Source organism: Eretmochelys imbricata, chromosome 18, assembly GCF_965152235.1.
Source record: "Eretmochelys imbricata isolate rEreImb1 chromosome 18, rEreImb1.hap1, whole genome shotgun sequence".
NCBI lineage: Eukaryota > Metazoa > Chordata > Testudines > Cheloniidae > Eretmochelys > Eretmochelys imbricata.
The window spans coordinates 13,412,801-13,556,979 of NC_135589.1; the positions used below are offsets into that span (position 1 = coordinate 13,412,801).

Sequence of the window (144,179 nt, forward strand, 5' to 3'; positions counted from 1 at the left end):
GTGTCCAATTCTGGGCACCACACTTTATGAAAGATGTGGACAAATTGGAGAGAGTCCAGAGGAGAGCAACAAAAATGATAAAAGGTTTAGAAAACCTAACCTATGAGGAATGGGCATGTTTAGTTTAGAGAAACAAAGACTGAGGGAGGGACGACCTGATAACAGTCTTCAAATATGTTAAGGGCTGTTATAAAGGGGACAGGGGGATCAAGTGTTCTTCTCCTTGTCCACTGAATGTAGGACAAGACATAATGGGCTTAATCTGCAGCAAGGGAGATTTAGGTTAGATCAGGGGTGGGCAAACTTTTTGGCCTGAGGGCCATTTCGGGGATGCGAAATGGTATGGAAGGCCAGGTAGGGAAGGCTGTGCCTCCGCAAACAGCCTGGTCCCTGCCCCCTGACTGCCCCCCTCTGAACTCCTGACCCACCCGACCCATACAATCCCCCCCCCGCTCCTTGTCCCCTGACTGCCCCCTCCCGGGACCCCTATCCCTAACTGCCCCCCCTGACCCCACCCCCTATCCAACTCCCCGCCCCCCCTCCCCCCTCAAGATGAGAAGGAATGAAAACTATCCAGTAGATTCTAGCATTAAATGGAAGGGAAAAACATACAAAATAAAGAGACTGAAGAACAAAGAAGTCTCCCACACCAGAAGAAAAAGTGTCTGGAAATTAGCACCCCCATTCCATAACAATAAATAGAAAAAATTTTCAGAGAAACTTCAGAAAGACAAAACACATTTGCTTTAATGTGTCCTGGAGGTTGCCAAACACCAGCAATAAAAGGAGGGGGGAAAAAAGTGGTAGTCTTTAAAGTCTACATTCAAACAAGAAGCTCTGATTAACCCACTCAGATCTTCCATAATTTTAACTTCCACTACAAAATTAAAACATAAGCTTACCCGACAAGTATAAGCAAAACCCTGCCAAAGGAGAACACAAATCACAAGGCTATTGTCATAATTGGACCACCTTGATACTGAAGAGCTTGCACATATGGCGTTTGGGGGGCTGAATCTAGCAGCGCTTATGCACTCACATGACTAATCCCTACTCATGCGAAGTAATGCCATGGAAGAAAATAGCACTACTTGCATGTGTCAGGATTGCAGGATCAGGATCTAAGCATCTTCACTCTCTCTCTCACATACACACTTTTGCCTAGGAAACACTGGAAGACATAATGGCAAATTACTATTTGTATTACAGTATTGCCTAGAGGTCCCCGCTGAGATCAGGCCCATTGGTGCCAGGGGCTTTACCTACAAATAGCAGGAGTCCCTGCCTCAAAGGAGATTAAATGACAAAGTCTACTGAAAGAGGCAACTGAATGTGGCTAATAATTAAGAACATTAAGTTTGCTGCACGAAATGGCTTTCCTTTCACCTGGAGGGGCTCAGGCTTCCAAGCACGATCTTTCTCAATCTTCCCCATCTCTGCTCTCTAACCTGGGGCTCCTCCTTGCCTTGAATCACAGGCCTCTCCTCATCTTGCCCGGCCCCATGACAATGAGGCTCAGGACACTCCAGTAGTAATGCAAAGATACTGGCTTAGTCCATGTTGGAGTTGTAGTACTTCCATTCTGGGTTGTCATGAAGTCCCATCCTCCAAGCGACTGCTCTGAAACGGAGGTAGAGGAGGGAGGCTCATGAGGCGTGCAGTTTGGATCCCACCCAGCCAGCTGAAAGTCATCCTTCCAGAGCCCCAGCCTGCGCAGGGAGCAAGTGGCCTGATCTTACACAAATCTTGGGAATTACCATGTGGTGCTGCCACCAAGACACACATTTTTACTTACTTCCTCTAAATTAACATCAGGCACCAAAGACATTTTAAAACGAATACATCTATGAAATCAACACATTAGGTAGTAGGATTATAAAGCAGTTTCCCATTACACCAGTGTTTATCAACTATTATGTAGTCTGCAATAGCGTCCAAAGGCTCCCATCAGTGCTGAGACCCCACTGTGCTAGGCAGTTATGTCAGTATCTATCCACCAGTCTCATTTTTCTATGCTTAAGTTGCATTGTATTTGGCACAAGGAAACCCAACGTGCATAGTGCATCCCAGCTAGCTAGCTGGAGTGTGAGACTAGCACTGGGTTCATAGGCTAGTTACTTACCACTGGGTGTCCAGACTGGCAATGGAGAATAAATAAAGGACCATACAGGGCTAGCAGGAACAAACTCTCCCCATTAAAAAGACATTCTGGTCCATTTCCCCACGGGTAGGCAGCAGGAATACCAAATAGTAAAGCAGAATTTGAAAAATGCTTCTTTGATGGACACACATCATCAATAAGAAAGCATTGAAAGGGGAAGTCCCTAATTTTTCTAGTACACCTTATCGATCACACCTTCTGTGCTAATGAATGGACCTGATATGTCCAGCAGAGATGAGTCTAGACGATTAAATGACTGATAATGGGAAACAGACCCTCTCTCTCTCTCTCTCACTACTGATGTTCTAGCAAACTAGAAATGAAAGTTACCACCAGCTCTGTGGCAGGTCAGTGGCTGACATGGTACCTGTTGGTGGGTCTCAATTTAGTTTCTAATAGATACCTGTCCACATCACAAAATTCCCATTCACAACCGACACCCTGACTGGCAGTCTCCACGGAGGAGAAAGAATCGAATGGGCAAGATTATCAAGTTTCCCACTCACCCTAAAGGCGATTCCCTCCAGGTCACGGTTGAATTTCATTGGTGGGGCACTGCATGGGGGCAACTTGCATTGCCTTGAGTTGTCTGCTAACTCTGTGTAGCTTTGAGATCACAGCTTGATTGCAAGGTACGCATGTGCACACACCAGTGGTCTCCCCCCCACCCACATGCGCGCGCGGACACACAGAAATAAAAGACACATTTAAATGAGATTTATAATTTCAAATTTTTTGGGGCATTTTTTTCTGTTGTTTTTTTTAAAGAAAAATAATCCTCTTTAAACACCGAGCATGAACTAAAAACCTCCTGGGGACAGATTTCCCCGTAACTGGAGCACAATATAACTAAACTGTACAGCGTCAGAGCCCAAAGCAAGCATACAGATAACATACAACATTTCTGTAGTAGGAGATAAGGTTTAGGACTCCGCTTTATCATCATTCCCCCCCTCCCCAAATACCTACTTCTACCAGCAGGTACCTCAAACCTTTCCCCACCCATCCAAGGACACGGAGGATTTGATAGTCACTTCTGGAGGCAGCGTTTGTGGAAACAGCTTCCTTGCACTGACGAAATAGGTGCTTTCTGACGTTCTTACAGACATCTGGGATAGAAGTTAAGACAAGGATATTTCCAGGAAGGGTGGTTGGGAAATATAGCAGTATCCAGAGATATCCAGAGGCAGCACAGGCTCCCAGCTGCATGACTTTAGAGACCCCCAACTAGTTCGGCAATGTTTCACAATATTACTGTCACCCAGGAATAGGGAGTGGGATTTGGACGTTCACTGGCCAAAATTTGCCACTGAGTAAGCGGGCTGAACTGCAGTGAGTTCAGTCCGCTTATGTGCCAGGAATGCTTACCTCTAGGTCTGGGCTATTATAGGATATGACAACTTGTTCTCCAAACTCTCTTCACTCCCTGAACAATATACACAACACCTGCTGATACAGCTACGCTCTTGAAAAGTAGCATTGGGAATCCAAGATCCAGCCCTTAATTCAGAGCTGACATCATCATGGGAAGACTCTCCAGGGTCTTGGGACATGCATAATAAATCTGGGCACAGAGAAGAAGGATGTGTGCATCTTTAAGGGAGGATGGGGAGGAGAGAGGGTGATCATTCAGCAGCAGGGCTGAGGTTCCTTTTGGTAAGAGTTCATTTACGTCCCACCTCTCAGTCAACCTTGACCTTATTTAAATAAAGCTCAAATCTTGTTTAATGTACAGAAAGTTTACATCCATCCCCACCCCTAAAAGGCTTTTACAGCAAAAACAATTAGAAAAATAAAATTCCATCCCTGAACAATATTGTACGAAGACCCATGCCACCAGCAATTCATGCACAAAGATTTTGACCGGGGAACCATTTTTTTGATTCCTCCAAACCAGCGTTATATAGAACAGCAGCAGGATGGACATACTGTCCAGTAGCTGGATTAGGGCTGACAATATAGTGACAAACATGGGCTCAGATCTTTCGAAATGAAGAAACTCTTCAAACATTTATACACACACATGCACACACACTAACAACAGTGAAGGCTCTGCATCAGCAATAGCATCGCTCCTGCTTTGTTCTAGCACCAGATTGAAAGGGCTTGTGAATTTCCTCTTAAGTGAGAACATCCAAAAAGTCTTAAAACAGCTTCAGACAGGGTCACCTAAATGCCTGGCCAGGAGCCCAACCTCCTGGCAGCAGATTCAGAAATGGAATCAGGGAGTTCCTGAAACAAGAAACATGCAAGAGGAAGAAAGGAGGGGCTGGGAGTCTACAGAGCCGCGGGTGCTGGGAACAAAGAAGAAATGCTAGACAGGGGCAAATCCAGCACTGGAGTTTGGTGGGGACAAATAAAAACCATGTGAAGTGGGGCCACGTGCTAGATGTGGCGGTGGGTAAATACAGCACAGACCGTGAGGTGAGAAGTGAAACGAATTTCGTAGCATAAGCAAAGTCACAGTGCACATCTATCACAATAAGACATACAAGACCACCGTACTCTACGGCATGCCAGTCTCCACTTAGGAGCATGTGGGCACGCCAAAAGTCAGGACAAGGGGCCCTGACCAGGATACCACGGGTTGCTGCGGGTCAGGAGTGAGTTACAGGGCCACAGCGGTATGGAGAATGCTTGTGGAATGCCACTACCAGTTTTTTGCCTGTATGAACACTAAATACAACCCAAAGAAACATCAGAGGGACACAAATCTCACCACTGTGAGGTCGCAGACTAGCCCAAACATGGGAAACATTTAATGCAAGTTACAAAGAGTTACTAATCAGCATACGGCATGGCCCACTATTTCTGATACAGTTGCTAGTCTGAATCTAGGCCGTGGGGAAGGAGTTGCCTGGTAGACAGCCAGGCCAGAACACCAAAGGAGGTGTGTCCAGACAAAGCTACAGAGTCAGAGATCCTGCTTCCACAATCTCTTGATAAGAGCCCGTCGCAGTCAGTCAGTCTCCTGCATGTGACGAGAGAGAGAGGAGAAGGCAGTAGGAGGGCTTCGCGGACCAATAGGGGCTATAAGAAGGTTGCTAAGATAATGCAAGAATAGGTGCAGAGACACAGGGAGAGCAAGACTTGAGTCACCAGCAATAAAGGCCACTTACCTGGATGGGCAGCACATTGATTAGTGTGTTTGGTTATCACTTTGTTTGTCCTAGGAGAGGGCATGATGGCTCAATAAGCAACATGAAGGAAAAGCAGTTTCTTAAACCACCAGATCTCTACTATGAGGTGAGATTTTCAGATTAATAGGGAAGTCTGTTATCGCCAACAGACTACCACAGTGGTTGGTTGTGGAGGAGGAGGAGGAGGAGGAATGCCCAAAGTAGCCAGTAGAAGGGCATGCAGAGGGGAAGAGACATGGCAAGCGCAATTCAGTAGATCCAAAACAGAAGAAGATGTGGAGAGGTAAGAGGATTCAAGACCAAAAGGAGAACAGGACCAGAACCACAGGAAGGTTCTGGGCAGAGTCCTGTCATGCTTCAGAGGCCTCATCCTTTGGGCCAGCCAGGTCTCCTTTTGTGCCATGTGGTTGGGATGGAGGAATTTAGACACTGGGGCCATAATTTTCAGACATGCCCATGATTTTGGGTGTCCAACTGGACACCTTAAAGGCACCTGACTTTCAAGGAGCACTGAACACTCACCCTCTGGAAAAAAATTACCTGGCTCCTTTAAGGCATCTCAAGTTGGACACCCAAAAAATGGAGACTTTCAAAATTAGAAACTATTTTTGAAAGTCTTGGGCTAGCACCATGGATTTTAAGGGACATCCTGGACGTTTAGCTGGTCTGGTGCATCTCTAGCTGAGACAGACTTGCAGTTTAGCCAAGAAGGCAATACCTTAAATAGTGAATGATAAAGGCCTCCACCAACCATGAGGAGCCAGGCCTCTAGAGTGGGGCATGTTATCAGACTCCTCCCTGTTAGAAGTGCTCTTCACACAGTTTCCAAAACAGTATGTTTATGTGGTTTACAGTAAGAACAAGCTGTGCAGCTCCCAATGTCAGCAAACACATCAGCAGTCAGAGCTGCAGCCTGGAGCTCCTGAGGCCCGATGCAAGCGCATCAGGGCACATATTACAGTAGTATTGACACCTCCTGGCGAGGCGAAAAGCATGGGTTTGCTTTTTTAATGCAGATGTGCCCAGCTCTACAGCAGCTGTACTGGTTTGAGCAATGGACATGAATGGTTACCGGGAGCCAGAATTGCAGGAAGGCAACTGGCTAGAGACCTCAGACAGCAGATCACACACACACACACACACACACACACACACACAGCAAGAGAATCACAGAGCAGCTAAGGTCCCCACTATGGGTTCCGGAAACCTTAAGGAGGACATAAAACCATTCATATAGAACAGAACCGGGGAGAGTGAGAGGGAGGGAGAATAGGTGCCAACAAGGAAACCAGGCTGGGGAAGCCATTTTAATAATTGAAGACCAGGTCCTGCTTCTTGTCTCCAACTTATTGTTCAAATTCTTCTTATTCCATCATGACCGTCCATCCAAGGTTGGTTAATAGGTGGGAAAGATGGGATGAGACAAAGCCAACCAGGTCATTTACATCTTCTCCGGTTCATGCCACAGATTCTTTAGAAAGAAGGTGCAAGGGACATTAGCTGACCTCTCACCTTGAGCTGGGTATTACGAAGAGTCCCGCTGGCCACCTCCAGCATCACAACAGCCCTTCAATACGTTCTGCTCCGAGGTGGCAGCAGCAGCTGTCTGGCCCGGTGTCCCTGCAGCCTGGCAGGCAGTGGTTGATAAGCAGCATGCGCCTGTGGCATGGCCATAAGACACCAAAGCTGCGGTTGAATTGTTCTCGTGTCAGTCTCTTGGGAAGTAGGTGGCGCCACGAAGAGCCGGGGCGGCGCAGGTCAGCGCAGGCTCTGGTAGAGGTAGGCTGATGTGAAGATCGCATTGGCTGTCAGGCTCACGGCAAGGAGACCTCGGATAGTGGAGTTACCAAAATGACCTTTGCAGGGGCGGAGACGGGAGGGAGGGGGGGAAAAAAAAAAGAAAAGAAGATGCCAGTAAGAACTGGTAAGGAACTTGATGAAATAACGATGAACAGAAGTCTCCCTTTCCAGGCCCAATGTTTTTATTCGGATCAGAAGTTGGTGAACCAGGTTTCCAGCCACAATCCAGGCAGGAAAGACTCTGATGTACTTCTCCATCCAATTCTTTCCCATTCCCTTCTAATCTCACCCACCGTTTCCTGACCCAGGAGAACACTGCAGTGCTCAGTGTTTCTTTGACAATCTGAGGAATAAGGAGAGCCTTGTAGTAAAGGCACAGGACTGGCACAGAGGAGATCTGCCGCCTTCTCCTGTCTCTGCCAATTATTTTTGTTTGATTATTGCCAAGTCACTTAGACACAATGAACAGTTCGTTCTCTCTCTCTCTCTCTGAGACACACACACACAGCCTGCCACCCACCTCTCCAGCCTGCTGGGTCTTCTCCTTTGGTGGTTGTGTCCACCACACAGGTGGATGAATGTGACGAATTATCCTCTTTTTTGATGGAATTATTACTGCAAATACTCCCTCTTTCCATGACTGACCTCATATCTGCGAGAGGAGAGGAAGAGGCACCATCAGAAAAAAACAGATGCAATGGAAATTATAAGCCTGTCGCCAGAATTGGATGGTGAAACATTGCAGAGCAGTGCTGCACAAGAGGTTAGGACTGGAAGTGAAGACAAAAGACAAATCCAGGAGCTCTTTGGCATAATTCATCAGTGTGAAACAAACAATCTTACCACAACTGCAATGGCTGGATGAATTTCAGAAGTCAGAATGTAATTATTTAAGCTAGAATGTGGTCAGGACAATTGGGTCAACACCCTTAATCATGTGAAAGCACCTATGATCATCCAAATAATAAAAATAAATAACAACAATGGGATCTTAAATGGCAAGTGGAGAGGATCTTGGTTTAACCTCGAATCTGAAAGACAGGGCCTCCAGCAGTACAGTGGCCCCCTAATTTTACCCACCCCCTACAGTGGTACACAAAGGGCCACTGGACCCAATAGGGACTCTCAGCTACTGAACCATCGGTACCACTTGGGTTTTCCTTGATGGTCTCCCCTTCCTTTTACCAACTGCTTAGCTTGCAAGCTGACCGACTGTGACTGGACTGGATGCTGGGGAAGAGGTCAGGCACGTACCAGGCATTCCACGCTCGCGGAGGTTCTTTTTTGGGAACAGGGTCAGCTCAGCAGCGAAGACATTGCTGTCGGGGTGCGGAGGCTCATCCAAGCTGGTCGGCATGTGCAGGGCGTCACTCTGGGATGGGAAAAGCAGCAGCTTCTGCCCTTTCAGGTTCAGGCGTGCAGGACTGATGAGGGGCCGGCGGTAATGCAACGAGCCGGAGCTGGAGGTGACGGAGCCAGCCACCGAAGGTGCTGGAGATGGGATGGGGGATGGGGCGCAGCTTCCAGACAGCAGGGAGTAGTACTCTGAAATGGAGACACGCCGGGGGGCAGAGAGAGGGGATTTAGGCTGGGAAATGTGGTGGATGTGTTCGCCAAACAGTCTGCGAGAGGAGGGTGTGTATGTGTCCCTATTCATTTCAAAAAGTCCTTGCTGTGCTATGAGTGACCAGAGCACCTCCTCTATGCCCGTTCTTTACTCTGAGAACACACATTGTAAGATCGGGGCGGTGGGGAGGGGGTGGGTGGGAGGGATTCAAAAGTAATTCTCTGCTGTTTCCTAGGGTCAGAGCCAAAAACTTCTATCTTTGCAAAGGAACTTGGGGAAACAAGGCATATCATAGTAGTCCTCAGTTAACTCTGTTAAGGCTATGTCTATACACAAGCGTTGCAGCAATTTGACTAAGCTGACTTATAAAATGATGCATTAGATCTGTGCAACTTGTCTTTAGAAAAGACCCAAGACTTTGCTCCATTTAAATGGAGATCGTTTAAATTCTCTGTTGCCCAACAGAACAGGAGGTTAGAAGGTCAACTCTCCTCTCCGTTCACTGAACTTTTCACCTCATGCAGCCCAGGTTCAACCCACTCTTACCCTTTCCACCCTTTAAGGTTCCCCAAGCCACAGATCAGCTACTTCTACTGCACCATCACCCCAGCATCTATCATGGAACTCAATGGAGAAAATTCAGCTGGGATTTCTGGTACTGAAACCACGATGTCACATCATGGTTCATGCTGGTGCATCACAATGGGGTAACTTTGGAGGGGAGAAGAACACTTAGAACAGGAGAGAGAGAAGGTAAGTTTTTAATGGCCCGACACCCGCTTTGGGTCTGGTCGCTGGGCTCCTTCAGTGGAGTTTACATTTTGCATGCAGCTTATTTTTAAAGGAGTGATTTTGGCAGATACTTTCAGACCGTTTGTTTGAAGAGTACACCAGGAAAGTGGGGGGTGGGCAGGGAATTAACCCAGACTGCAGCTGCGTTCGGATTGTTAAAACAGGGGCAGTACAAACTTGATGCAGAGGCAAGGGATCCAGACGGGGACAGAAGGTCTGTCTGGGGTCAGAAGTGCAACAGACAGGTCACCGGTATGATGGGGCAGCGAAGAGGCACAGCAGACAAAGAAGTTTGATAATCAGTTCCTTGGACAGGGGGAAAAAAAAACAAAACAAAACCTAAAGAAAGAGGAAAAGAGCTGCAGATGGAAAGCTTGAAATCACTCAGTGAGATCTCAGCTTTTACATGTTTTCCAATATTTCTGCAGCTATCAAAAGAACGTGAAGCCTGGGGATACCACAGAGTAGCTTTTACCCTTTACTTTTCAGTTCTTCCTCAGTGGCCCTACATAACATTCACCTCTCTCCAAGCCAGGTAACTGTAACTGCATACACTTGTTGCAGGGATAAAGCACTCCAGCCCACACATTGCACCCTCTTCCTGTTCTTCTCTGCCTCGAGGCAGGATGATGCTACTTCTGCAGCATTCCCCGTCCCTGTTGGCCCAAGAAATGGAGAACCTGAACTCTTCCATGGCAGCAAGCTATACTGTCACGAAGTGACTGAGCCAATTCAAGGTCCAGTTGTGCGTGTAACATCCCAAGCAATAGAAGAAGTCTCTGACCACACCCCAGTGGGCAACAAAACTGTTGCAACTGGCCAGTCTCTGGGAAGAGGCCAAGGACTGAGCGGGCATGGAGAGTAAGTTTCCCTCCTAGCTTTGAGGTGTTGCCCTCCAGATCAGGACTGAAATGCAACATACTTGCACTGCTGCTGCCAATGCAGCTGCCTAGAGCCTTCAGGGCTCTCTCTGGCATTAAATGTAGACTTTAAAAGGTGTGTGTGTGTGTGTGTCTCTCTCTCTCTCTGAAATACTAGATTTTCCAGCCCATTTTGTATTCCCATTTGCAATAAGGTTTTATAAAGGGCGATGCAGAGGACTTATAGCTGTAGCACTGTTGATGCATCACTACACTAGCAAACCGTGATCCTGACTTTGGTGGGTGAGGGAACAGGGAAGGACTTTAGCAGTGGAGTTGCACTGCAGAGACCTTTGGAGCTGTATGATCTGGAAAAATAATAGTGTTTGGAAGTCACTCTGACCCTCACCCACTCAGAAGGCATCATGTTAAGGTCAGATCCAAATCCAAGGAAGGCTGATCTTGTGTTTAAAGCACTGCACTGGACACTAGAGATTTGGGTTCAATTCTTGATTCCACTGCAGATGCTGTAGCCCACTGGGTAAGTCACATAACTGCTCCATCCTTTCTACATCTGTCTTGTCTACTTAATTGTAAGCTTTTGTGGGCAAGGGTTTCCTTATTGTGTGGAAGTACAGCACCTAGCGTGATGGGGATCTGAGCCTCAGTTCAGGCTACAAGGTGCTACTTGCAATCTTACTAATGATTACTCTGATCTTTCATTGGAAAGTGGGCAGGAGGGAAGAGATGGGGAAGAAATAGGGTTAACCTTCTACCACATGTTTTAGCAAGTCATTTCAACCCCTGGGAGTCTCGGCACTGAAAGTTCTTGCCCTTACCTGACGCAGGCGACTCCTTAGACTGAGATCCCTGGGACGCCGGGCGGCTTCCACTGAACAAGTAGCCAGAATCTAAAAAGCAAACCAAAGAAACTCAGCACAGGTGCTAAATACTGTAGCAAGCACCAAGAAAAGCACCTGTGTTGTCCAGCCTCGCTAACACAAGTTAATGTACCAGGGTTAATGTACCAGCTCCAGCAACTTCCTCCCAGGACTGTCGTGTGCTCTGCTAAAAGGGGCTCTTCATAACCCCAAGCTGTCACACTGTGGCTAAGGGGAGACAGGCCTGAGGTGCACATGGGTTTGAGTGTTCAGTCATCCAGATCACCCCTCTGCTATAGAGCTGGCTTCCACCCCCACTGAGTGCGAGCAGAGGGCAAGCTGCTGAAGACAAACTCATCTTAATTACCTGGACCCAGGCAGCCGGGTAGCATTCAGGGACCCGGTGTAAGAGTCACCACTGCCGACGTAAAGCTGCATGGACTAAGGCTAAGCCACTTCTAGCTCTAGTTCCATAGTCAGCGTGATCCTGGCCCCATTTGTTGCTTCCCTCTCTGCGCCTCCTTTTCTCCCTTCTCTTAAATCCTCGATAAAGCCCCTCATGACTGGCTCCCATACTACCCCCCTCACAAGATGTGGCTCAGACCAAAAGCCCATTTAAGACCCTATAGGGTGTCACCCCAGGGTCCTGCCCACTGCCGAGTGAAGGGCCCTCCATTTCAATTCAACATTCCCCCTTCTTATTCCCTGCACTACTGTGCAGTGTGGTGTTGAACAACTGTCACCTTTGCCCCTAGAAGTGGCTGCATTTCATTGACTGGCAAAACTAGGGTTAAACTATCTGGGATGAGGACAGAGAGAGAGAAACATATGGTATTATTACTACACCATATGTCTCAGCTTCTCAGAGAGTCTGAGCAATGGATGCATTGTGTGAGAGCGTTTCTGGCAACCAAGGCTGCTCAGTAACTATTTCGGAGTTGCATCCCCTTCCTTTTATGGTTCAGTTCTCCTGCCTGAGCTGGAAATGCTCAGTGCTGTAGGGGGAGCCAGCACCAACTAAATGCTTGAGAAGTGCGAAGCCAAATCCAAGGACACTGAGTGCACAAGTCCTCCCTCGGGCCTTGTGTGCAGAAAGGGATCCCTTCTCTGCCTGGCTGCAGGGGAACAGAAGCAGCCAGCAAACTTCAAAAAAGTTCTGGGTAGGAGGCAGGTTGAGAGTCCCACAGCAGCGAGAGAGGAGAACTCGCCCCCTCCCCTCCCATGTTCCCCAGACAGCCTTTGCAGGCGCTGCACGCGGCCTGCTCCTTCGTTCTACAGCTATGGACAAATCTATGACCCTTGGTGCTTCCCAAGAGGACCTTTATCCTTGTTTGAGTTGCTCTGTATTTTAAATGAACTAAGAAGCTGCTGGCCTGACAAAGAGCTGGGGAGAGGGTCTGAGAAGGCAGCAGGAGGAGAAAAAGGAAGAAGCTGGCAAGGAGACTTGTGGTTTAACCGACACCAGCAGAAGATTCTACCACTCTGTGCTGCATAGCCAGTAACTTACAGGACTTTACTGTGGTGCCCATTACTTTCAGGATCCCACCTCTGCTCAAGTGACCCTTCCAGTTCTCTCTGATTGCAAAAATACTAACTGAGCCAGGATCTTTAGGTTCTAAGCCCTGTGCTTGGCGCATCCCCTGCTTTGGCAGGGACTTCAGCATTTCGATGGGTCTGGACCGCACAGCACCTTAAATGCGTTGTGGGCTCAGTGCTATTTTAGAAAGCATCAGTACCAGCTCCCAGCAGTCGCTTGCATGTGGCTCCCTCACCAGGGAGCCAAGGGCCATTAGGTGCACATTTCCTGCTATGCATTTGCACCATGGGGTGGCTTGTCACGATCTTAAAGGATGGAAGGTAGAGAAGAGATTCCACCCTCTCCTGCAAGACTGAGCATGCAACTCTCTCTCACGTTCTAGTGACAGAATCACATGAATTTCCATCTGCGTCTTTGGATGTGCAGCGAGGAACCTATGGTAAAGTTCAGATAAAGCTGCAAGAACCAGGAGACCCAAGCGTTATCCCCAAAACCTCAGTCCTGACATTGTCCTTTGGGACAAAGCTATTTAAATAAATATTGCTAGAGGTGCCAAATGGGTTTGGAGACTGAAAGCCCTGTTATGCACAGAAGAGATGCGGCACAGACAGGGCAAGCTTCCATGCACTGCTCAGCCCCGGTGCCTCAGCCTGGAGCGGCAAAGCCAAGCAAAAGTATGGTGGGGGGGGGAAGGGGGGGGAGAGGAATCACAGCTGCATGGCAGAGTTGCACCTGCTGTCCCCAGTTGTAAAGGAATAGGAAGAAGAATGCTGTGCCAAAAAGCCACCGTCCAGCTGAAAGGTTTTGCACGGCTGTTCTTTCAACTGTTCCTGATGGATCCAGGAGAGCAGCTGGTGGCACAAGTCAAACTGAACAAAAAAGGCTCGGCTGCTCTTACCACGGTAGTGTTATTCTAGAACCCATCAGTGGCTTGGCCTCTGACCCTTGATAATCACTCACTGACAGGGCAGGGCAGCGCTTCCCTTGGATGGAGAGTAGCATGTGCTTGCTGGTTTCAAGAACAAATTTAGGGCTGAGGTTTAATGTACTGGTAGGAGACAATCTTCCCTCAGGCTTATAAATCTTCCCTGCACTCCACAGACTCTAGTCAGAGGTCCTCCCAGCCAGACAGTACAAAACCGGGAGCGTGGGGGGTTGCAGCTGTGTTTGTGCACAATAAAATCAGACTTAAAAGATGGCCCAATCCTCTGCCCCATCAGTTTGTAGTGAGAAAAAGCAGCCTTACCCGCAAGCAGATGTACTCCAGTGAGAAACAGATAAATCAGGGCTAGTTTACACGAGTTCCTGCTCAGCAAGCTGGTGCACGGCAGATTCACGCTCGCCTTGCCATGCAATAAGTTGTCATGAAGACAAGACCTCGGTCTCAGACTAGGAGAAGCTAACTTAGTGACTCAGGCCCGTTTTGTTCAGTTACTTTAAGACAAAGACAACTCCACTCTTCTTCCCACAACCACTATCGTAATTAGCTTACGCCTCCCCCCCACCAAACATTGGCCCAAGAACTGAACTCTTTCATGCCTACAAGATACCACAATAGGTGAAGGTTGAGCATGCTGGATGGGCAGCGTGCAGGGGATGTTTGCATCATTGCTGCCTGGGTTGCACTTATTTTAGATGTCTTCAAGCTCCAGAGCTGTCAAGTTTGTACCTTTGACTGACACTGAATTCACATTTAAAAACAAAAAAAAAAAAAAACAAGCAAAAAACCAGACAAACAAACAAAAAAACCTACCAGAAAACGTTGCAGCTTTGCAGCCTGGTTCTCCCTCACATGCAGAGATTTAAACTGTAATTACTATTATTTAAACTCAACAGTTCTGTTCACCTGCCTCCTCTAAACACGTTCCTAAAAAAAAAAACCCTCCAGGAAAAGAGTGGGTGTGTTGGAAGTTTCAGAGTAACAGCCGTGTTAGTCTGTATTCGCAAAAAGAAAAGGAGTACTTGTGGCACCTTAGAGACTAACCAGTTTATTTGAGCATGAGCTTTCGTGAGCTACAGCTCACTTCTGATGAAGTGAGCTGTAGCTCACGAAAGCTCATGCTCAAATAAACTGGTTAGTCTCTAAGGTGCCACAAGTACTCCTTTTCTTTTTGTGTTGGAAGTGTACGTTTAAATTGAGAGAGACCCAGATCACGACAGTGAAATGGAGACCACAGGCTGGGGCACTTGTTAGGGTGTTTAAAAGACCTCAGAGACACTCAGAACTACTACCAGAGCAGGTCTGGAATCGGGGTATGGAATACAAGACCCTGCTGATGGCTGTAAATTCTCCCCAGACACTTCTGGCTCCAGTTACAGCACACTGGTCCAGATGACAGATTTGAGCAGTGTGTTTTACGCTTCTGTTGCTGAGGAGGACGGGAATGTCCCACTCTAAGAGTCTGACTTTTATTAAGCTTCCTATCTCCCCCCGGCCAAAAAATACTTCTAACGCACTGCACAACCACCTGTGGTAAAATATTTGCTTTCTCTCCTCCACCCTCAAAACAAAGGCAATTTGATCTCCCATGACAGCTCATTTGGAAGAGGGCTCCCACTTAGGGCAAGGATCCACACTACATTGGTAGTCATCCTCAATGATTGATCTTTCTCTCTCTTCACAAATGTGGAGGCTAAACTTTTCCAAGCTGCCCTAAGAGACCCAGATGCCCCTTTACTAGGAATTGGAGACCAGAGTCTCTTAGGAGCCTTTGAGGACAAGATCTAGCCCATCCAGACATCTTGAGGCAGTGTTTCTATCAGAGTACTCTGCACTAGAGCTATTGCCTCTCGAGGAGGTGGATTACCCAGGCTGACGAGAGAACCCATGGTGCAGCTAGGCCAATATAGAATTTTTCATGTAGATGAGCCCTGAGTCAGGGACAGCTGGGGCTTTAAAACCAGGAGATAGTTAAGCAAGAGTCACTTTTCAAAGACAGGCTCAATCTGACAGTTGGTAACAAGTTAACATTGCAATGTTGCTCTCTGCAGCCTACCTCAAACGCCCGTTGGAGGGATGGTTCAATGGTCTAAGGATCAGATCTGCAGCAAACACAATTCCCTAAGTCCACAGGTTCAAATCCCAGAAAGGTTGACTCTGCCATCCTGGCCTTTGCTACTGGCCTGTTGCTGAGACAGACACTGACTATAAGGCAGGATCTTCTGTCCAAGGGAGGGTCCCAGCAATTGCGGAAGAGTTGGGAAGACTTTACCTCCTAGGGCCCCATAAGACAGATGGGTGACTCCTGGTACGTTTAAATATGTTTATTGTTTTTATTATGTTTTCTCAGTGACATTTCCGCTTTAGGAATAAATGTGCTTGCTTAGAACAGCAATTTATATGACTGGTAAATCACACCCTTGGAGAGAAAGCAAAGCATCAGCGCTGGCCATTAGGCAGTCTGGCTTGCTGGGGGTAGCACAGTGTAAGGCAGGGGCTGTGCAGCCTTAAAACCCCTGGTCAGAAGGCAGTTGAAACAGGGTCTCTACCCAGAGACAGGCAATGGCAGGAGTTCTGAGTCCTGACTGGGCACGCCTGGAGTGGACCACGGAGGGAGGAATACGGGGGTAGTGATCCCTGATACTGTGACAGCTGTGCTGTGGGGCTGAGGCATTCCGATCGCTGCCTTGTGTGTCAACAGTGGGCAAAGCAAGCCCTGTGTCTGCAGCTCATGGAGAGCTTTGGGTTGAAAGGCCCTAAAGGAGACATAGTGACACACCTGAAATACAAATCTGAGTGACCGATCCTCTCCTCACATGATTTTTGTGATTACAGTTCCTGAGAACTAATAACTTTCAATCTAGTCCACTGCTGGGGAACGGAACTCTCTGGAAAACACAAAGAGAACCTCTGACTCGAAACATTAAGCTGGTCAGTCACTGGGGGCAATGCTCTTTGTTCTGGCTTCCCAGCTCCACAAACTCCACCCACAGCTACTCAACTACCAACCTAAGAGCTTCTTTGCTCTACCTAGGTGGTGACAATACCAAAGTTAGTTGTCTAGTATTAAAATCGACCGCTTGACCAATAGCCATGGAAGAGCATTGTATGGTACTCTTCTGCACTACAGGGACTGCAACCACCCAAGGATCAATGAAAAGCATTTACACGTAACTCTTATCAAGAGCTGCCACCCAGGCAATAAGAATTAGCTTATGTGCACGAGCGCCAGCTTACGGACTCTCTGTTGCCTTTGAAGAATCAGTTATACCGAACGGGCAGGCTGACCATCTTAGAAGCAAGCCCTATGCTATACATGCTGTGCCGATAGTATCTATGAGACACCTCGTGCAAGACCTGCAAGGAGAGTGTGTGCACGCCCAACTCGTCACTGCCCACCAGCGTGCAGCGACTTATTCCGAATAAGTAGTACTCACCACTCAGTTTGCACTTTTACAAGCAACATCATACAGTGCACAACAATGACCTCTAACTAGACTTACTAGTCTATTAGGCAACAGGCCAGGCACATTACAAGTGGGTGGGATTCCATGACTCACTCCCACTCGGGTATGAACACAGCTACACTTTCATTTCCATCAGGTGTAGAAACGTGGGGCATGCCTTACCTGTCCTGGCTAGAGAAGGGATGGTGCCCAGTGAGAGGGCCCTGTTCAGACGTCCAGGGAGCGAGGAAGAGGAAGCTCTGCGTGGGGATCTGAAGAACTGCTGGTTCGTCAGCTGGAGGATGCTGGGGGGCGTTGGGATAAAAACAGACGGCGAGCCAGTGGAACAAGGAAAACCAATCCCAGAGCCACTGGGGAACAGAGTGACCGAATCCCCGGAAATAAACCTGTAAATGATATGCATGACAAATATTCAGAAAGGGATAAATTCCAGCATCAACTGCTCACTGAGCTCTCACAGATGCACAAAAAGTGCAAAGCGACAAATCTCCACACACTCAGTAGTGCAACTAAGTATAGGTTGGTATGCTTGGTGGGGATGCCAGGATTGTGCCAATGCCTAGTCAGTCTACACAGGGAACATAGCACCAAATTAATCAGGAGTTAGCATCAAGTGGTGCCAATGTGAACAAGTGTGTCCCACAGATGTTCTATTCCAGCAATACTGAAAAAACCACCATGTCCACCTACCTCCAGTCAGTGCAGGGGCTGGCTACAAACCATTTAAAGGAGTTCACAACAAGCTAAGATGCTTGGCCTTGTTTATATGAGTCAGTTGCACCTGTTAATCTAAAGGTGTGATTTTAAACTGGTTTACTTAGAACCATTGTGGACACTTACTTCAGTTAAGCCTAAATCAATTAAAAATGGACTCAAGCAACACCCAAATAAACCACTCAAACTGAAGTAAGTGTCCACCACAGGGGTTTGCACTGGTTTTAAGTAAACCAGTTTAAAATCGCAACTTCAGTTAAACAGGTGCAACCGACTCATGTGGATAAGGTCTTACTCTACAGGAAAGGATCTCACAGTAAAGCACCATTGTTGCCCGCTGCAGCAGTGTCCTGTCACCTTTGCCCGTCAGCTCTCTCCCTTGACTTCCAGCATGGATCACAGCAGTCATAGTAGGTTCAATTAGACAGCTGCCAGTTTGCTCCTCTTGTACGTACAAGTATTGCTTTTTGCTACAGTTAAACGCAGCAGCAGCCAATGTGACTAACTGGTTTATTCAGGCCTTTGCAGAATACATGCAAGTCTAGGACTATAGGGTTAACTCTTTCTGATGAGCAAGGGAGCTCGTATTTTTCTTCGTTCCAGGACACTGACGGGGTTACACATTTTTGGTGTGTCTACTCCTCCATCATCACGTATCTATCAATACTTAAGTTTCTCAACGTCGGAATGGAAGATCTAAAAGAGAAGTTGATGTTTAGACTCCAATGGAATAATACTCAGGGGATTCCATCAATTTACATTGAGGCCTCGGGCTCAAAGCAGTTGGTGGGCCAGATTCTCCGCTGGTATACATTGGTGTAACTCCACTGGTTTAATTATCAGCTAAGAATCTGACCAGATGTTGATAACTAGAATGCTTTATGAAGTGCATAAAAGTACAGTACCAATGGTGTGCGCTTGCGATTGCCCTGATGTTCATGGGAGCTAGGTGGTGAATAGAATAGCTTCCATCTCTAGAGTTCAGAGTTAAAAATCTCACCTCTGGTCATGCTAATACACTGAACATTAACGTGGTGGGCTCTTGTTCGCTAGCACCTCAGTTCTCTAGCTTGCTCTCTAGCCAAGTTATTTTTATGCCCCCCCCCCCCAACGACTGTAGTATCTGAGCACCTCACAACATCCCCCGCAAGGCAGAGAAATGCTGCTATCCTCCTCATACAGATGGATCAGTGAGGCACAGAGAGATGAAGGGACTTGCCTGAGGGCACACAGAGACGCTATGGAGGAGCAGGGACTTGAACTGAGACCTCCCAAGTCCTAGGCTAATGCCTGAATCATCCTTCCTCCACTCCTTCTCTAGGGGTTGCAGTTCATACAAATGTGCACTAGCAAAGCTATGCAGTGGGAACTGTGCTCCCCAATGATGCACATTGCTTGATTGGCTCATATCGCTTTATTAGTCTCTCTTACTTTCATGGACACACACACAAAATACTGGAGTTTTCGACGTGGAAAAGTTTAGAAAATTTAAAAAAGTTTGCCTATATTCCAGAACAGTGATTCTCAACCTGTTTACCAATGGGGGCCGCATATGCAGCTGTGTGTGTGTTAAGTGAGCTGCATCCACACAACGTATATACCACCTGTATGGCCCTGAGGATGTCACATGGGCCGCAGCTGTGTACTGATTGGACCACAGATTGAGAACCACTGATCCAGAGCAACAACAGCGCTGGTTTCATGGGCAGTGGGTACCATAGGCTGGGGAAGGCTGTGCCTCCCCAAACAGCCAGGTGTGGCTCCGCCCATGCTCTGCCCCCAGGCTCCCCCCTCCTGCTTCTGCTCAGTGCGGTCGCTGCTCCAGTCTCCCTGTGGGGTGGCCCCAACTGGGGCTGCGCTGCCTGCCCTCACGTTGCTTCCGGTGGGGGGGGGGGGTGGTGTGGTGTTGGGCCACCCGCCGTCCCGTCACTCTGGGGCTGCGGCTGCCCCCCCTGGTGCTCTGGAGCTGGGGCCGTGCTGCCCACCCTCCTGGTGCTCCAGGCGCGGAGCCTTGGGTGGAAGGGCTGGGACTGAGGACTAGCCTCCCCCAGCTGGCAGTTCAGGCACCACCTATGCCTGGTTCCCTGGACCATTTCAGAAAGCTTCCAACCAAGTCTCAGGAGGGGCTAGAGGACAGTGCCCCAGGCCTAAGAACATAAAAAAGAGTAGATGTAGATTTAAAGGAGGACATACCAAAAATACCAGTGTCAGATATTGTAAAATAAAGCTTTCACAACTGTATAACAGGGTTCTAGTCCATAGCTGGGACAGCCATACTACAGGGATGCATTTTGTTTTTTTTAAATAGGGCAAGACAAGACAACTTTCCCAGCATTTTACTCACAGGATTACTCCATACAAATAAACTATGCAGTTAGCAGAGCTGCATTAGATGTCACAATTCTACCACCTACATTGACATTGGTTCATAGCCCTAACAAACAATATATCAAAAGATTACTCCCATTGCCGCCCTCTTCTGTTCCTCCTGGCAATTTTGAAACAATCATGGTCATCAGAGCCCCTGGACACATATGTATAGCTCAGATGATCTACACAGCAGACAGACAGACAGTTCTGTTCTAATGACACTACAAAAAACAATGCTTACCCAGGCTCCAACATCAGAATCATGGGGCAGGCACAAGCTTAGTTTCTGGTGGCTTTTTTAAATTGTATTATTGAAAGATGTCACAGGAAAAACCTGCTTTATTTAAATTTTATACAAGATATCCCCATGTTCTATTACAGGATTTGTAAAACAGTTAAAAACTACAGGAGAGAAAAGCAAGGGGTGGTAAGAAGCAAACTGCCAATACGTGGAGGAGTAATGGGATAGACAGTGCAATGGTGTGACATCAAAGCAATCTATTTGCATACTTCAGTCCCATCACTTAGACTATCAGATGTCTAGGGACGCTCAGATTTTAAGAAAGTGACTTCAGAGAGAAGTGATGTAGCCCCGTAGTTACACTGACCGAGCATCAACTTGTTAGATAAATACTTTACATTTTTGTAGTGCCTGATAGCAGTGGACCTCAGAAAGTTGAAACATCTAACTAATCTAAGTTTTGACATCCCGGTGGAGGTAAAGTATTACTCCCACTGTAGATGGGAACACAGACACAGAAAAGTGAAGTAACTTGCCCAAGGCCATACAGGAAGCAGAACAGGGAGAAGCTGCCAGAATTCCCTGACTCTGTGCTCAGATTTATGGTGATTTATGCTATATAGCATTTTGAAACAAATGAAGCACATGCCATTCTCTTTCATGGATAATGGGGTGATACAGTGACACAATGGAAGCAACAAGACAAATTTGTCTACAACAAGCAGGTTAATTTTAAAAGATCACTGCACTTTGAAGGACAGAGTCAACATCTGAAATTTTCCTCTCTTTTTAAAAGCAATCTGCAAGTATTGGAGAAACTATCCAACTAGTTTCACCTATCAGGCTAACCAAGATCTGCATCAGCCAACCTTACAGTAACGTTCTCAGTCTGGACATGTCTCGTAACAGAGGCAAGCAGCTTATCAGTAAACCAAAATCTTCCCTCTGCCTAGATTCCAGAGGGCCTAGAACAAGATGCCATGCTTCTCAAGTCTAGCTTTACCCTTTAATGTTCGCACACCCACTCCCCCAACCCACACACCCAGATCCAAGCTCCGTCTGTGGAGCAGAAACGGACGTACACAGCTGGAACGGGATGGAAATGAAACAAGACTATGTGTCAGTGGAAATTGCCCATCCCAGAGAAATACCCACCATACACAAAGTGGCCAGAACAGCAAGGAACAAATCCAAGTCCTCACACGTGGTTCGTCAGGTTGATTTCTCCTACCGCCATACCTTGCTACATTTTGGGGCAAAGGGTTTGATTTTGGACAGCTCCTCTCTGTGCCCAAACACACTGTGTCCAGCTCACAAGCTGTTGGAGCTTTCTCACTTGAGAAATTTGAAGATTTTACAGACATTCGTCACTTTCAGAGTCCATGACTGGGATTTAAGCTACTGTTTGAGTTAGATTTCTCCCTCGTTTTCTTCCTGTAGACCACGCGGCTCTCCAGCCTTACTGCGCCCTAAACCTCACCTGGGCAGAGGGTCTCCTGTCTCCCACACAGTGGAAGCAGGGAGGGAAATTATTCCCCTTGCACCATAATGATATGAGAACTCTTACGGTCAAGAAGGACAAGAGTGGCCAGGTAATCTGAGTAGAGGACATGAGCGCAGCAGGCCCCTGGCACTGACTGACGGGGAGGAGAGTTCTGAAGGACTCTTGGTTTGACTGTAAAAAAAGTTAAGTCCTCTGGCTGTTTTAAGTCAACAAGCACAGCTTAGTGTATGCAAAAGCCTGCCCCTTCTACAACACCCATCTCTGTGGCCTGTCCAGTGGTGCCTTCTTCCCTTCAGTTATAGTGAGGAGTGAGTTCAGCTTAGGAGCTAGAGCAGAGGGCCTAGCATGGAAACGGGTTTCCATGCCTGAGCAGTAGAGCGCTCACCTAAGCAGTTTATAGAAGCAGGTGGAAAGGAAGAGGAGGAAGAACAGAGTCACTGTGCAGGAAGTAGCCACATCAGCCCCTAAAAACACAGCAATGCAGGATGGAGCTGTGACCTCTTCTCTCTGCCTCCCCAGGGGGCTAAGAACGGGCTCTGAACTGCGTTGCTCCATGTTGTGCATGTATAAACACTTGAGCAGCAGTGGCGAAGTGATGAAAAAAGGCTTTGGAGTCAAATGGGTGTTGGAAATAGTCAGGGCCACGAAGCCGTTTATTTTAAAACTCGATGTCATGAACAATAATCTAGTATCTCGAGTCATGTTTACAGTGATTCTAAAAATTACGAGACAGTCAGCCACAATTCTACTGTACAGGTACTTTAAATAGTGGTTAAGTAAAACATTGCCTGATATGGGACAGTATGCAGGACTGGAAGAGCTGCCTCCCACCAGCAGGGCCTACTCTGTGCCAAAGCCTTTCCTCAGTTCAGAACAAGGCCCACAAAGGGTGGATTTTGAATGCCATCTAAGGGAACTGAACAGGGACAACTTGTCATCCCCAGGGCAGAGAGGGAGATAGGAGTAGTCAGCGTTAGCATGTGCCAGCAGGGCCCACTCCAGTGACTGGACTAGCACGGAGGGGGAAAAAAACCAAGGCAACATGCAGTCAAGACCAGATAATCTGCTTTTTCCACATATGCCTGCTCTGCCCACTGGACAGGGCCATATACAGTCAGCTTTCGGGCTCCATCTGCCCTGGCATAAGTGATCCCTACACATTTCACATCCCATCAAGGTCCACCTACAAGGATTCCTTTCTCCCAGAAGTCACCCTCCTTTAGGGGACGAGGGGCAGATGGAGCATGGCCAGAAAGCCACTTGCCCCATGTTCGTTCACGACCCTTCCTGAGCACTCACATTCAGCACGGAGAGTTTCGGCTTCCCACCTGACCAGCAGCACTGGATATTTTACAGTGTGCGCGGGAGGTGCAGTGAGTCAGTGTGTGTGTGTGTCGCCACCCCCTGGAATGGCCCCTTTGGGGAGGGAGGGTGCAGGTGACCTCTCCATCGGACACCTTCTCACTGCTGCTCTGCAGGGGGTGCGATTTAAAGTGCACTTCAGAACTGAATACTGTCCCTTTGGAGAACTTCCGCTACTGCCACGAAAGCCTCAAGCGTTAAGCCGCACATTTCACCCCAGCTATGCACGTGCTGGATGCTGGTCACAAGCAGCTCTTACAAATTAAGCCAACCCCCCACCCCCAATTTCAAAGACAGAGTCAAACAAGCTGGGGCAATGGCAGCAGCTATTATATTAATATAATTTTTTAGAATAAGAGCATAAATAATTCCTCTACATTACAGCCACATATACATCTGCTGCAGTGTCTAACATGATTATTAGCATCACACAATTTCAGCTTGCTTTAAAGTAAAGAAGAGCACAAGTTAAAACAAAAACAAAAAAAAGGTTAAATTTCCCTCCTTTCCCCGTCCATCTGGCACACCCAGCTCATGCACACCACAGACTTGTACCAGGGAGGGAAAGGAAGGGATAATAGCAAGGGAAAGATGGGATATAAATATGCTGAAGTAAAAACTGCAAGGGGGTCAATTTACATGCAAAGACACGTTTCGGAAGGAGAGGAGCAGCAGCTGGGTGGGTTTCCCTGCTGCAAATCCTTTGCTCTCCCTCTTCCCCTGCCGGGGTCGGCAAAGCACCTTGGAAATATAAAGCACCATCCAAGTATCCTCTCAGCCCCAGCCAGCCTTGTTGGTAGGTAACAGAACAGAAGCAGTAGCTCAGCTGAAGCACGGGCTCTCTGTCCAAGCCAGCTAGCTCAGTCCCAACTAAGGCAGAGCCATTTAGTGTTGCAGAAGTTAGTGTATTCAGGGAAAGGCATGTCTCTGCCCCTTCCTTATCAGTCCACTTCTATCACTGAAGTGATTGTTCCTGCTGACAGGCAGCTGCCTCCCTCAGCCTTGGAACGGAGGGAACTGGCTCCCTGTAGAAGGAGCAGAGTTCACAGACAGAGTTTGTCAGATGGTGGCCATGTTTAGACTGATGGACAAAGCCAGCCACCATTTCTCACCACCCACTATCCCTACATGTTTGTAGCATCATGCTAATAAGGCAGAGTCCTTGCCCCAGTTTGCATCCTGCACTTGGATCTACTGGTGTGCCACCAAAACGAGGCCGATGGAAGCACAGAGTACCTGGGGCAGGATGTTTTTAATTTGGGAACATCTACACTGCTGGGTACAGGCACTCGATTACGTTTGTATGCACAGGCCTGCAAGGCTTCGGGAATCTTCAGGCAACAGCCCTGCTTTGGTGGCTGATAAAACAGACCACAAGCTTCCTTGCTGACTGATCTCCAGTCCAGCTGAGAGGAGACACAGCAGGAAGGTTAGGGGAGCAAAGCACCTTAATTCCTGGTCTGGCACACTGTTGTGAACAGCCCAGACGGCATTCCGACTTGGGACTTTCAAGAATGACCCTAAGAAAAGGCAGTGTTATGGTTTATTTATTAGCGCTGGTGACTGCAGTTCCAAAGACAGTCAAAGCATCTGCAAGCAGTCAGGCTGCAACAAGAGATGAGAACCTTCTACCCAGATCTAAGTGCACAAAGCCACCCAACCAACGCCCCAGTATGACTGACACACCCTGTATGGATCACCCTGGGTATGGAAACAAGCATCCTACATCTGAGAGCTACAGTGAGTTAGACAAGATTGGCACAAGGAGGACAGGACAGGACAGATTAATTTAGAGTCTTCCAGTGAGTCAGTCACTGCCAGTTTGATTTCGCTGCATTGTGCGATTCCATAAAAAAAAAGTTATTTCTACTGATTATTTCTAGCCACATGCAGCAGCACGCACCTGCCAAGGCACCCAGAAGCATCAAAGTAACATGACAGTGTGTTGACAAGAGCCTCTGAGGCTAAAATAAAACTGTTTCCAGTATTTTCCAGAAGGCTGTCTTGCCTTTGAATGTTCTGGTTAGAAACCTTTTAGGGATCCAAAAAAATTGGCTAAAAGCACTCTGGGATCTATCCCTTCAGCAGTACAGCCTAGCAGGTACCCAAAATACCTCTTGCTAAACCAAGATGTTAAATTGTCAAGGAATATATATTTCCCACTCCCCCTGCCTTGAGGTCATGAACTGCAGTTTGATTTCATGCTTCCTAGCTGCAGTAACAGACTATCCAGATCAAGGGATTCTGGCCGCCCACAGTTTAAAGATAGATTATTGTCTCGGCTGCTTATTTCTGGTGTCTAACTTCCCCTGCACCCTCACCCGCCTCCACCCGTCTGCCACAGCAGCATATTGGAGGAAAGAACAGAGCTAGAGATCAAGCACACTGGATGGAGGGTGACATAACACAGCCAGCAAACTGGCATGCGTTTCTTTAGAAAAGTTGCCAGAGACCTAATGGCTAGAGGCAGGACACATCTAAACAGTTAGAAACTAAGGCACTGTCAAAGGGAAGCAAGAGGGCAAGAAGCCTGCCATCTGACCGAGGCCCAAGCGAAACCTCAGCTGGAAAACCACCGCCGAACCTTTGGGCACCAAGAAGAAAATGGGTGAAATGGTTCTCAAAGGACTGCTGCTTGAGCTGCCGTGGAGCATCTTCTTGCCAGCTGGGGAGTCAGCCAGGCTGATCCTTGGAGTGAGACCAACAGGGACGTGGCACTGGTCAGAACAGCCTCAGCCACTTTCCCTGCTTCCACTGGCAGCGTGGCAGGCTCCTGGACAGAGGAGGAGCTTGAAGCAGCGCCGGAGAAGACAACTCCCCTAAGGGGACAGGGACGGACGGGTGGGCAAAAGAACGTCCACCCTTCAGAGAGCTGCAAGCAGCAGCGCGAAAAGGATTGCAGAAGCACTGAAGAGGCCTTTGCCCTGCAGTGCTCTGGATCAGCTGCTGTGGCTGATGGCTCAGCAATAGGTTTGATTGGCATCGCAACCCTGGGACGGGCTCAAAACAGGTAAGACTCGTCTTGTTTGAGCAAACAAGCTCCATCCCAGCAGGTACTTGGTGTATCATTAGCCACGGAGCCTTTCAGCTCATGTGGGGCCAGCGTCAACTCCCACAAGGACTTTATTAGCTCTTGAACTGCATGCCCTGGGAAGAGCTCACAGCCCTCTTTCCTGGAATGGAATTGATACTTCTCCTTAGCACAAGGTTCCCCACTTCACAGCCTTTCCCCAGCACCCATGCTTCCACCTGACCCTGAGCCAGCCCCCTGTGGACAGCCACACATCTGCCATGCACAGCGCACCTCTGTGGTTACACAGGGATGCCAGAGAGGGACAAGCAACCTAGAGTGAAGAACTGTTAATGGCTCTGCATTCACAGCTAAGCGTGCCTGGCAAAACCACAAGGGGGATCAATTCCATACCAGGCGCTGACTGACACCAAGGAGAAACCTAGCTCTGTACAGCACTCTGCCTTTTAGGAGCCAGCAGAAACACACACAGGCAAATGGTCTGATCCCTGACCTGCCAGCCCCCTGCAAACCCAGGAGTCACCTGCTTACACCAGCAGAGGGGCTCTGGTACACTGTGGAGGATAAGAAGGAACTGTGACACAGCAAATGAACAGGTGGGATTAGCTCTTTACCCTGCAAGATACAGTGCTTTCCTCACTGACCACCTTGTTCTGCACTCTTCTCAAAAGGTTCCTCCCCCTTGCCCTGTTCCCCTCTGCACACACGCGTGATGGCTACCCACTATGCTGGCCTCCCCTGAGCTACAGGCCTTACTGGGATAAAGGGGAGGCCATGCACAGCACTGACCATTTAGTCAATCCCACCTCCACCATGAACAACAGTATCTTAATGTGAGTACCATGCGCTTGTTTGGGCACGGAGCACCCATTATTCACTAGCCCTGATCGAGGTGTTCAGGTGCAAATGACCCAGAAGCTACAGACAGCTAGAGACAAGAGTGCCAGGGCAACCTCCTTTAAGTGCCTGTATAACTGGAGATGGCTGCGGGCTGAAGAACAGAAGTCTGAGTTGAACGCAAGAAGCTTTAGAGGATAGATGAGAAGTGCATTTGCAAAGCAGCTAGAGCCTTGAGGCAAAACTGATGCTGCTCATGCAAAGAGCTCACAGTCGGACACCTGGCAAGTCTACCAAAACCCGCTAGTGTCATCAGAGATCCAGACGTGACCACGAGATGATAGATCTGAGCAACGAAGAGGGGAGATTATTCCCTTCGCAGCTCGTTAAAGAGGAAATCTGAGAACCCGGAAGGTCCTCTGGCTCAGAGCGGCCTCACAAGAGGAGATGAGCAAGTTCACAAGGCTAGAAGGAACCTTTCAGCAAGGCAAGGACAGAGGCTGTGGATCTCTATCCAGCTAAGGCGGCAACACAGCAGAGTGAAAACTTGGGTCTCACACCACATAGACTTTGCTGGAGATTGAAAAACCTCCAAACAGGGAAAAGGAAAAGCAAAATACTGGATATCCAGCTCAACAGAACTTACATTTTTGTGCAGCTTAGCTGTGAATGGAGTGAACCTGAATCAGATCTGGCCCAACTGCCAGAAAATTTATTATATGGTTTTACCCAAGACAGTTCTGATGGTCAATATAGCGCCCGTTACTGATGCATTTCCAAGGATTTATTAGGCAACCCAGTTGGCCTGTAAGTGACCAGGCAATGGCACTAATTGAGAATGACCACTTCGTTAGGTGTGCATGTGGTACTAAGGACAGTACCAGTGAGTGGACAAGTGGCCTGTTCCGTTTCTTAGATCAAATTCGCTCCTGCTACGATTCCATTTTGGAAGGAGAAGGAGCAAAGAGAAATCACCATGTCTCTGGGAATCTCCAGCCGGGGGGGTGGGGGGGGTCGACAAGATGGCTGCTCTGGGCAAGCTTCTTCACTCCTTTCTTCCCCTGCCAGGAGACCGTGTGATGCCTTGCAGCCTTTGCTTTTAAAAAGAAACCCTTTAATACAAAGGGTTGTGTTCCCCATCACAACTGAAGCCCTGTATGGCAATCTTAGAGCCCAAGAGTCAAACTGGTAATAGAAAGCGAGGCCCTCACCCTGGCAGGTGGCCCTATAGGTCGGGTTGAGCAAGGCTGGCAGAGCAGTGGGGAGAAGCTTGCCTTTGCAAATGCTGGGGCTACTGTGGATAAGTAGGTCTTGATTCTCCAGAGCAACACCCTTCACAAGTACCAAAGTTGTATGTGCGTGGGGAGAGTGGGTGGGGGTGTTTGTCTGAGAGCAGAGAAGGGATTTGGATAGTAAAGTTCCCTGAAGACACCAGCAAAAAATCCCAACAAGAGGGATCTTAGGGTAAAGCTCCATGGTCAGGCTCTGTGCATGGACTTCCTCGAACAGTCGCCCGACATGGTTACAGGAGTTGCTGTGACAGCTGCCTAAGTTACAGCTGCACTGCTGTTTCTATAGGAAAGAGGATGGCTGTACATCCCAGGCTGCAGCCAGCTGACTTTGTTTGCTCTTACTGGAGATTTCATCAGACCAGCTCAGCATTACAACTCCGCTGTCTTGGTGAACAGCGGTTACAAGCGGCACTGCAGTGAATAGTTAGACATGAAAAATTGTTTTAAAAAAACCTCAAGCTTTCAGATATTCCCTTCTGTTTCACCATTTCTCTCACTCTGAGTAGCACCATTGACTTCCTGGGTGGGAGACACAGATTCTTTCTAGCAGGAGCTCCATTTTGATTTAACAAACACATGGTAAAGCAGAAGACCATTTAATCTACTGTCAGGATGGCAGCTCCCTGTGCTGTTTCATAAATATAATGCAAAAGAATAAGTAAGCAGAATCTTAAGTAATGTTGCAGTTTCCCTTTTAGAGCCCACCTTTTGCTGCAAGGCCTGTGTCCAGGCTAGAATGTCCTACACAACCAAATGCAGAAGAACCCAGACCAGACCATCTAACCCATGGTGGGTGCCCAAATTGTTCCTCCTGGAAACACTCAGCCAAGAGAAAGATCCTCCCTTCCCCAAAGCACCTCACCATTTGGGTCTCAAGATTTCATTTGGACCCTACTGGAAAGAACGCCGCCGATCACATTTCACGGGCTCGTTTTTTGGCATGGGTAACCCCTCCCTCACCTCCCAACTGCCACAACTCCAAAAAACCTAAGCACTTTCCTTTAGGTAACACCACGTAATCCAGATCTGTTTTCATGAAGTCCCATCTAATTAGTAACCAACCCCCTGGATTCCACCTCTCTGGCACTTCCTCCCATCAGATGTCCTGAACTCAGATGTCTTGAATACAAAAGACGACACTGAATGGAGTAAGGCTTATGGTTATGTATGCCGGAAGACTGACTATACAGCACAGCACCTCCTAGTTGTGATTTGTGGCCTAGCGTGTCCTCCTCCACTGCTAAGGCTACAGGAGTAGAGGAGAATGGTTTAATGAATACATAAATAAAAATTGTGCTTCCATTTAGATCTTCTTTACAACCTCCCCCTCAAAACACAGAAATTTGGAGATAAAATTTTAAAACAGTTGAAGATTTTGCACCAGTCAAGATACCCTGAGTTAAATAATCTTTAAAAGCACCTCTGTTTTCAAGCTATTAATAGTTCCAGTAAAAGCACCCAAGGAGCTCTTCCTATTCAGAGTAGAAGCCAGAGCACAGCAAAAGGACATGCGGTTAGGTGAGGCTACACAGTGGAGGGTGAGTGGAAGCAGGTTATTTAACAAGCGTGTCTCATCCCCCCTCCCCATTAAGGATCAGCCATGCAGTGTAAGTACAGAGAGGTTAAAAAGAATCCAGGAGTGCATTCCCGTCAGTGTAAACTAAAAATGATCAGCACCATTAGGAGACAACGTGGCATAGCCCTTGAGAGGCTCAGGGCAGAGGATCCCTCCAGGACTAGCTAGGGATGGACACGCAGTGAGTGGAGCTGGAAGGACAGAAGCAGCCAGAATCTCTTTGGCCGGAGGCGCAGAATGGGGGATGAGAGCAGTCTGTGAAGCAGCTGGTGGAAGATTTGGCTCTGGGGTCGCGCAGGGGTTGGTGTTTGCACCTCTGGCGGAGGTTTCAGGAGGAGGGAGAATGGAGGCGGCAGAAGCGGCTTCCTTGGCTAACGGAGGCGGCAGAAAGGCTATGAGCAGCTGGCTTGGTAGGAAGCGAGAGTGGAAAAAGGAGGAAGAGTCTTCACTGTGCTTCTAGGGGAAAAAAATAGAAAGAAAAAAGAGGGAAAAAAAAAAGAGGAGAGAGAAGCACCAGTCGCACAGAGTTCGCACGGCTTTTTTCCTCCTTCCCCCAGGGTCACTGCTCTGGCTCTGACCTTCGGGGCCGGTATCTCCGTTGGCCCGTTGACTTTCGCGTGGCCACTGCTGCGGTGAAGCCCACCAGGCAGCACAGGGACGTGGTGCCGAATTTGGCCGTGTCCAGCCAGCTGGGTGTGTCCGCCTTCAGGTACTTTTCAGCCAAGTGCAAACCCATCACCAAGAGCCACAGGACCGAGGCGAAGGCATCGATTCTCCGCAGCCTGGAATGCCAAAAAAAACGAGGCTGTGCGTCAGAGCAACACGCCTACAAACTGGCCACCCAGAGCCAAGCCAGGCGTGGCCCCGGAGGGCGGCGCTGAGGAGCGAAGGAGGTGGCAGCCTGGGATGAACAGACTGAAGCAGGCTATAGGCCACCTCCCAATAAGCTGTGTCAGCTGCACGGCCCCCCACCTGCCCTGATCAGTTACTGCTCCATTCACTAGACTGCAGGACAACAAAGAGATTTCTCCATCCTTGGTAATTCAGGCCATGGTTATAATCCAATGGGATTATCTAAGAACTCCCCCGCCCAAAATCTATATCTTTCAGAGAGTCCTTTGCAACCTCAATAGCATCCCAAGAATCTTCTCCCACAATCCGAGCACTGAATGGGAGACCGCCATAACAATATACATAGGCCTTTTAATCTGACAGGCAGGTAGGCATCACTCTAGGCACAGAGGCTCACTTAGTACCCTAGATAGAGGCAGGACTAGAACCCAGGTCTCCCGATTCAGCTGGCTTGGAGGATGGCTTGTGAGCACCGCAAGGAGACAGGAGGCCAGTGCTGCCAATTGCTGCATTCTCAGCCCTGTGCAGAGAATCAGTCCCCGGTTTGGATCTCCAACAGCCCCCAGATGGACACAGAGAGCACACAGGAGACCCACCTGATCCGTCCGGCCAGAAGCATGGCTAACAGGCAGGTGAACAGCCCGAGGAGGACGACCGCAATCTGATGGTTCCTCCCGTAGGTCCAAGCGACACTCAAGTTCTTCACCGTTTGCTCTGGCAGGAGGTGGAGCAGCTCCCACCAGCCTGCAATTCCCAGGAGAGTGCGATTCTCCGAGGCCGCTGCTGGGCTCGCTGCAGTCCCATTCCCGATGGCCATGGGGCCAGTTTCCATAGGAACAGGGGCCGTGACTTTGAGTGAGAAGGGGTCACCTGACCCATACAAGGCCATCAGGACAAGGAACGCACAGCTGAGGAAAGTCAGGAACCGCAGAATTATCACCTGAGTCGGGGTGCTCATGGAGGAGGAGGAAGAGCAAAAGCTCTGCAAAGAGGAAGGAGAAATATCTCTGGTCACAAGCAAAACAAGTTGCGGGGCAGGGGAGGATCCTCAGACTGGTGCCAACTAAACATTTCTACATCGTATGGACCTACTGAGCAACTTGGCCTCACTGAACAGGGGGCTGCAGGTCAAGAGTGAGGGGTATCAGCACCGCAGTGGGCCGGGGAGGGGCAGGAAGGAGGAGAGCCCAGGACTGGAACAGCAGGGGATTTTAGGAGAAGGGCCAAACCCTCAAGTTATCACTCCCGCCCCTTGCTCAGTTCCACACTTGCTCAGTCCCACACTTCATAGTTCCCCTGCGGCAGGGCGAGTTGGTTCTTCCCACCCGTGCTCCACCCCTCCCTCACTCCTTCCAGTTCAATGGTGCCCCATAGATCATCCCAGCAAGATGCAAGCATTGCACAGTGAGGGGTGTTGCAATCCCCCAGCCTGGCACAAACCCAATGCCAAACATTAGAGACCAGCTCATCAGGGCCCGAGAGAGAGAATTATACTGAGAGAGATCTGGGCAGACATCTAGGGCACCATCAGCTGGACAGACAAGCTGGCAGGGGACTGTGATCACAGAAGACTCACTGTTATTCACCCCTCTGGATTTATTTACAGCTACAACATCAAATTTGGCCGAAGACCAGATGTTAGCCCTGGCCCCAACTTAAGCCAAATGTGATCCCATCATCCCACTTAACTCAAAAGCGGAATCCATCAGAGCCGCCCGGGCAAACACACTCACTTCCAGCCCCGCTCCTGGGTCGGATGCCGATGAGCCTGGGTCACTGCACCACTCTCCTTGCCACTCACCCTGCTGCCCATGGCCACGTACCTGCATATAGGGCTTGTCAGTCTCCCGGCGTTTGAAATGGTGGCTCAGCAGCAGCGCCCGGAGCTGCCGGTTCTGGTGCTTGATGTAATATTCCACAGCGGCCTGGCATGGGCGGCACAGCTTGTAGGTCTGCTCCAAGTGGTGCTTATATACCTCGATCTCCTCATCGTATTTACCCTTGGGAGAGAACAGGGAAGCAGATCAGAGGCACCGAACCCCAGCAGTCAGAGGGCACCATCGCTCTTCCACCGATGCACAGATCCCGATCTCCATACTATGGAGCAGCTGGGTACCACCTCAGAATTCTAGGTCAGCTGGGATCAAAACACCCAGCTAGCACGTGGGAAATGTCTCTCAGCCCCACACAGCCTGGGAGAGACAGACAGTGCTGATGGAGCAGAACCAAGCCACAGCAGCCTTTGGTGGTTTATGGGATATGGAACACCGTCAGCCATGACGTTGCTGATTTTATCAGCTAAGGACCACATCTAGGGGGAGAGGTGTCCCATATCTGTAAGCAGGTACCCCAGCTGGTACCTGCCCACAGAGATTTTCACTCAGCCCAGGCAAGCCAGCCAGCCAAGCTGCTTCCTCCTTCTGGCCTAGGTTCAGCAGCAGTCACCGGCACAAACCCCCCCGCTCAAATCAGTGCAATAAATCATCATCAATGGTTGTCAAAACAGCCTGTGCGAAGGGTGCATTTATCACTGTCACTGGAGCGGAGACGTCACTCATCATGGCAGGTCCCAGGGCTCTTTCAACGCCATCTCCATTCCCAGGCTGTTCTGGGCTCCCTGCCCCAGCCGTGGCATCGGAAGGTCAGTTCTCTCCCAAACTTGGCTCCTGTTTCACCAGGGGGGAGCCAGGATGGGCCGGCCCCTCCCCTTCCCACATGCTTTATTTAGTCTTGCAGGCTGGGCTCCTATCTGAACCCTACAGCTCAGAAGCAGCTCAGGTAGCGGGGCAGCATGGGAGAAATCTTATCCTGCCCCAAGAACAAACAGGGGCCTCCATTCCCCAGGGCTGTCTACCAGCCCCATGCGGCTCAGAACTCCTGCTTCAGTTATGATGAAACATAGGTGACCCTGAACACCACAAGATCAGAGCCTCCAATGCCACAGCCCCTGCACTCAAGGGGAGCATCACACGGATGTTCTGCTGACTTGAGTCTAAGCAGCCAAAGGGACAGCTCCCGAGCTTTCGACAGCACCCAGCATGGGCATCACTGCCCATAGGACCCCAGGAGCAACAGTGCCTCGGAAAACAGAACAGACCCAGGTTGTTCTGATTGAACTCCGGGAGGACAACATGCCCACCCCAGCCTGTCCCTTCCTCTCCTCAACCCCTCATCTGTCCCCACTCCCAGCATGGACCTGCAGAGAGATCTCGAGGATGGGAGCGTGCAACTTTGCGTGGAGGCTGCTGAGCACTGACTCTACTGGGAGGAAAAATCCAGGCACGAGGGTCACCTCTCTGTGCAGGTCTTTTTTGGGACGGCTGGGGGGAGGAACGGGGTCAAAGAGCTGCATTTGAGAGTGCTAAAGGAGTTGGTGGATGTGATTGCAGAGCCATTGGCCGTTATCTTTGAAAACTCATGGCGATCGGGGGAGGTCCCGGACAACTGGAAAAAGGCTAATGTAGTGCCCATCTTTACAAAAGGGAAGGAGGATGATCCTGGGAACTACAGGCCAGTCAGCCTCACCAAAGGCCCTGGAAAAATCATGGAGCAGGTCCTCAAGGAATCAATTCTGAAGCACTTAAAGGAGAGTAAAAGTGATCAGGAACAGTCAGCATGGGTTCACCAAGGGCAAGTCATGCCTGACTAATCTAATTGCCTTCAATGATGAGATAACTTGCTCTGTGCATGAGGGGAAAGCAGTGGACATGTTATTCCTTGATTTTAGCAAAGTTTTTGATACGGTCTCCCACAGTATTCTTGCCAGCAAGTTAAAGAAGTATGGGCTAGATGAATGAAGTATAAGGTAGATAGAAAGCTGGCTAGATCATCGGGCTCAACGGGTAGTGATCAATGGCTCCATGTCTAGTTGGCAGCCGGTATCAAGCGGAGTGCCCCAAGGGTCGGTCCTGGGGCCGATTTTGTTCAATATCTTCGTTAATGATCTGGAGGATGGCATGGACTGCACCCTCAGCAAGTTTGCAGATGACACTAAACTGGGAGGAGTGATAGATACGCTGGAGGGTAGGGATAGGATACAAAGGGACCTAGACAAATTAGATGATTGGGCCAAAAGAAATCAACCAAAACAAGGATAAGTGCAGAGTCCTGAACTTAGGACGGAAGAACCCCATGCACCGCTACAGACTAGAGACCGAACGGCTAGGCAGCAGTTCTACAGAAAAGGACCTATGGGTTACAGTGGATGAGAAGCTGGATATGAGTCAACAGTGTACCCTTGTTGCCAAGAAGGCCAATGGCATTTTGGGATGTATAAGTAGGGGAACTGCCAGCAGATCGAGGGACGTGATCGTTCCCCTCTATTTGACATTGGTGAGGCCTCACCTGGAGTACTGTGTCCAGTTTTGAGCCCCACACTACAAGAAGGTTGTGGAAAAATGGGAGAGAGTCCAGCGAAGGGCAACAAAAATTATTAGGGGACTGGAACACATGACCTATGAGGAGAGGCTGAGGGAACTGGGATTGTTTAGTCTGCGGAAGAGAAGAATGAGGGGGGATTTGATAGCTGCTTTCAACTACTTGAAAGGGGGTTCCAAAGAGGATGGATCTAGACTGTTCTCTGTGGTAGCAGATGACAGAACGAGGAGTAATGGTCCCAAGTTGCAGTGGGGGAGGTTTAGGTTTGATATTAGGAAAAACTTTCACTAGGAGGGTGGTGAAGCACTGGAATGCGTTACCTAGGGAGGTGATAGAATCTCCTTCCTTTGAAGTTTTTAAGGTCAGGCTTGACAAAGCCCTGGCTGGGATGATTTAGTTGGGGATTGGTCCTGCTTTGAGCAAGGGGTTGCACTAGATGAACTCCTGAGGTCCCTTCCAACCCTGATATTCTAACGATTCTATGAAAGGCAAAGTGATTTGCTTGACGTCAAACAAGGTTCTCGATGGCCCTGGGATTTGCCCAGGGGAGATGGGCACCTTTGTCCCAACAGTTGCAAGACACTGGGAAGGAAGCCACAAGCTGTATAGGAGAGTAGGTCTTTGAGCTGGCTACTCCTCTTAACAGCGACCCACAGCAATGGAGTGTGCGTGTGTGTGGGGTGCATGTGAAGGGCCACACCGGAGGTGACAATGCTATTATGACTTTGTATCCTGTTTGCACTTTACCACGTTCACAAGCGAGCCACAGCTCCCAGCTCCAAAGATGCTCCCAAAACTTCTGCCTCATTAACGTCTTCAGCAACAACGGGAAACATTCCGGATTCCCTCCCTACCCCTATTGGATGGCTTCGTCCCCAAGCACAGCTGCCCGAGCACTAGAAACCCAGGTGCACCGAGGGCCCTGCAGACTTCACTGCAAATGGCCCATGGCCAAGATGAGGCTGCGTGGAAGGTTTAATGCTCCTTGTTCACACAGCAGCGAGGTTGCCAGCTGCTGCAGTTTACTGCTCGGTCAGGTCAGAGCAGGTGCTTATTACTGTGCCAGACAAAGGCAGCTTTATCCAGGGGGTAAGGGAGGAAAGGCCCATCTCCCTGGCTATCGAGGGCCTGCTCGCTGGAGCGCTGTGCCAAGGGCTCCCTCTGCTGGCACCCAGCTAGAATTACATAGGATAAGAGTGCTCTGCAAGCGTGGGAACCTAAGGGAAGGGGCTGGGAATTTGGCAGCCACCTTTGGACCCTGCCTCTCTTCTCTAAGCTGGAAAGGAACAGTGTTCTGGAAGAGAGTCATTGCACAAGCATGAACTGTGGGAGGTCTTGAGGATTTGGGCATCAGGCTAGCGGGCACAAGAGAACTCTGCAGCTCACAATGTTACTACATTGACAAAGATCTTGGGAGGGCCAAGTGACCAGGCATCTCTACAGAAGGCAGCACCGTCCAGAAGCGCTGAGACCCAGACAGGGAGCGAAGAAACCCACATTCTCTCTGCCACTAACATGCTACCTGGCCTCAAGCAAGTCATTTCACCTCTCTGTCTAAAAGACAGGCAGTAACGATACCTCCATGGCCTTTGCAAAGCAATTTGTAATGGCCGGATGAAAAACACAATGGAACTGCCATGTATTATCACCGAGGGTCACAACCTTCTGGACTGAGATGCTTTGGGCTGCCACCAAGAGACACTCTGAGGGGCTGCTCAGCGGCAGCAGGCTCATCACATTACTGCACAGCCGCTCTTTGCAGGGAGTAAAGACTGAGCCAGCAGTTTATATGCTGACCCCACATGTCTAGCCAGTGTGGAACCAGCAAACGGTCAGGCAGAGGTGAATCAACCACAGAGGAAGCGAAAACTGCTGTTTCAGGAGCAAGTGGACAGAATCAGCATGAGACAGACACAAGAGAAACTCAAACACCATGAAACTGCCAGAAGGCATCCTCATTAATCACAATCCATGGGTTCAAATCTGCTCCCCGGGAGACATCCTGATTAAGCAGGCTCCAATTACATGGAATAGATTGGATAAGAAAAAGTCTACAGAGTAAAACTAACCCACTAGGTCCTGGGGTTGCAACCCAGGGGGCCCAAAATTTTTCTGCTGTAATAAGGGGGCTCATTGCATGGCAGAGGATGAGACCTACTGCCCTAGATACTTTGCAGGAACACAGTTAAAATAAGAAGCTGGGAGAGAGAAGCCCACACCAGAGCGGACTACCATCCCGCGCTCCACTGGGTGGACAGCACTTACGTCAATCAGCAGGAGAGCTTCCTAGAGCTGCACGAGTGGCAGCCTCATTGTCCTACGCAAGCACGAAGATGAACCTACTACTCCCAGGAGAAATGTCAACTGGACTGCGTTATTCTTTTTAACCTCAGTAGCTGGATCAGAGCAGCTCAGCTGAGGCCCTGTAGAAAAGGGTAGGGCGCTTGAGAACTACCACTGTGTTATTCTGCCCATCGCATCCCACAAATTTAAGCAGGGCGAGGTCCGACCAGTATCGAGATGGGAAACCTCCCACGGAAACCCAGCCTAGTGGCAAGAAGTTACGCTAGCTGCTCAGTAGGTGGCGCTCTTCCTTCCGTGACTGACATGGTGTTGTTTGGCAGGCTGGACAAAACCTTAGAAGTCCTAACTACGCTAGCGATCCCACAGCAACCTTTGCAAGGTTAGGGAGAGGCGGTTCCAGTTTCCTGGCCACATTCTTACTCTGCTAATTCAATTCTTCCCATCTGTAAACCCCCTCGCCAATGCCAATCAGAATGGAGAGTCTTCTTCACTCCCCCTCCTGAACTGCTTGCACAAAGTCCCTGGGCAGCACTGAATACAGCATTCCACCCTCCAGCTGAGCGAAGAACCCCTCTCCCCCCATTACCAGCCTCCTGGGGCCTGGTGTCATTTGTAAAGCCTTACACAAAAGGCTACTCGTGCAAAGTATTAAAGGGAGGGAGTTCAAAGAGCTGCAGAAATAATTGGGAGGCTGGCAGGATTCACTCAAGGAAAGATTAAAAAGAATACAATACCCGCATTTGGCTAAGGGTGAGGGGAGAGACATAACCAGCCTAGTAACATGTGCCGAAAAGGGAAAGGAACTGGCCTAATGAATGGACGGGTAAAAACTAGAGGTAATGAGCTAAAATTCAGAGACTCTGGCTGAAGATTGGGGGGGAAAAATAAAGAACACCCTCCCCCCCCATGTTTCAGAGTAACAGCCGTGTTAGTCTGTATTCGCAAAAAGAAAAGGAGTACTTGTGGCACCTTAGAGACTAACCAATTTATTTGAGCATGTAAACAATGAAATCTATTAGGCCTAGGCATTGCAAACACACTGCTCTTTCCATACTGCTAATTGGGTCAGTGGGGTTCTAGTCCGGGAAAGGATTAGAACCACTGTTCCAGGCTGTGGCTCAGTTTCCATTGGGAAGTGATAGAAGTATCCTGGCTTGCCTCATTTCAAACCGAACAGGACCATAGTCTGCAAAATGGACAACAGGGAACCACGCTGTATTTGCAGAGGGAACCCAACAGTCTGGACTCTGAATAATAAGGGAAGTGAAGATATAAAGTGGGGCTGAGTTTAACATCGGGGAAATTCCTCCCCAAGACAGACTCTGAGGGCTGCACTCAGGGGCTCCTTGCTCAGAGTTCATCCAGGATTCTGCCATCAGCTCGGAGGACTCAGTTTTCTTAAGGCCCTGGACAAAAAGCTCTTTGTGTAGGTGGGACAGTAATTCCCTATCTGCATCATCATGCAGTTGCCATGGCCTCCCAGATAACTGGGGCAGGCACTTCACACACAGACACATGGGCTGTGCTCACAGTTAGAAGAGCAGAGGATGAGCTACCTGCATGGCAGGGAGAAGACAAGAAACAGCCCTGCTGTCTGGAGGATGCAATCCATGGAAAAATCCAGGGCAGGGACAGCAGGAGAACAACTTGGAGGCTGCTCGCATTGCTGAATGCCCTGCTCAGGGATCAAATCAACAGATTTGCCCTCCAGCTCTGAGGCACACACCACTCTCTGGAGACATAGGAGGGGGCTGGGTGGGCAGACAGAAAGGGTCTTGGTAGTTCAGTCATCTTACAATTGCCCAGAGCTTATCAAAATGGTAGATCAGGATTAAAGGCTGTTGTTCCTCCAGCAACGTAGAGTGGGAACATAAGATGCCTTCATAGATAGATCTGGGGACACCTGGATGTTATCTTTACCCAAACAGGATAGAGAGAGAGAGAGAGTCTGTCCAAGCCAGCACCTACCTCTTCCCTGGGTGCGAAGGACGCCAGCTGCTTGATCTTCATGGTCTGGTGATTGTTGCATTTCTTGCACAGCAAGATCTGGCTGCTCACCCACTGCTGTGGCTTGGTGGGGTCGCAAAAGGTGGTGGCGCCTGACACGACGTGGTTTAGGTGCTCCATGTACTGGGCAGGAATGGGCTTGTTGTAGTCTCCATTCTGCCAAGCAGCAAAGAAAAGCATGAGCTCTTGAGTCCACCCTCTGCAAGGGTTCCACTGTCAGTGCCCTGCCTCATACGATGAGGAAGAAATAAAACCAGAATAAGATCCATTGCTCTTCCCCCCATTCTGTATGCCACTCCCAGCTGTTTTACAGGCCGCGCTGCAGAGATTCGTGCATACTCCTGGGCCATGGATTGTCTAGCGCACACACCACTAAGGGGTGCAAAATCAGCACTGTACCCTGCATTTCACTAAACTGCCCAGGAGCCACAGCAGGGGACAGCAGGGCCCTATCAAAAATGTCCTTAAGCAGCTAAAGGTTACCAAGCACCCATGCCCATCAAATGCCACTGCATATCCTGTGACAAACATATTAGCCAGCACCTCTGGACCCTTCAGTCTACAGCAGCCCAGCATCCACCAACTAACAGCTGGCAAACAACGAGGTTCAATACAGAAGATGAGTCTCCCACGGCAGACAACAGCATCGGGCTATAACCCTGTGCATGCAGATGTGCAGGCCACAGACTAACATCTGGACAGAGTTTCTACCAAGATTTTAGGGCCAGTCAACATATAACAAAGTGTGCACACCCCAGAAGTGGGAGAGGTTTGGAAGGAGGAGAAGATGCAGCAGAGTTGGCTTCTTTTGCCGTACGTTTGATGAGCTAATTATAGGGGAATGGCTTTAAGGGAAGGGAATACATGGAAGGGCAGGAAGGGAGTCAAAGTGCCTCGAGGTCAGACTTTAAGGAAATCCTGGCTGGGGACATAAAGCCAGGGGAAAGATGGTTGTGTGGTTAGAAGCAAAGGACTGGAGATCAGGAGACTGGGATTCTATTCCTGGCTTTGTCAAAGACCCACCCTGTGACCTCGAACAAACCCTTTGTGCCTCAGTTTCCCCACCTGAAAACTGGGCACAACCCTACTGACGGAGTGGAGGGTGGGGTTTAATCTCTCTCTGTAAAGAGAGAGACTTTGGGAATCTTGGCTAGAAAGCCCTGCAGTTAAGGCTACGATGAAGCCATTTTCTGATGCTTATTACGCCGGGTATGTCTACCCAGCAGCAGGGAGGTTAAGTCCCAGCATCGGTAGGCATATCCGCGAGCTTAGGTCGAGCAAGTGCCTAAAACACCATCATGGCCATAGCAACACAGGCGGTCGCTTGGGCTAGCCGGTCAAGTTCAATCCTAGCCAACCTCTGGGTCAGGGGTGGGCAAACTTTTTGGCCCAAGGGCCACATCGGGGTTGCGAAACTGTATGGAGGGCCAGGTAGGGAAGGCTGTTCCTCCCCAAACAACCTGGTCCCTGCCCCCTCCCACTTGCTGCCCCCTGACTGCCTCCCTCAGAACCCCTGCTCCCTCCAACCCCCCTGCCCAACCCCTTGTCCCCTGACCGCCACCTCCCAGGACCCCCCACCCACTCCAACCTCCCCCCCGCTCCCTGTCCCCTAACTGACCCGACCCCTATCCACACCCCCACCCTGTAACTGCTCCCCCATCCAACCACCCCTGTTCCCTGACCCCTATCCACACCCCCACCCCGGCCCCCCAGGACTCCCATGCCTATCCAACCTCTCCCTGTTCCCCATCCCCTGACCGCCCCCCACCCAAACCTCTGCCCCATCCAACAGCCCCTTGCTCCCTGACTGCCCCCCGGAACCCCCTGGCCCGTATCCAACCCCCCCACTCCCCACCCCCTTACCATGCTGCTTAGAGCGGCAGGACTGGCAGCCATGCCGGCCTGAGCCAGCCGCACCGCCTGCGTGGCGACATAGCTGTGGGGGAGTGGGGACAGCAGGGGCGGGGGCTAGCCTCCCCGGCCAGGAGCTCAAGGGCCAGGTAGGACGGTCCCGTGTGCCGAATGTGGCCCTCGGGCTGTAGTTTGCCCACCTTTGCCCTGGGTACATACCTGAGCAGTAGCAGCCATGCTGCTATTTTGGGTGTGCTAGCGTGTATGCGTCTGGGACTTGGACCTCCCCGCTGCTGGGCGGACAGACCCTCCTGCAAAGGCTCACCGTTTGGGCTGAAGTTTCCCATGCGGTGCCTACCACCCCCGGCTGAATTTACTTTTTTTTTTTTTTTAAAAAGCTAGAATGGTTCAGCCATTTTGGAAAACAAGGTTGGGAGAAAAATACATCATTTTATCCATGTCAAAAAATTCCCACATCAGTTTTGTTGAGAAAAATCTAGTGCCTCGATGCTCTGGAGCAAGGACTTGAAATCTGACAGGGTCTCCCTTTCGCTGTTTGTGAAATTCACTCAAACTTGACCAAATGATAAATCTCAGTTTACACATGCTCAGTAGAGACTTGTTAGTGTATAGCAGCTAAATTCTCTGCAGATTTCATCTGCACAGAGCATGCTCTGTCATGTGGGATTGAGTAGGGATTTCCCTGCAATTGCTGCTCCCACAGGGCACAGCCCCTCCCAGCAGCCTTCTAGCCAGGTAGCCCCTGCGGTACCTCTTGGAAGCCATTGTATTGTTCACAGTAGGGACAGTCCCAGCAGTTGCGATTCCCATAGGGCACCACCGTGTCCTGGTTACAGAACCAGCAGTTCACAGACATGTGTGTGGGCTTCTTCCTGTTAGAAACAGAAACAGAAGGGTGTCAAACTGAGCTGGGCCAGTGAGCTAGAAGGAAACAGGGCAGCAGCCTGTTTGTTCAAATCGGAAAATACAGGTGTGTTTTACATACAAGTCTGAGAATAGTAACCAACTTTCCGCACCCCATGCAGCCTCACAGTAACATCAGGATTTGAATGATCCTTCTTAGGATGGGGCAGAAGACTGGATAGATGAGTACAGGCAATTCCAGCACCTCCTGGCTAGTCTCCCTGGGGCTTGCACAAGGAAAGTACCAACAATGATGGCTTTGCCTGGAATCCTGCTCTGCTATTTCTGCACCCCCAGAACTGCCTCATGTGCCATCCCCGGTGTGGCTAGCATCAATGCAACTGGAGGGTGCATGACAGTACCTGCCTAGGCTACAGGGTCCTGGCACACCTTCAAGTTTGTGCTCCAGTTGCCATGGGAAAGGGAAGCCTTGGTGGTATTGAAAGCTGCCGTGACCATCACATTCTATCAGGCCATGTGTGGGGACATCAGAAATATGAGAGACTAGCTGATAATCGCTGTGTGCCCAAATGGCTCATCGCACCTCACATTAAAGGGACATGGGTAGATCAGATCTGGCCCCAAGTTCAGCCATTGTAAACTGAAGCTTTTTACACAGCACTAGACAAACGAATTGGCAAGGAGGACTGAAGGATTAATAGGTCATTTCTAATTCCTACACAGTGTTCCCATAATCTTAAAACAACAGCCAGAGAAGGCAAGTTTTGCTCAAAAGCCAGCTATTTATCAGACCTCTGTAGTTACAATCCAAACCTACTACACTGGGCTAGTGCATGAAAATCAGAGAGACTTAACAGAATGAAACTGACTGGTCTACTGTCACTGTGCAAGCAGAGAGCTGCAGCAAGGAATTCATTGTCATAAACAGGGAACAACTAATTAGACTGTCAGGCAAGGTGCTCGATTGGCAGCCCTGGAGACTAAAATCATCCACCCACAAGGCAGATCTAAAGCACTGGGCGGGGGGGCCTTCCCCCACAACGCTCCTTTGTCAACATCTCCTTTAGAGGCAACAGGGGAGTTAATTCTCGTGCCCTATTCAACTTGTGATCTCTCTGCCAATAAAAATGAAGTAGTGAGATTTTTGAGATATGGATTCCTGCCCACTGGGAACTAGACTGAGACCCAAACTCATGTCACACAAGCCACTAATTTTCAGACGGAAACAACTTCCAATCCCCATTTTTCTGTGCCTGGGTTTGAACCATCAGCCCAATCCCCTGAGCCCATCAGTCCCCCTTTTTTAAAACAATCCTGATAAAATAGGAATCTCAGCAAGTTTAGCCTCCTTCATGATGCAGCCTGACTGGAGGAGACCACAACAAAGACTTTGCTTAAAGTCTCCGCATTTGGACCTCTAGGATCTCTCAAGTAAAATTCTCTGATTTGGTCTTCCACCAGGAACCGAGCCAAGAAACAAGTTTCATCGTAGCTCAAAGAACAGAGTTAATCTGTTTGGGTTTATTAAAACCAGCCAACCAGGTCTGGGAGCGAAGGGACAGCTGTTCAAGCCAACAGCCAATCAGTGACTGCGTACAACAGCTGTCTCGAGTGACAGGGACAGCTGCTACCCAAATCAAGAATAGCAGTTTCTAGTTATGCCACGCAATGGCCGTGTCGCCAATGGACAGCGTGTTGGAAAGGGCTCTCCATGGCGTACTGCAGTAAACACTTGTGTGACAGGTGAGTAGCTGCTACATGTTGACCCTGTGGGACAAAATAAGACTCAAACACCGGCCATCTGTACCCAGGGAGGCAGAGGGGTGGAGTTCTCCTTTGACGCTTGTCCAATACGGCTGCAGCAGCAAGGCATGCAAGCACATCACGGGCTTAGAACTCAGAAAAAAACCCCACAGGAGCTCCAGCAGCTATGAGAAACTTCCCATCCTCCTGCTGTGTGGAATCTGCTCTTTGCCTCCAATCTCTGCCCTTTTCGGTATTTTATCAATAGGACTTCTGTCCTGGTGCTTAGTGGGTACTCAAATCTGCTTTGCGTTACACAGATGCCTGGCTCCTCCTATAAATATTACCTGGGTGCTTCTATCTCTCTCCTCACCACCGTATCTGTGCAGCTACAGCTAGATAGGCATGCAGGACAGGCGCTTGAATGATTAAGCTCAAGAAACATTCACTGGCCATTGGGACTATAAAACAATGTGAAGTACCTATCTGACCCTGCCCTTCTTCTGGGAGGTGGGCAAGATGGTTGGGCTAGATACTCAACTCAAAGAAAGGGGTAGAGGCTTGGTCTGCTGATAAATGCCAATCTTCCTTCTCCCCTTTGATTGCCCACCTCAGATGGCTACTTTATAAACAAATACGGAAAGCTGCAATTAAAATAAATCAATCCAATGGCTGAGTGACAGCAACAGACTTGGGGATGGAAGATTCAGAAAAACAGCTCCAAGGAAGAGCCAATGGAAAGGGGACGCAGGAGGGTCTGAGATTAACTGATCTACCCACCTCTGCGTTTACATACCCTGCACTCACTGTGAACGAAAGCTGCCTGGCCACCCCGTGCTGGGGCAAGCTGAAGCAGTAAGTAACTACTTCAGTTCTCTTGGGCAGTAGAAATGCCACTGGAAGCAAGTAGAGGGGAAAAAGGCTTCTCACTGCTCTGCACATACCCAAGGCCTCTGCAACACAACCTCATTGCAAGACACAGATACCTTAGGGCACCCACAAAAAGCTGCCTTAAAGATGAAGCTGAAAATCTGCCCAAGCTCCGTTTGCAGCCACCCTATGCAGTCAGTCAGCTGGCCACAGAGGCCCATTTGAACTACAGCTGTTGATAAGAACAGGAGGAGAAATGCCCATCTGAAGGCATCTCATTCACACAAGCCCTCAGGACAGAGGCAGAAGCCAACCCACCCAGAGCAATGGCACTCATTCATTAGTGGACTGTGGCCAGCTCTGCTGGGACCCACATGGGCTCCCTTTGAGTCCTGGATTATCCAGCAGCCCTTGATGAGGGATCATGCTGACAATTGCAACCCAGACAGCCGGCACATAACATGCTTATAAACCCTCCCAGAGCCCTAGCATGGGGTCTATGCCAAGAGATCAGAGATGAGAAAGTTTCTCTGAGGATACCAACTAGGTACAGATGGCAGGGCTGGGAGCTTTCCTTTTTCTTGTCCCATTTCCCACCTTCACACCCCTTTCAGCTCCAGTCCTGTGATTCCTGTCCATCTTCTCTCCACACTTCTCCCTCAGGGCCCCCAAGACTCCTTTCCCTACTCCTGCCTAAAAGACATGACCAGGGATCAGTCACAGCAAGGAGCGCTCTGCGGCCCACCCTGGCCTTGGGTCAAAGGCAGAGCTGCTGGCATTGTTGCAGAACTAGTTCTGTTAAAGATCTTCTACATACTCTCTGCTGTCAGGGAACTGTTCCCTCCACAATCCACAAAGGACCCTGCTGCAAGGGAAGCTACCGACTGAAGGACTTGGGCGAATCTCAGAGAACCAGTGAGAAGCAGCAGCCACCGCTACCACCCGTGATTGAGATTATAAATGCCAGGATACAGAATGCTAGCTGGACGGCAGGAGTTAAAGGGAGTGTGGTAGGGATGTGGGTACACCCCCTAATGCAAGACACTCCTATTTGAGACAGGAGACTTGGCAGGACCATAAATAAAGGGGTCAGCCTCAGCTCTTGAGTTTCTCCCACCCTGCCCAACAGTGCTGCTGCTCTCTACCAGTGAAGTTCAAGGTGTTGTGGAAAGTCGTACTGCTGGGATAAAAATTCTGCCCTGCACCAGAATACCCATCCCCATGGGCTCTACGGCAGGCAATAGAGTGGGTTGGGGAGAAGAAAGAAAGAAAGAAAGGAGAGAGAAACAAACACATATTGAAACCAACAGTCTATTGCAGGGGTGGCCAACCTGTGGCTCCAAAGCTGCATGCAGCTCTTCAGAAGTTGATATGTGGCTCCTTGCATAGGCACCAACTCTCTAATGTGCCGGGGGGAGGGGGGGGAATAAAGGTGCGCGCACGCTCACTGCAACTCCTGACTCTGCCACAGGCCCTGCCCCTACTTCACCCCTTCCCCCAAGGCCTCCACTCCTTCCTGCCCCCTTCCCTGAGCCTGCCATGCCCTTGCTCCTCCCCCTCGAGCTTGCATGCCGCAGGAGGCATAGGAAAGGAGAGGGAGGTGCTGATCAGCAGGGCTGCTGGCAGGCGGGGGGTGGGGAGGGAGCTGATGGGGGGATGCTGAGGTATTACTGGGGCTCTTTGGCAATGTACATAGGTAAATTCTGGCTCCTTCTCAGGCGCAGGTTGGCCACCCCTGGTCCATTGGTTAGGAGGTATGAGTGGGAGAGTCCTGGAGATTTTGGGCCAGAGAAAGATGGTGGTCTTCACTGGTGAGCATTCTGGATCAGAGAGACAGCAACGTTAACCCCAAGTGTTCCAAAAGTCACAGGTACTCTTTGTCTTCTGGTTTCTGAGTCTGTAGGGTACGCTCCGGTCACATTTTCAAGCTTTTCTTTGCAATCAAGAGGGCTGGATTTTTTAAAGATGAAAACAGATTCTCATGTAATCACAAACTTCCAGGAACTGGAACATGAAGAAATACATCAAATATCTCAGCCTTTGTGCAATGTGCCTCAGGTGGCATGCGATCAGGATTCATCGCTGAATTTGGTCCACTGGTTGGCTCGTTAGCTTCCCCAACCCAGGCCGGGTACTGGCGGGGAGTGAGACACAAGCGCAGATCCATGCCTCCCACACCAAATACCGTGAAACACCTACTAAAATTGGAAGAGCTGGCTACCCTGGAGACAGTAAACAGTCAGATATTTGCTGCCTAAGTTATCACTAAATGGTCTCAGCCCAGCTCCCAGGTGCACACCTCTCAAAAACACCAGCATAACTGGTACCAACTGGTTCCCTTCATGGCAATCTCAGCAGAGCACGCAACAAGTGGGCATGAGACTTGGATCCCGAGCAGGTGGTCTCCTTATCACAACATTAAAACATTCGTGAGCAAGCGTGCCTAGCTGCTGTTGTGCTATACCTGCTTTGTGGTTAAGATGAGGTCATTGGTCCCCAGGGCTGAGAACGGAGCATAAATATCGCACACACAGTGGTATTTCACGAGAGGGAAAAAGGCGTATTCTGAACTCCAGTGGAAATCCTAGAGAAGACAAGGCAGTTTGTAGTCTTCTTATGAATTAGCAGGTCCAATTAAAGACTATGAGGGAGCCTAGGGATTACCTGGACCTGCTAACTTGTGTGAAAACTATGCACTGTCTTGTCTTCCCTAGGATTTTAGCTCATGTTGGTTAACGCTAGTTCAGAGTGAATCTTCTCCCCCACAGTGAAGACAAGACCACACAGAGAAAATCTTCAGTGGTTAAGAGACCTATAGGAAAGAGAGGCCCTTCCCTCTATCCCCCTGAGAGAGTCCAAAGGCAATAAGATTTATTTTAATGCCCAACGTGCTCAATTCAAGACAGGTACTTAAAGAACACTGTTAAAATTGGTGCGGGGGGGAGAAAAGAGAAGAGAAGAGAGATGTCCTTCCTTTAGATTAGGTGGCCAATCCAAGTAAGCCACGGGCTACCAGCATTCACCTTTCAGCAGCCAAGCAGACCACCATACAGGAGTTTGAGGTCCATTTGAGGCACACTTAAGTCTACTTCTGGCTCCTCCAGACAGGTCTGCTAGAGGGCATGCTCCCCATTCCCTTAAGGATGATATAGTACTGGATGCCATGGGCACAAAAGAGGGGTGGGGTCTATTGGGTCTGCCTCTGAGAAACTAGGAGAAAAGGAGTGCTTTCGTCCCGTCCAAAGGTTTGCTGGTACCAGAGACTACACAGGAGAACTAGACTAATAGGTACAAGAGCACTCTCTACTGTGGGAAGAGCATGGAAGCTCCGATTCCTACAAACATGCTTCTGTTTCTCCCCTCCAGATCTGCATCCTTATCAGGGTGGCGGAATGGCCACAAAGAAGTCAATATCAACCCTTCCTTCACACAAAGGATCAGGATTTCTCCAGCTCCTCCTGCTTATTCAGGATAAGAAGCAATAATCCCCCTGGTATGACCCTGTAATCTGTTGCCATGGAAATGGGTTCAAAAATCAGAAGATCCCAACCTCATGGAGGGGAGGATGGTTTGTGGTGAGAGCATGTGAGTGGGATATTACCCATCTAATTGCAGGGCGGGAGTGAGGGACGAAAGTATGGGTACGGAGAGATTTCCCTAGGCTGGACTCCAAGGGATCTGTTCCAAGGTTCTAGAGTGACACAAAGTTGGATCAAGTTTTAAAATGTATTTAACAAATTTACCTTTTTCAAAAAATCTTTTTGAGAGTCAATGCTCCATCTTAAATCAGTGTTCTCAATCCCTCAGACTACATCAGTCTTCCTCAGTACCCAATCCACACCAACCCCTCCCACTCCTGAAACTGCTTTGAAAAACTGTCCTTCATCAGTGGAAATATGCTCTAGAGTACCGTAACTTCACCAGAAACTCCTTAAGGGGATGTCTACACTGCAGCTAGGAACCTGTTTCCTGCTGCAGGAAGAGCAAATGTAGACATGCCCAGTGAGTGTAATCTAGGTCTGCAGACATTATAAGTGCTAATGACCCCATTCATCTCAGTGGGATGGGGTCACTCAGAAACCTAGGCTGCTCTGGGGTGGCCCATTAGTAGCAGGGGTTTCAGAGTTAACTACCCATTAATTTGTACTGGACAATTCACACTTCTTCCAGGTACTGTTGCAGGCCCCCAGCCCAGTAGAGAATTCTGTAGGGAAGTGTCATTGCCACCCCATCGTCCCTTTGCTGTTAGCAAATTATAGGAGGACTGGGAAGCGCTGGTGGAATAATTTTTAACAAAAAGAACAGGAGTACTTGTGGGCACGTTAGAGACTAACAAATTTATTTGAGCATAAGATTTTGTTTCATGTTCTCTGTGTATATAAAATCTCCCCACTGTATTTTCCACTGCATGCATCCAATGAAGTGAGCTGTAGCTCATGAAAGCATATGCTCAAATAAATTGGTTAGTCTCTAAGGTGCCACAAGTACTCCTTTTCTTTTCGCAGATACAGACTAACACGGCTGCTACTCTGAAACCTAATTTTGAACAGTACTTTGTCCCGGCAGTGCTCAGCACCACTATGTTACCCCCCAAACAGTTATGAAGACCAGTCCCTGAGAATGTTTTCAGAACAGTGGTAATTTCCCTGTACAGAAGGGGCTCAAAAAACTCTAAGATTCTCTGGATTCCACAAACACATTCCACCTGAGCCACTTAAGCAAAGCAAAGAGGCACTTTGGCTAAATCAGCACCAAGAATGGTCATGGAAGCATGGCTTATTTCATGGAAGATAGCTGCACGCCATCAGTTTCTTATCTACCCTTAATGTCAAATGGAAATGTCAGGTCCTTTACATGGGGGAACATTGACTGTTGTCCTATTTGTTCATTTATATAAAGCCTACGTGTTTTAGAAGAAAACTGAACTATTTTGCTGTAGGTGTCTTATTTCCATTTGAAAGTTCAAACTGTAAATGAACCTTACACTGGTCATGGGGACTGTTTCCTACTCCAGTGAAGCACAGTATGGGTGATAGGATGGCCCAAGTTTGCTCTGTTACACCAAGTGTGTCTTGTCAAAAAGCACATATCAAACATTGGTTTTAAGTTATGCTAGTTCTAAGCTTCTCAAATTCAACTCAGCTCCCACTGTGCAATTCAAATCCTGACTCCACCCCAGATACAAGAGGCTATAGAAAATAATGTTTCAAGGAATAAGCCTGAAAAAGGGGAAAAGATAACTAATAGAAGCGTATATAAGGTATATAAGGCTTCCTTAGGCCAGTACAACTCCATTCGATTCAGCAGGAATCACCAAAAATAACCAAAGCCTAAAGAGCAGCATTAACCCCTGCTTACCTTTCTAAGTTGCTATAGTGCACCACCGTATGGCATGAGTGTACCATCTTGGCATTGCTTTCCCTAGTGGGATTCTGTTTCATTGCACTTATACACGCCTGCCTCCCCGCTAATGAACCAACCAAAAGTCTGCAAACCAAGTAAGTAGCTCTCACCTTCCCCATTATAATGCCTGTTCATTTGCTTAAAAAAATAAAAATAAAAAAAATATTGGAGCTGGAAAGAAAATCTCAAAGCCTGAGGCCAAACTTACTTCGGTATAAGTAGATTGCTCAGGGGGTGTGAAAAATCCACACCCCGTAGCAACACACTGACCTAACACCCAGTGTAGATAGCACTATGACATGGGAGAGTTTCTCCAATTGACATAGTTAATCCACCTTTGTGAGTGGCGGTAGCTATGCCAATGGGAGCTCTCCCATCAGCATAGTACTGTCTTCACTAAGGCCAGCTCTATACTATCACTCACTTTGATATAATTTATGCTCCTGGGTGAATTCTGTGCTGATGTGCAATGCAGAATTTGTGCAGAATTAATGTTCTTTGTAGAATTTTATTTTACCCCTGCAAAATAGGCGCTGCAGAGCTGCTGGACCTGGCAGAGTTCGGCTTACCAGGTCACAGTGTGCCTGCATGGGAGGCATGGGCAGGCTGCAGTTGCTGGCATGGCCTGAATGAAGGAAGCATTGTGTGGGCCACAGCCTTGCAGCAAGCAGAGCTCCGAGTCCAGCAGGGATGCAGACTGCACACACGGGCTACCGAGCCTGATCCTCATCTGCCCAGGGATGGGAGCAGACCCAGCTGCGCCATCTCTCCCAAACGGTGAGAAAGGGAAGGCCGCACCGCATTCCGCAGAGGGACAGTAACGAAGCTGCACAGAAAGGAGCCTGTGGCTGGGCTCTGGGGAGGAGCGAGGGTGCGGGCATCTGGGCCTGGGGGCACCCCGCAGCTGGTCTCTGGGGGGAAGAGGTGCAAGTGTCTGGGCCAGCAACCCCCAAATACCCCCTCCCAGTGTACACACCCCTCCAGCATGCTCCAAATACCCTCCCCTACTGTACGCCCCCCTTCCAACTGCCCCTCGCCCTGCCATTGTCCTCTATTTAGGAACTTGAAATATGGTACCCCTACGCGGGCAAGGCGAAAAAGTGAGAATCAACTAAGAGATGTGTCCAGCTGGCATGTGTGACACACCGAGTCAGGCACTCAACAAAAGCATAGAGGTTTCTTTAATTCTCTACTCATGGGGAAATCTTTTGTTGTTGACTGTATTGTTACAGACATACTTGCTGACAGATATTTTGAAATAAATCATCAAAATAACTGAAACTGGAGGGATTATATTGTGTTATTCTGACAAATAAAACATGGAGACTTTTAAAATATAGGGTGCAGAATTTTTAATTTTTTGGCATAGAATTCTGCCAGGAGTAAAACGTTCATTGCTCAGGGGTGCAAATAAGCCACCCTCCTGAGCAATGTAAGTTACACCCACCTAAGCAGAGCTTCTCCCGCTGACATAGCTACCACCTCTCATGGAGGTGGATTTAATATGCCAACGGGAGAACTCTCTCCCATCGGCATAGAGCATCTCCACCAGACGCACTGTAGCGGAGCAGCTGCATCAGTGCAGGTGCACAGATAAATAACTTATTGTAAATAACTTATTGTAATATAGTTCACAAAAAATGCCAGCCACTGACACATCTACAGAAGGAAGGGAAGACACTTCAGATTTTATGAATTTATGTATCTCCTGTAAGAGCCAAGTGCCTGGTGTTCAGTTATGGAACACAAAGACAGGAAATAGTTTTGGGGACGGGGAAAAAAATGTATCCGGCTATCCCCCTACAAATAACTGCTCCCAAACAGCTCAAACTTTTGTCCATTTCGGAATTTTGTTTCCTAGACAGATACTGAAATTATGGAAGAAATTAAAAAAAAGACAGAAATGCCCTTCTCAGTTGCATTCCTACCCATTCCACATATTTTAATCACACACAATTTTACCATAAGACACAAAAGTCCCAGTAGCAACTGAGGCATCCCCATGCTTGGTACTGAACAATCACATAAAGACGCAGTGTTTGCCGCAAAGAGCTTACAACTAGACTGGACAAAATTGGATTTTATTTTTTAAGAATTTGGACAAATACCCATTTTTAAGCATGTTTTCAACTTTTTACAGGTGTGGAAAATGAACGGGGGGGGAGGGGGTCAGACACTAATGATTTAACGGCAGGGGACATAACTACTTGCGGACTGCCAAAGCTTTATAACTGTTAAAACACAAGCTGTCAACATCACGTCAAAATATTCGGAGCAGGCGGCTACTAAATCAAACTAAAAAGTGCTGAAGCAGCATCTTCCTTAGCTGCAAATGTTGATGCTCAAATAAATTGGTTAGTCTCTAAGGTGCCACAAGTCCTCCTTTTCTTTTTGCGAATACAGACTAACACGGCTGTTAGTCTGAATCCAGGGAAATATATATTTCCCCCCCCCCCACGGTTTACGGTGAAACGGACCTTTAGAGCCATTTTTCGATCAAATCTCATCCTCCCAAGCCTCTTTAGAGCCTAAATACCTGGGGGGGGGGGGGTCAGACAGGGCCACGGCACCCGAACAGGACAGCTCCGACGGTTTATGGACCGCCTAGTCCTCGTGAGCATCTGTCATCTGCCCTTCCTACTCCAGCCCGGTCTGGGCCAAAGCTCCCAGCGGCCGGGGTCTTTTCTCCTCTTTTGCCGCCTGTGCGCCAGTGACAAGCTCGGGGGAGAGCTACGCCTCCTCCCTGGCTTAGCAGAGGGCGCCGGGCTTCCTGCCCCTTTAGTCTCTCTCCTTCAGCCACCCGCATGGCGAGCACGGTCCCCTCCACGTGTCGTCCCCCTCCCGCCCGGCCAGCCGGCCCCACCACGCGCCCGCAAGAGCGCCACCCGCCGCGGCGGCGGCAGCGCCCGGGACCCAGGTCCACTTCCCGGATTCCCCCTTCGACCGCACCCCGCCTCCCGCGGCAGCAGGACCCAGGCACCCATCGCCGCCTCCGCACAAAGGGAGCCCCGCGCGGGAGGGGAGGGAAGCGAGGCAGCAGGGAAAGCCCCGCTCCCCGGCGGAGCGCCTATGGGAGGAGCCCGGCGGCAGCGGGCCGGCGCGGTTCCGCTGCCCGCGCCCATGCGGCAGAAGAGGAGGCCGCCCCTTACCTCCGCGCGATCCTGTAGAGGAGCAGCCCGGCGGCGGCGCAGACGGTGACCCCCAGCCCCCCGGCCAGGCCGGCGACCGGGCAGCCAGCCAGCAGCGCGCTGGCTGCCTCCATTGCCGGAGAGCGGCCCGCGGAAGGCTCGGTAACGGCCCGCGGAACGGCGGCCGGCCCGCCCCGAACGCGGAGTAGCCGCGCGGAGAACGCGCCCGGGCCCCTCCACGCGCTCCCTCGCCAGCCAATCCTCCGCCTGTGACCTTCGCCGCCGCGCTTTGTAAGCGCCGCCGGCCGCCCCTCTCCCCCGCCGCGCGCCCGCCGATCCGCCAATCAGCGGCGGGCAGAGGGGGCGGGCGGGGATCTCGGAGGCTTGGCGGAGGGGGAAGCGTGCAAGTGACTCATGCCTCGGCGGAGGCCCCCGGCTGCTGCGTCTGCAGCGGCTGGCCGGCGGAGGTGGGCGTAGGAGTGGAGGATGCAGCGTGAAAGGCCAATGTCGTGCCAGGAGGGGCTGTGAATCAGGGAAGGCGGCGTGTGTGTGATTCAGGCGCGCAGCGGCCGGCCTGGCAGGGAGGAAGAAGAGGGCAGTGGTCAGACAGCCGCACGGATTGGTCGTTGCACGCACCAGGAGGGCAGCTGGGGAGAGACGGGTTGTGAAACGCTAAGATCGTGCGGAGCCAGGGAGGCGGCGGAGAAGGTCGTGTTAGAGGGACGGGCAGGGTGCCAATCCCTCTCCAAGTCCGAGCAGGTTCCCTACCTGGGGTGCAGATGCTAGGGGAGTGAGAGTCAGAAAATGTTGAAGATCCAGGCTGTGGTTTGTACGAACTGATTCTGTGCACTGCCCTCAGCTTGGACTGGGAAGAGTGACCCTGTTCCCTTTCCTTATGGGAAATGTTTCATCTTATCTGCTACCCTGGGGCTTGTAAACAATGGAAAGACCCAGCGGTGCAACCCCCTCCGGTTTTCAGACTGGCAAGGTAAATCTCGGTTTTTCAGTAAGTTTCTGGTCTTTGAGAGAAAAATGACATGAAAGTATGCTAGTTTTGCTTGATAAATGCAGGTTAGTTACCGGTCTCCTCTACAGCAGCCCAGCACTGGCTTTCTGAGCCTATGGCTAGAGTCAGTAATTTGATGGAAGAGTAACTGGGGCAGGGCCCTCTCTCTCCTGCCTCTGTTCAAGTCCACGTACACCTCAGAGACCTTTTGCCTGGACGAACACTGGGTGCAGGTTGTTTACAATATTAGTTTCCACCGCCCATATACTCTACACAGCACCACTCCAACAGTCCTGGAGAACCCTCCGCTCCTGGGGCAAACAGAAAAGAGCACTCTTCCTTTCTGCTTCCCTGCACTTCCTTCCTGTGCCTTTTGTACCATCTGTCTAATTAGCCTCACAGTTCTCAGCCCATCAGTTAGGCACAGCTCTTCTTAATGAGGTCTGCTCTCAAGTATTGAATTAGAACTGCTGTGCCCAGCAGTCTGTCACACACCTCCTTACCCCCTCCCCCCCCTCGCCCACCATCCCTTACCAGAGGTGCCTCCATGCAGGAGTCTCTCTCTCTCCCTAGGGTAATCATCTGGGTCACCCTGCTGGAGTCTGCTCATTTTCCACCCACAGAAATCACACTTTGTGGGAGGAGGATACCCCCACAGCTCAGGCTTAGCCCACAAGTCTTCACAGCATGGGCACCTGGGGGAATGGCTCACAAGATTCTCTCCCTTTGTATCTGGCAACGGATCAAGGTTACTCTCTTTATCCCACTGCTCACTCGGGGCCTCCGGTTCTCCAAATCCTCAAAACCATGCCTGGGTTTCTTCTCCTTGGGGCTGTGGGGCAGGGGATTTCATAGGTCCATCAGGCTCTACTAAGGAGTTCAGGCTATTTCCCCTGTACCTCCTTCCTTAATTCCTATCCCCGCACCCTCAGTTTCCTGAAGGACTCTCCTTTCCTTCTGACTTACGCTTTGTTGTCTAGAGGCTTCTACTGCTTTTCTTTCGGGCTCATTCTCTTCTCTCCCCTCTGGCTTCCTTTTCCCCACCCTGGGATTCCTTATACCGCCTTGTTTCCCTGTTGGGAAGGGGTTCCAGTCAGTGCCCAATACAACCAGATAGGACAGCCCATCCACTACCCCAACCTGTTTCCAACAAAACCTCCCACTGACCTCAAGGGGCACCCAGGCCATAGGGCAGCATTTCTTATCCCCATGGACTCACTATGTTCCTAGTTGCTCCTAGAATCATCCAGTAAGATCCCTCCAGACCAGAGAGCAAGCTGAGGCTGTATCCACAAGTCCCCTCCAGAGAGTTTCCTTCCCACCATAACTGAAGCGTGGACAGTTTGTCCATTGCTTTTCTCTAGTTTTGGCCCAGCTACAAAACTCAGCAAAACCACAGTCCATGTACAGGCAATCCCTGTGTGTGTCCCTGTCACCTGTCTCTCTGTCCCCTTCCTGCTGAGGGTCTCTGGTCTGCCTCCCATGCTCCAGATCCCTATACGGTAATCCTCCCTTTGTGGGAAAGTCCACCTCTGTGCATTCCTCAGTTAATATTATGGCCGCATCCATCAGACCCCGTAGATGCTTCCTGGCCCACACTTGGTTATTCTCAGGAAGGCAATGAAGGAACTGTTCTAGCACCAGAGCTCCCTTATTCCCCCCCCCCCCCCAGTTTGGGTCTCAGTCTCAGTCAGCAGATGGCCTAGTCCATCTGCCTTTGGGTGAATGCCCAGGGCCATAAACCCCCAGCCCTCCTTGCAGATCAGAACTTTCAGTGGAACTTCAGTGGGCAGCCCCACCCGCTCCAGAATGGCTCCCCTCACTGCCTTGTAATTCATGGCTTAAGCCTCATTCAGAGCCATATAGGCCGCTTGGGCTTTCCCCACAGATAGGGAGCCAGCCTCAGGGCCCAGGTTCCCCTATCCCAACCTGCATCCATACCTACCCTCTCAAAAGTACCCAGAATGCATCAGGATCCTCAGCAGGGCCTATCTTATGTAGGCCCTAGGCCCTGTGTCTGGTTTACCATCCCCCATCACAGGACTCACCACTTTCTGTAGGAGCTGCTGTGACATGTTGGCAAGCTTTTCTGCTGTGAGGCCTGCCTCTCCATGCGATAGGCTTGTTGGAAACTTTGCAGGGTCTTCTCTGTTTCACCAGCCATTGCAGGGTCTCCTCCATCATCCAGGCCACCAAACCTTCACGCTGGCTATGATCCCAGACAAGCCCCCATGTGTGGCAACCCCCCCCAGCCCCCGCTCAAGTTCACAGACAGTTCAGAGGCCTTTTCAGGTAAAACACCCAGTGCTGTTTATTTGCAATATTAGTCTGCACCACCCCCATATCTTCCCTCCAACAGTCCTATGGAGCCCTCAGCTCCCAAGGCAAGCAGGGAAGACCAGTCTCTCCCATCCCACTTTCTTCCTGTGCCTTTTGTATCATCTGCCTAACAGCCTGATTAGCCTCTCAGTCCTCCTCAGCCCAGCAGTTAGGCACAGCTCCTCTTAATGAGGTCTGCTCTGTTAGAGCCACAATGACCAAAGTGCTGGCTCAGCTGCTATTTCCCAGCACCCCTCTGGCCCCCTGCTTTTGACCCTGTTGAATCATTCTTTGTCCCCTGCTTGACTTGAACCTTGGATTTAGTGCTTCCTCCCCTCAGGCTGGGGGAGGGGCCTTCTGATACAGGCAGGCTGGTTCCCTTCCCCCTACCCCTCCCCCCTGAATTTAATAGATGATGTTGCCCAGTACACAGCTGTGAAATGGAAGTGGCACCTGGGCTGCAGCTTCTGGCTGGCTGGAAGTGGGACAGCTCTTTGGCTATAAAGAGGGTCAGTTCAATAGAGAGGTGCAGCCTAGGATCAACAAGAGGGGCTGCTTTTAAGAAACCAGCACTAGTTTTACATTTCTCAACTTCTGGACACCTGTATTTGGCCTAATTTTCCAGAGGTGCTAAGTACCCACAGTTCCCACTGACATCAAAGAAAATTCCAGGTGTGAGAACTTCTGAAAACCAAAGACCAAGCTGTTTCAAAACCTGGGCCCCCAGAATCAATGGACAAATCAGAAAATTTGGCTGAGACACCTGTATTCTAATCCTAGCTCTGACACACTCCCTCCTTCTGGCATTGGTCAAGTTGCTTATAATTTCTGCCTCCTTTACTTCCAACTGTACAAGAGATATCTACCCACTTCATAATTACGAAGCAAGGCTGCTTCCACATGAGTACTTACTAAAAATGAAACAGGACCACAAAGACAGGTGGGGATGAGGCAGAACATGAAAGAAAAGGGGAATAGAGAATGGAATGAATATACACAAACTCTTCAAAGTTGGAGGAAATCAGCTACTTTTCAGGAGGAGGAAAAAGAAGTGACAGATCAAGACTGCACCACTTTCTCTAGGCACGACCATAATATATAACCAGTCATGCAAACAGCCTTGTGAGGAGCCAGGACACGACACCTGATCCATCCTCTCACCATCAATTCCATCAGAGCTACCCCAAAAATTAGACTTACAGAAACTGGTATCCTGAACCACTGTACGGCTTGTTTTAACCATTCTCCTACAATGGGTGAAATCCTGGCCTCACTGTTGTCAATGCGAGTTTTGCCACTGACTTAAATGGGGCCAGGATATTACCCAGTATTTGCAACATGGTGTTAGGAAGCAAGAACCTGGAAGTGAAACACAAGTGACATTGACTAGTATATTTTCATTACCTAAACAGAATGAATTTTTAAAAAGACCACATCAATTGTGAAAAAACACAAACATCTCATCATAAAAAGGACTCCCCTGCCTTTTTAGAGTATTTTAACATGAATGTCCCTTGAACTATTTCCAGTCCTTTCCTCCGATAATGGAGTTAGGCCTAGACTTACTGAAGCAGACTTCAGTGAGAGATTACTCACAAAGCATGACATTAAATGTATATAAATCTTTACAGGATTAGGGCCTTAGACTTTTGAACTTTTTGGATTTTAGTGTAAGGGGAGGGAATAATTTAAACTTGAATTCATCTTCCAACAACTGTCAATATGATACTTTCAATCACCATCAAATAATTTGCCACGGTCATTAGTAAAAACAAAACCCAAAACACCTTATTGAACAGGCTTAGGTATTTTAAAAAACCCTGTTTGTAATCTCAAGTTTTGAGCCTCAAGCAAACTACTAGTTTCCCTTTTTCTAAAAGGGAAGCACCAGCAGCTCAGACACTTGACCAATGCTGTAAAAGGGAGCCAATGTACATGAAAAACAGGAATAATGTAAGAAAGCAGATCTCAGATTCAAGTTTTGAAGGAATAAGCAGCAAAAATCTTTTGGTTTTCAAAACTGACAGTTTAGATTCCCACAAAGGTTTGAGAAGAGAGACAAGAAGCAAAACTATTTTAAGAGTCCTTTCACAATTTCTAGTTTATTCAACTTTCAATTTTTTTAATTTTAAATTCAAATTAAATGTTACATTCTCTCCTTTCCAATGAACCACTGTAGGATTTAATAAATTCTTATATAGTTACATTGGGCCTCATCTATAGGGTACATATGCTTCACTTCCTCCTACCTCTGCAGTTGTCCTCAAGGGGGGCTAAACTGTTAGCATCCAGATTGGCATTCTAGTACAGAGACAGAGTGGGTCAGTAAGTACATTTCTAACCATCATGGTTATTCTCATTAGCCTTTTATAAGCAGACAGGATTCTAGAGCCCTAGCCTCACTCCTGGGCTTTTTCCTAACTATTTGTAACACACTCCGAAGTCTGGGTTTGCTTCTTGGTGAAGTTAGAGAAGTAAACACTGGTACATGCCCAAGAATTCAACACCTGCTGAAGTCACGAGGAGCTCAGTTGTTCAGTTCCACTGTAGAAAAGGCAGAAGATGATCTTTCTTGCACTGTAGCATTTGTCTCAGCTGTCAAAGCAAATTACACTAATGGGTACAAGAACACAGTGGCCAGTCAAAAAGGCAAAACCAATTGTAACCCTTTAAGTCCCCCCAAAATAATCCAGAAACACCCAGTAATTATACCTGGACAGTGATATCTAGGCCGCTGGGTGCTACAACAATATACATGACTGCTTAAGTTTAAGCACATTTCAAGAGCCCCATGAAAGGATTTGAGTTATGCAGGGTGTGTAATTTAAAATTGAGAGGCAGGAGCTAAGTCACTGACTAGTGGTGAAAGATGACCAAAGTGTGGGGGGGAGAGGAGCCATTCAATCTGGTCTCTTTGGAGCACACAAGAGATTACTGAACCTACATGAAGTGGGGGGGAGAACAGTCCAATAGGTTGTACTGGAGTAGGAGATCTGGATCTCTCCATTTTTAACTTCATACATGGTTTCCTTAAAGTCTCATTACATAACTTTATATGGTTTTTACTTAGCCCAGTGAGGTAGCAAGGGTTATCAGGAGGTAAAATGTGCATGATTCCATTCCAATCCCCAAGTTTCTATTTCCCGGGGCAAATCAGATTAATAATAATTATTGATATCACCAATTAAAACTGTTTAGCTCCTAGATATTGCACCAGAAAGTGGAGCTCTAGAGTTGGCTTCATACCTTGAAGAATTTGTACTGATTCCCCCATGCCATTCAGAAAAGAAGTCACCCACTGGAGATGAGGAAAGTAATAGATTAGAGAAGACTTAAATGATGCAAACATTAAATGAGGTGCCCCTCCCAAGTATGATTTAAGTTTATCTCAGGGGAGCTATTTTGCTTAACCTTTACAGGAATGTCTTCCAACATAGTGGCTTATCCAGGAAATTCCGGCATGAACATTTTATACTGGTCGAGTTGCGAGTTACAAAGCTGCCTCACTGTGCTCAGTACCCCATTCTGAAAGATCACAGGAATGATGAATATTACACCCATGAATCAGCCATGAAGCACACTGAAAGGTCTCAGGCCTCAATACTTCTGGGAAACGATAGTGTGACACACCAGTGGTAGGTCTCAGTTTCAGACGCCAAACCAGTTCCTCTCCCACTTCAATACAGTTTTAATGACTATCAATCCAAGAGACATCTCAATAGCACAGGTACATATATGCCACATATACCTGTGCTTAAAGAAAAGGACAAACAAAACATACATAAATTAAATGCATGATTTAATTTAGTAGCAGTTTAATTCTGAATCATCTCTCCTTAAGTTAAAAAGTTTAATTAACTATTAACGTTAATGAGTTGAACCCTTCCAGAAAGCATGAATCCAAAAGGAAAAAAGTGTCCAGCAGGTGATCAGAGACTCATAGCTATTCTCCATCTTCATCACCTGTATCAGTCTCTTAAATGGCTATTTGCTCAAGTCAGTTTTTATTTTCCAAAGGATGTTCCCTGGCTCTGCTACTTAGTGCGGTCTTCCAACAGGTACACAATTAGCTCATAGGTGGACAACACAATGGCTGTGTTTGGTATCTGCCTGATGAGCTGCGCAAAGAGTCCTCTATAGAAAGCCAGGTAGCCTTCCTCACGTGCTACCAGACGAGCCGTCTGAAAGAAAGTCTTGTATTTTGTGCCTTCCTCTCGCAGTCTTGTCCGTATGACCTCTGGGGGGGAACAAACAGAGCACTAGGTTAGTGTCTCCAGTCAAATCCCCCAGCGCAGAAACACATACAGGTTTCGGAAAGAGCCTGCATAGCTTAGGGCAACCAGAACCTTACCCTGGACAAGTGAGATGCCTGTTGGATAATCCGCTCACCTACAAACCCTGGAGTCCTGCAGGCACTGCTCGTCAGGCAAGGCAGGAAGTTAAAATTGGCTTTCCACTTCCATGTAAACACCAAACTGCACAAAAAATGGATGGCTTGCTCATGACAGCTGTTACTCAGCTGACTACCTCCTCTGTTTCTGCTCACATTCCCCACACTGTGCTTTGGGAAGGGGGTACACAGTTAAGTAGGTCCTGTGCTCTCCTCAAGCTGGTGTATGGTGTGAGCTGTGGCTTGGTGGCATTTACTTACGATGAAACAGAGGGAAGCCACTTCTGATCTGGTACAGCTACGGTGTTGTTCAAGGCCATAGCTGTGATCGACAGATGCATTTGGGCTGGATTCCAATTGATTGAACAAGAGAGGCGGCTTGCAGTACAGTGCTTTCTGTGAGGGGCCCACCGCTCTCAAACTAGCTTCCTCCTCTGCTCCAAAATAGCCAGGCTCCATTGAACTTCAGAACATCTTGCAAGATGCATCAATTTGTGTGGGCTGCTGTGGCGGGCAGCTTTGGAAAGGAATCAGATTTGTTGGGGGGATCTGCATGGGGTGTGGGCTGTTTAGCTTTATGGCAGCGGCATCTACTGCCTTAGATAGGAGCCACTTGTAATTTGTATAAATCAAAACATTTATACAAGAATCAGGCTCTCTTTGGACAAGTCACCCTAGATTTTTTTTCTTACCTGACTCATTTGCACATAAATTTATATACTGTTCAGGTATGATGGAAGTCAAAAACAGTCTCTGTACAGTTGCAATAAAAACTGGCCTCATCTAATCTGTCTGGAGAGCTATGGCAGAGAAAGGCTTCTTATAGATTCAGAGCATTGATGGCACTATGAAATCTCTATGGAGCTGCATTCATTAAACAAGGTACCGAGGACAATTTAAAAAAGGAAGAGGAAGGCCTGGAATAGAATTAGTTTCTGACTAAAACTAAATTAGTCAATGGTTTGGTGAATTGGATTTCATGGTCTTTTCTCCCCCATGGCTCTCTTCCATTTGTGATGTGATCTGTTGCCTAAAAGTTAGTGCCAAGAATTAGGTAAAAGCCCAGATTGGCATTTTCATGGTAGCATCTAAGGGTATCAGACTAAGAATTCAAGCCATGTTAACAGCCAGTATCTAGGGCTCTGATTTTAAAAGGAAGGAAAGAATTTGGCAGAGAGAGATGTGCAGGGAATCAGAATAATTTTTCCATAAAGCACAGCATACAGCGGAGTAAAGAAATACTGCCGGATAAGGAAAAGAGAATCATTGGCATTTTAGGACCAGCCTCATTGCCCTGTTTCCATCTCTCCCTTTAGCAGCCTTCTCCATGCTACCCCTTCTGTATGGAACTCCCATCAATTTTCATTGTCTGAGGGGATGGTGATGGCTAGGCCAAATCCCTGCTAAACCCCTCTACTGAGCTGCCTACAAGAGGTGGGATGCGGCATCTATTTAACCACAATGACAAGCATAATCCAAATGCTGCAACCTTGTCATTCCCCAGCCCCCTTCTCCCTTGATACATCTCTTCAGGACAGAAACAATAGTCTATTTGTTCTGTAAAGCACTTACCTCCAGTCATTTATGCGGCACTCAAAGTGAGCTAATAAAAATGAAACAAACACACTCATGCTCCAAAGACCTGTGAGGAGCTGGATGAGGCTAATAGTGAAGAACAAGAGAAGGGAGGGAGAAGAGTTCGTTTTCTGTAGCAAACCTCCTTCAGGAAGTCCCAGCAATCAGCTGTTTAGCTAGCAAGGAGTAAGGGGAACAATGCTGAAGATCTGGGTACATAGTCACTGCAGTAACATGGCATCTGCAGACATCCAGATTAATAAGAATATTACAGCACTGTCAGCCATAGAATAATACAGAATAAAGGCAACAGCTGTTCTACTGTACTGGTAAATGGAGAGTTTTAACATACCATGCGGATAAGCAATACAGGAGGCACAGCCCTTAGAAACAGCAGCAGCAAACATCAGTCCAAAAAAGTTTGTGGAGTTCCTCTTGGTCCCATTAGTAGGGGAAGGGGGCAGCTGGACATCCTTCAGGTGCTTCTTTAAACTTTCATAAATAGCAAAGCAGATAATGGTCTCCGAAATCCCAGCATAGGAGGCCGTCAAGCCTCTGTAAAAACCACGGACCCCTTCTGTCTGGTAAACGTATCTAGCACACTGCCAAGCATTCATCGGCTTTGAACCCCTGACTCTAAAGGGAGCAAATTAAAACAGGGTTAGAACAAGGCAAAACTCAAGAGGTTCAAAAATCTGCACAGACATTACAAATGAAAAGTGACCCAGGAGAAACAAGAACAGCTCTCTGCTAAGTGTAGCTGCAGGAATTTTCTAGGAATGCTGTGCAGAGACTTTTAATGTTCCTTTCATTGCTTTTGGCATTGTAGTCACATTTCAAATGCCAGTAGCAGGACTGTAATGCTAATTGTGCACATTTGCCTTTTCCAGTCAGCTAATACATGCCTGTGCTAATCTTTTCAGCGCCAGTCCTGGCTCCTCTGTCATAGTTTAGTGCTTTAATAACAGTACTATGGAGGGAGCATTGCTTTTTATTGAACTAGCAATTTCCTTCTTGTTTGGTTGGGGCGGGGCCAGAGACAAAGGTCTGTCTGTGGAATGATTCTTCAGGTAACAAGCAGCATTTAGGTTCAAAGGTGCCACCTAGTGAACTACTGGAGTTAGGCTTTTTAAATAATTTATAAACTGCGTAAACCAACATATTTTCAAGTACTTCTTGGTGAGTAATCTCAGAATCTTAAGGATCTTTCTGATCTACCACCAAACATATTCCTGGGAAAAAAAATTGCCATTTTAAAGAGTCATATTATTAATGTAACCTTAACTATAGCAGAGCTCTCACTGTGCTAGAATCCCTCATGGCTTTCACATCCACCAGTGGATGTGAATCATTCAGCTCCAAGCTGTTACTATCAATTTTTACGTAAGACTATCCTCTGTCTCTAGAACATGTGGTTGAGAGTAATAGAGTCTTGAAGGGGGAGCCAAAGGACTTTAAACCCCTGAAGGGGACCCTTTTATTGCCATTATAGTGTTCTATGAAATTAAACAACCTCAATGATAGGATTTTTAAAAAAAACTTCACATTGTTCAGAGCGTAGCTAATGGGCAGTTACGGAGGGGCTTGTATTATTGAACTAGCCAAAGAGAATATAGAACCCACTTCTGTACGATTTAGGGCCAATATTAATGCTTTTTTTTGTCGTAGAGGGGACACACATTGGATCCTCAGTCCTGACCTTTACCTCGTTGAACCCACCCTGAGCATTTCTCTTTGGTGCTTGGATAGTTTGGTAATGGGGGTCATACAAGTGCCGCACAATCTTTCATGTACTTAGGTTCGACACCACTGTGTGTGACGTGGGAAAAATGGGGAACTGAGGCAGAGAAAAAGACTAAGTGACTTGTCCAAGGCCACACAAGAAGTCTGGGGCGGAGGTGGGAACTGAACGTGGGTCTTGAATCCCAAGCTAGCACCAATTGGACCATCCTTCCCCTCCTCAGTAGTGACCCCTCTTGTCAAATTAAGGTACAAAACTGATAGGCTTAAGCTGTACCCTGGTCATCTAACAGGACAGGGACTTAAAGGGTATGGGGGTTGACTGGGACAGGGAATAGGAAAAGCGCTTTGTCAGGGATGCCAGAGCCACAGATGGAAGGGGCAAGAACGTGTGTTTTGGAGCCCCTCTCAACTAAGATGACCCGATTTCTTTCAGTCACTTACTTCCGTTCCAGCTGCATTCTGGTTTTCACCATCCATATAGGGTTCATCAGGGAATTTGTGACAAAAGCTGAAAGACAAAAAAAACAAAAAAACAGCGTAATTAAGAGGGATTGGTTGCTGCAATAACCATGACAATTGCTAAGCTTTAATGCTCTGTAGTCCCATAGGCGAGATTCTATTTAGAGATTTCAGAACAGGAAGTATAGGGAGGGAGGTAGTCAGTTTGGAATCAACACATTGCTACAGAATCATAGCAAGTTCCCCTTATGAGGTATTCATTCTCTCTACCGTAGGATTTTGTGTAGCACTCAGCACTGGTATTATTATGTAGCCCGGGTTGCTGTAAACAATCTTTCTATAAGATTTAATATTTACTGATTGGTTTTAGAATAATTTATTAACTTGTCCATGAACCAATCATCCATACCAGATAGTTCAAGACTCTAGGTGGTGCTGTTGAGCCATCTCCTTAACTGAACCCATCCATACTTGAAATAATTTGAGAATGTTTTTTAATGGGCAGTTAGGTGACTTAGGTCTGAGTAAACTGGTGCAGTCATCCTGAAGTAAATTCTCCCAGAACAGCAAAGTACCATCCCAACACTGACAAAAAGAGAGACTACAAAGAATAGCTGATCGAAAAACCATTCTGATTGGGGATTGGCTGATTTCAATTAAATTGCACCTTTCCTTATTGTTCACAGGAGCATCAGCATAACCTCCTCCTCCTTCTGGTCTGCAAATGGCAAACTTATTTTCAGAAGAAACGTACACAAAGTTTTCCATATTAAAAGGGTTCCTACATAAGCAAGATGAAATACACTTGAGCACTAGCACATTCACTTGATATTGTGCTGCATGAGAGGTTAGTAACTTCACCTCTTCCCACCCCTTAAATCTTTAAGTCTCAGTTTCAAAGACACTTATTATAACACGCAAATGGTTTCTTTCCCCAGCTGAGGGAATGACGACACATTGCTGGTCACTGCTCAAGAACTGCAGTGCTTGGTGTATAACACAGGGTAAGATTTCTTTAAGACTAGGATTGTCAAAGGAGCCTAAGGCCCTGTCTATACACTAGTTGTACCGCTTGAATTATTCCAGTATAGTCTAGCACTACAAGCCCCCTAGTGGGATGCATTTATACCAGTACAAAAGTGTTTTGTTTTTTTTCTGGTAAATCTTATTCCTGTATGGGAAGGAGAATAAACTAGTCCAGAATAAGACACCTTTATATTGGTATAATTGTGCCAACACTAGGAGTTATAACAGTGTAACTATTTCAGTAAATAGTTACTACTCCCCACCCCGAACCCCCCCTCCCCAACATTGTTTTACTTGTGTAAAAATATCGACAGAGCAGGCCTAAGGGACTTGTGTGCCCAACTCCCTTGGAAAGCCCCATAGGCTTATTTGAAAATCCCATCTTAAATTCCTTGTTCCACTGGGTAATCCATCCAGTACGCTTCAGAATTTGTGACATATTGGACCCTCTGCGGTATACCAGTTGTTAGGCATTTCTTTATGTGGGGTGACTACAGCATGTACATATCTTATGTGGGTATTCACCTAGCAGGCTCCTCTAGAGTTTTATTTCTCACCTTCCAAATGCTTTACGGTGACTTTGAAAGTATCCTTGTCAGAGCGTCCCACAACTATGTTATACACCTGGTAAAAACAACCCTTGTTTGGAATTAATTCCTCCCTGGTTGAAACGGATACTCAGTTGTGTAAGTAGAGAGCTGCAGAAGTAAGCTGCATGACTAAGCCTCTGCATGAACATTAACTTCTGCAAAGTTCTGCAAAGAGGGGTTCCTTAAGAATCCATAGAGGAGCTTGCCAAGTTGCCTCCTGCCTCCCTGTTTTGAAGAGAGCTGGAAGTTTCTGGTCCGGCAGAGTTGATTTTCAACAGTCCCTGTACTTTGATTCCTGAGAGGTGCCCTTCCCAACATCATTGTTTCATGAACTCAGCCACCTCTCCTGATCTCAATCTTTTATGGAGATCATTTGCTGGATAAATGTTCCTTGGAAAAAGAATGCCCTTCTCCATGGTGAGGCCCAGCAACACAGTGGGTGTACAAACCCAGGGAGACCAAATGAACATTTTCAGAAAGATCTGGGCATTTCTGCACCATAATACACAGCTTGTGTCTTCGTGTGTATTATGGTAGCATACAGAGGTATCGATCAGATCAGGCGCCATTGTACAGGGTACTAATACAAACACAGTTCCCTGTTTTATGCTTCATTGCCAACATTTCCTGCTGCTTTAGCTGAGAAATGTGCTTTAGGCAGCCCTAGATGGTACGTGTACCATACAGAGTAGCACGTCGAAAGAATTATGGACCATCTGATAGATGAAACTTCTTCATTGCCCTCTATAAAGAGAGGTTCTTGAGAGTGGAGTGGAAAGGAAATGGTGCGTGACTGATTCTGGAGTAGGATCAACACGGATAACCCATTACTGGAAGCAGAATGGCTGGGCACCTTTGTACTATGGCAAGACAGCCTCGGAGACAAAGGGACACCCTCCATGTGATAACATACCTGCAGAGCCTGCTGAGCAAATGTGCACAATGTTGCTGTTGGGCACAAAAGTGCCATTAAATCGCTCCTTGGCTTTGGAGTAGCATGCAAAGTAGACCGCCCTGTGCCAGGAAGAAGAGAAGAAATCGCAACAGAGGATAATCTACAGACATGCAATTCAAACCAGTCACTGCTTTCCTCCCATAGTCCTGACCAACAAGGTAAATCTCAGAAGGGCCTCAACATTATTGTTTCCATCTGCAAAGGCTCAGCCTGCCAACCTGCACTGGGATGTCTGCCTTTACAGCCAGAGGATTAGAACTAGGGTGTCGTGCATTTCATAGCTTCTGTGGGCCAAGCTCAGTGTGCACATCAGGAACTCCATGCATTCCTCCATTCCACCCCACATGTTCCCGTGTGCCACCCCCTCTATTTCAGGGACTCCCTGCAACTTCCCCACTGCTCCCTTACGTACAGGGCTCTAACTCCCACATCCTTCATTTACCTCCTCAATGTCAGTGGCTCTGCCTGCCCCCCATTCCTCCCTCTCAATCTCCCCCCTGCCACCAGGGGCTTTGAGGGTCCCCCCCACTCCTCTGTTGGCAGAAGCTATGCCCCCCATTCCTCCCACTCTCCCCCACCAGAGAGTCAGAGTGCCATCCCCCCATGGCAGGGGCTCTGTGTACACCCCTATCCCCCCAAACTAGGAACCCCCAATTTCCCCTCCACCAGGTGTTGTGTGTGCCCCATTTTCCCCATGCCAGAGCTTTGTGCATGCCCACATTCGCTGCCCCCTTTCTTTTTGGTCTGTCTTAATGTAAATCTCACATTTTTTGCACCCCTTTATTTCTATTGTCCCAGTCTATGCCCAGCAAGTCACCCATTCCTGATATTCATTTAAATACATGGTTCAGTCTACATATTTTTTTTAAAAAAAAAAGAGGACTGGCTTGTACTAACAGAAACCCCTCTTTTTATCCAATCTCAAGTTCCCTCTCTGCAGATCAGTTATGTGAAGACGGTGTGTGAAACTGATAATGAAAAGCAAAGATCATAAGTAGCCCCCTGGATACACACACAGAGAAACAAAATGTACAGAAGCCAATAAATATGCCAGAGAAAGCCAGATTTTTAGGCACTGTAAACAGGCACTTGCTTTCAGTCTGCTCGTACACCTTCTCCCAGGGAGAAGGAGAAGGAAACAGACAAGGAATTGAAAAGTGCTAGGCAAGTACTAAGTAAGATTAATTCACATTCAGTTTTGATTTGCACACCTCAAAAATAATGGCTCGAATTTAATATATATTTGCATCACACTTGCATGGCACTTTTTTCATCCATAGATCTGCAACTGCTTTATGACAAGGAAAGAGCTTCAGTAGCCCCATTTCACAGATGGGGTAACTAAGGTATATAAAAGTTAAGCAACTTGTCCCAAATCACTGAGTACATCTGTGACAGAGCTGGAATTGGAATTCAGGTCTTCTGTCTACTAGGACTACGTGCTCTTATCACTGGCCAGCAGTTAGTTCATAAATGAACTGTTCGGGTGGTTTTTAGACTAGTTTAATAAAAACAGAGCATTTATAATATGCTTAGTACAATCTTTGTGCCACAGCCTTAAAATGTACTTTTTTTTTATTATGGAACTGAACCCTTTAAGATCTTTACCTTGATGGTGCCACTCCAACCAAGTTTGGACCCAATCCTCGGAAGAGCGACCTTGGTCCTTCTTTTTCCAAAATTGACCTAAAAAAATAAAAATAAAAAACAAAAATAAAGATCACCAACTACCTCTCCTGGTAGACAATAACCATCAGTCACAGATCAGGAAAACTGCGGTAAAAGATAACAGTATTAAACAACAAACCTATTAGCGATCAGGCTGTGCTCTTTGGTAGAAAGCTGGCTGATTTAGCTATTGACTTGAAAAAGGAAGCTAATGCAATGGAACTTAAGGGTATTACAGACAAATCTGCATTTGTGTCATATGAGAGCAGCTTAATAGCTCAATTGCTAGAAAACTATTGGGAGCTGGGTTATTAAAAAAGTTAATGGAGATCACAAGAGAAGTCAGTTCTGAAAGACAAAAAAAGCATTCATTCTATCACAGCTATTCCTTCAGGGGGAACATTTGAAGGGAAGTGGAGATTTCATTGAGAAGCAAAGGTGTATGGGGTTGAGAGGCCTTGCTAAATGGTGCACCCCTTCGAATGGGTCACCAGTGGGGGCTAACGAGCATAGGAGGCGGTGTTCCCTGCCCACTCTGCGGTGGGCGCGAGACTGAGCTTTCCTAGTCCTGAGTCAGTGACGCAGAGGCTGCCCGGACCCTATGAGAATCAGAGAACCATGCAGATTTCCCCACATGGGAGGGAGGAATGGGGAGATAAAGACTAGAGTGGAACTGCCCCACACACTCTTTTTGGAGGACTGTGAGAGTATTTTTTGGGGAAAAGGGGGACAGGAGAACACATGGTCAGAGCATGGGGGGAGGGGGAGGACTAGTTTCCAGAAGTAGGAACCTACACATTCCTCCTTCCAAGGGGAAGCATACACTCCCTGTTACGCAGCTTGGAGTCTAGTCTGACCAGGCATTACACATTCTGGTTTAGGCCTCCTAAGCAGAAGCACAGAACACTGCAGTTGCAGTACTGTCAATTCCGAGCATTGAAAAAAATCATGCATTTGATATAGCAGAGCCTAAGTTGGCTTTAAAACTCATGAGATTTAAAAATAAAATAATAAATAATAACGTTGGGATTCATTCTCTTTGCCTTCTGGGTTTTGAGCTTTTAGGTTACACCTGGATCATGTTTTCAAGCTTTTCTTTGCAATTATGATGGCTAGAAATGTACTCTTCTAAAATGAAAGATTGAGATTGTCACAATCACGAGACTCTAAGAGCTGGGGCTTTAAGACAGCCACCAAATATAGTGCGAGTTGGCAACACCGGTGAAGATCAGTCCAAATTCCTGACCTTGAGTGTCATTTTTTCCTTCCCATGGTTTAAACCCAAATGGGTGAGATGAGCTGGCACCAATATAAAAAAGGGAAAATGGTTTGGATGCCTCCTGGGGACCCTGCACAATTTGTACAAGTTTGGCTCAAAAGCATCCCTAGTGGAGGGTTCGATTCCAAGCAAGAAGCCTTGGCACAGAGGGACATTTACAAGTAAGAAAATAATGGTTGAGCCCTAGTAAGTATCCGTGGACCATATTTCAACCATCAGCAAAAGCCACTTTTATTGCCATGGAGCTGCTTTGGATTTCAGTACGGTTGCCTGCAAGGCAGTAGCAGCCCTCCTATTTAATAAAAAAAAAGTGCGTGTGAAAAACATGCGAGGAAATTCAAACAGCTCCTGCTTCCAAAGGTCCTTCACACGTGCCTGTTCTTTTGGTTTAAGTCTCCCATTTTGCAAAGTTTACTTTCCAGGTCATTAATGCTGCTGGCAACGTTTGCCGCAGAGCCCAAAAAACAAGCTCATTAGAAAGCTTCTGAAATGCATCCCCAAAGCAGAGCCGAATATTCTGTGTAAACTCCGAGGCTAAGTGTCTCCTAGGAAACAGATCCAGTGACTGCTTGTTCTTTGTCACTTTAATAGTCACGACTGTGGCTTCCAGCTGAGGTGACTCACCAAAATCTGGTTTACACACAAGCAGCTTGCCCTTCTGGGACCATTTTCCATTCTGAAAGGTTCCACAGGCAAGTTTAACCAGGTCTGTCCAGGGCATTTATTTTCTTTCTAGCCTTAACAGTCAGTGTTTTCATAGCCAATACACAACTCCCTGGGAGCAATCTGACAGAGGCCTCTGAAGGCTTTTTCCCTTTCAATGGGATTATTGATACCACTCAAAGCACCTAGTTCACCCACCCCCAGCTCAGCAGTTTCAGAAGAGAAGGGCAGAGGGAATTAATGCAAAAGACCCAATTTGCTCTCCATCCTGCTTTAAGGTTTCAAGTTCACAGCAGCAGGAAGGATCGCCACAAGCAGCATTATTTGAATTGTAGTGGCATTTAGGAGCTCCAGTCATGGACCAGGACCCCACTGAGGTTGTTGTTGTGTTTGCACAGCATCTACAACAATAAAAAGACAATCTATGCCCCAAACCCCTAGTATTCTGCAGCCTGGAACACACTGAGACATCAGTAAGAAGAGCCCCAAAAAGTCATCACCGCTCATTACCTGCTCTAGAAGGCTTGCTTGAGTCGAAAGCTATTAATACAGCATCTTCTCTGAAGAATCAATCATGAATAAGGCTAAGATTTTGTCATGGTTATTTTTAGTAAAAAAAAGTCATGGACAGGTCACGGGCAATAAATAAAACTTCATGGAAGCCATGACCTCTGTGACTTTTGCTGCTGCGGCTCCATGGTTTCCCCTGCCACTGTGGTAGCCGGGAGCTGTGGGGAACCCCCTCTGCCTGCGGCAGCTGCAGAGCAAGCCCCCCCTTTCACCCACAGATGTTGGGAGCTGCAGGATGACCATATCTGTCAAAGAGAAAATGGGACACCCCCAGCCACTTGCCCAAGGTGGCCCCCTCCCCTCCTCACCCCTCCACTTGAGGCTGTTGCCCATCGCTGGAACCCTGAAAGCCACTTGCCCAAGGAGGGCCCCCTCAGGAGGCTGTTGCCTGTTGCTGGAAACTTGCAGGGGGCCCCGTCACTGCTGTCACCTGTTGCTGGAAACTTCCTGGGGACCCGCTGGCTGCCAGCTCCAGTCCCTCGGCCCCTGGGGCTGAAGCAGAGATGGTCACGGAGGATTCTGGAAGTCAGGGATTCCATGACCTCAATGTAGCCTTAATCATGAAGAATCAGGTTCTGAACAGTTGACTCCAATGATATAACTAAGAAAAATGCTGAACAAGTCCATGCTCCCTCTATACCCCTTCATCCAATATTGCTATAGAGAAGGAAATTAGTCTTGGGAGGAAAGTGCACTCCTATCTATAGGGAAAGCTCTACAAATGTGGTCTCTGAAAACTTTCTTTGGTGGAGGTGGCAACAAGGAAGGCGTTTACACTTTCCTTGGAGAATGTGCCCATTTACACAAAGTTGTGGTTAACTGCAGCATCAAGGGGGTCTGATTTCATCAAAATGAGAAAGGGGAGCCAGTGGCAAGTGTACACTGTCTCTTTAGGAGAGTGCACTGAGGTCCTGTGTGAAATCAATTCTAGACTCTGAAGAACTTATTGTCTGTGAAATACAAACAGTACAATCGATTTGCAAGATTGCTTCACAGACATCTGGAAAAGGAGCCAGGCAAGCGACAGACTTTGAGCAGTTGCTGAAATGAAACAAGATTAAATAAATCCAGACCACAAACGCTGACTTTAATGAGTCTATAAGGATGGTAAAAGCTCACCCAGTTTTAGCCAACTTTCTATCTCCCCACAAAGGACAACCCTGAAAATGAGAGAGAGTGGTGAATACTGTCACAAGAACTGGCTACCTTGAAATGGTTTTATTGGACTCCCTTTTAATCAGGATTGCTTTGTGTCGCAGGAGGGAGGGGAGTTAGATGCATCCAAAATGTACTGATTTGCTCCGGTTACCTTGGTTGTGCATCGTGTACTGCTCTAGACTCAATCTGACCAAAAAAAAAATGTTATAAAGAGGAGTGCTTGGCATTTGTGGGATAGGGTGGGAGAGAAGTATTGCTTATCTATAATAAGAGATTCAAGTTGTGACGTGACGCAAGCTACACAGTCTGTAGAGGACTTGATTGCCACTGTATTGTTATCTAATTCATGCAACTTCACTGGGCAATGTGCCAAATTTATCAGTATTACATGAATCAACCAACATGTTTTGCTGGGCTTTTTTTTGGGGGGGGGGAGGGGAGGGGTGCACCAAAATGCCTGATGTAAACAAAAAATCGTTGCACGAAAATAAAGTGCAAATATTTATTTGCACAGATCTACATAAACCTGGTGCAGATTAGATTTTGCCTTTGCTTTCTCCAGAAATGTAGCAGCAGAGACCTAGGCCTCAGGTTAGGCCATACAAACCCATTAGCTTGGGAGCACTGACTTGCCTTCGATCCAGTCTTCTTTTGTTGGATGTATGTCATGAAAAGATTAGGCTGAACACACTGCTGCTCCTACCTGTCTGCAGAGGCATCTGACGAGCCTTGGAGATTTTCCAACAGGGATATGCAGGGGGAGTTCAAACTCCCAGCTGAGGATTTACGGGAATGACCATATAATGTGCACTGCCTGAAACCACACATCAGTAGCAGACAGAAGGCTGCTCGTTCAGTCAGAAATAGCAAAAGAGGAGGAAAGAATAGGGCTGTCTTAGGGACTGTTCATGCTGGGTTTTCTAGCTGGACTGCTTTTGTGAAAGACACTGTCTCCTTCCTCTTCCCTCTCCTCCCCCATGAGTTCCCGTGTGGCATGTCACAATCAGCGCCTTTCATAACAGTGCAGAGAAGCCCTCATTCACACGCATTCACCAGTGCCCTACCTGTACCAGAAAGGCCTCCAAATTCAAAAGATCACCCTAGACCAGGGGTGTGCAAGCTTTTTGGGCCAAGGGCCACATCAGGGTTGCGAAACGGTATGGAGAGCTGGGTAGGGAAGGCTGTGCCTTCGCAAACTGCCTGGCCCCTGCCTCCCTCCCATTTCCCGCCCCTGAATGCCCCCCTCAGAAACCCTGATCCATTCAACTCCCCCCGCCCGGGGCTCCTTGTCCCCTGACCGACCCCTCCTGGGACCCCTGTCCCTAGCTGTCCCCCAGGACCGCACGCCCTATCCAACCCCCCCGTTCCCTGTCCCCCCTCTTCCTGGGATCCCCTAAACCGCTCCCTGTTTCCTGACCAGTGTGTATCTCCCCCCCCTCCCCACAAAACCTCCGCCCCCTCCAACCAATCCCTGTCCCCTGGGACCTCCTGCCCCGTATCCAACTCCCCCCGCCCCCTTACCATGCCGCTCAGAGCAGTGGGACGGGCTTATTGGAAAGCCTCGGAGGTGGGCGGGCACAAGATGTGCTGCCCGCGCAGCGGCGCACCTGCAGGGGAAGGAAAACAGCGGGGGAGGGGCCAGGGCCTAGCCTCCTTGGCTGGGAGCTCAAGGGCCGGGCAGGACGGTCCCGTGGGCTGTAGTTTGCCTGCCTCTGCCCGAGACCTTCCAACCCCAGGTACTGAGCAAAGATTACATCATGTAGATCCTGTTTGCATCAGTTCAGGTTCTTGGACAGAAACCAAGTCTCATCTAATTTGCAGCACGTAGCTGGGAATGTAAGACGGGGGACAGCAATGAATGATGTGGCAAACATGAAAGATAGGAAGCTTGTATAAAATGGATTGTTAGTTTTATCAATCTATTGTTTCAAAGAAGCTGGGAACAGGAAACCTGGCAGCCAGATCGCCACTGGAAAAGCTCAGTCTTGAAGCTGCCAATTGTGCAGTTTTTGGCAGAATCTAAGCCTTAAAAGAAAGACATGGATAGATTGCTCTGAAAAGCAGTCCCAACTGTACACCACTGCGCTACTGCCCTGCAAACCCAGAGCAGTGGCGTTACACACCCCTTCACCCTCCAGCACAGAGTGTGTCAGAGGTTAGTTTGGACCATTCCAATATTATTAAACTACAGTCTAATACTCTAAAACACAGTGCCAGTCGAGCAATGCAAGACACCACACGCTATGGCCTTTACACTCTTCCCTTCTTCATCACTTGATGGGCTTTTGGCTCTCTCTCTTTTTTTTTTTAAAGTGAATTTTAGGCCAAGGCCCCACACTATTTGATGACTGGTGTTTGTGGATTCTGCCCATCAAAGCAACTGAACACCCACCCACACAGGCGGGAGGGGGGCCCACAAAACCTTAGAAAGGTGGGTACAGCCCATCGAAACAAAAGGGACCAGGCTCCCTGAAACAGGTGGAGGGGTAGACCCCAGTTAGAGTGACAGTCTTGGAGTCCATGGTCCCCAGAACAGGTACACAGCACAGACAGCAGCAACGAAAAGTTTTTCTCCCATGCTGCTCCAACTCTGAACTAGGATCGTCATCAGCTCCAGAGATGAGAGGGAGGAGTTCTGCCTCAGTGGCTCACTCAGTCTTTCAGTCACACTGCTAAGATAGGGGCCTAGCCAGCAGGACTTGCCCATTACACTGCTCCAGTGCAAAAGACTGAGAAACATGAGAAATCCAAAAGGATGAACAGGGTGAGAATCCACATGTTCTGAGCTATAGGAAGTGCTATGGAGGAAAGGCATATTTTTAAAACTTCTCCTGCAAGCAGACATACATATCACCTGGCAAGAGAATACTACCGTCTCTTGATCCTTGGGGCTTCATACTTACCAGAAAGCTTAGAGCCAATAAGTCTATTTAAAAATACTACCTCCAGACACTTATCCAAACCAATACTCTTTGGAAAGCTTCTCAGTGCAGTTTTAAATAAGTTCCTTTGGAAATTCAAAGGTGCTTCCACAAGATGTATTTTTAAAGGTTAATTCAACTTTTCAGTTGATGCTGAATACATAAGGCCCAATTCCCATCTCACACCAGTGAGAGTCCAGAAGGACACCATTCAAGTGTAAAACTAGTGGCAATGAAATCAGAGTCAAGTCCACTGGTTGCACAGGATGCTACGAATGACAAGAGCTGTACTCACTTTAGAACCCGGAGAAGTCCGGGTGATACAGATGTCGGCCTGACCATTCCTTCCCCACTGATCGTCCCCAGCTGGACTTGAGGATAGTAGACAGTCCGGAAAGCTAGCCTTGAAGACTGGAGCCTGGTCTTTATTACTTCTAAGGGACATGTAACAATGGCACCAACTGTACCCCCGCACCTGTATGGCACAATGCAAACAGAATACGGTGTAAGCAAAAGAAGGTCATATCGAAACACCACCGTTATATAACAAGTGAAGTTCTTTCCCCTCCCTTCTCCCACTGCAAGAAAGAGTTACAACTGTGTTTATGTCAATACCAGGAGAGGGGAATTTTTGGCATGAGATAAAAGAGGAGGGTTCAAAAAGAGATTCAGGAGCACTAATGCTTCCTTGTCTCAAAAAGATTTAGTGAATCATTTTCTACTCAATGCTTGCATAAGTTACCAGTGGCAGGAGGATTCTGAAGGTCAGCAAAACGCCCAAATCAATAGCAACTGATCAGCTCTTAGTCCCGTGTTCTATGTTCCTGTTTGTCCAGGTCACCTGATCTTACTGTGCAAGAGAATTTGGTTTTCTTGAATGGAGTGGGGTAATTCCAGTTTTTAGTGGGTCACTAGCCCTATTACAAAGAAGGCTCTAGATTTATGTCCTTGGGGGATTCTTCCATCAAGAAAGCCTAGCTAGAGAAGGTAAAAAATAGCAATTGTAGGGGACTTGTGCCAAAAGTGATGTGACAAAGCCTTCTCTCCTTCAGTCAGTCATTTTAAAAAGCAGTTCATACGCTCTCTTCTGAGAAGTGGAAGGTGGAGGAATCTCAGACTTCCAAGTTAATTGCCCTGAAAAACTAGCTAATATTTGAGAACAAGACAGGGGGCAGGAGAGGGGGGCGAAAGGACAAGCTATGTGGTCAAATTGGATGGGTCACTGACTCTGATATGGGAAGCTCAGGTGTAATTTATATATTAAACTATAACACCTTTACTAACAATTTAAAAAGAAACAAACCATGAATTCCAAGCCTGTGCATTAGCCCCTACTCACAAGGGTCAAGAAAATCTTGTCCTTGACACAAACGGTTGCCACCTGATAGAATCAAAACAAAAAAGTGTAATGAAAGCATTTAGTTTTATTTCAGTTTGTCTGTTGTTTTCTCAACTGTAACACCATGTGCTATGGTTGCTGCTCTTGTTCAACTCTTATTTTCCCCACCATTATCTACATGCTGACAAAACCCAATTTAGTCTTCTTCGCCTTCCTTTTCTTGACTAATGGTTTCTTCCTGTTAGCAAATGGTATAGAGAGGACTCGTTTACTTGGGGACAAAGGAAAATTAATGTGAATTAATTTATGGTGTGAATTTAAAGTGGATTTGTTAAACTGCATGAAATCCCTGAGTGGACACACTCATTCAGAATTTAAGTGATCTTATCTCAGTTTAGTTTAATTCACTAGTGAACAAAACCGAAATAAGGCCACTTAAATTCTGAAAGAGTGTCCACCCAGGGATTAATGGGGTGTAACTAATGCACTTTTAATTCCAAATTAACTAAAAGTGTGCATTTCTTTCCTGAATGTCCCTGAGTAGACAAGCCCTTAAGGGTGTCTACACACGGCATCGTAAATCCAGGTCAGTGGGGTCCAGGCTTGTGGACCGTGCTTCCAAGCCTGTGCTCAAGCATCCTCACTGTATTGGACACCTGGGTTTACAATTGCTGGACCATGGTATCACAGCCACGCTAATGTTCGTCAGTACTGCACTACACAGACATTCTGACTTGGGTCTACAGCTTGAGCTGCATCCACCGTGCAAAACGTTTGAGGGGTGGGTGAGAGCCCGAAGCCCTAGCAGGGTCCTATGACCCAGGTCCTGAGTGCTTGCTGACATGAGTTAGACTGATTCGTGTGTGCGGATGAAAGGAGGGCTTGGGCTGCACCTGAATCAGAGCCTGGGCTTAGTGTGCAGTGCAGGCATACCGTAAGTTCGGGGGTGGGGTTCTCAACGTTTTCCTTTGAGCCCCCACCCCAACATGCTATAAAAACTCCACGTCCCACTCATGCCACAACAACAGGTTTTCTGCATTCAAAAGCCAGGACCAACATTAGTGGGTAGCAAGCAGGGCAACTGCCCGGGGCCCCATGTCACAGAGGGCCCTGTGAAGCTAAGTTGCTCAGGCTCCAACTTCAGCCCCAGGGGGCCGGGCTTGGGGCCCTGAGCTACACGTGGTGGGGCCTCCGCTTTCTGTCATGAGCCCCAGAAAGTCTAATGCTGTACCTGCTTGGCAGACCCCCTGAAACCTGCTCGTGCACACCCCACCCCAAGGACTAGCAACTACTGTGTATACATTGAGCAATGAACAATGCTAACTCACACTACTGATTGGGAAACCCTCTGGAAATTAAAACAAACAAACAAACATGATTGAAAAACAAGGACAGTTGATTGCAAGATGTAGCTGGTTCATTTATTTTGACAAATGTTGTTTACAATGATTTCTCCTAACAGTTCACGGCATGCTAGCAAATGTTTTTTTTCCCATAGTACATATTGTGTAAAACTTCAGTAACACGCATAACTTTTCCAGTAAGCTTACAACACCATTCTGCTATTACATCTGTGCTGAGATGTGGGGCAAGGCTGCAGGTTAGGACAATATGCAATTTTGTGGCTCAGAGAGGTTCTACAGTAACTCCTCACTTAACATCCTCTCGCTTAATGTTGTTTCGATCTTACGTCCCTCCTCAATTACAGAACATGCTCCATTTAAAGTTGTGCAATGCTTTGCTATAATGTCGTTTGGCTGTCTACTTTGTCCACAGCTGGCAGCCCCCGATCAGCTCCCCTACGCCGCCCCCGCCCCCCACAGCACCTCCCACCCGCTGGCAGATCCTGTGGATCAGCACTTTCCCCCTCCTTCCCCCGCCTCCTGCCCATGGCAATCAGCTGGCTTGCAGCATTCAGGAGGGAGGGGGGAGGAGTGAGGACTCGGTGCACAGGCTCCCCCTCCCTCCCTCCCCTGCCCCCTGAACGTCGCAAGGCAAGGCAGGGGAGAAGCAAGGATGTGGCGTGCGGAGTGAAGGGGGAGGGAGGGAGGGTAGAAGAAATGGGTCAAGGGTGGGGGCTTGGGGGAAGGGGTGGAGTGGGCAGGCTGAGGGTTGAGTGCCCTGCCCCTGGTGCTTGCAGAGTAGGGGAAGCTACAGCTGTGCAACGTGCTTCTCCTAGCCTACAGAACCTTCAGCCTCCTTGCCTGCCTCATTGTCTCCAGTGCCAGCAGGCTGTGCCTGTGTGGGGTAAGGCGGGGGCACCTCCCAACTATAGTACTGTACTGTACGGCAAAAAAAAAAAAATTTCCCTGGAACCTAACCCCCCCCATTTACATCCATTCTTATGGGGAAATTGGATTCGCTTAACACCGTTTCACTTAAAGTCACATTTTTCAGGAACAGAACTACAACGTTAAGTGAGGAGTTTACTGTACTGCTACGTAAGCGGCCTCCCCACTGCAGCCCATAGAGGAGAAGCCCATATAGCCACGCTGCCGGCTCTGTCTTCTGCAGGCACCACCCCCTGCAGCTCCCATTGGCTGGGGGAGAGGGACAGAAATATCATCACTAATCATTGGGCAGAATCAGCCATGGAGGCAGCATCATTAGTTGCCAGGCAGAGTAAGCCGTGGAGGCAGTGTCACTCCCCCACCCCAAGTCAAAATACCGACCACAACTATCTGATGCACACCTTGCTGTAATCCTGAAGGTTTCAACGGCTTTGTCACTGAGGCCAAACATCAACAAACTGACAGAACTGAAGTGTTGCCAGGTGTCCGGCAAACACTAAAAACTCTCTGGCAGGCAAAGAATTGTATAAAGTTGTATGACAGTTTTATTATTGCTAAGAAATTCAAAATAAAAAACAAAATATAAACATTTTCTTTTTGGACCACCATTGTCAGTGACATTACTGGCCTGCTGGGGGTATTTGAGGACTGGCACTGGCTCTAAGGTAAATTGAGTGTGAGACCCCCTGAACTAGTGTGTTGCACCTCACCTTACATGCATGCTGCTGCTTCCTGCAATCATGCTGAAGCTCTCTGCTCCAGAATTAACCCTTGCCAGTAATGATCAACAGAGGCAGTGTGGCCAAGTGGATAGAGCTCCGAACTAAAACTCAAAAGAGCTGGGTATTATTCTCATCTCTTCCACTGCCCTGGCTGAGTGGCCTTGGTCAAAACTCTTTGCCCCTGTGTGCCTCAGTAGGATACTTCCTTTGTGAAGTGCTTTGTGATCTACTGAAGAAGTGTGCTATAAGATATTATTATAGGCGTTAGCTAGGATGTAGAATGAAAAGTTCAGTTTTCTACAACTTAAATAGGAGAGATCTTCCACAGCTCAACTCAATGGAAGGAAGCATTTTCTTTGTTTACACAAGTGTCTTAGCATTTCTTGAAGTGATAACATGCTATGAGATTCCCTTTGGAGAATACCATTTAATTCAGTGGATCTTATGGTGAAATTGCAATTTAGGTGTTGTCCATGAGAAGGAAGCAAAAAACTGCCCCTCATCTTACTCACAGGCCAAGCAGTGCCTGATAGAGTTACAAGGAACTTGCTGGAAAAACTCATACGCACCAGAGTAAAGTCTAATGCCAGGTCTACACACTAAGAACTTTTGCTGCTATAGCCAGGCTGGTTAGGGGTGATTTTCTCTGACATTTCTATGCAGGCAAATGCCCTAGTGTTAGGGGCGTGCACAAGAATAAAAGTTTGGTCGCTTTTGGAGGGGCAATCTCTGTGCTGTCCGCGGCTCGAGAGGCTGGTTCCCCCCTTCCCCCAAGTCAGTGGACCTTACTCATCTCTCCCCGTCCCGCCCCGGGGGCCAGTGGAGCTCGCTCTCCCTGACCCAGCACCGCAGGAGTTCTGTGCCCCTGCTGATTGGAGGTGGGCCTGTGCTACTTCTTGCCCCCTGTTACGCAAGCCCCTACCTAGCGAGGGATTTGCTGAACAACTCTTTTTGGTGGCCTCAGAGTGCGGCCACCAACCCCTGCTGGTGGCTGCTCTGACAATTTTTCCAACCCTAAGCCCCACTGCCCCAGGCTGAAGCCTGCAGCCCCCTGAGCACGCTGGCACACTGGCCCCACATGTCTGCAGAGGCGCTGCCCGGAGCCCCCAAGAGGCTCTGTGGTGAAGAGCGCTGATCCCTTGCTGGCAGTGCTAGCAAACACCAAGGCAGCCAGGAGCAACTGCTTTGCGACCCTCCACCCAATCTCCACCCAGGCCACAGAAAAATCCCCTGGTGACCGCATTTGAGAAAAGCTGGTCATAACATGTGCTTTTGGTGGTAGAGCTAATTTTGCTTGCTGAATTGATATAAACTATAAGGGCAAAAGCATTTCTTTTTGCCTGTATAAGCTGCATCTATCTACACTATAGGGGTTTTGACAGCAAAACTTAAGGATAGACTAGGCCTTACTGTAAAGATGATCAGAACATCCAGGACTATTTGGAAACAGAGGGTACTTTAATTCCAGTTTCCCCATTATTGTTTGTATTTGCTGGATAGACTGCAAGATTCTTCCTCCCTTTACCATTAATAATTCTCCCCCATGCAAACAGCCCCCCTGTGAAATCTGAGAACTTTAGAGCCTTAAACTATGAGTAACAATATCAGTCAAGTGTGTTTTCCTTCATCTTCTTGATTCTTGCTCCTTCCTATCACAAACAGAAAGAGCTTATCCTAAACCAGTGGCAATCCATGCATTTTACAGTAACAGGTATTCTGAGAAACAGCTTTGCCTCCAGACATTTTAATCCACTTGATTTTGACCTTGGCTGTAGAATAAAACACCGAAGCTGCTTAGGAAGCTAGGCACACACACAGCAGCTGAAATTCTGTTGCATGGATTGAGGGTGAGCTACATTTACAGAAAAACTGACACAAAAGACTGACTGAACAAGCAGCTTGGTTGTTATCAGCACTTTGCTCACTTTGTGTACAGAACCTGGGCCTGACATTAGCTATCTGCTCTGCAAATAGAGCTTTGGAGCACAAGGCTTTAGCACATCTTCCTCAATGGACAGCATGAACTGTGCGTGCTGCCCATGTGCTTGCCTGAACACAGAGAAGGTGGAGGGGGAAGGGACTGGGGCCCTGGGCAGGGAAAACCCTTCACAACAAAACCTTTGTCCGGTCCCAGAGTACAGACTTTAAAATAGTTTGGGGTTGGAATTGCATTCTGGGCATGGATCTGACATGTACCTCAAGTCCTTCCCTCTGCTCCTGAATGCCTGGATCCAACACTGGCACAACAAACCAGATTCTACCTTCACTTATGGTAGTGTAAATCACAAGTGACTCCGCTGAAATCCATGGCGTGAGAGGAGAACTTGACTCAGCCTGTCTACACCCCCATCTTAAAGAATTTATCATCCAAGAACAGAAACCGAAGTGATTAATGAATTCCCTTTGAAATGAAAAATTATGTAAGCACAGTAGTAGGTTTCTGCTTTCACCAAAGAAAGTCATCCTTCCCTATTTACATAAATAATGGGACAGATGCTTTAGTCATACAATCTTCTTTGCTGGCTTTCTTTTTATAGAGTGTCTTAACTGCTAGGTGCTATTACAGGGGGGAAAATTGGAGACACAAAATTATATGTAAAGCCACTCAAAAAAGGCAGAGCTTCGTAACCACCATTTTTGCAGTGTGTCACCCACATCCACATTATGTAACCAGATGCTGGTGAGACTAAATATTAAAAAAACCCACACCCCTAAAACCAGAGTTTATATGCTCGGCAATGCCCTTAGAATTCTGGCAGGCTGCAAAGAGGGCAGAGAAAGCCCTCTCACTGCTCCTGGCAACTAACCAGCCATCAAAGAATTTCAGACCTTAATTGCTACAACAGGGTGTTAGGCAAAAGGCAATCTTGGCTACTGGGGTCCCTTTTTATTCAGGGCCGTAGGACTGTAGCCAAAACTCTGAATTGCATCTTGAAGCGAACAGGTGGCAGTGCAAAGAACATGAGCACTTGCTGCCTAATCTGTGTTTTCATGCTGTTAGAGTTAAACATAAGAAACACAATGTTATGCTTTGATCATTTATATTACAGTAGCACTTAGACTGGGATCAGGGCCCCATCGTACAGGGACTGTAAGAAACTTTCCCTGCCTGAATCTTACAAATCTAAACATACAATACAGGTAATGGGTGTGAGAAAGGAGGCATTATCTCTGTTTCACAGATGGGGAAACCAAAGCACTGAGTGATTGAGTGACTTGCCCAAGGTCACACAGGAAGTCTGTATTAGAACCAGGAATAGCCCACACTGCACCATGCCAAACATTTAGTTACATCTTGTTTATTCCATATACATGATAAAACGAAGTTAACTACTTACAGACAATAGATTACACAATATGAAAAGGTTATCCGATTCTATGATTATTTTGTGCAGCTTGCTTCTAAAAATATACGGTCTAGGGTTTTACGTGAGTATGTGTACTAACTACCACAGCCCTCATGACTGACAGGAGAACATTATGATTCCTACACTGAGTGACATCTCTTGTTATGCAATTTCTCCAACCTTCTCGGACACCTGGCCATTCTCCTCCAGCCACTAGCTACCTCCTCTGCCATCTTGTCCTGTTCACACACACGAACTGCCCTTCCATCCTGCAATTCAGTAACCTCCGACACGTATGCAGCCTCTACCATTTAAGTGCAAGTACCTCCTGGAATAAGTGTGTAACCTTTTCATACACAGCACGAGTTAGTATCCACATAATCAGCTTTAACCGCTCAGGGCAAATGTTACCAGCATGACTTTAAACACAACACTATCTAGCACAGCAAATCTCTGGACTTCTCTGCAGGTCAGCTCCAGTAAGTACTTCAGTATATTAACACTATGCTCTGATCAGCTGATTTTCCTCCGCATGAGGTTTCCTTGCATCATCTCTCCCTGTGATGTTCTATTTCCTGGGAAGACAGCTGAAAATAGCCTGCTGCACATAAAGGAAATACTTTCTAGTATTCCCAGAGTGTCTCATACTCCCACATCTGGGAAAAGGAAAAAAACAGCAACAACCTTAAACAGCTACGCAAACAAAGCCAAACCCTTGCAGCACTGGATTATGAATATGCAGCCAGATCAGAGTTTCCAAAGTAAAAGTTACAGCTATCGCGTCCACCAAGACTCCATACTGGTTAAAATTACTTTGAGGTACCAGCTGCAAAATTTTAGTTCTCACGACAAGATACACAGCTTTTATTGCATCAGCCTCTTGTAAAATCAAAATAAAAGGGTTTCACAATCAATTTGTTCTTCATTAGGAAAGAGAAAGCAGTCCAGAATCAGAAAGGTCTAAAGGTAGCTAAAAGTAGCGTCTACTCTCTCCACCCTCACCTAAGAATTACAGGCAGCAGAAGCACGTGATCGCAACAGAAATGGATCTTTCCCATGATGTGCAAGAATTCCCATCAGTGCCAGAAGGACCACAAAGCAGCTAGTAAGCAGTTATGACAAGAACTGATGGGAAGCCCTATGTAACTACATACAGGGGGACTGGAACAATTTGTATAGCGAGGATGCTGATACACATTGAACTGAACTGTAAACCCTGTATATAATTGGAAACCACTTGAAGCCAGGGGGTGCAGTAGCACCCCCCGTACCTCTCTGTACATATGATTACATAAGCATATTTGTTTATTTATTGTAGATGCAAAAGCTTTATTTAAAAATCATGTCCTGGTTGCTAGGCTCAACATTTGATTGTGCTTCTCTTTTTACCTCCCACTTTCTATATTTGCAAAGACCTTGACATTCATACTTAATGTCTGCCCCAGTACACAGTGACTGTATTCTAAAGAAGCTGTCAGCATCTCAACAACCTAGTCTATGTGCACGACTCCCAAAACTTAAAACCAAAACTCAACTAGAAAGGAAACCCGAACTCAGCATTGCTAGACCAAGCATAATTGTTGGGGAAAATTAAGAATGGTAAATGGTGTAATCCCAGAAGACACAGAATGGGTCAAAAACTGCTACGAGCCCAGCCAACGCTATAATGAAGGATAATTTGAGAGGACCAGATTGGAAGCCCCCTTATTCACGCTGTCAAGCATTTGATAACACTTCACTCTTATATAGCACTTCTCATCAGTTGATCTCAAAGCGCTTTGCAAAGGAGGGCAGTATTATTTACCCCCCATTTTAAATATTGAGAAACTGAGGCACAGAGAAAGGAAATGACTTGCCCAGGGTCGCCCAGGGTCACCCAGCAGGTCAATTCCCTTCAGTGGGACCACTCAGGTAAATAATCGCTTATTTACACAAGTAAGGGGCTCAATATCTAGCTCTTAACATTTCATTGTGTGCCCATCTTCGTCCTAGGAAAACTGGAAGCACTGAGAAGCGTCCCCAACAGCTGAATTTTGAATCATCTCAAAGTTAGGGGGTTCTGAGGTGAATGCTCTTTACAGAGCTTTTCACCAGATTTATTTTGCGGTGGAAAGTTTTAGTCTGTTTTTCTGCAACATGCCACAATCTCCAGCAATGAATACTCAGTGGGGACTGTTAAGCAGGTCATGCCTTCAATGCTTGAGCACTGCATTAAGTGAAATAAGTGGATGCAAACTCAGGGACTGAAGCAGATTTTGTATTAAAATAAGTAATGAAATAAGGACAAGCAGACAAGCCCCTTAATTATATTAAGCATTCAATAAAGTTCCAACTAATAATTTTGTTACCAGGTACATGAATTCTTGCAAAGCATTTTCCTGTTCTCAGATCAGTGCTGTGTTTAGACACTACTCAGGAAATAGAAAGACCTTTTTCTTATCAGAGTGTACACAGACCAGTGGACTAAGCATAGGACTGGGAGCCAGGAACTCTTGAGTTCTAATCCAGATTTTGCCCATAATTTACTGTGGCCCTGTAAGTCATGTTAACCTGCATGTCTCTGTTTCCCCTATCTGTAAGGTAGGTGAATTAGTATTCTCCTCCTCCCAGAGGGTGTTGTAAGGATGAGTGTTTGCACTGCACTATACAAGTATTAACCTCTGCTGGAGCAATTTATTAGGAGGCCTCCTCTGCCCTGTTCCTTATTGATTTAAGAAAACCCCACAAATCTACCTGCTACTACAAGTGCTCTACATGGAGCAATATTTTAAATCCTGAAGCTAGGGCAGAGAGTGGCAGCTTGTTTGTTAAATAGAGTCCTTCACCATAAAAACATGACACCAATGTTTTGTGACCTGCATTGGCTACCCAGTGGTCCCATGTGAAGTTTAAAGGTGTTGGTTTTGATCAATAGAGCCTTAAATGGCCTGGGACTCACCTGTTTGAAACACCTCTTGCAGATGCAGTGATGCAACTTAACACATTGGCAGCGATCAAACTAGAGCAACTTTGGATGTAACTGAGAGCAGCCAGGAAGGTTCTCCATGAGGACTCCTTGTATCTTCCTCATCTTTGGAATCTGCCTCACACCTTTGGTCTGAAATAGCTTGAGCTGGTTGACCTTCAGGGCATACTGCAAACCCAATCTTTTCCAGCAGGCTTTTCAAGAGGGCTTTGCTGGCTGTTTCCTTTTGGAATCTGCGAAGCAGGGGAGGTTTTGAATTGGGCCCCAATCCTTGAAACATTTAAGCACACACACAAATTAAAAATTTTATTAAAGCGAATGTTGAAAAAATTATATAATACACAGGTTGGGAAAAGAGTGTCTATACATCTAGGTAGAGTGCGTAGAGTATCCACAAACACAAAGTTAGTTTTTAAAAGTCAGATGATACAGAGAATACATAATCAGCAATAACCCAAATTTAGCTGAATAGATTGAATAATACAGTTTAGATATTAGAATCCGAATACTCATGAAAAGTTGTATAGAGATTTGGTAATGGAAAGCACATCTCAATGAGGGGAGTTTGTCCCTCAGTAATTGAGAATTAGGTTGGTTGTCCATTTAGAAAATATAATCCATGAGGACAGTATTTGTTACTTTCCTGAATGCATCCGATGAAGCGAGCTGTAGCTCACGAAAGCTTATGCTCAAATAAATCGGTTAGTCTCTAAGGTGCCAAAAGTACTCCTTTTCTTTTTGCGAATACAGACTAACACGGCTGCTACTCTGAAACCTTTCCTGACTGTGTTTCTCATCAGCACTCCAGCTCATTCCTCCTGGTATTGCTGATGTCCAGTGACGTGTTCTATGGAGATGTCCCTCAACCACCTGATGGCATCCAACACCATGAGTTGCTGCATCAGCTGGGCGTAGCGTTGACCAATTCCGCGTTCTCTCAGCACTCACTCTTACTGGGGTCCCATGAGTGTAAGGCTCCGACGATCAGCGCACGTGTCTGGACCTGTTAACCCTTAGCTCTCAAGGTTTCGGCCAGAGGGGCATACTTCTTTACCTTTCGAGCTCGGGCATCGTGGAAGGCTGGGGTCCTGTTCTTGAACAGCACTGTGATGTCCACCATGATGATCTTGTTCCAGTCCTCATTGGTGAGGACAATGTCTGGTCGCAGTTGGCTGTCAGTTCCAGGGATGGCGGAGTTTACAGCAACCTTCCCCACAGGTCGCGGAATGGCTCTAGCCAGGTGATCTTGGATGGCGTTGTGTCGCAGCCGCCAATCTCGCATGGGGCTTGCAGCTACACAGTACGTGGGGTAGCGTCTTGTTGGCATAGCCGCACTTCCTGCATCGCTTGTTCCGATTCCCGTGGTGGACAGCTCTGTTCAATGGGATGCAGTTGAGCCAGGTCTTGTGGATGAACCTCCAGTCGGCAAATCAGGGAAGAAGTGGTTGCTGGCTTCCCACTAGCACGCACATCCAGTGGTAGCTGATACACTTCTCCAGTCATCACATAGCGTTGCGGGCATGAGTCCAGAGCAAAGCCAAGTCTCCCCATCTCTTCCAAATTCACTTTCCAGCGAGCCGCTCAGGTAGGTGGCGACATCTTGTTTGGAGGGGGTCCTTGCGATTTGCTTCTTGACAGCATCCTGCAGAGCACTCTCCGCGATGTTCCTCACCGTGGCATCCGGGCACATCAGAAGGCGTGAGCGATCACGGTAACGTCACACAGATCACCCATTCAAGGTGTTCAAGGCGTTACCAGGTCTCATTCTTGTTTGTTGCTGATTAAATCCTTCTTGCCTCAGACTCATCTATCTAATCCACAGCACAGGAGGATTTGCTTTGCTGTTATTAGTGTGATCCTTAACAGAAACACTCCATCTAACGAACAAGACGAAATCAGCAAGAACCACTGTGACTGCCTATAAATACACTAAAGCTAATAGGAAGCTACCTCTCTACAATTTAAAGATGCTTTCTAGTGTCAAAGTCCATTCTTTCACTCCTAGTCTGCATTAAGTGCTGGATAGCTTCAAAGCTGTAAGGTTAGGTAAACTTGCATGCTGGTTGGGGCAGGGTCCATTTTAGTTTTGTATAAGCACAGTGCCTAGCACAATAGGGCCCCGCAGCCATCGCCATAATCACCAACAACATTGTTTTAAGTGATGGAGTGGCTCTTATATCAACTGCAAAATTGTCATTAAAAGGGGGTTTAAGTTCAGAATTTATCTTACAGAAACTTCATTTGTTCCCACTTTCTAATGCTTTCTACTGGCAAAGTGGAACCTTTTCATCCTAGGCCCTGGTACTACAACCAACTCTGTGTGGGCTGACCCTTACATCTAGGGAGCCCCACTGACTTCAGTGGATCACCATGCCAGGATCTGATTAGGTGGAGGTGCTTGCAGGACCGGAGTCCTAGTTTGCACCATCAAAGAGACCCTGATGGGAATTATTATTATTTGTGTGTACTGAGGTAGCACCTACGAGCCTCACTCATGGACCAGGACCCCATTGTGCTAGCTGTACAAACAGAACAAAGAGACAGTCCCTACTCCACAGAGTTTACATGGAGGGGAAACAAGAAACTTTGCCCCTCACTTGAATGGAAGAGCTGAAGCAGTGACAATGGTTTACAAAAATTGCTTTGATAGTGTAATATAGTTAGCAAAATAAATATCTAATCACTGAAGTTTTCCTTTAATCAGATTTTGTCTCTAAAGGGAATGTGCTGTAAGTTTATTATACTGCTAAAAAGCAAAACCCCATAAGGATAGCAGGGTTTATAACACTTAATCCAAGGTGATGTTGGTTTCCCAAGTTTATGTATCTTGTCACTGTTCCAAAACACACCAGATTTCCTATGCATATGTGAAGAGAAAAAGAACAATTCAGTAGTTAGGGTGCTAGTCCAGGACACTGAAGATTTGATTTAAATTCCTGCTTTGCCTCAGACTTTCTATGTCGCATTGGGCAAGTATGTCTCTCTCTGTCTTAGTTCCCCATCTGCAAAAATGGGGATAAACGCATACAAATTAAGCACATGCTTAAGTGTATGCAGGATTGGGACCTTGGATTAGGAGCTCTTCCAAACAGTTTGGACAATGCCTAGCAGATAGCACAGTAGCACCCATAACTATCTACATGTCTTAGGTTTTCATACGGACTTTATCACCATAGTAACATAGCACCTAACAATCTTTAATTGTAAATATCCTCAAGCAACGAACAATGGGTGGAAGAAAGATACAGCACACAACTCAGACATATCAGCTATCCCCAACAGGCTCCCTATTGAGCTATTACAGCTGGCTAATTTCTCAGCTATCTTAGTAGAAGCAAGTCTAGAGGAAGAATTTAAGTTCAGTGCATTAAGAGTTCACATGGAAGAAAGGAGGAAGACAGAAATGAACAGGGGCAGAGGGAGCCTCCGGCACAGCAGAAGAGAAGTGGTTGGTCACATGGTTAAGAGCTGTAAATGTTAAATAGCATAACCACACTGTGACCACCTAGGCACTTCACTGTCACCACTATGCTGCATAAAACAGCTTTATGAATTTCACCTAGATCCTCTAGCCTCAAGAGTGCAGGCTATGAGCTTGAAGGAAAGACTTCACGACTACTTTGTTATTTTCATTTTTATAGACGTTTCTGTGGTGTTCATCACGATCATATATTCGCAAAACAGGGACCAAGCACAAAGCTGAGCAATTCCAGCCCAATCCAATACAGGGTAGTGGTGCACATTTGCTCTAGCTTGGTTTGTTACAGTACCATTACTGCTGTTGAGTGCGAACTGTCAGTCATGAAACATGGATGACCGACAGCAAGGATGGATGGCAGACCTTCAGCATAGGGATCCTCTTCTATTAGTGTGTCTGTACAGTGCCTGATCTACCTCCCTGTGCCTTACTGCCAAACATGTGGTCTCAAGGGTGCTTGAACTAGACCCCCTCGTTATAAAAGAGGGGATGGTTGGCAGGGTGTTTCCTGTGACAGCCCAAGATTGGTGACTTTCTAGGTACGCTGCAAAAGAAACCTGTTCAATAGGATCTCTGGAGAAGCTGAGGTTAAGTGGTGAAGGGGATGGCTCAGGTCCTGTGGAACTGATTTTAATGCTGCTGAGGATCAATTTAATTATTTATTGTACAATTACATTGGGACACCTGGAACCTTGGATAAGCATCTTTATTATCTACATAAATGAACAGATAGGGCCCACATCTCAGTGGCGGGATCCAGATACTACTGTACTTAAGTCAACATGTACTACTACAAGCCAGAATGAGAAGAGGTAGTGCCTTCAGAAAACAGCTTTGTGGGTTTTAATTTACTGGATGAATCAGTACTGCTAACTTGAAAAACAGAGTATAAAAAGCTGTAATGGTTCCTGGCATTTCTGAGTAAATAACCTTCACAGAGAGTTCTGTGCTCCACCTTTTAAAGAGTTGTAAACTTCTTTCCTATTTTTATGTGAAAGTTCAGTATACTACATGTAGGATCCTAGATATTCTAAAAGTGACTAAATGATGAAAAGGCTACACTCTCTTTTCTCCTCCTGAATAACTTCTTGCAATAAGATTTAAAAATATGGTGCGTCTCTCTCATTTTATGGTTGACATTCTTAGAGAAAAATCCTGCAATGCTAGCACTAAGTAATTACATGAAGCTTGGTCAATTTCCATTATAAGCCCATCTTTTTGGATAGTTCATCTGTCTGCACTACAAAACCTTCTTCCAAAGTACTTGCCAACTGACAGGACTTCAGTAGACTATATGAAATTGATCGCTGGTCTTAATCTAGTTAATAGTGGAGCCTTGCTTACCTCTCAGAACATTGGTCTGTTGCTAAATAGAGGACTTCAGTCTCCACAGTCTTCTGGCATCTTTTGGAACATTAGGTTATGCAGTTTCACAGCCTTACTTTTTAATCGCAGCCTATGCAAGAAGTTCTAAATATGCTCTGCAAACATTCCCACCCCCACCCCCCCTGAATTCAGTTAATTGATGCTCAGGCAAGTTGCCTAAAGACCACGGGCTGAGCTCTGCCTTTGTATGGCGTCCTGCATTGACTTCAACAGGAGGCACACATAAGGGCAGGATTTAGCCTCAAGTCATTCATTTAACAAATGCAGCAAAATGTCACAGTTATATATGATTTTGTAATTACACACACTTGGATATCATAGCAAACACAACTCACTTTTCCTAAGGGCTTGTCTACACTGGCAATTAACAGCGCTGCAACTTTCTCGCTCAGGGGTGTGAAAAAAACACCCCCGAGCAGAGTGCTGTAAAGCGCCAGTGTAAACAGTGCCCCAGCACTGGGAGCTACACCCCTCATTGAGGTGGGTTTTTTTAGAGGGCTGGGAGAGCTCTCTCCCAGCGCTGCGACCACACAAGGTACACAAGACCACAGCAGCACTTTAGCATTGCCAGTGTAGACTAGCCCTCAGTCCGGTCCCAAGACCCACTAAGTTAGGGTAGGTCTTCACTAGCAACATAGTCATGGCACCAGCACTGGGAGAGAGCTCTCCCAGCGCTGTTAAAAAACCCACCACCTCCATGAGGGGACTAGCTCCCAGCACTGGTGCACTGTCTACACTGCACTTTACAGCACTGAAACTTGTAGCGCTCAGGGGGGTGTTTTTTCACACCCAAGCAAGAAAGTTGCAGCACTGTAAAGTGGCAGTGTAGACAAAACCTTTGACTTCTACCTTTACTGCCTAAGAGCAGCCTTGCAAACCAGTCATAATTTGCCAGCCCTGGCACAGAATCCATTGGTTTTTATTATGAAGACAATGGGAAAAACAACACACTTTCATAATTCTGATTAGTACACACACAAAAAGGCTTTAGTGTTAATACCTAGCAGGTCAGTACAGAAACATACAACTGGATAGATACTGCTTTTTTAAGTCTCATGTCTCAAGCAAAAGCCTCTGTGCTCTTTATGTAATCAAGAAACAAAACACAAAGCCTTAAAGCTATTGAAATTCGCTTTGGACAAGACTGAATTCCAGCATGTGGTCAACCACAACTATCAACTGCCATTACCCTTCCCAAGTCATCCTCATAGATCACACACTGCTAAGATCAAGAAAAACAAAATCCGCCCCACCCGGACATCCCTGCACCTGTATATGAAAGAAACCTGAGGATTCCAGGCGTTCAATCATAGTATTAAAAGGAAATTCTTGCCCTGCCACATAAATCCTCTGCACTTTTTCAGGACATGGTCTCTTCTATACTGCAGATGTGGACCTAGTGACTCCATCACAAACTGCTCTTTTCCCTTTGCCTGCCACAGGCTGCACGAGCCTTACAGCATGAATGCATAATACAGGTCCTCAGAATGCTCCTTTCCTCTACCAGGACTAGTCAATATGCACCACAAGCGCAGGGTCTAGAAAGAATAGATTATTACACTGACCCTTCCAGGAAGGTAGTGACATTTACACAGAGTCCAAACTTCACTTTTATGGGGACATTCTCAAGGGAGAGAAACACTTTTTGTCACTGAGGTGTGGGAGGGGGAAGAAGCACTAAACCATTCAGCCTCCGGAGGAATGAACACAGATTGCTATGTTGCTACTCCATGGCTCTTTCTGGCTTTGCAGATTAATGGCAATTGCTGCTCAGGGTATCCCTGGGATGTGGCACTCCAGTGCAGTCATGTTTCCAGCCAAGTGGCCCCAGTATCAAATGCCCACAAAGTCCATACCAAAGGCTGACCAGGGCTCTAAGAACCTCCCTAGTACCTTCTCAATTGCTAACACCATCAATACTGCACCAAAACCACCCCCATTTCCTTCTCAGTCATAAGGCTTTAGACTTGCTTGCCCCTAATGATGCAATATTTGGAAAAGATATTTTGCTAAGATGCAATACAGTTCCACTGCAGGGAGGCAGCAGCACCACCTTACACAGCCTTATTGCAATGGCACAAACAACAAGAATACAGGGGAAGGACGTGGATGAGACAAGGAAAGATTTAAAAGACTGAAAGGGAAAAAAACAGCAGATCAATAACAACCCAACATCTGATTCCAGGAGACAGAGAAAGCAACAATACCGTAGCATCAAATGTTTGCACTATCAAAAAATATGTATAAAAGGATGAGGAATTGCAGCCCAAAGGGAAAGTTTCCAGTGAGGTTATGAGCAGCTGAAAACAGGTTATAATGCAAAACTCAGTGCAAACCAGAACTGCAATGGTAGCAGCAGGCACGCACTGTGATCCAGAGCGCCTCCAGATATCACTGCCACCGTGGCCTATGCTGTCAGCAGGTATATCCTGTGTGCCTGCACTAGAGCATGAACGTTTTGGGTCATGGATTGTGCCTTCCACGTCCACACAGCCAGGGCTTTAAAAGACAGGAAGGAGAATGAGCCAGTCTGCCCTAACCCCAGTCTTGGCTGCTGCTGAAAGGCATGTTCTACTGTGTGTGTGTGTCATGTGAACCTCTTTAACCCCATCCCTGCCCGTACCACTTCCCCCCGCTCCTCAGTCGTATTTCTCTCTGAACTGAGGCACATTTGGGTGGACATGGGGGGGAGGAGGGTGGCGGCGATGCTTTCCCTTCCCCCATCCCACGTGTGAGACTATTCAAGTCTCACCCTCCCCATACAAAACCTCTTTATAACCGAAGCCTTTTAAGAGAATATCTAGAGATATCAACAGGAGAGGAAGAGAAGATGAGGCAGGAAAAAATTAAGGGGGGACAGGAAAGAAGGAGAAGGGAGATATCAGCTGGTGAAGGGGGAACGAGTGCTGAGCCAGGACACCCGAGGGAAATGCAAGGAAGGAATGGGGGGGAAGAAGAGAGGAGAGCAGGTGAAGGGGGAAGGGAAGAGGGGGCTGATCCAGGGCACCCGAAGGGAAGGAAGAAAAGAATGGGGGGGAGGAAGCTGGGGACGTGGGGGGACCTGAGCCAGGACACCTGAGGGAGAAGGAAGGAAGGAAGGAATGGGGCGGGGAGGAGGAGGAGAGAGGCTGATCCAGGACACCCAAGGGAGACACCAGGAAGGAATGGGGGGAAGGAGGAGAGAGGGGAACAGGGGAAGGAGGAGGAGGGGGGCTGATCCACAACACCCCAGGAAGGAATGGGGGGAAGGAGGAGAGAGGGGAACAGGTGAAGGGGGAAGGAGGAGGAGGGCTGATCCACAACACCCCAGGAAGGAAAGGGGGGAAGGAGAAGAGGGGGCAACAGGAGAGGGGGGAAGGAGGAGAGGAGGGGGGGCAGGGGGCTGGTCCCAGGACACCCCAGGGAGGAATGGGGGGAAGGGGGCAGGGGGCTGGTCCCAGGACACCCCAGGGAGGAATGGGGGGAAGGGGGCAGGGGGCTGGTCCCAGGACACCCCAGGGAGGAATGGGGGGAAGGAGGAGGGGGGGAGGGGGCTGGTCCCAGGACACCCCAGGAAGGAGAAGGGGGGGAGAGGGGGGCTGGTCCCAGGACACCCCAGGAATGAATGGGGGGAGGGAGGAGCCCCGGGGAGGCCAGGTCCGGGCACTCACCCCCCCGCGAAGAGGTGGAGCAGCGTGTTCTCCTGCGGGGCTCCCGCCATGACTCCGCCGCCGGCTCCTGCTACCGGCTCCGCGACTGCCTCCTCACTGCGCCTGCGCCGACCGGGCCCGGGACCAGGGCCTGGTGGGGGCGGAGCCTCGGAAATCACGTGAAGCCGGCGGGATGTGAACCCACCAACCAGGGACTGAGTGGGGCGGGACCTTCGGGGGCGGGGCGGGGGCGCTGGCACTGACGTCATAGGGGGAAACGAAAGCTCTGGTGCTACAATGCGGAGGAGGCGAGCCTGGAGCATTGTGGAATGGGGGGGGGTGCAGGGAGATTGGGGACGCAATGGGATAGGGGGTGCAGGGAGATTGGGGGTGCAATGGGATGGGGTGCAGGGCGATTGGGGGCGCAATGGGATAGGGGTGCAGGGCGATTGGGGGTGCAATGGGATGGGAGTGTAGGGAGATGGGGGGTGCAGCCCAGAGGCTGGTGCAATGGGGGTGCATTGGATGGGGGTGAAGACTTGGGGCTGGTGCAGTGAGATTGCAAGGGGTATGCAAGGGTATGGGTTTAGGGCTGGCACACTGGGGCTGGGAAGTACAGCAAAGGTAGGGCTGCAGGGGCAATCAGGTAGGGGTGCACTGGAATTAGATATGCAGTAAGAAGACTGTGCAGTGGGAATGGGGTTTCAGCAAGCAGGTAGGCAGTGCATGGAGGCTGTGTGTACACCAAGGAGGCAGCTCTTGCAGTGGGGCTTGATTACATTAAGGACGCAGCCAAATCAGTTCGTATAACAGGATTGTGAGGTTCAATGGGGCAGGCTGTTGGGACAGCTGGAACCTAGGGTGCAATAGAGCAACTGTTTGCAACTGTGCAAAGTGTTGTCTGCAGTCTTTCAAGCAGATTGATGCTACAATGTGGTGACCAGGTTGCAGATATTCAGGCCTTGAGATGGGTGGAGATTTGAGATCGGAGGCATAATGATAGTGTCTGATAGGACAGTTCCAGGCCATAAATTCAGAGCCTTCCTGAGATAAGAAAATCTTATCTGATCCTCCCTTGTGATTGCCTTGCTGAGTGGAGTTCCTGGGTATTAGAGCTGAGTGCATTATACTTCTAGCTACCATACCTGGGTGAAGTTGGTGGGGGGGATGAAAGCAGTGGCACGATTTGTCCTAAAGGTATTTTGCTACTGACACATTTCAGACAAAATAAACTAAACGCTGCATCTTTTCCCTGAGTGTAATGTCAGCATATTTTGCACATCTAATATCTCCCTCACCTATCCTTCAAATCTCTCAACTAAACTGTCAGCTGACATCCCATTCCCATCATGCTCTATCCAGGTGTTTTCTATGGTCATTCACTTGCCTGACCTGGCAGGATTGAAACCCTCTACTTGGTATTGGCAGCCCAAATTTCCCCAAATTAAAAAATCATGCGTTTGGCTTAAAGATAACACATTTCATGTTCTTTCTATTTCCAGTCTGGTTTTTGAATCTTTAAAGGGCCCAAGGGTCACATTTGCCAGCTTTTCTCCACAGGCATGAGGGCTAGAGGCTTTCAACTTAAAAAAAAAAAAAAAAAAAGTACACTGACTTTCTCACAATCTCTTGACTCCTGGAGTTGCGGCTTTAAGAAAAATACCAAACAAAATCACAAGAGTTGGCCACGCTGTCGCACCCCAAAAAACATGGCTATTCAAATGATTGTAACTCACAATGTGGGCATGCAAAACAAAATATGATCCTTTAAAAACTTCTCCCTTTATCCTATTAACCTCTCCAGAACAAACACACAGGTACTTGATCTGGATCCTTAATGTCTTTATTGACTGTGTTACCTGTATAAATCAGAATGTAAGCTACTCAGGGCTGGGTCCTTGCCTCCTATGATACCTACTGTGAGCCATGTGGAGCTATGGCCTTGATTCAGCAAAGTAATGGAACTATTCACTTGGTTCAAGCTAGGTGTGTGCTTAAGTATCTTGGGCATATGTAAACGGTAATTAATAATCAGATCATCCTCTGTATCCTGCCAGATACAGTTGGAGAACCAGAGACTTGCCAAAAACACAGGCATTTCTAGACAGATGTCAAACACAGGGCACCTGGCTCAGATATCAGCTCACATCAACAGCTAACAACTCCGCCTGCATCACACATTTACTTCTTTATAGAGTCAGCATGCTTTCTAATACTGTCATTGAACACAGAACTATTTCACAAATATACCGGGAGTCTGTGGATTATTATTATAACAGGTATTTTTAAAGTGCTTATCAATGTAGCATCTGGACTGAAGACTCTCAGGGGGTACAAGCCAGCAGTGCTATTAACCTCCTGCACCCACATCTTCCTTTAAGCATCTACATTGTGCCTTTTTATAACCTGACCCTTAAAGCTGGAGCTAGGAACTTGTGTCTGAATCACTTTAATGATCATTTATGTTGCACTTTTCTTCCACGGACTTCAAAGCAGCTTCCAAGATATTCTATTCCAAGGTATCCTGTTCTGTTCTATGAAAGTTCTTATACCACGCTTATCACTGTAGTGTCTGAGCTCTTTTCACTAGCGCATAAAGCAACGTGACTACACATCTGTCATGGGTTGTTTGTTGTCTCATCCTGTCCCCAGGGGGAGAAGCACGTGCAGTGGAGTGTCTTGTTTTTGTAGGTTTTTTTACTGTTCTTATTTTTAAACATGCCTGTTGCTATGTGTTTATGTTGGCTAAGGCAGTTCCCAGAAATGTGCCTTGCAGTGGAAGGCAATAAGGTTTTTGATGGTCTTTGGTTCTTGGGGAGTTCATTCCACAGTCTCAGACTGGCCCCTGAGAAAGTTCTGTCTCCTGCACAGACAAGCTTTACCCTTATTGTAGAGAGAAGTTGAGTTGTGAACCATGGTCTTCATTCCAAAGTGTTAGGTGATCTTTTAGATGTCCTAGGCCCAGGCCATGAAGCACTTTGAAGAGGACTGAGAAGACTTTGAAACTGATTTGAAATTGAATGGGGAAGCCAGTGCAGAGAGCAGAGGACTGGTCTGAGGTGCTCACAGCAGACTGTGCTGATGAGGAGAAACACTGCAGCATTCTGTATTAGCTGGAGTTTCCCAAGTGCTGAAGGTTTCATGCCCTGAAAATGTATCACATTGCTGTAGTCCAGTTGAGAAGTGATGAAGGCATGAATAACTGAGGCCAAATCATCATCCGCCAAGATGGGACAGAGTCTCTTAGCCAGATGGATATGACAGAAAGCATTACTCGCAGATTCTGTTATGTGAGATCTTAGCATCCGCAAGGAATCCAAGAGTACTCCTAGATTATGGAACAAATTGACCACTTGTGAATGTCTACCATCAACCAAAGGAAACGGCACCCTAACTGCAAACTCTTCAAAATGCTAGGTGAAAAGAAAAGGAGTACTAGTGGCACCTTAGAGACTAACCAATTTATTTGAGCGTAAGCTTTCGTGAGCTACAGCTCACTTCATCGGATGCATTCAGTGGAAAATACAGTGAGGAGATTTATATACACACGGAACATGAAAAAATGGGTGTTATCATACACACTATAAAGAGAGTGATAACACCCATTTTTTCATGTTCCGTGTGTATATAAATCTCCTCACTGTATTTTCCACTGAATGCATCCGATGAAGTGAGCTGTAGCTCACGAAAGCTTACGCTCAGATAAATTGGTTTGTCTCTAAGGTGCCACAAGTCCTCCTTTTCTTTTTGCGAATACAGACTAACACTGCTGCTACTCTTCAAAATGCTAGGTATATCCCTAATTTGCAGATGTGGAAACTGACGAACTGAGAGGCAGCAATTTGCCCAAGTTTGCATGCTGAGTCAGTGGAAGAATCAGGAATAAAATCCAGTTCTCTTGTAGCCCAGTTATCTGATCTACCCACCAGACAATTCTGCCTCTAGTTCATTTTACCCTTTCACTGCCAAAAATATTTCAAACCACTCACCCACAGGAATGTTGTGGTTTAAAGACTAAAGTATTTCTCAGGTCAGTAACTGCATGTTTTCTCTGGAATGCCCATATGATACATTGATTTTCTTACTAGGATAATAATTAGGGTCTTTCATTACAAAGGATCAGACACACACTACATACAACCCATTGGAATGCAGCCACCTCTGGGGCAGAGGCAGGCAAATAAGTTGAACACAGGAATAAATTTTGGCTATGCACATAGGGGGCAAAATCCAACTATTACAAAAAGTGCCATCAGATTTTACCAGTACTTTTATATTTTCACTTTGGTTCAGTCCATGTCATCATAAGAAATAAGAATCCATACATGGTTAGCAATTATAAACCTAATCTATGCAGCAGAGTAAGCCTGTGTACCAATTCAACTATACTCAAGTGCTGTGAAGAGGACTATGTATATGTTATTCAGGGAGTAGCTGACTGTAAATGTTTTTTGCAGAATGGAAAGGTGTAGGTGGGGAAGTTTAAAAGTCATCCTTGAAATGCCCGTACTATATGTCTGTGTTATAAAAGGTCCCATTCCAGTTCCAACCTGTGACACACTTTGCTGGCATTCTAATACCATTCAGCAGCAGGGATCTCAGTTTCATGTGTTTCAAGCCACCAACTGCAGTCCCAGAAAATCATGCCCTCTCTCACATGGTTCCCGACAGGCAGCTGTCAGTCATGGGACAAGCCTTGCACAGGGATAATTTTGGAAGTAGTTTAGTTTAAATGAGGGACCAAGGTGGAGAGGGAAGGAGAAGAGGCAATACAGACACTCCAGGAAAAATGTTTCACCAGGATATTATGTTATATATAGGCAAAGACACTGCAGCTAGTAGAAACGTGTTTGTGATAGATAGATGGATAACAAGGAAAGATGACTTAGGTTCCGATTCCCAAAATGAAGGAGAGCTCCACAGAAGCCCTGTTGAAAACGATGCTATCTAGCAGTTTAATGTCAAAGGTAATGTGACATCCTTTCCTCTCCCACTCACGTTCATTATCTTACCTTGGCTCAGATGATCTGGCCCTGCTCTACTGTTCTTGCACTTTCTGGTCTGATTTTTGGGCAGCATCCTCCAGTCTGCAATTTACGAGAGCCACTTTTTCTGGGTCCAAAGTCTCTGTCCTGCCCTCCCCCACTTGCTCTGTATCTGCAGCCAACCCAAGATTTTTAAAAAGTGCATTAGCCTGAGACCTAGGGCATATCAATGCAAGCACTTACTGTGCCCCCACCAAGCTGGAGTGTACATCTACAGCACTCCAGCGTGCCACAAAGAGGGTCTATGTGGACCCTGCTGGTGTGCACTATAGGTTCCCTAGTGCAGATTGCTGCAGGGTCAACATAGACACGTAGTGTGTGGCACACTGGAGCATTGTAGATTTACACCCCAGCTTGCCACACAGTAAGTGCTCATGTAGACATGTCCCAAGACTGAGGCCCTCTCTGTACTAGTGGTTCCATTGCAGAACCTGGTTACAACAGTAGTCACCTAACATGGTTAAAGGATGGCTCTGTTTTCACTATAGAATCATAGGGATAGACTCCTGAATGGTGCTAAAGCTTTGGACTTTCCCAGGGTCTGAGGGAGGAGGGTCCCAAGCCCGAGTCCTGAACATCTACACCATAATTAAACTGCCCCTTATCCTGAGCCCTGTGAGTCTGAGTGAGCTGACATGGGCCAGCCTGGGTGTCTAACTGCAGTGTATTGAATTCCTGCAGGGGAAGCAGGGTTGCCATCTTGGTGAATTTGTCCAACAGCACAAATCCAGCTACTCTTATCTCCTGGGGCAAACCTAATGAGCTGCGACGACATTGCATCCAAACCACCAGCATAGTGCAGTGAAAACCACTTCATCACAGTGACATATTTTGGGATCCATGCAGGGCTAATACAAATGCTGCTGGAAATACGGCCTTGTGTTCACTAACTCACCCAAGTTGCACTATCCTGTAGATGTACAGCTACATCGGTGGTAGCAATGATGGGATTGCCTAATGCAGGCAGGCCTTAGGCTCTGGACAGGGGGGGTTAGAAAACACAGTGGGGAAAATTCCAGGGCCCTGTCTACACTAGAATCCCTATCATCGCTCCTGCGGGTGGAGCGACACAGGTGGCGATGCAGGTCAAACTAGATGATTTGTTTCTAGTAGTTCGCCCCAAAAAGTTTAGCGTTGACACAGCCAATGCAGGAGCGCCCCGACACAATCAGGAATATCCTGAGCGAATGACGGCCCTACCTGGGAGGTGTTTCCTAGTCTGCTTGGTCCTTACAGTTTAGTATCATGTGTCATTATCAGACGAAGAATCACTAGCAATATGTATTAGCGTGTTATTGTGAATTGCCAGCACTGGCCCAAATCTTACATAAAAACCACAAAAATCTCCACTTTTTTTTTTTCCTGACAAAACTGTAATTGCCACTTGTCCTGGGGTGGAACTCCACTAAGTGGGCCCCTTCCGAACCCTTCCAGGTCCCCAGAGGACTTCAGCGATATCAGAGTCTCATGTTGCAAAGATGACATTGCATCTATGTACATTTTAAGAACAAGGGGAAGCATCTCAGCAATTTCAATAATTCAAGGAAGAGTCAATAGTTCTGTTTACCTATTCAAACCAGGCAGCTTTATCCCCATCCTTTGATGTGCCTGGGGAAAGCTCAGACAGCTGCATTCTGGCCACGTGATTTAGCTGGATGTTTCTGAGAGGAATATCAACAGTGTTTAACAGTGTTTATATTTCAGGGACACATGATATTAAGCTCCAAAGTTTACATCCTACTGAATTCAACGGAGGAACTTTGTCCTTATGTTAGTGCAATGGTTTACACCCAGCTCTCCGCAGACAGACACAATATGCCATCAGTTTATATGCTGTGGGTTTACTTCACAACCAGAAGGGCTACTGCAGTGTTGCCAACTCTCATGATTTTGTCATGAGTCACATGATAATTATTGTTTTCCTTAAAGCCCCAGCTCCTGGAGTCAAGTGGAGATGTGATGCTTTCAGCCTTCATTCTTAAAGAAAAAGTGAGTTTCTTGCCCTTGTGGCTGTGGAGAAAGCTTCAAAATGTGACCCCAGTGCACCCTAAAGGCTCAAAACGCAGAAGGCAAATAAAAAGAACCCCAAATCGATTATTTTTACATAATCTTATGATTTTTGGTGAGACTGACTCATGATTTTTGAACATTTAGGGTTGGTGATACTGAGCTAGGAATGTCTGGCTTTATACATAGATGTTTTAATCCTGGGGAAAACATTAAAGTCCACAGAAAGACTCTCACTCTGCACATTTTCCATAAACACGGGTTTTCTATTATTCCTGACAATAGCTCTGAACTAATGCCCCTGCAGCCTGAATCCAGAGTTGAACTTCATGTCGCCCTCATGGGACAAACCAAACCGCTGGCTCTGAACGCTTCCAAACTTGTGTGTTTGAGATCTGGATCTGAACTTCCCCAAATTTCAGGATTCAGCCCACTGCACAAAAAGGTTCAAGTAGTGAACTCAGAACCATTATCTGGATCCAGAGTGTGGATCAGTCCAGTATGATGGGGTTCCAAATTTGTAGCCCTGTCCCTGCCCCTCAAACTCCAAAGAGCAGTCGTGTTAGGCCATTTTGTATCTCTCTGCACTGACAATGCTGATGATGCTCACAAAAGTCAGAAGTTATTTTGGAAAAATGCTTTAGATTTTAACTACCTTGTTTGGTGGCTTGCGTGAGATGTCTTCAACACATTCATGGATTTTAAGCCTAGCAGGGACCATTGTGATGATCTAGTTTGACCTCCATAACACAAGCCATAGGATTTCCATGAATTAATTCCTGCTTCTAGTCCAATAGCTGGGCTTGAACTACAGCAGTTCTTTTAGAAAAACACCTGATCTTAATTTTAAAATGTCCAGTGATGGAGAATCCACCACAACCCTTGGTAAATTGGTCCAAGGTTTAATTATCCTCTTAGTTAAAAATTTGCACCTTATTTCTAATCTGAATTTGTCTGGCTTCAACTTCCAGCCATTGGGTTTTGTTACACTTTTGTCTGCTAGGTTGAAGAGCTCAGGCAGCCCCTGGGCCAGCAGCAGTAGTTTGGGTGTGTGGGAGGGGGCTCAGGGCTAGGGGGAGTGCGGGAGGCGCTTACCTCGGGGTGGGGGGTGCTCCCCGGCTCCCACTGGCATGGCCCCCCTGCAGCTCCTCTGGGCGGGGGAGGGGTCTCTGCGTTGCCCGCACCTGCAGGCCCTGCCCACGCAGCTTCCATGGACTGTGGCATCCGGTGCTTGTGGCGGGAACAGCAGAGTCTCAGCCATGGCCCCTGCCTCCGCCGCCTCGGAGCTACAGGGATGAGGAGCCGGGTGAGAAGCCTCTGCCAGCCCCGCCAAGTGCCAAGCTCTCGCGCCCACAGCGCTGTCCACACTACCGAAACGTATGTCACTCCGGGGAGTGGTTTCTTCACTGCCCTGAGGGACATACATGTTGCCGACGTAAGCGGTAGCGTGGCCGTGGCCGTGGCCATGTTTGCACTTAAACCACCGCAGTGGTGCAGCTCCAGCACTACGGCTGCGATGCTGTAGCGGGTCAGGGTCGACGCTCACTACGGAGATGGGAGCGGTTCTCCCATCGCTGCCGTTAATGCGCCTCCCCACGAAGTGGGTAGCTCCACCGGCCTCGCGCTGTCTACGCTGGGGGTTAGGATTCTTCACACCCCTGAGAGACGTAGCTATGCCAGGGTAACTTCTCAGTGTGGACCAGCCCTGTGGGTTTGCTTTGACTACAATCAGTGGGTGTGACTGCAGTTCAGGGCCACGCACCCGACCTAGCTTTAATCTCGCTAGCTCAGGCCCAGAGCGAGCTGCAGCAGTGAAAGCTTCAGTGCAGGCTGTCCAGATTTGCACAGTACTCCTGGGGCTAGCCCATGCTGCCATGGCTCCTCTGGATTAGATTAAAGCTGGCTCAGGTATGTCGGCTCGAGCAGCAATCATACCTAGGGATTGCAGTCTAGACCTACCCTAAGGATTGAACAGGGCACTGGGTGAAGGTTTGCATTGTTTTGTACCTTCTCGGTGGCTACAGGACCCATGGCTGTCACTTGGGTCCTCTGAAGCACAGTGACTCACTCCCTGCATGCGTAAATGCCTGTTTGAGGTTGCAGACAAGTGAGCACAAGGAGAGGCAACTCCTGAAGATACACACTGACGGCCTGGTCTCCATGCAACTCAGGATCCTGGGTATTCTGTCTGCTCCCACCAGACTCCATGCAGTTCCTGCATCTTCTGTGTAGCTATCTTGGGTATGTCCATGGAGCTCTGTAGATGTGCCAGTCCCAAATATATCTAAGGACCAGTGCTGGGAATGCTGAACTATGTGAATTATATCAGCTAGAACAATTGAGTGCTTTTCCCTATGAGTGACCCTGATGGGCCATGTGAATGTATGGAGATAGGAAAGTCTGGGAAAGAGGCAGCTTATTCAGCTTCAGAACTGATCTGGTGACCTTTGCAGGTTTATCAGAATGTAGGTGAACAAGCAAGCCTGATTAGTGTGTCTTTCCCTTTTGTTTGCTGACAGTATTGATCCAACCATCATGTGATCTTTGAAGATCTTCCTAGGGTCAACAGCCTCTGATCAACTAATAAACCCTTTAACTTTGATAAGACTTTTCCTAACCTGGCAGTTAACTATCAACACATAGAGAGCACGTTTCTATGCCACTTGGTAACAGCCATCTAATCATAGGGACAGTGCTCTCCTCTACATTTTGCAATTAATTCCATCTCTTGGCTCCTGGGAATGTGTGAGCCCAGAGACAAGAGACTGGCTCCTAAGGAGGTGGGGACTGTGAGTATGCAGTCAGAAGGGAATGACTCCCAAGGGGCATGGGTGCCTGCTGCCCAGAAAGAAGGATCCAATTTCCAGGATGGGGGTATGAGGAAGAGTGCCCATTGTCCAGTCAAGAAGGGAGGCCCAGGTGCTCATCTGGCTGCCCATGAAGTCAACAAGCAATTCTATTGAGAGAAAAACACTGAACTAAAGGTGGAGGGTGCAGGGCCATCCCTAGGCATACGCAGCATACACGGCTGCATAGGGCACCCGAAAATTTGGGGGCACCACCGGGACTATAGGCGCTGACTTCTCATCTTGCCAGGGGGTGCTCGACCCCCCCGTCTCTGCTCCAGGACCTACCCCCACTCTACCTCTTCTCCCAAGCCCCCACCCCGCCTCTTCCCGTGCCTGCTCCACCCCTGCCCCGCCTCTTCCCCACCTCCTCCCCCGAGTGGCTCCATCCCCACTCTTCCCCCTCCCTCCCAGAGCTTGAACGCTGTGAATCAGCTCTCCAGAAGCACTGTGAGTGCAGGGCCATCAGCACACGAGAGGCACGGGGGGAAAGGGGGAGCTTGGCTCTGGTGGGTGCTCTGCACCCACTAAATTTTCCCCAGGATGCTCCAGCTCCGGAGCACCCACCCACAGAGTTCGTGCCTATAACTGGGACAGCAGGAAAGAGCAGGTCAGCTCCCACACACCCAGCGCGCTCTGCGGTCTCCTTACTAGGCAGAAGCCAGGGGCCATATTCGCAGAGCAGAATGTGCCAGCATAGGGGCACCAGTATTCACAGAGCTGAATGCGCCAGCATAGGGGCACCAGTATTCACAGAGCTGAATGCGCCAGCATAGGGGCATCAGTTTAATAATACTGCGTAGGACCCCATAAATCCTAAGGACAGCCCTGGGAGGGTGCACTGTACACAGCTTGTGTGAAGAGCTGCAATAAAGCTGCTTCCATATGAGAAACCTGCCGCAGCGCCCTGTAGAGCTGTGTGAATCACAGATTTTTTTGTTGTGCTGGCAGAGCCAAAAAATTATGGGGCAAAAGAGTTTCGGATTGAACTGAAAATTAAATTTTTCATCTAACTGAAAAGTAAAAAAAAGAATAATTGAAATGAAAAGTTTTGTTTTGATTTTGAACTTTTTTTGTTTTTACTTAAAAGTACAATAAAAGGACATTTGAAACAAAAAGTCATTCTGAATTTAAAAAAATCAAAAGATTTCATTTAGAAAATGTCCAAAAAAAAAAAACATTTGAATTTTTTTTCCAAAGTGAACAATTTGGTGCAATCAACACTAATTTGCAAAACGTTTCAGTGCTGCTGAATCTGCATTTTTGACCCCCCAAAATTTTTTTTGGCAAAAAAACGTCAAGCAGCTCGAATCCCCTGGGCTCTGAAAGAGCCAGTAGGGACCAGTTTAATGGAGTTCCAACCCTCTCTTTCTGCTGGGATGACTTTTTGGGCTCTGGGCCAAGCTTAGAAAAACATCATCCCCAATGACTAAACCATCAACATCCAGGAGAACTAGATGGACATTTTCACTATCCACTGCTTGCCTGGCATTTAATTACAGCTCAGCTCAAGCTACTGCCACAGAACAAAGGCTACAGGGTGAAAAAGCTAAAGGCACCAAGTTCACTGATGTGCACAGCTCTCAAATGTTCACAAATACATACAAAAAAACCACACACTGATGCAAACAACTGTGGAATAAGCTCTCTTCTCCATAACCCTCCCTCCCACCCCTGCCCAGTACACACAAATGCACAAAGCTGACATAGCTGGGGTAGCTATTCTCCTATATACACACAACCACAGATGTGTACACAGACACATAAACATACACAGAGCAGGGCTAGTCCTTCTACATATACAACCATGTTAAAAAAAAATCAGCACCTTTTAAGCCCCAATTTCAGGCACAAATGCCATCCCCTCCACCCTCAAGCACCCCCCACAAAGATGGGAAGGTCCCCCTCCCCCCCACACACCAGTGTGTGCCAAGAGCAGTGCCAAGAGATTAGTTATAACCCAGAAGCTAGCTCAGGAGAGCAGCTCCTGGATGGAACCGGTTTGCTCAGCCTGGGGAGGTGCCAAGTAACCTTTTCACAAGCTGGAAACAGGAAATTGGATCGTCTAGCTTGAGCTGTGAGAGAGGGGGGAGAATCTGCTTCTGCCAGGTGACTGAGAGGGGAGGAAGAAGTCAGCATGCCCAGGTGATGGAGGGTGTGGCGGAGAGGAGCCACACCAAGCAGCTGACTAGGGAGTGGGGAGAGAGAGGGAGAAGCGGGGATACCCAGGTGATGGGGTGGGGATGCGGGAGAGGATCCAGCCTTGGCAGGTCAGGGATGGGGGAGAAATGGCTGCTCCCCTGGCATGGAGGAGAAGATGGGAAAGTTTCTCCTGATAGGAAAAGGAGGGAGTTGTCAGATGGGGGAGGGGGATTACAAAGTTGCTCATGTCTAGGGATGCAGGGTGGAGTGGGGAAGCAGAAGCTGCAGCTGCAGGGGGGATGGGAGAAGCATGCCCAGCTTAAGGGTCCCAGTAGGGTGCGTGGATGAGATGGGCTATGGCTCAGTCTGCGGGGTCTTTCCCCCAGTTTAGTTTATTCAGTAGCCACCCCACTGCTGTATTTCTGTCCCAACCGTACGCCTGAGGGGGAGTCCACCATGGCCGTCGCTCAGTTCACTGGGCAGCAAGCTCTGCCATGATGGCAAGTGGCCAAACAGGAGCAAGAGCGACGGACAGGAATGAGGAGAACACCAGCTGCTCAGGAGAACGCCACAGCCCAATGCAGCAGGGCGTGAAGAAGGCGTAGGCTCAAGACAGCCACTCAGCAAGCAGCTCTAGGAAAAGCCCTTGGGCAGGGGTCCTAGCAGGCTGCAAGTGATCCTGGGACTTGGAGAGGGAGGCCCTGTCTGCACTGAGAGCTGAACTGTTCTTGGACAAAGATCTGTCATGCATGGTGTGCCTGACGAGCGTGGACAGGCTAGAAATGCATCAGGGAGGTCTGGTTACAACACACTCAGTAAAAGCTGTAGGCTTGATTCTCAGTTTCCCCATTCCTGCACTGGGAAGGAATGCAGTGGGGCAGATAAAGGTAAGGTTTCAGAGTAGCAGCCGTGTTAGTCTGTATTCGCAAAGAAAAGGAGTACTTGTGGCACCTTAGAGACTAACCAATTTATCTGAGCATAAGCTTTCGTGAGCTTTGTGCTGATTGTATTCTGGAGTCATCCAAGACATACCCAGCTCCAAGCATAAGTTAGAATAGCCTCAGGGGATCCTGCTCCATGACTTGGGATCCTAAATACGACTCCAATACAAACAAATAGTAAGAGGTGATTTAGACACCCAGGCCACAGAACTGGGCTACTCCAACTCATTTCATATATGCCACAGCCATTTTCAGATATCAGCAGCCCGACGTGGATGTAAACACATGGCCTAGAGGGTTCAGCTATTATTAGAAAGTCTCTGAGTCATCCTGTCCCTCTAAAGTCACCCTTTTATTCTCAACATTAACAAAAGCAAAACCAGAACCAACCAAACAAAAACCAAACCAAACCCCCAGCCCAGCTGATTCTGGAGGATTTTTGCTTTTCCCTCCATGGTTTGAAGTCTTATTTCCGGAGTTAAATCCCTAAATAGAGGGGAGGAATATACTTAACAATGGACTATAATGGGATCTTTACTGGAGCAGATATTTTGATCACTTTAATTCGTTTCACTTCAATTACTCTTTGTCACCAGCACAGGGAGGAAGTAGGGTGCTCAGGTAAGAATCACTGCCTGCTCTCTAAAGCCATATCTGACACTGGATTTCAGATCTCATTAAGGAGCCTATTTACATATGGTTCCAGCTAAGTGGTTTGTAACGTGTCTTGGCTGGTCAGTGTGAATGTAGTCAAATTGCATTGGAAGCATGTTTTGCCTGAGATCATCACCATTCTGACTTAAAAGCTAGCAGAGATTGGCAATTATATTCAGAATTACTGCAGATGTTCATGTATTTCATCCTTACCTTGGCTAGAATGTGTTTCTCAAACACAGTTCAGCCCAGTCCATGCTGGCTGGCCAAACCATACTGCAGAACAATTTAGCTGGAGCAATCTCTAAGCCAAATTTAAACACTGCTCCTTTGCTCATTTCCCAACCCAGTGTGCATGCCGATGAAGAATGTCTACCATCCAGCTGCCTTCTAGCTCACAGTCACCACCAGAGAGCACTCTAACACCAGAGTCAGGAGCACAGACAACTCAGAGCAGTGTAGGAGTTAGAGCCAGATGCAGGAGGATCTTTACCAGATCTTGTAAATTAGCTCTGCCTGTACATCTCTGGGTCAGTTTTATCTGCATGTTTTCAGGTCTCACCAGCCTCCATGGATTCAGAGCCCTCCTTATGCATCCTCCCTAATGGCCACTGCTCCGGTCAAGATACACGCCAGAGAGATCAGCATAAAAATTCAGGTGATAACAGTAGTCGATCTGAAACTCAGGAGTGCAGAGCCCCCATCACTCCTCAAGCTTCTCACTCCGCTTCATTAGAGATCAGGATCCCATTACAGCCTTCCTCTGTACCCCTTTCAGATCAGTATCCTGGCCCCACACTTTCTCTTCCTAACCATGGTGAGAACAAGCTTCTGCATTTGCCTGTATTTATTGGCTTTCTGTCACTGTTCATATCACACCCCAGAGATGCAAATATGGCTTTACCTACTGGCTCTCCTTTCTTTTCCATTCTCCTCTTTCAGGATTGCTCTGAAATTGAGGGATCTGTAAAAACTGTAGGGTCTCTTTGCAACCATAGGCATGGCATGCCCCAGACTCCTGCACTGTCCACAGTGCCCAAATCTTTCTGTTGCGCCAGCCAGACACTCTGAGTGGGTTTGGCCTATTGTGGAGTTCCGTGCTCAGGAGCATCTGGTATTCTGGCATGCTGAGTGGAACACCCAGAACTTGAAACAGGAAACATTGGGGCCCACAGGTAGCAGTTTAAGGAGTTAGATTTCAGAGTAACAGCCGTGTTAGTCTGTATTCGCAAAAAGAAAAGGAGTACTTGTGGCACCTTAGAGACTAACCAATTTATTTGAGCATGAGCTTTCGTGAGCTACAGCTCACTTCATTGCAATCAAAGGTAAGAGACAGGGAACTAAGAGAGCTGTTGGAGTAATCCTAGGACAGTGTCAAAGCAGCAGCATTGTGGGTCAGAACCAGCATCCATGGAAAAACACCGTATTCCAGCTGATTTTTATGGCAGGGCTGGGGGTGGTTCTAGTGAAGTTAATGCTCAGTAAAGATGCCCTGCAGAGACCTTAAAGCTTGTTTATCTAAAGAACAGGTACAGAATGTGCCTGAAACCTGATCAGGAGAAACCAGGGGGAGTTCAGGCTCTCCAAGCCTATTCAGACTTCTGGTCCTTGTGCTGGAACAGGGCAGCAGTTTTGTAAAGTGGATTGGTGGGAACTACACTGAGAACTCAGCAACTCACTTCACCTCAGCTACCAGGTGGCAGCTTTTTCAATCACTACCAGCCTGGGTTAGATTCAAACCAGCCACACACAGCTGAAAGGCAGAGCGACCCCATTACAATCCCCCCATTCCACTTACTGTTTTAGGGCTAGAATCAATTCCCATTTAAGACAACTGCAGTCTTTCCATTGACTTCAATGGGAGCTGGATCTGACCTTTCCACAGCAGTCCTGTCTCAAGACCTAAGTTAGCGGAAACACAGGGATTATTGTAACAAAACACTCACACAGCAGAACAGATCAATGGCTGCAGCTCAGCTATTTGCTGGCATTCGAAGACAAATCAGCAGGGGAGCCAGGAGAGAGCAAGCGGAATGATGATGCTTCCCTGAAGACACTGAATGTCTGAGCTAAAGTAGCCAGAGTACCTGGTGAAAGGAATCTGGCCAGTGATGTGTATCATGGAGGCTGATGTGTATCTGAAGCTCTCCTTCCTTTTCCAAACTGCATCCCTGCCAGAAGCAGCAGCAGGGAAACATCCATGGTGTGAAGAAGGAATTGATAAAGCTCAACTGTCCCAGGAATGGCTGACTGAGGTCATTCCTTGTCAGTTTGGGGGCAGCTTCCACTTTTGGGGAGAGGTGCATGTCTGGGAGCATGGAAGCAGGGTGAATAGTGGGGAGTATTATGGGCAGGAAGGGGGTTGTGTGTCATCTAGAGATTCCATCAATGTATCTTTTTTAAGCCATGTTACATGGTTTAATAAAAATCACTCAGAACTTTATTTAATACAAACTATTTTAACTCCTTTAGCTGCCTTTCTTCCTGGGATCTCACAGCACTTTGCAAGCTTGAATAAATCAAACTGCACAAGCCTGCCAAGCAGAGTGATTATAGACTATTCCCATTTTACACATGGGAAAGCTGAGGCAGAGAGCCAACAGGCACAAAATGAGTTAGGACAGATGAGGCTGGGGCTGGAATAACTAATCCAAAGGCCATACAAGCCTGGCTTATGCTAGCATGTTCTGCACCCATTATCAGCTGCCCTGTTGCTGATGATGGTTTAAATACGAGTGGCTCTATCTATACTTGGATGCTGTGCACTCAGTTTCCTACCATTGCTAAGATAGGTTCAGTTCCACCTGTGAAGGAAGTTCTAGTACACACAGTGGTCCAGGCAGCTGCAGGTGTTTTAAGCATTGTATCATCTAACCCTGCCTAGGAGTGGTTGATGTGACATTGGGAGCAGCACGCTGTCAGCAAGAGGGCGTTCAATTAAATTAAAAGGTGGCAAATTCAAAACTGTTGAAAGGAAATGCTTTTTCCATTAAATGTACAATTAAGCAACGGAACTCACTGCTGCAGGAAGTTGTTAAGGCTAAGAATTTGTAAGATTCAAAAACAGATTAATGACTTATATGGATAACTACATTTGTGTAGTACAGAGCCCAAGTGACTTGGCTTATGAGGAAAATTTCAAAGGGCTAATGCATCTAGCTCAGCTATAACTAATTGGTCAGGGACATGGTGGCGGGGGGAGTTGGTCAACGTGTTGCAAGGGGGTGTAACTTTGAGCAATGGGCTGAAACTGAGCCTAGGAAAAGAAAAATGTAGGGTGACGAGGAGGGATAACTGTCTAAAAGAGAGAGGGATTCGGCTGTGGAATAATCTTCCAAGGGAGTGCTGGAAACCCTATTGTTTGGGACTTGTGAAACTAGACTGGCCAAAGCTTTTTAGAATGTGCTGCAGGGAGCAATCGGACACTGACTGGATGCAGAGGGGGCACAAGAGGAAATGGCTGCATTACTTAACATTTTCCACCACTAGCTTCCACAAACAAAGGGTACCACTGTATTCAGCATATGCTCCCTGCACCTGCTCTGGGTTTCATCAATCCAGTTGCCCTTGGGTAACGTTCTTTTACAGGTAAACGGCATGCTCCTGTGGGTCTGTGAGAAGCACCTGAAGCCTAGCTACTATACTGAATCAAACCCCACTGAACCCGTCATCCCCCAGAGCGGGGCAGAAATGACACCCAGTTTGATCTAGAACGAGTCATTCACATACACTCCCTGGAGCAGATTTCACAAAGAAGACAGTACATTGCAAGTACAGACCCCAAAGGGCAGAGTGAATCCTGGATGAGAATGAGGGGCGGTGGCAAAGTAGAAGGGGAGCAGCATCTCCCATAGCTGCCCCACCCCATCCCCATAGTCGGCTTCTCTGCAGGCAAAGCTTGGACTAATAGAAAGCATATGGGAGGAGAGCCTGTGACCCAGGGCTTCAGGAGCCGCAGCTGAGGCACTGAGGAACAGCCTGGCACCCACTCAGGAATGTGTTCACTGATCAAATAGCTCATGAATGGGGAGTGGGGTTGGAGGGTGCGGGGGGGAGAGGGATTAAAAAGTACGTGGCTCCAGCTCCAGTGCTCCCCACCCTCCTGGTGAAATAATTAGTCATAATCCAGTCTGGAGAAAGGATTCCAAATCCATAACAATGAAAGAGTGAGAATCACTAACAATGCCCTCCGCCCTCCCCCAGCTCTCACTGTAGACTCAGAGCAAACAGGAAGAGCCAGGCTCATACCCAGTTCAGGGCTCCGATCCCCGATCCACTCTTCCCTCAAGACCTGCCATCCTCAGGGTGCTTCACTGCTGCTGTATGTGCTAGGGATGGGCCAGAAGCAAGGCCAAATGCTTCTAGCCGTGTCTGCGCGGGGGGTTAGGCTCACATAGCTGCAGCACTCAAGCGTGTGGATTTTCTCACCCCCCACCCCGACCCTGACCACCGTAGCTATGTCGACTTACCTTTGAAGTGTAGAACAGGCTAACGTACATGCACACCCAATACATGCCTCCCCCTCATCTTCCACGCCATCACTTTCTTCCTCCTCTTTGCTTTTCCTTCCAATTTCTCCCCTTCCCCATGCCATGGAGACCCAGTCCACAACAAAGCACAGTGCTATAAAAATAAATAAAATCCAGAGGGGCATCGGATGTGGCATGCAGGTGACAATGGAAGAGCTGCCACTCAATAGAACAGGACCGTTGTGGTGGCATGGATATTTTGGGGGCAAGAGAAGTGGCTTGAAGTCTGATGGGCTGATCCTCAAGTGGTGTAAATCAGCAGTGAAGCGGCACTGATTTACACCAGATAAGGATCTGGCCCTGAATTACTAAATCTCAGTGGGGTGAGAGACAGAGAAAGGCCCAGACTATACGAATGTTTCCTACCTTGGGGAGAGTTTGTTTGGATCCACATCTAAACTTCATAGCTCACACCTCTTTCTACAATGGGCCCAACCCGGAATCCTAGACTCAAACATCTTTGAACTGAAATCCTAGTGCTTGACTTGGTTGAGAAAAAGGGGCTTTATCCAGCACCTGTTATGCCTAAGTCCTTGCCACACTGACAAACCAGCACAGGAGACATCTCTTTATCCAAGTTTCCCTCTCGCTGCGGGCTCTGGAATCCATGGCATTTAAGCTATTGCCTTTCCCATCTCCGTCCCAGAAAGCTGTGGTGATGGATGCGAGGGATGTTGTAATGCAGATGCAGATAATTGGCCTGACACTGCTTTCAAATGCTTGCTCACCTGAGCACTTCAGCAATGCTACTCACATGACTAAGGGTTAGATGAGGCAGTGTGGTCCGATGGTTAAAGAGCTGGCCGGGCACTCTGCGGGCCTGTGGTCTATTCCTGACTGCCACTGACCTCTGTGGAGACCTGGACAAGACACCTTGCCTCAGTTTCCCCTCCCACACTTTGTCTGTTGAGATTGTAAATTCTTTGGAGCAGAGACTGTCTCTTATTAGGGGTTTGTCCAGCAGCTAGCACAAGGGGGCCCTAATCTTGGTGGGGGCTTTGAGATGCCAGTGTAATACAAATTAATCAGGCCTAATCAGGGGGACCAGATAGCAAGAGCGAAAAATCAGGACACCTTTTTTTTGTGGCGGGGGGGAGGATAATTCCAAATATAAGACAAAGCCTCTTAATATTGAGTTGGTCCCGCTATTATCAGGATGTCTGGTCACCCTAGGCCTAAGACTTTAATAATGTGGCTTGCTCCCAATTTAAGCCATGTACAGTTCAATTAGATGTCATGGTGATTGACATCCTACAAATTCTTGTCGTCATCACACTGTAATTATAACAGCAACAAGCTGTGCAAGAGATAAGTTTTTTTGATGCAACAATGATCTGAAGAGGTTTTTTTTCCAATTGTGTCACTGCAACTTAATTAAAAAATAATGAAATCCTCCCAGACCAAAATGTGCTTCATGTTGACAGCGCCCTTCATAATGAATTTACAAACCACCACTCGATTGAAATGTTTCCTTAAAAAAAAAAAAAAAGAATGTTTTTTTTAAAGTGAGGAAAAAATTCATTTATAGATGGGTGTAATGTGCTAAGGGGATGACCTCAGCTACCAAGCACTCTGCTGCTTTTATTAGCTAATATCGGCAGAAAATGCTTAGTGAAATAGCTACCCATCCCATCAGATTTATTACCCTGCCCATTTGCTTTTTTATTATCATTAGCTTAGCTTGAAAGGAACCTCCACCTTTCTCATCCTCTTGATTCTTTCTGCCCTGGCTCCAGCATCCAAAGTCAAAGATGGATCAGGACACATTCAGATTCCTTATTATCCAGCTGTTAGACTGATTTATTTAGGGGCTGTTTTAGTTACCCACCCTGGTGCCAGTCCTGCAATCTAACCCAGGTAGATACCCACTGAAGAATGAGGATCCAATCAGAGTACCAAAACCTGCGTTTGGCTTTATGATTTAGCTATTAAACCTACCAGTCCAAGATGGCTTAAAAAGCCATTCCCTAATAGTCCATGACTAGAATTAAGCTTTGTGGAAATAAGAGCTACAATAGCTACTATTAACAGACATGTTTTTGCAGGTAGGTTTTGTTTTTCTTCAGTGAATGCAGAATTTTTAAAAATTCCCCTGACACACTGCAACTTAAATACAGCAGCAATGAGTTAGCACAACTGTTCTCAGCCTTTATATCTCAAACTCCAAAGGATTTGGTGCATCACATCTATCACATCACTAGTTAAACTTACAATGGGCTCTTATCCAGATACTATGCTGAAGCTAACCTGTGTGGTCCACCTGGTTGTGGGCTACTTACCATCAGTAAAAAGAAAAGGAGTACTTGTGGCACCTTAGAGACTAACCAATTTATTTGAGCATGAGCTTTCGTGAGCTACAGCTCACTTCATCGGATGCATGCCGTGGAAACTGCAGCAGACATTATATACACACAGAGATCATGAAACAATACCTCCTCCCACCCCACTGTCCTGCTGGTAATAGCTTATCTAAAGTGATCATCAAGTTGGGCCATTTCCAGCACAAATCCAGGTTTTCTCACCCTCCACCCCCCCACACACAAACTCACTCTCGGTGAGAAAACTTGGATTTGTGCTGGAAATGGCCCAACTTGATGATCACTTTAGATAAGCTATTACCAGCAGGACAGTGGGGTGGAAGGAGGTATTGTTTCATGATCTCTGTGTGTATATAATGTCTGCTGCAGTTTCCACGGCATGCATCCGATGAAGTGAGCTGTAGCTCACGAAAGCTCATGCTCAAATAAATTGGTTAGTCTCTAAGGTGCCACAAGTACTCTTTTTCTTTTTGCAAATACAGACTAACACGGCTGTTACTCTGAAACCTGTTACCATCAGTAGTACATGCAAGTTTACAGCAAAAGGGATTGCGGGGAAGTGAAGCTCTCTGGCTCCCTCCATGGGTGAAAAGGGAAATTGAAGGGATTCTGCCTGGGGTCAAGTTTATTTGCATGTAATTTATTTATTTATTTGCAAATGCTTCAATGTTGTTTCAGAAAATCTAACTTATTTTAACTTAATTTAGACATCCCACAGCTTGAGCCCCATTGAGTCTGTATATAGGAATGAAGAAGGGAAACACATCAAGCTAGGTTCACTATCCACGCCGAGTGTGATGGGAAAAGGAAACAAAAAGCACAAATGGAGGGAAATAAATTCTATTTTAAAAATTCTTTACTTTTCAATATTCGCAGGTGTTAAGTAATACCGGTGGAGCTGATGGAAAAGCACTAAGTTTTTGTGAACATTTTTGAAAACGGTGAAGTAACTGTTTTTCCACGGGGTTAGTAAAGGAAATATTTTTCAGTATTGCAAAATTTTTCACCAAAAAATGTAACCAAAAATAGCCACTTAAAAAAAATTAAAACAGAACATTTGTTTTGCTTTTTTGTTCCTCCTCTGCCACCTTTTTTCCACTGAAAAAGAGGAGAAACCAAAACTCAAACTGAAAAATATTTGTTTTGAAAAAAAAAGTAGAATTTTTTTCATATTTTGAAGTCAATTTTTCATTTTAAAAGAATTTAAAACAGAAATAAAATACTTGACCAACTCTAAACACAAGTAAGGCTAATTTTTAAAAGTCCTATCTGTGTCCCTTAAAATCCAGCCACAGCATCAAACCACCACTAAGTATCTAACCCCCTTTACTAAGCAAGCAAATTGAGATGCTAGCCAAAAAGAGGCCTTCAGGACCCGCTGCCAGTATCCTGGATTTGTTTCAGTCAATCTTCAGGCCAGGGCATGGTACAGAGGTAACACTTGCTGTTCCAGTGGATGCTAACCTTGCATGCACAGACTGGCAAGGGAAAACAACCCAGACTCATCCTGGTCCTCTGATCCTGTGCATCTGATCACTGGATATTCCCATCCTGCCTCCAGCATGCTACATATAACAGTAATAGCCAGAAACGGCTCAGATCTTTCTCCTGAAACCCAAAGGGATGTTCGTGGATGATGGTTCCACACCAATGGAGTCCCTCAAGGTTCAATCCTCTTCCTCATATTATTCAACATCTATACAAAACCACTGGGAACACTGCTGGGACAGCATGGGCTGAAGAGGCAGCAGCATACACATAACCCAGTTCTGTCTCCTTTATCAGATGGCCAATGTAAATGTCACATGATCAAAGCGGTGTGCGAGTTACAGGCCACATGGGATCTGTCTGTAGCTTCATGTTGCGGCTGCAAAGGGGCTGGCCCTGCTCCTCTCTCTTCTGAGTGTATGTGGTTAAAGAGGAAGGGGAAAGAGATAGAGGGAGGAAACATAGACATCAGAGAACTCCAGATGAAAGCATTTGATATCATCTCCCATAAAACAATCCCTAAATCCCTGCTCTGCTGAGCAGCCTCTCGCATGTTTCCCATCTCACAGGCTGGCTGAAAAGTAGAGAACTCTACAGGGTACACAGACAGATTCTTGGTGGGAGAGGCTCCCCACCCACCCCCACACACACACCTCCCACTCATCATCCCCCCGCCCAGGGCAAGACATTCCCTTCTGGTGAGCAATCAAACCAAGGAAGAACACAGTGCAGCCTTTATATTTGCACTTCTCCTACTCCTATATCCCTTTGTCAGATCCTCTCCGTTCTCTCTCCTCATGAGAGCAGAGCAGAGAGCATGAGAACATCAAGAGATGTTCACTTGGGGCAGAGTTCTTTGCACTCGCAGTTACCTGAGTAATTCAAAATTAACAGTAATATTTATATAATGACCCCTTGGCTGGGGCATCAGCAGGGATTAATCACAGGACCTCCAATGCACAGACCTCATTCACTTGAGCTAAAGGGTTGATGGCAGTAGCAGATGGCTCTCTCCTGTGAATCAGCTACAGACTGGGACACAGACACACTTGGCCAGTGTGTTACACTTACAAAACCTTCCCTCCAAGAATCTCAAAGCGCTTTACAAACATTAATTAACCCTCACATTCCCTGGCCCCCACCAGGGAGGAACCATTAAATCTGCTTTGAAGATTTCTGCAATGAAAACAAACAGAGAATTCAGTCTTTTGCTGCAGCACAGTGACTCTTTGAAGCAGCTGTACTGAGTATTAATTGGTTAATTTGTTTTAATTAGATAGTGCCTGGATATGCTTTGAAGATGCAAGGTGCTACATGAATGCTGTTATTATTACAGTTGGATAAACTAAAGCACTAAGGTCTTGATCTCAGCATTTAAGTCAACAAAAGTTTTGCCATTGATTTCACTGGGAGCAGGACTGGGCCCTAAAAGGTTAAGTCATTTGCCTTAGATTGTACAGCATGGGCAGAGCTGAGTGTAGAATCCAGGAGCCCAGCCCACTGCACACCTGCTTACCTCTCCCATCATTCACCAGTCTCCCCTAATGGTGAGTGGAGGCCCAGGCCATGGCACATCATGGGAGATGTGGCCTGGCTGGGGAGCCAGGCCCTTAGAAGAGAATGGAGACACAAGGAAACTGAGCTGCAACTTCCATGAGACACTGGAGCAAGGACACTTGGATTTTCAGGTGTTTGATATTTTTTCACTGAAAAAAAAAAAGTCAATATGTTCCACAGAGAGCAGGCACTTTTCGATGGGAAATTTTTAGCCAGCCCTAACTACCTATTCTGGGGGCAGAGGCCTTCAGTTTCCAGAATTGCCAGTCCAGAGCCCTTCACCAGCACTCAGAATTTCACTGGAAATCACATTGCCAGCTAGGCAGAAAATGGTTAACTTCAGAGTTTAACTTAGGTTTCTTCCTCTCCTCCCCAAAAGTAGTTCAATAGGGAGGACGCAGTAGCAGAGATCATGACCCGGTGTAATTCTGGGAGCCATCCACCCCCAGGGAGGGAGCCTGCATGATTTACACAGAAGCAGAATAGCTGTATTTTAATGAGACCTAGTAGGACAAGCTCCAGTCAGATGTTAAGAATGTCTTGTTCACAGGCAGAGATTCACAGTGGGTTTATTCGCAGTATATGCCACCTCAATACGCCACTTCAGCTGGTACCTATTGTCTCAATCCAGCTGGGGTAAGAATCTGTCAGCCATCCACAAATCAGACTTCAGTCCCAGCCCTCCAGGGAGGGGAGTTGGGGTTTATTTCCATAGCAGTTTGGCTCAGGGCTACCCTGTTGGTGATTCTGTCTGTTGCTCTGTGTGTTTCTGTCTGTATGATTGAGAGAGAGAGAGACACACACACACTCTCTCTCTCTCTCTCTCTCTCTCTCCAAACTAGGGCTGAGGTGCAGGTGGAGAGGAATGTGCTTTTACTCATGGCTCTGCAATCACTTTTGCATTTTCCCATTCTCCCAGCCCTACTGGTCTTCATTTCAGGCTCTGCCCCTAGCAATTTAAAGTGAATCACCCCTTCACTAGGTGATGCCAGTTACCACCCTAGCTCACCGGAATTTGCTAGGGTAGCAGCCTCACAAACCACCTGCTGCTCCCCTCCCTCCATACACCCCCGCAAAATTGCTCCATAGACTCTCTGAACTCTGGCCCCAGCTGTAAATGGATTCTGTACATGGCTTTCTAGAGTCTTTGGGCTTGTCTACATGAACACTTACCCAAGCTGGGGAGTAAATCTACACCACACACAGTGCCTGTGTGGACCCTGCTGTCCCGCATTAGAAGTCCCATAGCATGCTTTAATCTACTCCCATTTCAAAGTGGGGAGGAGCAACGTGCACTATGGAAGTTTTAGTGTGCAGCAGCAGGGTCCACACGGACACTTAATGTGCAGCAGGCTAGTGCAGGGTAGATTTACGCCCCAGCTTTCTGCGAACTAAGTGTTCATGTAGACCAGCCCTTAGGGGAGTTCTAAAGCTCTAATTCAAATTAACTTGCTCTTCCTCCAGACTTGGTCACGTAATGCACACTCTGTCCTCAAACTCACTCACCAAGATGTTCAATAATTAGAGGTAAGGAAATGCTGGATGGGCTCCAAATTCCATGAGTATCCTGATCCCTCGTTATTGCAATGATAATAGTCCTTAGCGGTGGCAACGGAGATCAGAGCTCCACCGTTCTAGGCATTGTACAGACAGTAAGAATCGGTCTGTGCCCCAGAGAGTTTACATTCTAAATAAGCAAGACAAGCAAAGGAAGGAGGAACCTCATTTTACAGACAAGGAACAGAGCTATTAAATGATTTGCCCCAAGGGTGCACAGGGAGCATGTGGCAGAGCCAAGTATTGAACCCAGGTCTCCTTAGGCCCAGCCCAGTTTCTTCAATGCAAGACCACCCCTTCTATCTGAGCTGGACCTCGAGGGATCTTCTAGCCTCAGGATGCGACCCAACCGGATTTCCATCCGATGAAGTGAGCTGTAGCTCACGAAAGCTTATGCTCAAATAAATTGGTTAGTCTCTAAGGTGCCACAAGTCGTCCTTTTCTTTATGGGACAGTTCTGGTATTGACAAGGATGTCCTATGCCACGCATGCTACAACCAGGGTGCAGGACATGAGAGTACCTGTAGATTCAACACAGTATCATGATGTGACAGTATCACACCAACTTGTGACCATGCAAACATCACGCTCTTAGAGGTGGCCGCCCTACCTGCAACCCCACCATGTGGCTCTGGAGCTGACATGAGGCCAAGAGAAGATCAGGGTGTGGGGTGGATTCTGGTTCCGCCTCTGCCTCTCACGTTATTTTCCTCCAGTCAGTCATACAGCACCACTTGCTGGTGCTGCCTTATCCAGGAGAGTCTCTGGGGCATCCATTCTATTCTGAGGACCACTTTATCTACAATGGTTTTGCCTTTGTGTAACTAGGGAGCACTTAGCCCTGGAGACTGGAAACTGATTCAAACTGGAAAGCAACCAAATGGGAGATGGAGGGAAGGGCGGGCAGGCGGGGCTTGCATATCTGCTTTCAGTTGGGATTTGGTTAAATTCAAACGGTGGGTGATTCGGGCCCCTCTTGTTTATTTGAACCCCAAAGTTTGGGGTCTGTAGCTCCAGCTTTGGCCCAGCTTGGGCTCACACAGGGAGGAAAAGGGCCTATCTGTGGGGATAAGGAGTCAAGCTGGAAGGGGCAGCAACGGGTGTGGATTTTTAAAGAGAAAGGAATCGCTGCATTCAGGGCAAATGGCAGCCTGCTGATACATCTCACCCAACAGGGTGGAAGGAAGGTGGGTAACCGCCTGCTACTTGTGAGCTATAGCCCAGTCCATCCCATGACTACAAACTACTGCAGCTCTGTCTGCCTGAAGGCATGACCCCCACCATACACCACATCCAGGGCCAGCTTTGCCACAAAGCAGAACAGGGCAGGCAATTTGTACTGGCTATCTATTTTGACATTGACTCTGGTCAGGGAGGGACAGACTTTTTTCACTTAGTCGGGAGGAGCAAAAAGAGCCACAGTCCCCAAACGCTGGGTCCTGTGCTGCAGGGTTCACCCATGATGCAAAGTCACATGGGGCTCAGTCAGCCACAAGTATGTTACCTGGTGATACTGTTATAGTCCTTTATTATTTGTATTATTTAGCACCTTGAAGTCCCAGCGAGGGAGCAGGACCCCACAGTGCTAGGTGCTATACGAAGAAGGAACACAGAAATGATCCCTACCCACTCCTGCAATGAGACCTCAATAATTGGTGGCCCATGATCCCACATACTAGTGTTTGGGAGGAGCTGGCTTTTGGGGGTATCCCCCATAACAGTCTGATCTGGGCTGACAAATCCTATCAAGCCTGGCATCATGCCTCCAGCAGCACCCCGTGCTAGAGAGGAAGGTGTAATCCATGCCCAGGGTGCACTTGAGCAATGCTGCATCTGCTGGGAACATAGCTCTCCCCATGGCCAGAGGGAAAGCATAATAAATGGCAGTCAGAGCTGCAAGAAGGCTCCACGCCGTCTGTCCAGGAATACATCCACAAAGGGCAAGGAGAAGACACAGCCGCATTCTCCCCAGGAAGGCTTCTCTTCCACGTCCTTGCCACCTGACTTCTGAAGACAGGCGTATCCAGGGCATACAAGCACAGGAAGAGCCTGCTGCTTCCCCACCCAGCCAGCCCTCTCTTGCCACATCACAGCGAGACAAGTGTCGGCTGAGCCGGATGTGCAACATCCAAGCTGGGTTCAGCAAGGGCAGGCTTGGACTCCAGCCCACAATCACACACAGCCTCCTGGGACCAATCAGAGTGACATCTGTGCAGCCCCAGAGAAGGCAACAAAAGAGTGAACAGCTGGCAAAGCTCTTAGGGATTGCAGTGCCCCAGGTTGCTGCAGTCGGCCAGAGCCAGGCCAGAGGGCAATGGGTGCCCAGAGGCAGGTCGAAGGGTGCCCAGAGGCTGTACCGTACCCAGGCTGGGGGGAAAATGAGCCAGGGTGCCAAGAGTCTCCAGAACCAGAGTGACAGGGTCCCCCCTCCGCCCCCCCGAGTTTGGGGGATGAGAGCCAGGGCAGCCTGGTGCTTTGCCAGGTGCGCTGCACGGAGCTCTCAGAGACATGCTTCCCTCTCTACTAGTCTTTTCCCGCCCAGGAGGAGGGCTAGAGGCATAGGGCTCCGAGTCAGCTTTGAGGCTCAGACAACTTGGCTCGCACCAGTAGCTTTTCACTCAGGATTTTATGGGGCTCCCTAGAACAATAAGCCCCCTCCCCATGGCCCCAGTGCGAAGTTATTTTACAATTCTTATTTGAAGCAAATGTTTAGTTGTCACCCAGGCAACGGCTCAAACATGCCTCACCTCATGGCCTCCCTGCAGCCTCACAGGGCTGCTGGGGAGCTGGGAAGCAGAGGCAGTGCCAGGCGCCGAGGAAATGAGCTCGGCATCCTCCCCCGGACAAAGACCTGAGATGGGAAACATCCCCAGCCAGGTTCCTGGGCAGTCACCTCATTCAGCATGTCGGCCCTAACACACAATCCCCAGCACATGCACATGCCCCCTCTAGCAGGCATGATCCCCCAACACACACAACCTTCCAGCCCGAATGATCCCCCAACACACACACTCACACACTTCTAGCAAATGTGGACGCCACCATCCCCCGACACACACAATTCCCAGCGCACACTCCTCCAGCAAGTCTGACACCCCCCCAACACAAACACACACATGCAACACCCAAAACATATGCCTCTAGAAGGTGTGAACCCCCCAGTAGGCATGATCCCATTAACACACACCATTACACAACCCCTGTAGCACGTGACCTCCCCCAACACACACACACACACACACAACCCACCCCCAAAGCACACCTCTTTAGCAGGCATGAACCTGCAACACTCACAAGCAAACCCCAAGACACACCTTTAAGAGGCACAAACCACCCCAAGATATACACACACCATGCGCCTCAACTTGTACTCCTCTCACATGCATGCACATGCAACCTCCAATGCGTCCCCTTCTTCTTGACATACACCGCTAACTGGCATGAACCCAATACACAACCCTTCCGTCCACTTGAGGGGTTATCTAGCCTGGGCACAGGCTATGACCAATCCCTCAGCAATCCTGCACTCCTAACGCAGACAAGACTCCCACTGAAGTCAACAGGAGCCCTGCCTGCGTAAGGAGACTGGGGTCAGGCTCAAGGTTTCCATATCAAATATGTTCTGCTAGCAAGTCAAAACAAAGATCTTCCAGCACTGCATGCTCCGCCCGCTATCAGGAACTGAGCTCATCACATCACTGCCGATAAAGAGGAGGCAGGAGGTGATGCCGTCAGAGGATAAGAACAGGGCTTGCTCTTCCGTGCCTCCAGGGTCCTGCGTGTGACACTGGCACCAGCAACACATGGGTGTTACTTTAGCCAAAGTAGGGAGACAAATCACACCAGAATACGGGCAGAACCTGGGGGGAGGAGGGCAGGGGGAAGGCTCTGGGATGACTGGCACACTTGGTGCTATATGACACTTGGAGCCAAAGAATAGACCAGGCAAGGAGTACACAGGAAGAGACACAACCATCTTCTGGTCTAGGTTCTTCTGCACATACCATCATGGTATCCAAGCACCTATGGAGGGATAGCTTCTTAATATCCCTCTGCCAGGAGCTGGCTTCTGGCAGATGTCTGTAAACGGACAACTGTGGTGCATGTGAGAGAGAGTACAATTACACTTGGGTCAATTGCTGGCTGTGACCTACCTCCACCCCACACTGCTCCTCCTCCTCTTCCCTCTCCTCACCCCAAATGGGTAAACATAACGAGCATGGGAGTGGTGGTGTCAAATGAGGCACCAGGCAAATGAACAAGCCACATCCCGGCATGTCCTTCTACAGCACCAGCCCAGCGAACAAATGTAGTGGCCTCCCTGTGAGGTTACAGAGGGGCCCAAATAACATCAGCTACCTTCTGGTCCACGATCACGCTGCTGGCTATGGGTTGTCCAGCTCTGTGCTGCACTAGCCAAGATTGAGGCCTGCATCTTTAAGGTTAGACAATACATGTGAAATAGCAACTAGGCCTAGTTAGGGCGGGAGACTGCAGACAAGACATACTCTGGTTTCAATAGTTTTAGGTGTGCAGGGAATGTAGGACAGCGCCTGTTGTATTATACACATTGAAGTCCTTCCGCTATCTACAAAAATCGTCACTGCTTGGAACTCCGTCCCTGCCTGAATGCTGAAAATCAGTCATTGGCAAAGCAAACCTGGGGAATTCTGCAATTGCTTTAGCATCCGAGTCTGGTGAGGCTTCAAAGTATTTCTTATTTGAACTATTATGCAATTCTTTTTGACTGTCCCTCTGCTGGAATCCTTGCTGTGAAGCAATGTTTAATACTATGACTGGGAGCAGCTTTGAGCAGTACCATAGGGGCTAGCTCCAGCTCCGACTGCTGGAGCAGGCAGCAGGTGCTCGGGGACGAGCAGCATGTGGATGCAGCAATGCACTCTCATCTGCTGCAATTTTCCATGCAAAGAGAAATTCCCCTGAATGCAAGAGGAGCATCCAGTCAAGGCCTCTGGAATCCTTGCATTTCAATAACAAACAAGAAGCCAGACTCAGCCCTGCCTAAAAGCTCAACAGTCAGGGCCAGAAAGTAACTGAAACCTGCAGAACCTTCCCCTGTGCACCCTGCCAGGGCTGATCTCTCCTTTCAGCAATTCCAAGTCACTGAGCATGAGAAAGGCTATGGCTCCGTCTCCTGGCAGCTGCTCTGGGAACTTTGTGGTGGGGCGGAGGTTTATACCTGAAGGACTGGCCTGTTTCCAGTATTCCCCACTGGATATCGAGATTCTAACACTGAAGGTCTCCAACTAGAGGGGGACAGGACGGAGACGGTCCTATCCTGACCCACTCCACTGCCAGATTTCCCTTCTTGGGGCCTGGCAGCTGAGAGCAGGGGCAAGGAGGAACTGGCCCTGAGGCAGCAATGATACACAGGCAGGAGAGCAGAAAGGCCAGGCAGGGCAGGGAGCAACTCTGCATCTGCTGGGAGGAGAGGGCCTCTCCTGGGAGTGGAGGGTACTGATATCTCATTCCCCAGAAGGGAAAGGGGGCAAGCAGGAGCTGGGGAGGCGAATGCACCTCCTGCTGGGTTGGCTGAGTGGAGAGGAGACTTCTGCCAGCTTTCAGTGGGCATATACAGTAGTGACAATGGTTTGCACTTCCATAGCACTCACCATCCAATGATCTCCAAGCACCTGGCAAACATCAATCAGTGATCACAACGCCCCTCTGAGATGGGTACTAGCCCCCTTTTACAATAGGGAAACTGAGCCACAGTGAGGTTCACTGATGCATCTGAGGAAGGCTGTGGTAGTACTAGGAACAGAACCCAAAAATCGTCTTTCCCACTCCCATCCCTTAACCACAAGAACATCCTCCATCCACATCACCTAGAAGGAACTTGCTTAGAACCTTCCTGGAGAGCACAGCAACAGGATTAACCATGCCTCAGGATGCCTGCCAGCAAGCAGTGAACGCCTACGAACTGGCTGTTCAGCATGGCAGTCACCAGATAACTTCTAATTGCACGAAGGGCAGGGCATGCTGTGTAAGTATGACTGCATAAAAATGTGCTTTTGCACCTCAGTTTACAGCCCTGCTATGGTCAGGGTGAGAGAATCATGCTGCCTTCTTAAACCCTGCCACTGTTTTTGTGAGATGTGCCAAAATCAGAACCTCCAGTCCCAACCACGCGGGAGTTTGTGTGAGCACGAAAGGTTTGGGTTCAAACCTGACCCCCATTCTGTCAGATCCCAAATTAGAAGTGTGTGTGGGGCGGGAGGTCTGTTTCCTAGTTCAGATCCTGCTGAAGTCTCCCGAGAACAGTTGATCTCAGACTTCCGCAACTTGAAGCTAAGATCTACTGCAAGCAGCTCACACGCCATTGCTGTACCTTTGAAACATACTCCAATTCCGAACCATAACCCTGTGTGGGACTTGAACTCAATCCCAGGTCTCAAATGATGCTGCCTTGGCCAATGCCTGCAGATGGCATCGTTTAACCACTGTTCAGCTACGTATTTTAGGTCTAATAGCCCACATTCCTTTAAAGGGATTTCTGCCACTGCGAGGATGCAGGGACAGATACAGGGGTACATCTCTACGGGTGAATATCCCCTGTTGCAGCTGGCATTCCTTATAGGTACTTTGTTAAACTTGTAGCCTCATCGCCCCCTGACACGAACGCGCAGTTGCACCATGAACATCTGCGAGGAGCTCAGGCATGGTGGCAGTTGCATATAACCATGAACTTCACTTGGGCCATCTCAAACTAGCGGGACTCTTCACGATTAGTGACAGGAACCCTGCATCTCACGGGTCAAAGGCGGCCTCTGGCCCATGGACAGTGTTGCCAGTTTTGGTTGGAAATATTCCTGGAGGTTTCATCCCATGATACAATCTTTAATCAAAGATTCATCTTTGATTCCTGGAGACTCCAGGACAATCCTGGAAGATTGGCAACCTTCCCCATGGACCGTAAGCCATGCAGTGGGCTGAGGCACTAGAGGGAAGAATTAATTCTCTACCACCTTAAAAAGGTTATTCAGCTGCAGGGGGCAGAAATCACCAGCCCTGGCCATGCTGCTGAGGCCCTGTGACATTTTGCTACAGACACTAGAGGGCACCACATGCCTCCTTTAGCATTGTACATGTGCCAAGTCAGGGATGCACAGAGAGACGTTTGTAGGGAGCGGGAGCTCCCATCCCCAAGAGAGCAGCTGTGCTGGGAGCATGTCAGCTGAGGCTCTTGTGCACCTGCATGCTGAGCCACAATTATCCACGGCAGGGCGGCTGAGTGAGTCACCGACCCGCAGCGTGTCTGCGTGCATCTGGGGAGGTGTAAGTGCTTCCAGCCTGAACGCTCGTGTGCCAGGCTTTGTAACTAACTCAGCCTGAAACTCTTGCAGAGAGCTGTGCAGAGAAAACCCCCACGTTTAAAGGGGAAGAGAGTCATTTTGACTCATTGACATGCTATTCCCCTGCTCAGATGGAGGAGTGAGGGTGATTGTGATGACTGGTATGTGTGTCTTGCCTTCGTGATTATTCCTTCCTGCTCCCTGTTCTTGCTCCTGTATGTTGCCTAGTTCCTGCTCCCTGAACTCAGTCTTCCAAGTCCTCTTCCTGTGTGTGTGTGGCGAGGGGGTAGCATTGGGTGTGAGCAGTTATTCAGGGCCTGCTGCTTCCTACCTGCCATCAGGACTGCTGTTATGTTTTGTTCAGGCTGTTGATGACTTAATTGGTTCATGGTTATTACATGTTTTGATGGACCATCTACCTGTGTGTCTGGCTTCGATTTTCTTGTGTTTTGGGATTGCTGTTCTGGGGTGCATCAGAGCGTAATAGTGACTCTAGTCCAGACTCCCTCAGCAACCTAGACTAGACCCAAAAGGTGCCTGAGTGACACTCGAGCCTCTTCTGCCCATGGAGAGTTTGCCTGGGTGATTGGCACCCAGGTCAACCTACCCTGGGTAAGAGCAGCCACACTGCAAAGCCAGGCCCCAAGTTACCGTGTGTTCATTGGTGCTGCTCTCCCCTGTATGTGTCACTAGGGCTTCTGGGGGCATCTCCCAGGCGTCCTTGTGCTGCAGTAAACCCAAGATGCTCTGATTCTTTCCCAGTGAATGGCAGAAGAATGTGTCTGAGCACATGGGGAATTGTGGGAACACACTGGAGGACTATGAGCACTCCATGGTTTAGCCTGGAAAGTCAGTGTGTTACCAGCCCAGTTGAAACACTCAACTGGGTTTAAGCCTATAGTCCCTCAGCTAGCCTGGGTTGAGAACACCACTAAACACATGTCAAAGGGAGGGCTGGAGAGAGTCCTGACTAAGAGCCATGGCTAACTCTGCAGTGAAGACTTGCCCTAGGTCACAAAGGGACTTAAGCCCAGGTCTCCAGAGTCCCAGGCCAGTGCCCTAACCGCAAGAACATACCTCCACCTCAGCTGAAGCCCTTGCAGACATGGATGTCCTGCCACGTTGCCCCAGGATGAAGTGGAGATCAGGCCCTTCTCTGTTCAGGGACATCATCTGTCATGCTACTGCCCTGAGCATGGCCCAGCAGTAGCCCTGTGCGGCTGGAAAATCTCTCTACAGTTGTTTCTGAGGCTTTTCTATTTGAGTGAGTTTATCTTTGACTATTCATATCTCCCCTTTTCTGTTTCTCTGGCTCTTTCTCCACCACCCCTGCCTTTGTTGGTTTGTTTGATCCAAGCAGCGTGGCCACTTTTGGGACAGCTTCCTTTAAATGTTGTTTGTACAGCAGCCCAGCTGTATGCAAGGGGGCACTATAAACACTCCTAGCAGAACCCTCCGTGGCCCATAAATTCTTGCCTTGCATTCGGCTAGCTCATAAAAGACTAATTATGCCCCAAACACAGCAGGGCACATTGCGCTTGGATCCCCCCTGCAGAAGTTCTGTTCTGCCCCGCGCTTGTCTGGAAGCCCCAATGAATGGCTTTGCACATGGGGACTGCAGCATAAAGCAACCAGGGTATGTTTGCCCAGTGCTGTCAGTATCCAGAATGGTTACAGTTTACTCTGGGGATGAGGGAAGACATTTTGGTGGTGGCAGGTCTTTTGTCCTCTGCAGTCAGGAGGATACAGTGAGTGGGAGCTCACCACATTAACATCACCCCTGAAAGCTGCAATCAGCTACATTTCCCGCTGTCCAGTGATGGACTCAGTGCAGTGAGATGTACAGTGGTTCCCTGCCCCCTTTCCCCTATTATTTTCCCTTTTCTGATGTTATTTTTACACTGTGCTGGTAGGAGTGAAGGGCGGACCTATTCTCGCTAATAATCGCGCGGAAGAGAAGCAGCAGAAATTTGCAGGACTCCCATCGGAAAGCTGCCAAGCTCTCTCAGTTGCAGAAATGCCTCATGTGCATGGAGTCTGGGGCGTGCTCTGCTGCTCTTCCTCCGGTGACCTCTCTTCTGCCTGCTGCAGACACCAGCTCCTGCTCATCCTCTGCCTTTCTAACTGCGTCGGGGACCGCTTGCCTTTCTTACCAGGTGGTGGGGAGGGGAGAGTTGGTAAACCAGGAGGGCCTTTGCACTAACGCTATCTGCCAGCGCCACGCTGGAGGGAAAGTAGAGCCTGCGGGGGAGGTCGGATGTGACTCTTGCTCATTTCAACATTAAGGCAGTTTCCTGTGCCCAAGCGTCTCCCCAGCATTGTGTGCAATGGGATGATTCACCTCTCCTTTGGGCTTCGTGCGCCGGGGGTATGCAATGCTAGCCAGTCAGAATAGCAAGACTCTACGCCTAGCTGTCAAGTGATCCAAAAAGCGCAGGGCAATGGAGAAGCCGGGTCCCTGCACTTGGACTTGGAGAAGGGGCAAGAGAGGCCAGTCTCAGGGAGTGGGAGAGAAAACCCCCTTATTTAAAGAGGGACCCTGCCAGTGTAGGGGCCTGGCTGGGGAGAGAGGCTGATCTCATAGTTAAAGCATTGGGGTGGGACTTGGGAGCTCAGGGTTCCATTCCCACCCACTCCCTATGACTGTGGGCTTGGGCCCTTCACCTCTGTGCCTGAGCTGCCCATCTGTAAATGGGGTCATGGTTGATGTGGGGGTTGTGGGAATCAAAGTGCATTGGCTCCTTAGAGGAAAAGCACTGCATTGACACAAGCTATTATTAAAGTTAATTATGCCTGTACAAAGTTTTTTGGAGGCTACAGGTGGGGTGTTTCATAACATACAAAGGACACGGGAGGATATTTATTGCCACGAGTCCAACCTCACACTTTTTGCCCCCCCCCCATCACCTACAGAACCAGTTCGTCCCAGTTTGAGGCAGTAACCTAGATCTCTTTGCAGCACACTAGGGGAAGGAGAAGGAAGTACAGATGTGTCCTGTTCTTGTTGTGACACTCCTTCCTCTGCAGGGCTTCTTCCCCTCCTTCTCCTGCAGGGCTGAATCTGAGGATGGCCTCCTGCACCCTGTTAACTTTGAAGGACCCTGTTCACTCAACTGGTTCTTTCAGCCATCCTTCCTTCCTCTCATCTTTCTGAGGTTGGGGAAGGGCCAGAGCAGTAATGGCTCCCAGAGAGAACTGATCAGTGCCAAAATACAGCAGAAAGCTACTGCTTGACAAGAGGTTTGCAAAGGGTTAGAAGAAACCCAACAGATTCTTGGGACAAAGAGAAACTGGGACAGAAAGTGTCACGAGTCCATTCCAAGGATGCAGGGTGGGTAAAGAAATTGGACTGGTGGTTGAGAGATCAAACTCAGCTATAAATAATAATAATTCACTGCATTTCCATCTCATTTCATCCAAGGATTGCAAAGCAATTTACAGACATTAAGCCACAGTAGGTCAGAGTTATCTGCAATTCACAGATGGGGAAACTGAGGCAGAAAGGTTGGGATATTCCCATGGGAATGCAACGAGTTGCTCCCAGTCCTATGCTCTCACCACTAAATCATGTTTTCTCCCCATGCAAATAGAATTGTATGTCTCAGACCCACTTTGTCCAGTTGCTAGCACTGGGTCAGGGGCACAGCTGGCTCCCAGCCTGGTCGCTAGGCAACCCAGCAAGCTCAGCTGGACCCAGTGAGGCCCCTCCAAATGGCTGCACTCCCAGGGAGCCAGCCGTTGGCTATTTGAGCCTTGCAGCAGCTAAGCAGCTGCTCAATGTACATTATGTCTGCAGCTGTGCTTACCCTGGTCTTACTCCCACTTCCTTCTCCAGCTCTTGCTCCAAGCCTCGTTTCTGTTCCATTCCAGTTTCTGACTCCATCTCTGATTCCGACTCCGTCTTGTCCTTTGGCTTAGGTTTTGGCTTCAGACTTTTGGCTTGGCACCTTGACCCCGACTCCAGCTTCACACTTGGACCACTGCCAGATTCCTGGATCCATGGACCCAAACGGCCTCCACAACCACCAGGCCAGGTCCTGCTCCATTCACTAGACAGGCTGCCCATGCCCTGGCAGGTTACTTCCTGTTGCTCCTCTAGTTTTTCCTTAAGGAGGAAGAATGGTCTCCTGGCTGATACAGGACCAGGAGATCTGGGTTGTGTGTGTGATGTGGCCATCTCAGCGTCTCCCCTGAGTCAAAGGGGTGTCGTGAGGCTTAATTAATTTGTGTTTGTACAGTGAATTGAGATCCTCAGAGGGAATGTGCCATAGAACAAAAGCCCACACCAATTGTTTGGAGCCATAATCTGACCCACTTTAAAATGGTGACATTGTGGAGTGCATGGGAGCAGGGAAATTACTCTCCATCCCCCTGTCTCCTAGATTAAGCCTTTTTGAGAGCCACGTAGGACAACAGCAGCCAAACTTTGCCTGACTGAAGAATGTCCCTGAGTCACATGAAAAGAAACAGATTGCAGGGATGTGGTCCACCAAGCCTGCCTGTCCCAGCATGCCACGCTCCCTCTCTCAGCTCCAGCAGCTTACAGGCTCACTGGGCTGTCCTCCTGCATTCAAGATGCAAATAATTTATACGGCACCCTCCACTTGCTTTGTGTTACTGGCATGAGTTTGTCAGATCTTAGCCTTGCAAGAGAGTTGACACGTCTATTGACTGGATGCCATGAAGCCATTAGCAGAGCCCCTGACCCTCATGGCTGTTACTGGGCATGCACACTATCGCTGCTGCAACTTGAACCAAGACCCACCTAGGTCACAGGCAGCAGCGCACCCATGAGAGCTACCCAGGAGCTGCCTTCTGGCTGAGCCTGTAAGAGCTGGGCTTAGCCTGACTCAGCTGCTAGTCACCCTGTGTGTGTCTTGCACTCAGTGGGCCAAATTCACCCTCAGTGTGATGCCACTGGAATCAGTGGAGTTACAGCAGGGATGAGCTTGGCCCCGTGTCTCAGTACCACTCAGCTCCAGAATTAAACAGAAGTTTAACTCATGTCATCTCCTGCTCTCCCCACCACCCACCACAGCTGGAGGGGCAGCTCCTCCACATCAGCAGTGGATTCTCTGAGCTGTAAATTGCAGCCTCTGTCCCTTGAGTTGTGTGTCTCTAAATTCAACACCCCAGTGGTATAAATAGCATTGCCTCTCACCATGTTTGAATGCTGTTTATACCCCACTGGCGGCCACGTCATGGGCCAGGGTTATAAATACACAGGCTGTGTCTAGACTATGTCTAAACTTGGCCTTGGGTGCCCGTTTCATGGAAGGAACAGTTCCATCTATTAGCAAAAACAAAAGGGCAGCCCCAATGTGCTCAATACAAAGTTGAGAGAGGACTTGGCTGGAGACCCCCTCTCCTCCTGCCATGCTAGACAGGCACTGGTATTGCTTTCTGAAGGGGCCTTGGAAACCCTCTTCCTCCCCCCTCCAAAGTTACCGGGCACCCAGCCCAGAGGAAATACCTTACCTGATCCTTTCCTGATGTGCTTCAATGCACCATTGAGTGCAAGAGGCCCAAGACGTCACAGGCTCACCTTCACTAGCCTGCTCAGAGTCGAGCCAAGGCTGGGCTTGGAGCAGCAATGCAGACTCCTGGGGGAATGCTGTAAGATCAAGCTGGAAAGGAAGAACAAACAGGCGTTAGGTTCTCCACACCACCCCCTGGGCGCCTGCACTTCAAACCAGCTTCAGCTCTGGCCACCTCTACGCTAGAAACTTCTACTGGGGTAGCAATGTCAGTTGCAGGGGTGGAGATGATTTTTATGGCATTTCTGTACAAACAAAAGCTCTAGTTTAGATACAGTTACACCACCATAAAAATGCTTTCTCTAGTACAGTTTATTTTGTTTGGGGAACCAGTATAAGTTATACCAGCAAACCTTTTCTCGTGTAAACGAGGCCACAAACTTCACCAATGCATTTCCACACACACCAGTGCATGGACAGCACTTGTGTTACCTAGGGACAGCTGAACACATAGCACCAGGACAAAGAAAGAGGCTTGAACCTCTTCTGTTCCACACAGGGGTTAGTCCTGGAGCAAGCTATGACCGCTCCCAGCAATTTGTGGGGCTACCATGTCAGTGTCGAGTGCCCAAAAAGAGCACCCCCTAGCAAACTTCCATAAACACTTCCTGTTGTGTTATCCGGCAACCCCGCTTGGGGCACCCTTGGAGCCACAGTCCACAGATCCTTTATAGTAAAAACAATTCCTCACCAATCCCCAAGTAAAACAAGGTTACAGTGCAGCCACTCTTCAATCCCATTCAAAGGTCACCATTCCCAGGTCATCCACCACAGAGTCAGCAATCACTCTGTCCTAGTCCCTTCAGCCTCTGGCGCACGACCCCACTCTCCAGGCCTTCTACCTGAGAGCTCCAAGACCTGCTTCTCTCCTGCAAGTCTTCTCCTGTTGCCCCAAGTCAAGTCTTCCCCGAAAGAGCTCCCTGCCTGTGAGTCCTACTCCCTCCACCAGGATCAACCCCTTGCTCCTGGACTCCACTTACGCTGACCAGCCTGGTTCTTCCCCTCATTCCTAGGGGCTCTGCACAAGTCTTCCTATAACTTGGCCTAGTTCCCCTGTTCTGACCAGTCCCTGCAATGGCTTTCCACAGAACTTATCACCTGCAGCTCACAGTTACTGCTCTCCTTCTGGCTTCCTGCAAGCTTTTTCTCCTCAGGCTACCCTCAGTGCTCCTTCTGTCCCTCCTCTGTTCTCAGGCAGCTCTCAACTGCTTCTTTTGTCTTCCCTTTGGAATCTCCCCACTCCGGTGCCCTTTTTTTAAGCCTAACTGGATGGTTGGGGGAGACAGATCAACTGACCTGTCACAGGTACACTGGCCTCTTTCCTCTTAAAGAGCCAGTGTCACCCTGTGACACAGAATCACAGAATTGTAGGTCTGGATGGGATCCCAAGAGGTCAAGTTCAGCCTCCAGTGCAGAGGCAGGAGCAAGTAAACCTTCTAGACCAGCAGTTCTCAAACTTTAGCAACCCGAGGACCAACATTTTGATTTAAAAATTTTCACGGACCCCCAAGCCCCTCGCTCAGTCCCAGGCCCCACCCCCACTCCACCGCTTCCCCCATGTCCCTACCCCCGCCCCGCCTCTCCCCCCCTCAAATGCGCCCCATCCCTGGTCCTCCCAGCGCCTCCTGCACGCCACTGAATAGCAGTTCCGCGCTGTGCAGGAGGCCCTGGGAGGGAGAGGGGGGAGTTGATTAGCAGGGCCGGCAGCCCTGGACATGACTCACAGATTCCCTGAAGTACCCTGGTGGACAGTTTGAGAAACCCTGTTCTAGACTGTCCCTGACAGGGGTTTGTCTAACCTGTTCTTAAAAACTTCCAATGATGGGGATTCCACAACCTCCCTTGGAAACCTGTTCCAATGCTTAACTAATCTGAGAGTTAGAAAATTTTTCTTAATACCTAACCTAAACCTCCCTTGCTGAAGATTAAGCCCAATACATCTTGTCCACTGAAAATAGGACATGGAGAACAACGGATCCCCATCCCCAGGTTTTCTAAACCTTTTATCATTTTTGTTGCTCTCCGCTGGATTCTCTCCAATTTGTCCACATCCTTCCTAAAGTGTGGCACCCAGAATTGGACACAGTACTTCAGCGGTGGCCTCACCAGTGCTGAGTAGAGTGGGACAACTACCTCCTGTGTTTTACATACAGCTTTCCTGTTAATACACCCTAGAATATTAGCTTTTTTTGCAACTTCATCACACTGTTGACTCATATTCAATTTGTGATCTACTCTAACCAGCAGATCCTTTTCAGCAGTACTACGACCTAGCCAGTTATTGCTCATTTTGTAGTTGTACATTTGATTTTTCCTTCCTCAGTGAAGTACTTTGTCTTTGTACTTGTCTTTATTGAATTTCATCTTGTTGATTTCAGACCAATTCTCCAATTTGTCAAGGTCGTTTTATATTCCAATCCTGTCTTCCAAAGTGCTTGCAACCCCTCCCAGCTTGATAGTGTCTGCAGCATTTATAAGCACACTCTCCACTTCATTATCCAAGCAAGTATTAAAAATATTGAATAGTACCAGACACAGGACTGAGCCCTGCAGGACTCCACTAGATACACTCCCCCAGTTTGACAGTGAACTATTGATAATTGCTCTTTGAGCTCAGTCTTTCAGCCAGTTGTGCTCCCACCTTATAGTAATTTAATATAGACCACATTTCCCTAGATTGCTTCTGAGAATGTTGTGGGACTGTATCAAAAGCCTTACTAACAACAAGGAGTCCAGTGGCACCTTAAAGACTAACACATTTATTTGGGCATAAGCTTTCTTGGGTAAAAAAACCACTTCTACAGATTCATGGAGTGAAAATTACAGATGCAGGCATTATTATACTGACACATGAAGAGAAGGGAGTTACCTCACAAGTGGAGAGCCAGTGTTGACAGGGCCAATTCGATCCCGGTGGATGTGGTCCACTCCCAATAATTGCTGAGGAGGTGTCAATTCCAGGAGAGGCAAAGCTGCTTTTGTAGTGAGCCAGCCACTCCCAATCCCTATTCAAGCCCGAAATAATGGTGTTAAACTTGCAAATGAATTTTAATTCTGCAGGTTTCAGAGTAGTAGCTGTGTTAGTCTGTATTCGCAAAAAGAAAAGGAGGACTTGTGGCACCTTAGAGACTAACCAATTTATTTCAGCATAAGCTCATGAAAGCTTATGCTCAAATAAATTGGTTAGTCTCTAAAGTGCCACAAGTCCTCCTTTTCTTTTTAGTTCTGCAGTTTCTCTTTGAAGTCAAAAGCCTTACTAAAGTCAAGACACATCACATCTACTAGTTCCCCCCATCCCCTAGGCCAGTAATTCTGTCAATGAAGAAAGTTAGGATGATTTGGCATGATTTGTTTTTGAAAAAATCCATGCTGGCTATTTCTTATAAACCTATTATCCCCTAGGTGCTTACAAACTGACTGTGTAATCATTTGTTCCAGTAGCTTTCCAGGTGTCAAAGTTAGACTGACCAATCAATAATTCCCTAGATGCTCTTTGTTCCTTTTTTTAAAGATAGGTACTATGTTTGCCCTTCTCCAGTCCTCTGCGACCTCACTTGTCCTCCATGAATGCTCAAAGATAATTGTAGCATGTGGGTTATTCTTAGATATATCCCATCCAAACACTGACCAGGCCCAAAGCTGTTTAGCTTGTGACAACTGATCACAGCCTAGCCTTAGGAGGTTGCTGACTACAACTTCACTGACTTCAGAGCTATGTTCAAAGCCCTGTAATTTACCCTATCTCTAATACAGAAAGCCTAAAGCATTTCCCAGCAGCGTGTCTTAACAGAATTACATCAGATTTGTTGCCACTGCACCACCAGCTGTGTGAGGTCATCTCTTCAACTGGGTCCAATCCATCTGTGCCGCTATGTATGGGGGAGAGAGTGATAAATAGACTGTACTAAACACAGACATTTCTCCCAGAATAACTTCAAGCTGAGAACGTAGAAAGAAAAAGAAAAAAAATTTTCACGTCAGCTCTGTTGTACAGCAGATATTTAAAACCAATGCGGCAATACAGAAAAGGTAGATCTACAGTGGCCTTAAACTGCTAGAAAGTCAGACTCGCCTTTAACTGAGGTGGGTTGTCGTCAGTGGCCGCCTGCTGAGTAGACGCAGAGTGTCCTGGGTGGCCACAGATTTGTTACAATGGGCACATGTTTATATAGGTGCCTAGACGGGAAGGCCGGAAAAGACCATTGTGCTCATCTCGTCTGACTTCCTGCATAACACAGACCATAGCATTTCACCCTGGATAAGAGCTGTGCAGTGTAAGATGTACTATGCTAACACGAAAAGCCAGAAAAGAGGGAGGCAGGGGGGCCACAGCGGTGAGGAAGGGGACCAAGTTGCCCAAAAACTCTTTGCAAAGACCTGTACCGCCCATCTCTTCTATCCTCCTCAAACAGCTGCAGCGCCTTTCTTGGTTCAGCTTGGACTTGGCGGACACCGCCAGGGCAGCAGGATATATTGCCCATTTAGATACAAGGAGTATTATTTAGTCTAGAGACTCTCAAAGGAAATATCCAATTGCACGTGAAAAATCTCTGGAATTTCGTTCACTCTCTCCAGTGTCCCTGTATCTTTGAAACCTCCAAAACGCAATCGCTCCTTTATCTACCCGCCTCTGGCTCAAGACTTCACCAGCAGCTCCTGCCCTGCCCAGTGTGGTGCATTACTGCCTGCACTAGAGGGTTAAACAAGAAGGTGAGTGTCTTTGCCCCTGCTTCCCCTGCCCCAGTCAGATCGGTACATTGAAGGGTTTGCTGGTGACTGCGTGAAAGGGAAAGTTTTCAGGCTTGTAATGGAAGAGGAATCAGAGCAACCCCACAGCCAGACTAAGGTCTGCTGTCAGAGGAAGGGCTGAGACATGACCGTGACAGGTGACCTCATAAGAATTTTCCCTTCACATTTAAATTATGAAAACAGATTGGCCACTTTCATTCTCTGTTTCTGGTCAGTTTCACTGCCTCCTTCTCCTGCACTCCCACAATCTTATTGTGTTTAAGTTTTCAGTAATTCAGGAAAAGTTTATATCTGTAGGGCTTATGTATAGGGGCATTAAATTGCTGAGTAGACACTATCATTCAGAAGATGTAGTGGCCTTAATTCAGTTTAGTTTAATTCCCTTCCAAAGCAAATTAAGTTAAACTGAATTAAGGCCACTTTAATTCTGAATGACAGTGTTCACACAAGGGTTTAATGCAGTTTAACTACACCACTTTAAATTCACACCAGAGCTGTAACTGCCCCTTGTGGGTGTACCCACATGGAGGAATTAGAGCGCAGCACTTTGGTGTGCAATGCTATTTACACCCTTATAATCCAAACTGTGGGGCAGTGTAGACCTATCCTAAGTGACTTGCCCAGGGTTACACAGGAAGTCTGTGGCGGAGCAGGGAATTGATTCTCCTGTTTCCTGAGTCCCAGAGAGTAAATAACTGAAGGGGAAGGTGGGGGGCAGCTTCAAACATGAAACACATTTTCTTACTGAAGCTTTTAAAATTTCAGTTTCATTCCAACAGCAAACTGCTTCTTTTAAAAAAGAAAAAAAACTCTAGATATTTTGTTTGAACTACTTGAGTGTCCTTTACTCCTATAGTTACCCTCAGTGTACACCACGTGCATTCACACCTCCCAGCCCCGAGCTGCTGGATGTTTGACACAGAGTCTCTAACCTGCTAATGGAACACACCTGATGACTTCATGCACTGACACACTTGAGCTCCATGTTCTGCACTGACAGGGAGGAATTTGGAGACTGATCTGATTGTCAGCGGTGCTGAGTAGCCAGTACAATAGTTCCAACTGAAGCTGCTGCGAGCTGAAGGAGCTAAGGGCTTTTTAAATAGCAGGTTCCTTGAATGCACAGATCAGGTTTGGAATGTGTCTTTTGTTTGTCATTGTTTTCCTTCCTCAGACTAGTGAAAAGGACCCTAAAATCACCCGGAATTTTGTGCCTTTATGCCTGAAGGAAGCCACTCAACCTAGCTAACAAAGTTACTTAACTCCTGACTAGCTGTTGAGAACAGTCTAAAGCCAGCAAGCAGAGGGTTAAGGAACAGTGACAGGGAGGATGTGGTGGGAATGCTGTAGCAGCCTCCCTCCAGGTGTCCATGACATAAAGTTTCCAGACAGACAGTTGGCTCCGATCTATCCCTTTCCCCATGACTTGGGCATCAGTCTTCCTGAGCTTTCTCTGGAAACCCAGAGTAATGGACACCTGCTTGTACATTGCTGCCTCATTGACATCAATAGCAGCGAAGCAGCTCAATGAAAAGGAGGCCTGGGAAGTCTGACAGCATGTCCGATGCATTTCCTCCGAACGGCGAGCTGGGCGAGCTTGTAAAGAGGTAGTGCCAAGAGCACCTGTGCTCTTAAATCAAAGCAAGTGGCTGCATGTATAAATGGAGCCAGAGGCAGAACGCAGAAGAGCGGGGAGGGGCAGAGGAGAAAGGGAAGTCAGGTCGAGGAGAATGCTGGACACTAAGGGAGCTCTCCTGCTGTTAATAGCTCATCTTAAGTGATCGCTCTCCTTACAGTGTGTATGATAACACCCATTTTTTCACGTTCTGCGTGTATATAAATCTCCTCACTGTATTTTCCACAGAATGCATCCAATGAAGTGAGCTGTAGCTCACGAAAGCTTATGCTCAAACAAATTGGTTAGTCTCTAAGGTGCCACAAGTCCTCCTTTTCTTTTTGCGAATACAGATTAACACGGCTGCTACTCTGAAACCTGTTCAAGGATAAAGTTTGCCTTATAAGGCAGCCTCCCTCTCTAGAATCACTGGGGGAAGCAGGACACGGTAGCTTTGTTTTGGGCACACACTGTAGCCCACAATGTTTTCCAGGAGTGAATAGCATAGGGAGGGAATAATTAAGAAGACAGTTGCACTCCCAGGACACCTGTTCAGGACAGGAGGCAATGCAGAGGAGGCGGCTCGCACCGTGCCAGTAGCGAGTGGTAAAAGCCCAGGCAAACTGCCGCGCAGAGGAAGTCATCTGCAGGGCACAACACCAACAAGTTTTAGTGGTCCTACCGAAACCAGGAACTAAGCTACATATTCTTGAGCACCATCCCCTGGCACTTTATCTATGAACTACTTACATCTCGACAGATCTAAAGCACTCTTGTGACAGCGAGATTGTGTGAAGGGGTAGAGAAGTAGCTGGTGCTGGGTGAGCTGAAGGAGCCCGAAGGGGAGTTTAGCCTAAAATCAGGTAGCAAGCCAGGAGCACTGTTACAGTGAGCAGTACGGGCAAGCACAAGGATCACCCTTTGAAGTGCAGCTGTTGTAGAACATGGTTTCCAAGCTGGGGAGAGGGCTTTGGCTCTCATTCAGCCTGCTGTACCACATCTGAGCTGCCTGTGCCTCATTTCCCATTGTGCATGATTCCATTGTTTTTTGGGGTGGCTGGCTGGAGCTCTGACAATGCCAGTCATTATCCTTTGGCTTCCTCCTCTTGTACAGCCCCTTTCCATCTGGGCTGAGGAGGCCTGCATGTAGACAAATACGCATTCATGAGAAAAAGAGAGAGGAGGAGAAATGACTGGCACCAAGGAAACCATAGGGGAGGTCTGAATCCTCAGGATCTTGGCTCGGGTTCCATTCCCTTCCCAGTTTCCATCTCTCATCTATGGGGAGCAATTTGGGAGCCAACTGAAATGTGGAATCAAGAGTCCCCAGGAAATGTCTCTTCTCCCTTCCCCCCCAGTCTCTTGAGAGCAGCTCACTGCTGCACAAGGTCACACGGCCCCATAGAGTTCAGAAAACCCCCCTTCTAAGCAGACCTCAGCCGCCAATCCCAGCAGCTGTAGCAAGTCCATGGTACCAAGACCAGCTGTAAGTGTCAGGGGTCTCTTGGTGTCATGGTCTCCATTCAGCTCCTTCTGCAGCAATGCTTAGGTTTTTCTGTCCCCACCCACATAAACCAATGACACCCCAGCCAGCTACCTCCTGCCTGTATTAACCTCTTTTCTCCAAGCTGTGCTGACCCTCCCCCTGAGGCTTTGATGAACAACCCTGCTGGGAAGCCCTTTCACTGGCCTCATAGCCAGACCAGAGTGCAAATGGGAGCTCCGGCTGGCAGGTCCAGTGTTTGCGATGCAGGGCTGGGTGGGGTGGCATAGGTCTACCCAAGGCCATGGCTGGTGGCTTCCAGCTGAACCACACAGAGCCTCGCTTTGGCTAGTCACCAGTTTCCCTGCCGGCTTTCCCCCAACCTCCGGGTCTGTTCCTGGCGCTCACCATTGGAGATCATGGCCCTTTGTATTCGCTTCTTTTGAAAATTATTGTGATTAGGGTTTTTTTTTTCTGAGCCCACTGAGATCACCATGGTGACACACTGGCCCAGTGACATCATCACCCTCATGGTGGCTTCCAAGGCATTTTTGAGTCATCCTCCTACCACACAAGCAGAGCCACTCAGCTTAATAATAAAAACACCCTCCTCTCCTGGAGCAGCAGGGAACCAGGGGCTGGGAAGGGTTTGACTCGGAGCTGTTCCTGGCACACAAGGTTGTGTTTACCTCTTGATCACTTTGGGTTTTACAAGCTAGTCCAAGTTCATTAGCTTTTGCCCTGCAGGTAATTTTGAATCTGTGTCCCCCACAGCGATTCTATTAAAATCAGCCCCATTCCTAGCTGATTGGAAACCTGTGCTACAGATTAGCAATAGGAGAAGAATACTTGAGCTTGGCACAGGTGGGTACCACGTAGATGCTAGAGAGATGTCCTCCCCTCTCTGCTGGTCCTTTTCATCCCAGCTCACTCGATTTCTTTCTCACTCCACCCGATTGCTGCTCTCTCTCTTTTCCCTCTCCAGCTCGGCTTAATTTTTCACAGTTTCTCACTGCTTGTTTTTTCCATCTCCACCGGTCTCAGCTCCATTTTCACCCTGCATAGTCATTTCCCCCCCATTTTTACCCCATTCCCCCACATTGGAGCACCCTTCCTCCTCCCTTTTCTCAGCGTCAGTCCTCAACCAAACGCAAGACCCATTAAATCCAAGTCCAGCTTTCCAACCCACGCAGCACTGGAAATCAGTCAGGAGCAAGTTCATCCATCCCTAGCTTAAACCCACAGCTGCATGAAAGGGAAGCATCCAGGAGCCGAGCAGAGATCCAGGCTGCGGAGTCCCTGCCAACCAGGACAGGAAACTCATAGTCAAACTCCAAAGGGATACAGCTGCTCTGGGATGCGGGAGTGCTGGATGGCACATGGCTATTCTAGCTGTGTGTTAGGCAGGAGCTCAGTCCCTCTTCTATGAGTCCAGCTGTGCTGGTGGAATCACACCATCCATGAAGTGAACATGGAATCAAGCAAAGAACAGGCAAAAACCAGCTTCTATTTATTCCTTGCTGGGTGGAAACAGGCCTAGCATTTCCATGGGTCTGAAGTTGCCAGTGGGATTTTGGCTGACCAAGGATCTCTGCCTCTTATCAGAGCCAACCAATCACGGTACATGCTTAGCTTTTTCCACCGATCTAACCAGCGGCCAGTTGCTCACTTAAGGAGATTAGTTTCTTATGTGCCTGTTTAATTAATAATGAGGTTGGGAATCCACACTGACAAAAGCTAGGGAATTCAGAGTTCAGGATGTAAGTCTAGTCCTGCGTAATAGCATAACCCATTGATGGCAATGCAGGGCTTTGGGGCTGGCAATGCGCGTCACTCCATGCTCACTTGGAAGTTCCAGGCAAGGCTTGAACATAGACGCTCCCGTTCTTAAAGCCATAGGTTCCTGCCAGTTGAGCTAAAGGAGACTCTCCATTAACTGGTTTCAGAGTAGCAGCCATGTTAGTCTGTATTCACAAAAAGAAAAGGAGTACTTGTGGCACCTTAGAGACTAACAAATTTATTTGAGCATAAGCTTTCGTGAATGCATCCGATGAAGTGAGCTGTAGCTCATGAAAGCTTATGCTCAAATAAATTTGTTAGTCTCTAAGGTGCCACAAGTACTCCTTTTCTTTTCTCCATTAACTATAATTGGTATGGGATTTATGACACACACACATAAGTGAACAGCTTAGGCTCTACATGAGTTTGGAAAGTGGTTAGTTCAGTACTGCTCTTGGTATATTCACAGCATCTCTCGGCCAAGGACTTGCAACTCAGCACATTAACTACTGAAACTCCACAGTATCCTAAGAAGAAAAGGAGGACTTGTGGCACCTTAGAGACTAACAAATTTATTTGGGCATAAGCTTTCGTGAGCTACAGCTTGCTTCATCAGATGCATGCTGTGGAAAATACAGTGGGGAGATTTATATACACACAGAACATGAAACAATGGGTGTTACGATACACACTGTAACAAGAATGATCAGGTAAGGTGAGCTATTACCAGCAGGAGAGTGGGGTGAGAGTGGGGGGGGCGGGAAAAAACCTTTTGTAGTGATAATCAAGGTGGGCCATTTCCAGCAGTTGACAAGAACGTGTGAGGAACAGTGTGTGTGTGTGTGTGGGGGGGAATAAACATGGGGAAATAGTTTTACTTTGTGTAATGACACATCCACTCCCAGTTTTTATTCAAGCCTAAGTTAATTGTATCCAGTTTGCAAATTAATTCCAATTCAGCAGTCTCTCGTTGGAGTCTGTTTTTGAAGTTTTTTTGTTGAAGAATTGCCACTTTTAGGTCTGTAATTGAGTTACCAAAGAGATTGAAGTGTTCTCTGACTGGTTTTTGAATGTTATAATTCTTGACGTCTGATTTGTGTCCATTTATTCTTTTAGAGACTGTCCCCTCTGCCATGGACATTGGCCAAACTGGACAGTACATAGGACGCTACCTCCAGGGTGAGGTACAGCACCTCTTTAATAGCATATCGCAACACTACGCAATGGTTAAGATCAGGAAGGAATAAAACTCTCTCATTGTACTGAATCCAACAGACTACCTATTACCAAAGATCCCCATGCAATGTTTGTATGATTTAGAGTGTTTGACCAGAAATGCAGGACTAATCCCAATTTGCATAATTACATCCCACCTCCCAGAATTCCTCCTGTAATTTTAAGTGACTCTTCCTCACTTCGTGTTCTAAAATGCTGCATGATGTTAGTATTAAACCCAGAGGTGGCTGCACTGTAGCATAAAGCACTTTGTGATGAGAGGCACTATGTAGCTGTAAGCAATTGGAGATAGGTCTGACCCAGATGTTCAGATTCTACCACCCCCTCATTTGGGACTGTCTAGATCCAGACCCAAACATTGCTTCTCAGATGCACTGTCACAGGGTAGATAGACCCTGTTAGGTCACGT

General features: G+C 47.9%; 2 protein-coding genes across 2 annotated transcripts; both read right to left on the bottom strand.

Annotated features, from left to right (window-relative positions):
- Positions 1–2,867: 2,867 nt before the first annotated feature.
- On the bottom strand, positions 2,868–53,645 carry TMEM201 (transmembrane protein 201). The gene is made up of 11 exons (XM_077837440.1): positions 53,514–53,645; positions 42,236–42,356; positions 39,574–39,768; positions 32,748–32,924; positions 31,521–31,906; positions 30,651–30,854; positions 17,308–17,531; positions 11,160–11,231; positions 8,356–8,646; positions 7,622–7,753; positions 2,868–7,157 (listed from the first exon to the last, which is right to left on the bottom strand). The coding sequence occupies exons 1-11, from the start codon at positions 53,624–53,626 to the stop codon at positions 7,060–7,062; spliced, it is 2,013 nt and encodes a 670-aa protein (XP_077693566.1). The 5' UTR covers positions 53,627–53,645; the 3' UTR covers positions 2,868–7,059.
- A 6,954-nt stretch (positions 53,646–60,599) lies between these two features.
- SLC25A33 (solute carrier family 25 member 33) lies at positions 60,600–95,083 on the bottom strand. Its single transcript, XM_077837349.1, has 7 exons — positions 94,993–95,083; positions 76,110–76,289; positions 69,164–69,241; positions 67,514–67,614; positions 64,967–65,033; positions 63,135–63,418; positions 60,600–61,054 (listed from the first exon to the last, which is right to left on the bottom strand). The coding sequence occupies exons 1-7, from the start codon at positions 95,040–95,042 to the stop codon at positions 60,852–60,854; spliced, it is 963 nt and encodes a 320-aa protein (XP_077693475.1). The 5' UTR covers positions 95,043–95,083; the 3' UTR covers positions 60,600–60,851.
- Positions 95,084–144,179: the final 49,096 nt, after the last annotated feature.

What these genes read in the sequence shown, in the direction of transcription:
- TMEM201 (XM_077837440.1), bottom strand. Translation starts at nt 53,626, where the DNA reads ATGGAGGCAGCCAGCGCGCTGCTGGCTGGCTGCCCGGTCGCCGGCCTG. An exon ending in CCCTTCTCTAGCCAGGACAG is followed by an intron (nt 11,232 to 17,307) that starts GTAAGGCATGCC and finishes TTTGCTTTTTAG; the next exon opens with ATTCTGGCTACTTGTTCAGT. An exon ending in AGACCCAGCAGGCTGGAGAG is followed by an intron (nt 7,158 to 7,621) that starts GTGGGTGGCAGG and finishes GCCCCTGCAAAG; the next exon opens with GTCATTTTGGTAACTCCACT.
- SLC25A33 (XM_077837349.1), bottom strand. Translation starts at nt 95,042, where the DNA reads ATGGCGGGAGCCCCGCAGGAGAACACGCTGCTCCACCTCTTCGCGGGG. An exon ending in AGAATGCAGCTGGAACGGAA is followed by an intron (nt 63,419 to 64,966) that starts GTAAGTGACTGA and finishes TGCTCCCTTTAG; the next exon opens with AGTCAGGGGTTCAAAGCCGA. An exon ending in CTGTATTGCTTATCCGCATG is followed by an intron (nt 61,055 to 63,134) that starts GTATGTTAAAAC and finishes GTTCCCCCCCAG; the next exon opens with AGGTCATACGGACAAGACTG.